Below are 144,179 nucleotides of genomic sequence, written 5' to 3'. Positions count from 1 at the left end.
ATGCAGCTTAAAATCAAATTGAAAAGCGAGAAAAAAAATTCTTAAAATTGGGAGAAAAAACAATTTTTTTTTATTAAAAAAAAAAAAATTTATTAAAAAAATAATGAGGTGTTATAATCCAAGTTAATAGAAATTGTTTGCCTAAATTAGAGTCACACAGTGAAGTTCAATATGCCATAGTATGCATCATATCTCTTGGCTGAATAGATATGCTTCAGAGACACAACCATAGCTAAACAAGGCCGAAGAATTTTTTTTTGTGTTTATGTAATTAGAACAGCCAAAAATATAGTTTAAGCCTTAGATGGAACAGCATGGCCTAGTACATCCTCGTTATGGCTATGCGAATGTCATGCCTGTCTATTTTACAGGAATGGCGACTATCTTGATTGCTTTTTTAACTCAATAAAGAAGTATTTGCCAAATCAAGTAAAACTGCAAATACACAAAAGTTCTATAGAAATTTAGTACTTTTTAAACTAATAAACAATCTAAATGCCAAACACTTGCTTTTCCCTGCTAAACAACGTGCTTCGTACTTTTTTCAAAATGGCACAAAAAATTATTTCCTGCCTATTTCAGTGCATAATATTCCTACATACTCGGCATCACGTTTGTTTGGAAAATCAATCTTAAAAAAAATGAATTTTTTTTGAACCAATTTCTTCGTTTTTCTGTCTGATTCTTAGGCCGACATAGTCGCCAAGTCGCCTGCTTTCTACCATACTGACAAAATAATTATTTGGAATTTTACCGTGATTTTTATTATGTCTGTATTTAGAGCAGGCTTTTGGAATTGCTGGATTTTCAAATTTTTTTTTTTTTCAAATGGAATTATCAACATTGTACAAACAATTATTGTTGCTGTTTTGAAAGGGTGTCTTTACAGAAAACTGTTTATATTGCTTACTTTTGCATTCTTGACAGTCTAGCCTAGAAAAACATAAAGCTTTACAAAATTGACTCTAATAGCCACCAACTACCAATTGTGATGTTTGTATTGCTTCCTCCTATTGGTAGCATAGTGGGGCTATCAGCAGTCTGTGGGAGAGTTAGCACGCTGTTTAGAAGGTTAGAAGGGATACAAATAATTGGTGTTGTATGTCTGGCTTTCACACACTCATTGTCCTTTGTTTCATACAAAGAGCAAGCTTATCCTAAAGCAGGCGTCAATTTCTTAACATAGAAAAAGCTTGTTCCTAATTACCCTGGTAAGTGAAGCATGTTAAGACTTTTTCCTACTTGTTCAACAAATAGTAATTGAATAAACAATTGGCTCTGTGTATTTTGAAACAATCAGTGGTAAGTGTGCATAATAACTATGGCATATTTATTGAACTATTAATTCAAATAAATTACTCAATTTGTAAAAAATAGGACACAAAGTTTGCTAAAATATGTGAATCAATACCATGCTACATAAAATCATATTTTTTTAACCAAATATTATTTTTTATAAAAAAACATAATAAACACCATAAATACACTGCAAATCTTCCCAATTTATGACAATATAACCTTGAATTGTTTTTTGACCTAATGCATAATTTTTTTTGTACAATTTTCCAAGTACATCAATAATATGCTTTTTGTAAGTTTTATTGCTTTGAACCCTAGGTTGATTTTCATTTTGAGTTTCGGAACATTTGCTTCAAATAGGAGTTGCTGCAAGGGTGACTAACTTGTGACACTTGCACTAATAGTTGTCAACTATAACACAGAGATAATACAGAAATTTTATAAAATATAACTAAGTAAAATTTCATTAGCTATTCAAGTTTATATTGTTTGTATAGATTTTTTTTATTTGAAATTGCAAACAGTGTTCCTATAGTAATAAAAATGTAATGATATATTAGGTATAATAATTTAAAATAATCTATGGTCTATGCAAATTCACACAGGTCAATTAAGCAAGGAAAGGTATCTTGTTTTTTGTGAAATGCCTTTTACTTTCTATCCTGGTACTTACTGCCAAATATTCCCAAAGACTGAAAAGGGTAAAAGTTTGTGTGGAAGTAAAAAAATTAAACCATGCAAACAAAAGGTTGGCGACTACTGCTTTAAACAATTTCGGTGAACCGAAAGAACGAGTCATAATATGCGACGTTGTCCACGGCAAATTTTTTCTCTTATCTTACTACCGCAATTATCCCGCCACATTTTTGCCATGGGTAGGGATTTTGTTTCCTATGTCTGGGTGTCCAACCACGAGGAAAAACACAAGCAAGAGTGAAAGCTTGCAAATATTGTATGTTTTGGGACTGATTTCCAATAGTTGTAATTCATTTCTTATATTTAAATAAACAGAAATATTTCACTATTGTTTAACCGCTATGTAACAAATCATCTAACCAAGTTGTTTATCGGATTTTTAAGCTCATGAAATTGCTTGCATTAAATTTTTCCTAGAGACGAAATACCTCACCAATTAAAAAAAGAAACGCAACTTCGCGTATTAGAACGCTTTGCTCAAAACAAAACAAATCTAGCAAATTAGTTTATCAACCAGCGCCGTGGGTTATTGAACGCGCTTGTCGCTGTTTTTGGAAAAAGAGACGTATCCTAAAGGTTCTCCTGTCGCCCGATATCCGGTTACCCCCTTTCAAACCAGTTGAAGTGATGGCAACTCACGTAATGGGGTAAATCGTTTGGCGGTGATTTAACGTTTGTCGCAAGATGCCTGTAAGGGCTGTTGAAATGGATTTTTGTGTGATGACTGGGTTCGCTTCAGGCCGTCTGTGGCTAATCAGTTTTTTTAGGACCAAACACAGCTTGACAGACCTGACTTTCAAAGCAAAATAATATGTATTGAATGGACGAACCTCCATAAATTTATCGTGTGTTATGAGCAAGGAATGTCGTCCTAAATCGATATATCTGATTGTTTGCCCACTTGTCGCCGAGTTGGACTCTTTAAGTTGTATTTTAATGTTTAAATCCTTTCTTTGAGCGTTGGCACCTCCACATCAAATGTCTTCTCAATGACTGATGCGATAAACAAAATATTGCTGAATCAACTTCGGTTAATAAGATTCTCTTTCATAAGATGAGATAGTTGTAGCAAACAATCTCGATTAACGATAGTGATAAATCTACAAGAGGCAAATATCGTATAATTCAATGAATGTTGGTTATTGCCATTTTGTTAGTTGTGTATCAGTTATTAGACTTTCTGATTGCTCGTTAAAAACTATGCGCAATCACAGTAAGGCCCCGGTAGTTAACAGCCCACTTGGCCGTTTCGCTGCGCTTGCGCATGTTTTTAACACGCCTTTTGCGATTCGACAAATATTTACAAACTGCTGTGGTCCAGTTTTCGAGCCTGACCAAAAGCAAAATCTCAACGACCGTGTTTGCCACGCACTCTAAAACCGACTGTCAACGATTTTTCACTCTTCTTAACCTTTAGACGTTCGTGTAATTTTGTAATGCCTGTAAAGAAATTTCCTGTTTTGCATCATATCGTTGCAGTTTGATGTTTTTATTTTGCAACTTGGATCTCATTACTGTTATAGAATGTCATATTTAGACTGTTTGATGTTAAAATAAAAAAAAATAAAAAAAGATGTGGGATACATTATAAAACCGACTGTGTTTAGCTAACGATGTAACGCGGGTGTTAATAAAAAGTTTTCAATAAAAATGTTCCGCACATTTAGTTCTTACTTCCACTTCTGCGTGACTAACCATAAAGCATCCTATTTTTTGGTACTATAAGTGTTCATTGTTTTACAAGTTAACGTTTTTCAGGTTTAACATAAAGTGTCACCATTAGTTTCTTATAATAAAACAAAATTATAAAATATTTTACACGAAATTGCTTGGCTGAAAAGTATATATTTGTTTTTGTTAAAAAAAGAGGTCTTCCTTGTTTGTCGATGAGTGTGGACATTTGTTTGCTTGCGAGTTGGTGAATAATGGAAAGACCATTTCCTTAAAAGTCGCGAAACAACTTTAAGCTGATCAACAGTCCATTACTTGCAGCAAGTGACATCGCCAAAATTATACAAAAATAAACGGCTATATTTGTTAGGTTAGTTTTGCTAAATTTATGATATTTTTGTCATGCTGAACCAAAATTTAACTATTTTGTGGAATTCGATCGGAAATCTAAATCTTTGTTCTTTGCCAACTAATAGGCTAAACTATCTTTAGCGTAAAAAGTTGCAAATCGTGTTGCGTAAAATAAGGTAACGTTTGTTTTTAAACAATCGTTGAAAATTAACTTATGGTCGCATGGTCCCCTGAACCCAGCACAGCGCTGCGTATCACATTTCGCCCTTTATATAGCAACAGCAGCAGCTGTGATGTGATGTGTTGGCGCACCACGGCATCACAGCATCTGGATTGCATTTAATCGCCTACCATACCACTCGCCGTTTGCCCCCGAGACTTGCTCAAAACAAAAGGTGCTCTGCACTGCTTAGGCCAATCTGCTCGCGGGCGTCGGTGAGTAGTTCGAAAAGCAAAACAAATCATAGCACGCTTTTTGATTTGGCAAGTACCCGCCAAAACATCAATTTGCTCGTAACTGGAAGTACCTGCTCAACTCAGGTGCTTATATATTTATTTATTCGGTTATTTATATTAAGTGGAGAAAATCAATGGAAAAATATTCTAAAATCGTTCATAACAAGTAGCATTGTAGCTACACAATTATACTCCCGAAGTTTAATATGTTGTATCTGAAGTAGTTGCCGAAGGCGTTTTGCAGATATGTTCAGTCGTTTTGTGTTAAAGCTCTGGTAAGCTAATTGGTTTCCAAGTCGTTTAAAACCAGTCCAACATTGCATTTCGTGTTTAGTTTTTCAAAAATCCTGTAATCCAATCCAATCCAAATAAGAATCCAATCCAATCCAATTAAACATGGAACCGCAATGGTAAAAATTTTAGAAAAATAATTGCATCACCCGCTTTTTAATTTTGCCATGTGTTTACGGCGGATTTCAGCGCCCTCGACAATTATAACATACAATCTTGTATTTTTATAACTACTCCGCGATTTTGGTCTGGTGGCATTTCCAAACGCTACAGTTTTTTCTGATATGTATTAGGCTAGCAAGGTTGTACTGGCAAGATGCACTCAGCTTAATATAAATAGCAACCGCAATGCAATAGGCTTAACATTGGTGCCTTACCTAGGCCGACAATTACACACCTGAGAAGAGGAAACCTACGTGATCGCGTAACTAAGAAAGCTTAAAAAAAAGAGAACCCGTTGTGTGTGAAACACTTGATGCTATAGTGGCTAAATAGTAACAATCTTATTAGTAACTTTCAATTCCCCCTTAACGTTTACGTTTGTTAAATTCAGGGGATTGTAAGGAGCCCCGCATAAAATCTAAACACGACCTATCCTTAATAATCACATTTGTGTATTTCCCTTTGAAAAATAATTTGGTTTAATATAACTGTTGATTTAATTATTTATCTGGTTAAACCTTCGTTTTTCTATTAGTATATCCATAAAACTTTAACTCTACTTATTCCATTACTTATCCAAATGTGCCTCTATTTGAATTGCCTAATTCAATTTTAATCGGCTGGTAGTTCTCCTAATGATGCCAATGGCTACAACAGCCTTTCTGTTTTAGAAGGAGGTATACGTTTCAAAAATTTATTTATAAAAGGCAAAAATTATATTTTATTTCATTGGCCGTTTGACAATTAAATTGCAAAGCATTTCTTTCCTGTCATTTGGTCGTGGTTATTTTTGGCTTGTGTTGTGGGCGGGTGATCACCGCCCATTATTTACCATTTCCTTTGTTGAGCGCCCGTTGCTTTGTCCATTACACGAGCGTTAAGCCTTCGCAGGGTCTTCGATAGCACTTACAACGGCGCAAAACGACTTGCACTGCGAGTGTGCGCGTCCACTTACAGCCTTGTAGAGATTGATATCGGCCTTTCCACGGCCCAGGTAGATCGGACCTTCGCTTGGTCAATGGCCGTGCCAATACAAACAAACGTTCCCTATATTGTTTGCCCGGCTTAAACATTGTGACGCGTCTCCTCGCTTTACTGCTTTGCAGAAACCCTGCACTTTTGTATTACCGGCGTTGCACAAATTCATTTTTCCTTCATCAACTCAATAGTGATGAGGCTTCATGTTTTATTCACCTTTGAGCATGTTAAAAAGAAACACAAACGGTCACACGTGGACTCGCACAGCGACTATCTGTTTCCAATGAAGATCTAATTAAATATAATTCTCTAATTAAAATGTAAAACTTTTTATTTAAAACAGCTTACCCGATTCTTTAACAAAATGCGTGAAACTGGGTCAGTAAAATATTGCGCAAAACTACCTGTAATTTACATGCGAGTCTAATTTTCTCCTAGCATTTTCCAGGATATGAAATGCAGAACTTTACATCTATAAAGCAAACGCACTTAATTTGGTTTATGCTGACTTTTTACAGTTATCTTTGTAGAGTTAATTGGCGGATGAATGACTGTGCCTAAACAGAAGTGATCGTTGCGTTTGCATTGCTAAATCAGTATTACTGATTGGTTGGTTTTATACAGTGGTTCTTCATATATATGGTACACGGTCCCACGAGTCCTAGTGTGGTATATGAAGGCTTTTTGGTGGTAGGGAAGCAGCCTTAAGGTCTTAAGCCGAGTCGTTTAGGAGAAACAACGCAATTGTTATATTGCGGCCGCTGTAAGTTTTATTATGTGCTTGCCATTTTAAATCGACCTATAAATATGACATCTGCAAGATTTCATTATTGTCGAATTTAATGAACAAGTGAATTTGACAAAAATAGCTACTTTTGAAAACAGGTTAAAGCGATAGTTGAAGTAAAGGTTTATAACCACTGGTCAAATGCCAAGTGGTGTTGTACTATACTGGCGGCTTGATGCTGCCCTAGTTGAATTTCTATGGCTGTTCGAACTTAAGTGCCGACACAGATTGCAGCAAAGTGGAATGTTTATTTCTACACAGCGTTATTATTTTGAAGTTTGACGATATTATTCATTTCATGTAGGCTTTTCCGACTTTCTTAGATAACATAACAAAAAAACGACGACCGAGTTAAAAAAAATTAATTCACTTGTGACTGACTTAAGAGCGAATTTTGGAGATTATTGGAACATAAGTGTAGTCCTTTGATTAGGTATTCTTCGTTTTAGAGCACCGCTGGAGTGCTTTCAGTGTAGCGTAACACCCAGCTGTGTTTGTCGGATTAGTGCGAGCCTGCTCAAAACAGATTTAACTTGCCGGATATATTACAACTTTCGCGTCTGACGTTCTGTCGTCCCTGCGTTCGAACAACTTAAAAAAAACACTAATGCTATTTTTGATAACTTTTATCTTTGGATCACTCTTACCTTCGTTATTTTAGAAATTAAAGTAGGTTGCTGAAGAGTGTTTATTTTGCAATTGCAAATCTGTTGTCTGTTTCTGCCTTTTTGGCTTACGCTTGGCGCTATTGTGGCAAAAGCCATTTATACTGGCTTAACTTTACGTTTTAGACGGCTTTGGTCTAGCCTTTAATTTATTTGTCTATTTAGGGAGCTTGTTTGTCTATCCCTCGGTAGCTTAACGAAAACAACGCATGGAATGTATGGGTGCTATACATTCCTGGCCAGGAGCGACCGCAGTAATGTGCGGTTACCATGACCACGGAGTCGTCTCGCGTCCACCTCCGGCGAGTGGAACTAGAAACAAATAAACTTCTACAGACACCTGCGCCTGGTAGAAATTAAATTCAGCCAAGCGTTTGAAAGGGCTCTTGAGAATGTCGGAAAGACGATTGGCACAGCTTTTAAGTCCATTTGTCCGACTATCGTGGGCATTGGGCGCCAGTGTTTTGTTTTTGGACTGTGATTCCCTTTCCTCCCATGGGATGTATCGGCAATGTTGTAAATATGATTTGTTACGATGTAAGGTCATTATTACCCTGCCACTTGTTCTTTATAAGCTTTGTTTGCTTGTCAAATTGTGCTTTTAAACAAAAATAGTTTAAATTGATTATCCAGTGTTTTAAACCTTTTCTAAAAAATACTTTGGGGGCCGACGTTTAATTTTGTTGGGTCGAAGACTGTAGTAGTTCACATGGTTATATTTATTGGTGTGAGCAAGATTCTCCAAAGTTTGAGAAAACTGCGAAAGCAATACGACGACCTGGCTTATACTTGCAAACCCGATTGACAGGTTAAATCATGGCGAAAAACAATTAGGTAGGACGGAAATTCGCAGACGTTGTGATGACATTTTTTTGGGCGTGTGAAATTTTATCCGGCCGAGTGCTGATTGGTTGTCACTTGCCCGAGTGGTGTGTGTAAATTTCAATTCAACATCGACCATGCACTTTCAACTGTCATCAAGCCGCAAACCAACAAATTTATCCGCAGCATGCGAACGGTTTGATTACAATAGATGTCGATTGTTTGCTCGCCTCAAATTGGCAGGAGCTCTGCTTTTCACAGGAAGACATTGTTGTTGGTTAAGCCAGTACCTTGCTTTAATACTCACCGGCTCGGTTATTGTTGTCAAGCCAAAGTTCATCCAACCGTATAACATGATGTGTTTGCCGAAAATATTTAGGTTATGATAGGATTCTGTCTCCGGCAAAAAGTTTGTTGGAAAGGGTGCAGTGAGCTTGATAATCATAAAAATAAAATATTGTAACGTTTTTTGTGGGTGATAAATTAATCTAGCCAAGTGACTGCGAATTTGCCTTAAATTAGGTTCAACAAATAAGCCACCAAAAGCCAATAGTTTTTATGTTTAATAAGTTGCCATCATTTTAAAGTACTTCCATTAAGGATCGCTTCTTTCAATGCCCCCTTGTTCATTTCTGCACCATTTCCCGACAAAGCAAACGCCTTTTTCGCCACATCTACTTACCTATTTCGTCCACCGAAAATCACTTCGCGTGCTCTTACGGTCCATTTAATCTTACATCCGGGCCCTTTGTAGAACGGGAATGGTGGGCACAACTGGTTTTGTACCCAGACGAATTTTCGTTGTATAGCTTTCACCGCTTTGTGCCGCAAGAAAACTTACAAAGCTTCGTTGAAAGGTATCTGGCGCTGTGAAAAGGAATAAAACATGGTGTTTGTATTAATTGATAGATGTCCCATGTTCCATCAGATTATTTAGCAGTTTTTTAAAGACGAAAATACCAAACCACTACAAATGGCAAACGTCGAAACAGTTTTAGATTTTGCTGTATTGGCATAAAATAGTTTTAATTAATAACGTAAATTTCAGGAGATTTTCCAGTTTACGACTTTTTCTTGTTCTTTGCAACTTATTAGGTGCCTTTTAACGTTAGAGGTACCAAATGATTCATACAGTGTGCGTTAAACAGAATATTTGTAACGAACAAAATAACTTAGATATTGCCCTAAGCTCTCACTCCAGCAATATGTTTTTTAACTTCAAGTTAATACTTTGACGTTAAAGCGCGGAACAGGTCATGCCCCTCTCGACTCATTGGTTCAAAAAAACTTTTTTTTCTTTATGTGCCGTTGTTTTTGGTTGCGTTTCACTCATCCGTACCTGTGCGCGACCAACTCCTAGTCGCTTTTTTGCAATACGAGACGCTTTTCCGGGGAACGTCTGCTAAATGTGACTGACTTACTTACGCGACCATTTTGTATTTACAACTAGTCGTTGATGATGTTCCACTCAAACAATAAATGGAAATGCTTTCATTCCTGAAATAAGTATATTACCGGTTATTTTGAATGCGCGCAATGTTTAACTAGCACATAGTTGTTTTTTACTTTATTGCGACATTTGGGGAAGTCACTAACATTCCTGTATTGCCTTGTTGTTTTTTCGATCAAAGCTAGTCTGACCTCGTCACACTTTAGCTAGAACCAAGCCCTAAAACCAGCTATGTTTTGTATTGCCAGGTTAAACAAGCGTCATCACTGTAAGAATAAACTGTACAATGTTCCTCTTTTAGGTCTCTTGGTATGTGCGTGATCACGCACCGTGCCCTTGATTGACGTAATAGAATTTAGCGGGAAACCAACCGTCCATGTGCAGTTATTGGATTATGACAAATTAAGCGTGTGCAATGCTCGTAATCGTACGGTTCAAATTTAAGGGACGTTCTGTTGGTTTACCAATAGCCATATCGGTGTTTTCTTTCGATACGTATTTTACCTTTTTAAATAAAACATATTTTTAGGAATCGCGTACATTTAAATTAAAATATAAAATAAACTAATCTTATTGTATTCCATTTTTAAGAGTTCTTCCATGATCTTGTCGACAATGCAAAGGAGTCTTTGGATGGACTTTTCTACCAAACCTACGGCAGCTTGTATGCCGACAACTCTCAGATCTTTATGAACCTCTTCGACGATTTAAAGCGTTACTACCAGTAAGTATTTTTTTACCTTAATACCAAATTGCAGTAAAAATGAGGGATAACCTATGATTAGATATTATTATAGATTAAAATGCACATCGATTTACAATTGTGAACATAGTCGTATAGTCTTATTAACGAATTGACCCTCTCTACCAGTGGTGAGGCGATACGGATGAATGAGATCTTCGATGACTTTTTTACGTCGCTTACTCAGAAGGTTTTCAAGCTAATGCACCAGAAGCGAGTTATCGACGAAGACTACATGCAATGTATTGGCGAGAATATCAACGCAATCACACCATTCGACGGCATGCCAGAGAAGCTCTCGTCCAGGGTAACTGCATTGCATTTTATTTGACAACGTTTCTATCATAATTACAAGGTTTTCAAGAATATACAAATATTGGCAGGATGTGTAAACATATCAGCTGTTTTGTGATTAATTAATTAATTAATGTTCATGCCAAAGTCGGATCCTTACCATTTTCAGTAACGACCCTAATTTTTAAAGAGGTCAACAAAACCATACATATAAGACAATGGATGGCGACTATGTTTAGGTTCACCGGGCTTTCGACACTGCTAGATCGTTTATTCATGGTCTTGAAGTCGGCAGGGATCTGTCCATGAAAGTCGCTAAAGTAAGTGTGTTGCTGTTTTGTTTGCTATTGTGTTTACTGACTTGTTATTTTGTTTACTTAGCTACACGTGTATAATTGTCAACCACACCCGGTTTAACTATGTACATTTCAAAACAAATAATGTTTTACAAGCGGTTTTTAGTTTAGTAAATTGCAAACCAATGCCTGTATGTAATTGCTCTGCATTATGTCTAACAGTCCACACTGTTCGCACTTTTCCTGGTGGATCCGCCTTTTTAACCTTACTTCAACACTATTTTTTCAAGCAGTGAAGCAAATTAGGCAATAAAAATTGTCTATGGCTATCAAATTTCAAGTGTGTTAGTGACGTTGGTTCCTTAGAAAACATTACCGCTAATAAATGTTTTTCCGAACGCGTTGCAAGTGATTTGCATAGGGCATATAATTAAAAGTCAAATTTTTATTAGTTGGACTGTTGTTCACAATAAAATTACTATTTGTTTCCTAAAAGCGATATTTATTTTCGTTATTTGTTAATTTTGGCAATCTGTATATCGTTTCTGCTTTTTAACACGGCCGCTGAATGTCTTGCGACCTTCACCTCAGCAATTAATTTTGTTGCAACGCAACAAACGTAATTATTGCATGGTATTAAAAAATATTGTACAAACGAAGGAGGGTACTTCTCGTTCTGTTTCGTGTGGTTAACGTTTGACCTGTTATATATTTGAAGATTGGCACATCTAGTTTTGTTGTACTATTCCTAATGTCTGGTCTGATGTACATTTTCCTATTTTGTACTATTAAGGAATATTAGTCATCCGTACGCTTGTTCCTTCGGTATATTTAACAGACTAGCGAGTCGGTTGATCAGCGTGCATAGCGCTGCCTCTGTTTTTTTTAGGATTTTTTTTTCATGCCTTGCTTATCGTAAACTTGTACAGCGAGCAAAACTTTTTGTGTGTTTTATGTTTTGTTTTCTCGTAATTGTCATGCGGGTATTATAAAACTATTATTATTATAACGTTTAGAAATTGTACTCTGGGTTTCGCGCAACAGCTATATTTAAATTGGTTTTAGTGTTTGCTTTAACAATAAATATCGTTGCAGTTTTGGGTGTAAGGAAGGTTGTCCTGTTTATTGTTCGTTGTCATTACCAATGCATTTTCTGTTTTTCAGTTGGAACGCAGCTACACAAAGTGTAATTTTCTAATACAAAATTCAAAGAATATTTAGCTTATTAAAAAAACAGTTTATCCTAAAACTAACATTTTTGGCATTATCACGAATGGACATATATATTTTTGTTATTTACCTTGTTTGGAGTAATTTTATACTGGCATTGGTATTTCGACATAATTGACGTGGCTTATTGGTAAACTATAAACCATGCAAGTTGTCGCATTATAATTTATAATTTTTTTTTTCAGTTTGACCCGACTGCCGAATGTGCCAAAGCCTTCATGAAGATGACATACTGCTCCAAGTGCAAGTCCCACGTGTCATCGAAACCTTGCCGAGGATTGTGTCTCAATGTGATGAAGGGATGTCTGCGGGACTACAGCAGCCTCAATGCTGTTTGGAACGAGTATATTGGTAAGCTAGTTTATTGAACACACATGCTATTTATTTATTATTCTACTGAGTCTAAAATGTACCGATGAGGCTAACTGATAGACACCATTGCTTTATTCCTACTCTAATGTATTTACACAACGATTTTTGGGTTAGGATCGGCCATTCCAATTGAAGGTCATTTGGTCGTGAAGTGTTTATTCAATCATGTAAATAGGCGGTTGAAATTTCAGGCCTACATATATTAGTGGACACCTTATTTTGTGTCTTGAATATCATGAAGAGGTTACAAGTGATTCATTTCCCTCAAGCTGCACACTGATTTTTCACATAAGTTATTATTTGTGATGTCCATTGCCTTGATTCAGGGTAAAACGTGTTCACTAGGACAGCGTGATAAGTTGTGCGTGAAATCCTATATTTTCGCATGGTAATGTCTCGTTTAACTTTACGGATCTTGATACGTCCCTAACATGAGGGTTGCCGCAACAGTTGCCTCTTGTTGTTGCCCTTATACCACCAACAATGTACACATTTGTGCCATGACGACCCACAGCAAGCAAGACGAACAAAAGAACATCCATTTGCCTGCGTGGTGCGTATAGTTGTGATCGGCTAACGTTGAAACAACAAGGGCATTCCGATGCGGATTAGCCGGGAAATGCGTTCTCCACCCTTTGCCAAGTTGACAGCATCGACCCTGTTGGCTTTTCGCCTCCTGTTCGTTTCAGCCGCCGAAAGGCACTTGGTCGACATTCGCATTAAACCTGTTTATACGACTACACTTGCTTTGGAGCACAGTTCAACTGTTGGTCGGTGACTCGGTTGGCGGGTTAAGGTGTCGCCGCGATGTGTGTTTTGTGCGGCCTCGGCGCGATGATCGATGTTGTAACTCTACACGCAGCCTTAGACCGCGCACAACCTCCCGGACTGGCTAAAACAACCCAAACCTTGTTGTCCCGTGTGCTCTCCACTTAAAACCGATCTACCATGCCCATGCGCACCACGCAAGTGTGTGTGTGTCACATCATCACACTCACACACACACGCGAAACTCTGACAATAGTTTTAAATAGTTTTCGTCTAATGTTGACACAATACGCTAAATTGGAACAACTTTAAAAGTAAAAAAACATGGATTTATTGACTTACTTGTTTGTAACGTTGGCGACTTAGTGCACTAGTTTTTGTTACACCATCAAAAAATCAAATTAGGTACACCATCACAAGAATATTTTTTACCTTGAAGTTGGAGCTATTTTATGAAAAAAATTGGCAATAAGTTAATTTTCTTTTAACAATAAAACGCATTCGATTTTTATCATTAGCTGTAGTAAACAGAAAATTACCCTAACAACCTTGTTCACCGAATTGAGTAAAATTATTTAAAATCGTAGCGTTTTGCATGATTAAAACTATTATAGTCCCTCATGTTTTTCTCCGCGCATTTCTTTTGTTTGTAACAAAGACACGTCCTCGTATTAAATTAAACCGAGTTAAGCGCTATTTTGAGACACAGTAAGACTCTCGATTCTTTCCGCCACAACGTGCTTGTTCCGGTCTCAAGTGGTGTCTTCAACCTCAAGTGCATTTGTCGCCCAATTGCCATCAGCAGGTCTTTACAAACGCTGCGTGCTCCAGCCATAGGACTCTTTTTATTTATTGGCCCGAGATCTTATTTGTCTGGGCCAGTGATAAAATCGAAAATATATTTTTTTACTTTTTTATTTATTATTTTTTTTAATTAAAATGATTTTATTATATCGTTTCGCGTGAATATTTTTACTTGAATTATGACGTACTTGTGACGTAATATGTCCCCCAAACAAAAGTTCTGGTACGTCATAGCAACTTTTGCGCCCCATTTTTAACGATTCCCATATGTTGGCTTGCGAAAAATATGATATTTTGACCACGCTGTTCTAACGTACAACATAACACAACTTGATGGTTTTTCTTGTTTAATCGACCCTAAATAGAAGGTTAAACCTGGAACCTAAATGGATTGTTTTCATGTAGCCCTTTACTACACTACAACAGTGCTCACTGCTCCGCAACCTTTTTTATTTTCGGTGTACTAATAAATATGTAGAATGTTGCTGCATACCTAGAAAACACCAACTAAAATAAATATATACTGTTCAAATTGAGGCAATGAAGACAGAGAGTCTGAGTAATATTGATAGCGTGTTCTCTTGTTTGGTTCGGTAAATGTTGAAAAGTAGTGGTTTTGTTTTTTGTTTTGGGTTCGCTTAAGAAGTCGTTTTATTTTAAACAATTTGAAATGATTTTAAAAATATTCTAATATATTACTTATTTCATGTTGCAAAAATGACTGCCCTGGTGTTTCGCCTGTTAATTCAAATGACCATTAAACAGTACTGTTGACATTAGCAAGCTATGAAATGACCGGTAACACTGCGGCACTTCTGGCATGATGTGACACCGGCAGTGTTGGTGCGACAACGAATCACTTCTCTAATGTGTTCAGCAAAAAACAAAATTGAAAAACATTTCTTGCCTAACTGCACCATGAACATTGAACAGTCTTCTTGCTCGTTTAAACTATATATATGCATTAATATTACAGAACACTTAAATCGTATATAGTTAACACGCTCGGATTTTTCATTCAGATATGATGCAAATGTTGCTGAACAAACTGGATAGTCCTTATAACATTCAAAGCGTGCTTGATCCTATCGCCATCAAAATTTCAGAAGCAATCATGACATTGCAAGAAAAAAAGATGATTCTTACAAAACAGGTTTGGCGTGCTGTGCTAGTAATTTTCAAAAAGTTTTATAACAGTAACTAATAAATAACACATAGTTTTATTTTTATTATAAAAGTGGACTGGTCTTAATAGATGCCTACACGTTCTATTAGTCGTTGTGGTGTTACGAAACCCCATTTTCACAGGAACAGAATTTCCACATCTATAAATATTAACTTTTTTAAATACATGTTCAAGCAACTGGGTCAGTTCTTCTTTAAAAACCATATAAATACCCCCTGTTAACCGTTCTTTTGTGATCTAAAGCAAACTTTTGTTTTTGTGTTTTCTGAGCGAAGGTGTTTGATTTGTGCGGAGAGCCTGCGTTGGTCAACGTCACAGACCCGGCTAGCGCGCTTAATCTAGACTTCACCAAACTGCAGAATGTCGATTTGTCTGCTATTTCGCCTGCCGACCTGAAAAAATTGATGGACCTGTACCCTAATGCCCGTCTGTTAGACGGATTTGGGTCGCTTGACTCCGAATCGTCCAGCTCTACGCGAACAAGAAGGTCGACAAATGAGGAGCCGGCAAAGAACGGAAGAAAGGTGAACGCATTGCGCTTTTAACCTTCCTTTTAACTTACCCGCGTTAATAAATGTTTAGCGTGAAATGTACATAGACGGTAAGTCTTATCAATTTGTGCTAAATTACTCTAAACTAAAATCAATATTTATTCAAGAATGGTGTTTACTTTGTTTTTATTAAAAACGGCTCGGTTATTAAAACTAAAAAAAACCTCTTAAGTTTGATAGCTGCACTTCGGAGTGATTTTAATTATTTTAATCTAATTTATAATATATTAAAACTTTAATTGTTTATACTTTTATTACTTAAAATTGCACGTGTTTTCAAAATCAGCATCGGCGCAGTAGAAGCGGTGGAAAGCGTAGAAAGGATCGGAAATATATCGTAAACAGTCGGAAGCCTGCTTCACATGATCGCGATTATTCCTTCATACGTCCTGTTCCAGATATCACGTGCGTTTATGTTGCTTTATAATACGTATAAAAGTTCAATATGTGTGATGCCAAAGGCACACATCGAGTGTATCATAGAATGACCAATTAAAACAATGTTTTACGGCGAGCACTCATCAGAAAACTTTTATGACCTTCACTGGCGGAAAATGTGTGGAAACCAGGGACTTAAAACCGAATTTGAATATTATCTTTTGCTCAACCTGTTTTGGGCTAATTTTATTTCCAAACCGTTTATTGTTAACTGAAACTAATTTTTTGTGTTAACCTAAACCTTAACTGACACCCAACCTGTCATAAAAAACGGTTTATTCCAGCACATTTTAAAAAGTTCAAGTTATAACTTGTTCGAATTTAGCGCCGTTTGCAAAATTTAAAAAAAAATAGTTCGGCCACCAATATTTGAAAAAGTGACCAGGATAATCGCTATATGATAACCTAATTTCCATCATGCTGATTATGTACTAAATACAAAGCCATAATGTACTTGTCAAAACCTAGATAAACATTAACCCCGGTAACTGACAAAAAAGTGATGTACATTGTAACACAAATAACGACGAAAAAACACCCCGTGCTCATTATATGTTGTATTTTTGTTGTTCTGGGGTAGTAATTATTTCTAAAATTTATTTATGTATAGTTTTGGGTGTACCGCAAGCTATTTATATTAAACCCACCTGGAACTTTGTTAATCGGTTTTAAATAATTGATAAACCGGAGCTGGCCGATTTTAAACAAATTAACTAAAACCGAAACATCTAATAGTTTAAAAAAATAGGCTAATTGTTACAATTAAATACTAAAAAAATCATTTTAAGTTTAAACCTTGTCACCGATTTAAGTTGATTTAAAATGAAAATCTATAACTGAGAAATAGCTAGTGCAAAAATTGCACTTCACCATAAGTATAACCCATGTTTGCTGCAAACCACGATGAATTATGCGTGCTCACTATTAACGCAACTAACTTTCTCACGATTGTTTTATTTCAACGCAGGTTTGATTACGAAGCCCCTTCTCTCCCAAACAGCAACCTTGATGTGATAGTAGTAGAAATGCGCCAGACGCTCACTGCTACCAAAAACCACTGGAGCAACCTTCCACAAGCCGTTTGCTATGACTTGGCCGAGAGCGACGATCAAGAAACCTGTTGGAATGGCGAAACCGAAGGACCGTAAGTCGTTTTGAACAACAAGAGTTTCGTTTCTCCAAACATTAGTTAAATGTTTTGGAACTGAGAAGCGACAAGTCACGTTAAGTCGCTTGGTTTAAATTTAATCATGCTCGTTTTAGTTGACATGGAACACAAATTCTAAGGCAGTCGTTTTTTTAATTTTTTGAGTCCGTGACCTATTTTGTTTAAAAACACTTCGTTGCCCGTGTTCGATGAAACTTTTTGTATGTGGCCTTTAGCCCACGGTCTACTAGATCAGATATATATGCCTGGCTGATATACATATTGTGAAAATCTGGATAAGGCGATATCCTTTAGAACTTCACTGAACCTTTGTATAATACAGAATATTTTGATTCCCATTCCATGTCAACATTTCAACAGCAGGACCACACTTTCTTTAGGCAGCGGTCCACCTTTTTTATTCTATGGGATAATTTAAACTTTTATTCGGTAGGGCATGGTAAAAAATATTTCTCACAGATGTGCTTCCTGAACAGCGAATAAAATCATTAGTTGGGAGAATTCCAACAGCCTCCTGAGTCATTAATATTGTGCGTCTCTTTAATTCGTTGTATGATAAAAGAAGGTTTTTCCTATATTTATCAACTCTAGCGAAGACTATAGTGTAGAACGGCACATTGAAACAGTTTTTTTCGATATTATAAATATGTTTTTCTGCTTGATATTATTTTACTAACAACAAAAAAGCTTGAGTAAGTTGCACATCAATATGTTAAAGTTTAACAACTAAATTTCCGCAATTGGGACTCTGTTAAACTACTTACTGTTCACCGATGAACGCTCTGTACTATACTATACTGCTTAAAACATACGTTTTAACAAACAAATTTATTACGGGCGGCCGAGATCTTGCTGAGTTGGTTTCGGCCCGCGACTGGAAAAATGTTGCCCCACCCCTTCTCAAGACAATGGTGTTTAATGTAGCGCTCGTCTGTTTAAAAGTAGCACTTCGGCACTTTCAAGAATTTATGAGTAGTCTAAAAGCTTAACGTTTACAACGAAAAAAATTTATTCAATTGATAATTTGCATAGATAAATTAGCAGGGGTATTACATCTGTTAAAAATGTTTAATTATTCCGAACGGTTTTATTTATTTTAAAGTTAAAGAAAATAAGTTTTACATTATGGACTGTAATTAGGTTTGGCAGCCTGTTCTAGATTTGTCTTTTTTTTGGTTCAAAATGTGTTTTCTTATTAGACATAATATACAACTGCAAATCTGTAAATTTAAAACCATGAGAAACTTATTTTAATTTTATATTTGAACATACCTTTTATAAAAAAACAAAGGTAAAGCCTTTTCCAGGTTAATATAAATAATTTTGAAGGTATACTAGTCCTAAAGTGGAAGAGCGTTCTGAGAATCCCGAGATCATCGGTAACATTCCGGCTCACGTGATCAAGACGCAAAGCATAGCTATGCGGAACACTATAAGCGAGCTGCGTAACGCATACAGGGGATATAACCCCGCTATTGGAGACGGTACGTATAGCACAGTTATTTTACATCAAATATAAACCACTACGGCAAGTTTTGTCCCAGTAATGTAATTTTGTTTACCTCGGACGTCATACGTGGTATTGTTTCTATATTTTCATTTGTTCATCGAAGGGAGATTTTATATTCGCTTAATTTAAATTAGTTTATTTTTAACCAATTTGTGTATTTAATTCCTAACTTATCGTGCAGAAGAGCTTACAGCTGTAGAGTCTTCCGCAGACGGGGATTATTCAGGGTCAGGAGAGGGTTCAGCTGATACCTCCAGTGACACAAACAGAAAAAATAGGTACGTTTATTGTTTTAGTCAATATTCCGATTTAGGGTACCACACTATCTTTAACATAAAGCAACGCTTGTCACAAAGTGTTATAAAAGCGAAAAAGAGATCGACTTATTTTTAAGAAGTTTTATTTTTATTTTTAAGAACTTTTTTTTGAGTAAAAAGTTTTTCAAGTTTTTTTTTTTTTTTACGAAAAGGCTTTTTTTTGTATTTTGTTTAAGGTGTCGAAATTATTTAATTTGTTTAAAAGGGCGTATATTTCGTTATGATTTACCACATACTTTTTTATCGAAAAATTCAATAATTTTACATCAATGCTCCTCATTTACAAAAAACGCATTTGTGAGTTTCGTTTTTGTTGTTGACAAAATGTTTTTGGTTAACTAGTTTGTGTCGTTTAAAAAAGGTTTGATTGTGTTATACAGTTTTACTACTCGCCGACGAAGAAAACGTCTTAAAACATATTTTTCACACGGCAATATTGTTATAAATTTACGCGTTATTAAATTTTAGCGACGAGGAACCACTGAAGACAGAAAATAAATGTCCGACTTGCGGAAGCAGCAATCTTCGTGTGAAAGAATCGTGTGTCCTTACTTTGGGAGTGTTATTCGCCCGGTGGGTCTTGCAACTCTAGCAATCCTGTAAAAGAAGGCACTAATTGGTGCATTACAATTACAACAACATGGCATTAAGCGACATCAACGGCGAAAGTCAATCGAAGCTCTACCTCGGCAATTTAACTTTCCCGAAATGCACAGTTTAATCTCGCTTTTACGTTAAACGTGTAGTCTTTGTGACGCCAAATGGTGCGTGATATTCTGCTAAGCGCAAAAGTGCCGAAACGATCATGGAAGAATTCAGAGTGAATCGCCCAACTGTATTCGTATGCGCTACATAATTCCTCGTTTATTCCAAGCTTATCGAGTGTTTTACCGCAACGGTACTTTTTTATACGTTTATCAAGGAAATATCTGGGTGCCTCTCACTTACGTTGAACTGCGTACGTTGAACTGCGTTTATCTTATTGTAACCTTTTATTCAACGTGTGCTTCTGTTCTTTTCAGCATTTTTATTTTATTTGTGTCGCAACCTTGTAAGTTATCATGGCAAAACAAAATACGTCATTGAGCAATGCAATGAATGTTGCTGCAACTAATTTTGTAAGACACCCGAGTCTATATTTAACTATCTACCTTACGCGAATGATGCATTTTACGATTTCAAACGCAAAAATTCCACGTAAAGTTTGCCATCGCTGTTTTGATACTATACTGTTTTTTTTTCTGTTTTAATTTTTTACGGTCCTTGCGTTCGAAGTTTTCTTTTTTTCTCATTAACTTTAAACTGATAAAAACCTCACCCACTACCTTACATGGAAATTTGTATTTCCTGTGTTGTCGAACGTTTGAATCGTTCGATTGCCTTAATGGAATTATAAGAATATCTTTCATCTGTATTTTTGTTTGTTTATGCACCAAAACCTGGTGTTTTCCACATAGATATGGTATTATATTATGAACTTTATTTTCAATTTAATAGTATAATTTGCGTTTGGCATGTTTGAGGCCCAATCTTATGATTAGCCTATTATACATTTTGCGTCTACTGAATTAGTCCTATTAAAAATAACGACGTCAATAAGCCTTATCGTTTTGGTGCTTTTTTGTCCTTTCTCTTCGGTCGCGCCGCCCGTTGTATTTTGAAGTAAGCGCATTTGTAATTGTGCCTTGCACTCGTATTTGGTATTGCTCTATGGCAGCAATCGAAGGGTTTTACCAGAGCATTCTACTGGTTATCATTTGCAGTTGTAACTTTTGTACGATTTTTTACTGAAGCTTTATGACTTATAGTCCTTGAGGCATATCTTTTTAACATTAACTGTTGCCGTTTTTCTTTCTGTACATTTGTGCCTTTCTTTTTTGCGAAACACCGTCATATCAAATACAAATGTTCGTATTCAAATCGCATGATTTCCAGCTGTCCGAAACCTTGTACGTTAATAATCTTACCCCACGTAACCCCGCAAATGTTTTTGTGTTTAATCTAAACACATCAACAATAATTTGTTGGAGTATACTAGTAAGTTTAGAGTGATTCATAAGTAGGTAGCACCAGTGTGGTAAACAAGTAATTTTGAAATCACTTACGGCAAGGCATATGTAAATTAACTGAAATCCCAAGTCATGTCTTTTTGAATTAATAACAAGTCATAATTAAAGCAAGTCAAGTACTTGTCAAAATACATGTTAAGTTAATAAAATTGGGTAAACTAGTCTGATTATGAGCAATACCTTAACCAAAAATACTAAAAAGGCAATAGAGGGCAAGCAAAATGATTTATGTGCAAAAATTAGAAATCCAATTTTACGAAAAAATGCTTAATAAGAACACCTAATTTTAACCCAGGTAATTTGTTGAAAAGTCAAGTCAAGACATTGTCCCAAAATACTTAAATCAAGTCAAGTTTTTTTGCCCAAAGGACTTAAAGTCGAGTCAAGTCATCTGAAATCAGTGACTTAAGTCACATACGTACAAGGTTTGACAAATTGGCTTTTTTGACTACAAATGTCACAAATCTGGCTTTTTCAACGTGGTTGATGTCATAAAAATCATTAGGCTTTTTGTCTTTTTTCTATAATTTTTTAAGGGACTAAAAAAATTGCTCAAACAATCATTTCATTATGGGACTTTGATTATAAAAATCGTTTGCATGAATTTATTCTTTGAACTTTAGGCCGAGCACGTTTAAACATAAAAAAACATAATATTTTAGCCCATTTTTCGATATATGGTAAGTACTAGGAGTTAAATTTTGTAATAAAAATATGCATTTTTATGTTGTGAATGTGCTCATATGGCTACAGCACACTAGTTGTTTTAAACCTCACGAGAGCATGCTAATTGTAATTTTTTATCATACCAATCAACCATGAAGTATATTTAAACGAAAGTGAATGTGTTTTGAATATAAAAATTAATGTAATTGTTTTTGGCTTTTTTTTCCAGGTTTTTACGTACAGTTCAGGCTTAAATCAAAATTTTAATCTAGCAACCCTGCTACGGACCGGTAACAAACACCTCGCGGACCGGTGGTTGCCGATCACTGCTTTAGAGAACAATGCGTTGTTTAAACTTTAAAGCAATCTATTCGTAATACCGGTAGGCCAAACATTTTTTTAAATTAAGGTAAATGTACGCTGCAAAGCTTTGAGCTTTGCAAATTGGCCGTTGAACCGAGCCCCATATATTTTGGCCATTTTGACTACGTAAATTCATAAAGTTGCGAATCTTTTCTACTTCAAAGAATATTTAGGTTTTGAGTAACACTTCTCAGCTCAAAGGCGACATGCGTTTAAAAACTTTCTATTTCAGCGAAAATTATTCATAGCACGGAGCACTTAAAATGAAGGCGTGGTTAACTTTTTACGCGGATGTATTCCATCGTTAATGATATACGCTACATATAAGAAGGTTATCAGCAATATTGGAATCTTTTTAAATTGCCCAAAGCATAACGCTTTTGTTTTAAAAAAAGTTTGGCCAACTTAAACTGAACAAACGGATTTTTATCGCTTCGCGCGTTACTGCCTTCTTAAGTATAATTCGACTAAATTTTTAATAAAAATTCAGATCATATGTTATTCTGCTTTTGTACAACTCGATTTGCCAAGTAAGGTGTATTATGTCATGTCATTAGATCAATAGGCTACCTATTTACGCAAACAGTGTGTAACTTGATTAGGTCTTAATATTTTCTTCTTCAGGGCACCAACGAGTTTTCATTTCCTCAATATCCTTGGAAACCATTCCAGAGACACAATGCAGTCGAACGAGTCCTGACTGCGTTGCGGAAGCAATCCAAGTGAAAGACGACAGGTTCGGGTTCCATCGCATCTTGTTAACGCCCGACACTGGATGGCGGTAGACCTCGTCGTCAAACTCGTCAAACGTTCTACAGTAACATCACATAATTGGTCCTTAACACTATACTATAGGCAATATAGTGGGGAAGCTATGTGTCAAACAACCTTCTGGCATGCAAACGATAGGTAGACGTGAGATTTTTGGCACAGATGTTCATCGTTTTATTTTGATTTTTGCCCGAACCCAACTTGATTTCGGTGTACTTCCCCCCGTATGACCCCCTGAACCCCTAAATTTTAGTTTCAGCATAATTATCTGCGATTGGTCTCAAACGAACGAGAATATAAATTATTTTTAAAAAACTATTTTTTATTTATTTTATGACGTATAATTTTAAAGTTATGGCTATTTTACGTTTTGATGACGTCTCGCTAGAATAGGAATTTCGTCTTATTAATCAAGATATCCCCTCATTCTTATCACTTTTATAGATTTGATTTCGCGTTTTTGTTTTCTGGAATTCTTTTTACATCTCCAGTTGAATTATGACGTAATAGTGACGTCATCAGTTGTCGAAATTGCACATATTTTCAAAATTACTACACAGCAAACGTTAAAATTTTCGTCTTACGGTTTAAACATAGACGAAAATATGTGTTCAGTATATGTAGACTATAATATTTAAAAAACGCTCAAGTTAGTCGCATGTAGGCTGAAACTAAAGCAACAATAAATGATACATCAAGGTCTCTCAATTTCGTATAATTTAATATTCAAAAGATGAAAAAACTGTGTAAATAAGATATCAATTAATGATAAATCAACAGCATGCCGGGCAAAATACAATTGTAACGATATATGTATATTGGTAAATAAAGAACAATGGGTCATTCCATGTCAATGCACCAGGCCATGTAACCCATGGTTTCAGATTCTTGAATTTTTTATTGAACTTGGCAGACCATTCCTTCCTAAGAAAAATGATCTACGTATTTCACTCAGATTATTTCTATATCGGGAGATATGGCCTTTTTTGTAAGGTCACTTTTGTGTTCATTGAAGCGTAACTGAAAACGTAAAATGTGAAGGCGTGTTGGTTTCTTGCATTTTCTCAGTGATGGAACTTTGTAGAAGGTTCAAATAAGTTGTAAAGAACCATCAGGCAAGTCACTTTGAAGTTTCTGCGAAATTTCTTGTTTATCCAATTGTTCTCATTGTTTATTGTTTACATCGTAGTTTACGAAATCATTCAAGCGGAACTATACTTTAGTTAGCTTTTATTGGAAACCCTTAATTTCGATTTTTTTTGCAAATTATCTTGTTTGAAAGATATTTGTACATTTCATTTATCAGAAAAAAATTGGAATGTACTTTTTTGTTTAAACGTTTTTAGGGGTGTTTGAATTTTGTAAAAACTTTTGCATCTAAAGTGCAAGTATTGACATTTTAGGATGTTTTTTTCACCACTAAGATTTTCTAGTGTGCTGTAAGACAGGGATAAATATATGATCTAGTAAAAAGTTTTGATTTTTTATTTGTTTAAACTTGTTTATACATGGAAAACCTTGTAATTGAGTGCAAATAGTAACTTTTAGTATATAGAACAGTATTAATACCTCAGTCACTTTTAGTTGCAGAATTTATTGAGTTATTGATCAGCAAACTAATGTTATTGATTCCTCATTCATACATTTCACAACCACAATCAAAATATCTCGATCTGAAAAGGAAAATCTAAAAAACAAATCAGTAATAATGATGCATTTCAGTTGAAACTGTTCTTTTTATATCCAAGATGAAGCAAAAGGATGCCATTGGACATACCACTCTTGTACAATTCATCCAGTAGTTATGATATGAAACATGATTTTCCCATGGTATATGTAATTTCAAAAAAAAATTTCAAAAAAACAACAAAACATACCCTCAGTTAAATGATCATATCTCAAAAAGTACTTGACGAATTTCGGATTTTTTTTTTTTTTTCGGAAGAGTCATTCTAGATTACCAAAATCTGAAATGGTGGGTTACATTTTTCGATTTTTCTGGTGAATTGACATGGAATGACCCCAATACATTTATGACAAAGTCAGTAAATAAAATAAGAAAAATGGTAAAACAAGAAATTGCGCTAAAAACAATATATTATTTATCTATAAACAACATTTTAGTTAACAAAAAATGTGTAATTATTACACTGGTTTTCAGGTTAAACAAGACTTTTTATATTTGCTCAAAGGCAAACAACTTAATTTTGCCTTTCTACATGAGCAATTCATTGAGCAGCCCTTGATGCAGCCACAAGTGATCATGTGTTTTGTTTTATGTGCTGGAGGCAATTCAGTCCAAAATGGAACCAACTGATTGCTTTTCCCACACCAATCCCATTGAGTAACGTCTGGTAAAATATGCTGAGGAGATAAGGACTTCCCCCAAACGTAACCAGCTTGATATGTTGCCCTTTTGATGTGGTTTAGTAAAGCTGCTGCTGTTGGTAGTCTATCTACGGAAGACCCCTTTGTTAACCGCATTTCTTTTCTTAATTCATTAACTCCAGTTGCGTTGCTACTTTTGGAATAACGACGAACGACAAACTTTTCCATTTGTTCTTCTGTAATTTTTAGGGTTGGTTGTGATAATGATTGAAAAACAGTGTCTATTTCGTTGAAAGAAAGCCAGCAATTCCACGCTTGTTTTTTTTCCATGCCCTAGAAAAGCCGAAACGGTGTCACACCCTGTAAATGCATGGAAAAAGGTAAGCCATTGCATTTTTCACCTGTAATGTCGGCAAACAAGTGGATGGGAATATACTGTTTTTATTTTTTAACACCAAATTCTAACCATAGCTCTTTGACTTGAATTTTTTGACATAAAAAGCAGCCAGAACAACATCGGTATCCACTGTTCAAATAAGCATATTCCTAAAACCAGATTTTACATAATGTGCTCAATGCAGAAAAATCCTTGTGTCAGCTTCTACTTGGTTCAACGGTCCAAGGAGTTCTAAAATAGATTTGTTACTTGGTCCACTTAAAACTAAAACCTGTTCTCCAACAGTCGAAATAATTGTTTTTCCGTCTATACCTTGCCTTGATGTTTCAAGGAAATTAAAGCGATTTTTCTTGTTTTCGTAAACCGCTACGAAGCCACGCCAGTTCTTCGGGATAGGGGCATTTTCTTTTATGTTGATCACACCGTAAGAACTAACAGACTCAACACGTTTAAACCTGGCAAAATACTTACTGCTGGAAGTTAAATAGCGATCAAATACTACATCTATTCTTTTCCAACTGTCTGATTTTTTGAAAATGTGTTTCCAGAAATGATCGCGGTACTCGCGAAACGTCTTGATGGACGAGGGGATGTATAGTGATTGTACTAAAACGGCACCATCAAAAATAACACAAGGAGAATGTGGATTGGAAAAACTTTGATTTACTAGATAGTCTATCATAATACGTTTTAAATCAGACTTTGTCCAAACTCTTATTTGGTCGTCAATGGACAAGGAAGGGCGGATATATGCACTTTCATGAGAAAAAAAAGTGCCGTAATCTCTGATCCTCTAGCATGAATATTTACGAGGACCTACGTTCGGAGAAGAGCTTGTTAAGCCTGCAGTCATTGACATGGCCAGACTCCTGTGCGGCGATGACATGGCCTCAAAATTGAAGTCCGTCTCGTTATCGAACAGCACAGAGAAAAGTCGAACCACAGACCTTTCACTGAATATAAAATATCAAGTGGTCTCCCGAATGAAGAAGGCGGAAAAATGGAGCTATCAACTCGATGAGTCAACCAACATTAAAAAGACGCGCAGCTTATAGTTTATGTGAGGTACGAGGGTGACATGGACCTCGAAGAAGAATTTCTGTTTTGCACACAACTGACAACAATGGCAACTCGTGCCAACATTTTCAACGTTGTAGACAATTTCCAACAAAAATAAGGCATTAATTGGGAAAACTGTGTCAGCCTGTGCACTGGCGGTGCTCCTGCGATGCTTGGTGCTCGACATGGGTTTACTGCACGAGTCAAACAAGTCAATACTAATGTCCAAGCAGTCCACTGTCGTCTGCACCGTCAAAACCTTGCACAACTGACGCAACATTTGTCTTCGGATCTTGCGGCAGTGGTGCAGGAGGTGGTTTGTGTTGTCAACTTTATTAAATCCAGTGCTCTTAACTATCGTCTGTTCGAGCAGATGTGTGTCGACTTCGGATCCCAATTCCAACACCTCTTTTTCTACTCAAATGTGAGATGGCTTTCTCGAGGTAGGCTCTTGCGCTGGTAGTTGATCTACGATCAGGGCTGCAAACATTTCTTAATGAAAAAAAAACATCGTCATGCCATTCGGTCCAAGATAAGGAGTGGATGTTAAAAGTATGTTACTTAAACGACATCTTCACCGCAGTGAACAATCTTAACACATCAAAGATAGAACTCAAAATATTATCACTCTCTCTAAGAAGCTGTCTGCCTTCAAAGAAAAACTTCAACTCTGGAAGAAAAAAATGGAATTTGGACGAACAGCAGCGTTTCCATCATGAACGAGTATCTGGAGGAATGGAATCAAACTGCAATTAGCAGATTTGATGTCATCAAACTCATCTTATTGGAGCATTTAGAAAACCTTATCAAGGAGTTCGATCGCTACATCCCGGATATAAATTTGGCTCTCAGGTGTGACTCAGAAATCCGTTTATGGCAAAAGTTGTCGACCTATCAGAGGATATTGCAGGACTACAGAAAGAGTTTATCGAACTGCATCACAATCAGATCCATCGACAACTTTTTTCCACAGCTTCACTGGGAGAATACTTGACTTCGGTTTAAAAGGAAAAGCCAATAATTGGCAACGAAACAATGGCTTTTCTGCTTCCGTTTGCGACCACGTATCTGTGCGAGCAAGGATTTTCAGCACTGACGGTTACCAAAACCAAGGCTCGCAATCGCCTCAATCCTGGTGACGATCTTCGCATTGCGCTCTCTAAAATAGAGCCGTGCATCGAAAATATTATGAAGGGAAAAGTTCAGTTTCATCAATAACACTAAAATAAATCAAACATTTGTATGTAATAATCATTGTTTCATCAATACTGTGTACTACATCTGGCTGTCTATGTCCTTTTCTGTTTCATGCATATCAGAAAAAATACATTTTTTGGTGTTTGAGGCTTGATAAAAAAACTCAGATTTGGGTCGCGCTCAAAAAAGTTTAAGAACCACTGATCTAAAAACAATGACAGGTGTTCGACCACGATGTAAAAACGATGTGGTGCGTTTGACAATATCCATGCTTGTTTGACTTATCAGGCAAAAGGGGTAATAATCCGGTAAGACATGGTTTAAGATTTGCAGATCGCCTTTGTTTCGCATAAAAGCTCGGCCATAATATATCAGAATGGGTATTTTCCGCAGGTAAATCTATACACTTTTTTACATGTTTTAACCAATCCAATTCGTGTGCATCCCCACTACACACATAGGTGTAGCCAGGGGGGCTGGGGGGCCATGCCCCCCTAAAAAAATTTATAAAAATTTATTCTTAATAATTTGTATTTTTAGCATTTATGAGAAGTACCACAACATTCGATCACAGATATACAACACCTTTAATTGTCATGCATTGTTACGTCACAAACGATGTAGTTAATATTAGGTTTGCTATACATTAATGTAGTTTTACTACTTTTAGACAGTTTTTGCTCTTTTAATGGTTTTGGGTATTGCGTTAACACTCAGTCAGTAGCTGCTAGAAAGGTTTGCTAGCATTGTTTTTGTGTTCGTTACGGCAGTTAATACAATGAGAATGACACAAGATAAACAAAAAAGTCCAAACTTTTTGCCCCCCCCCCCAAAAAAAAAATTTTGGCTAGCTATGCCACTGATTACACACAGAATGACATATAAAACTAGTTTCGGTCATATCTGAAAGAACTTCACCTACACGTTTTGAAGATATTTCTAAAGGAGGATATCCGGATGTTGCGTGATATAGTTATGGCAGTTCCATGAAACGAGTAGCATGCTGTAGTAGAGGTAGGGTTATGGTCGATATTATCAACAGCACATGTTGTAAATACGTTTTTACGATGAATAGAGTTGGATGCTTTATCTACGAAAAAGTTATCTACAACTGCGTTTACCGTAATTGATTGATTTGTTACGCCATTAAAGTAATTATACTGCATTTTATGGCTTTTACATTCTATATAAGAATTTCTACACTGTAATGAATCTCATTTTTTTCTAAATACGCAAAATACAAAAAAAAATGTGACGTCATAGCTTAAGTGAAATATCTTCTTAATTCTAAAAAAACAAAAACCCTATTTTAAATCAGTTAAACTGTGATTATAATAAGCTAAACTGGAGGTTAAGACTCAAATTTGACGTATTTACCCACTTTCAACGATGACGTCATCAAAATGTTAAATAGCAATAACTTTAAAATTCTATGTCATAAAATTAAAAAAAATATGTTTTTAGAAATAATTTTTCATTCTGGTTCGTTTGAGACTAATCGCAGATTATTTTGCTGAAGCTAAAATTTAGGGGTTTAGGGGGTCATACGGGGGAAAGTACACCAAAATCAAGTTGGGTTCGGGCAAAAATCAAAATAAAACGCCAAAATGAACATCTGTGCAAAAAATCTCACGTCTACCTATTGTATGCATGCCACTGCAGATAGCGCCTCCACTAATACAACATATTGTGTTACATAAAGATCTTAAAACACGTAGCCAATATTCGATTAAACAAAAACAGGCAAAACAGTACGGTGTATTATATATATATTTTATAGTTTTATAACAATCTACTGACTTTTAAAGCTTAATTACTTTCCGAAAACTTTTTTAACCTACACAACCACACTTTACAAACCGTATTTGTTTGTGAGCAATTCGTTTTTCCCAATCTCGAAGCGACCTAGTTAAGTCGGAATCACAGAAAATCAATTTATATTCATACTGATTTGACTCTTCGTTGTCCGAATGTTCCTAGCAAAAATCAAACAATAGTATCACTTGTCACCAAATTAACGTCAGTAACAATCATAAAAATGGAAAACACAACACAAGTGATTTTTTCACTGACATTTGAGGACTTTGATTCCTGTGGCACATTCCAAATCGGAGAACACCGAAAAAGAAGTATCCTTGGTGCTTTCTTGTTGTGCATGGTACAGCGATTCCAGTTGTTGCATGCAAACAACATCGCATTACCTGACACGTCGCCACCAGCCATGCTGTTAAGCCAATCATTGCTTGTCACGGTATAACAACATGCCTGCGGAAACAAGCAGAACTGCTAAATTATCTTTCTTGCCACAACTAATTATTGTTTAGTTATATATAGTAGAGAAGTTTCCACAGTGCTACGAAGCAAAACAAGAGATAAGCCTGTTGTATGACACCCTGTTCGGTACACCGACCTTAGTGGGGAAGATACTCTGCATGGCGTTGCTGGTCGCCAAGCTCACATAACAACCTCCGTGTGAATGGGGGATTGAAAAACAAGAGTCTGTTGCCATATAAACGCCGTTGTACAAAAGCGGCCAGGTTATTTCATGGATTACGCTGGTCCGTGGGGCCAAGCTTTCCTTTTTAAAAGCAGCATGTTATAATAAAAAGTTTGAAATAATGATCAAACTATACTTTAATGTTAATTCAAACACTAAAAAGTATGATGAAAAACATTACTTTAAATTTTAATAACGACTGTCATATCATACCTATGCTTACTTAGATCCACCTTTAAAAATCTTACCCGCAAATCGCAATTAACACGCCTCTTATCCCACACTTTAAGAAGTCGGTCAGCACCAGATGTAGCTAACATGTGCTGGTCAAATGGACACCATGCCAGGCTTGACACTGGTTTGGAGTGAGCACGAAAAGTGGTGAAAGGTAGAAGGACATTGCAACCTTCAATTGGAATCAAATAAGTTTAAGTAAATGAGTATAAACTAAAGTAATTGCAGTAAAATTAATTACAAAAAAGTACATCCCGCTTATTTTACTTACCCTGATCTTGAGTAGATCTCAGCAATTTTGACTTTGTGTTAACATCCCACAAGGCAACATGACCTGATGCATACCCTGCAGCAATGAACGAGCTAATGTCGCCCTCCATTGACCATGATACTGAGAAACACTGGCCATATGAAGACTTTTTATTTTGAAAAGGCAAAAGTTTCAAAGTTGGATTTATCCTAAACGTAAAAGTAAAATAGTGCTAGCTGATGGCATTTAAAATCGGATGCCGGCCGTAATCACTTTCTTCTAGACAGAAAAATATACACAATTGTGCTCGCTTGAGACTGATTGTATCTCAAATGGGTTAAGTCAAAGGACGACCAGCGCCTTTGCTGTTTTACAATGTAGGCTACATCTTTTTCAATTATATACCGCGAAATCCACAAAAACGCATATATATATATTCTAAAATTTCTATTTACTGAACGTGTAGCGCCACGTATATGCCATTTGGAAAAATTAATTTTTTACTACACTGACAGAGATATTAGGCTATCTGTAAGATCACAGCATGTTTTTACAAACTATGGTAGGTCAATTTTAAACTTTTTAGTCATAAGTGCAAAATACATTTTTTTCTTTGGGATAATACAAAGTCATTGTGGAGGTTTTCAAAAACTAAATAGGAATCGCAAGAGCAAAGAGCTTGGGAACCACTGCTGTACAATAAATTTGAGACAGAAAGGTTAAACCAATTTCCAACTAATATGTAGAAGAGAGATTCTCAAAATGGATGCAACTCCAGTGTGCTTTGAAACATTTTGTTATCTTAGAAAAAACAAAATTTACAGACAGGCATGTTGACAAGCGAGATATGATTGCTATTATTATTGTTATTCAACTAATGCCTTTGAGCTTGTGTAGATGTTAAGTTATACTTAAATGGTTTTATAAAATGTGTGGTGCAATTTTTTAATTTTTTAAAGTGGCTAAAAAAGTTAGAATGACGTTTTTTATTTTATTGGTATTAAAATAATACTTTTCATATTAAAAACAGGTAAATGACACCAAAACTTACTTCCTAATCTTTTTCATTTCTTCACATGTAGAAAAGGACAATGTTTCACCATTGTTCCCACATTCAAAATGTGGTATACTGATAATGACAACTTCTCCAGATCCGCAGGCAAGGGCAAGAATACCCAATCTTGATTTCAATGGGTCATTACATTTTACATAACCACCAGATGGACACCAGGCCAAATCCCAAATCGGCCCACAATCAAGTACAAGGCCAACAGCCAACTGGGGAATCTATATGAAAATTTATTGTGCCATTATGTGCTGATCACAGATATTAAAAATATTACAAAAACAATTTTGTGTCCTATTGTTAAATAGGCTGATTTTTTTAAAACGTCACAAAGAAAGGTATTGCAAAAATGATTAGAGAAGTCCACAGACACAGTAATTGTATGGCTGCCAGAGGGTTAATTAATGGCATGGCTATTTGAAAGTTTGGTCAAAAATAAACTCCACGGCAGCATCAAATACTGTTTCTGTGATCTCCTCTTATGCTGTAGTTGTGTAAATCCTATGAGTCAGACACCTATGTTTACTAGTTACTACCTAATTGATAAGTCCTTAGTGCTAAAATATCAGTTTTATACTAATATTATTTCATTTTAAAAACTTCCTATACAAATAATATTTTAAAACTTTCCATCCATGGGTATACAATATAAAATTCCCAAAACATGGAAATGGCACTTCTGCATTTTTTTTCAAATTGACTGCCATTAAGTGTAACTATGCATTGGTCACCTCTTGTAAATTGTTTTCTAATTCGGTTGCTGGTAGACTACCACAGTTCCACAATTGAACAATTGTTTGGTCATTGTATAGTTGAGCTGCATCAACAAAGTGTTCCTTTGTATGATTGCAAATGGCAAGTACCTGTTTGGCATTGTAACAGGAGAGTGGATAAGGGCACCAGGCCATACTCCATACCGGAGCACCTGTAAAAAACGTCTGAGAAGTGTTCTTGTCAGTCCTTATTGATTGAAACAAATCAAGAATTTGAAAGTTTTGCTGAGCTACTAATGATTCAGGTGTTTGCAGCAAATAACCATCGAAAGATTTAGAATCTATGGCAAACTCTGGCGACCTCAGATGAAGCAGAAAATCATCTTTTAATTGCTGTATAATGTACACAGTATTTGAAACCTCATATTTCGCTAGGTCAAGACTCAAAGAAGTACTTGCATCCTCCACTGTTTTTCTTCTACAGTAAGTCCATTCAAAGGCATTTGCTAACGGACTTCGTAAATTAGCATAACTATTCCACGCTCCCTGTAGGTTTGGCTGAAGTTCAGAGTTTCTTACACAAGCAGGACTGTGTGTGTCCTGTGATAAGTTTGGTATTTAGAAGAGATTTGTTAAATTATTTTTAACACCATAATATGTTTACAAACATAAAATCACAACTCTAGTATGCCTTTAACGTTCACAAAATAATTTTGGAATTTTACAACAATTTAGTTCAATAAAATTTCAAAGCAAACCTCTTCCATTTCAAGGATGTCATAAGATACATCTTTCTCATCAAAATCTGTATCATCATATGGAATTTCCTCTGAAGCAGAGCTTTGGGAACTGTATTTGGAAATTCGATAACGACTGAGAGCGGCAGTGCGTCTTCCTGTGCCTGCGAGGACTCCAACAAATGGGTTCACATGAACATCTAAAATAAAATATATAAAACATTCATTTTCAATTAGGTACATATGATGATAATAAGTTCTCTATTTTTTTAGTGTACAACTTAACAAGAAAATACCGTATTATATACTGTATAAATAAAAATTAGGGATGGTATAAATAAAATTACCTTTAATGTGATCTTTAGTCAAAGGAAGTTCATCAAACTTTGCATTGCAAACAATACATGTGTAAGCCATTTTTGGAAGATCAGGACAATGTGAAATATGACTCTTTAGGCCACTTGCACTTTTATATACTTTTTTATTGCAACCACGACAGTGATATTGCATATCTTCGCCTGATTTCATATTAAGTTTAACATAGGAAACCTCATTGTAGTACAAATCTGAAAGTCTTGGAGATTCAACAAAGTTAGAAACAGAGTGTTGTTGAATGTATAACGCAAGATCTTTAGGATCACCAGGTACTATTGTTTGTGGTGGAGACAGTTCAATTTCCTTTGCCGATGTTGACTGGTAATTTTTTTTGCTGATAATCTTTCGAGGTGAAGAAGTTTTTCTTCTACTTGTGCGAGGTGCATCCATGATAACACATCCAACATACCCTAGGTAAAATTTACCAACACTGCAAAAAAAGCATTCCACACAAACCACATTCTCTTTAAAACGAAAGCCAGGTAATCAAGAGCCTTCCTACTTAAAACTTTAAATTAATTAAATAAAAAAATTGTTAAATATTGAGATATTTATTTAATATCTGCAACAATGTGATTTTTACCAGATTAACGTGTGTGCAAAATGAATTTAAATTAACTATTTTTTTTTTACATTCTTTTTCAAAAAATCAAAGGCCTTTTTCTCATGAATTATTGCACTGCTCCTAAAACCTTAATATGTGATGTAACCAGGGCTGGGGAGCCGGAGCTGGAGCCCGGAGCTAAGCATTTTCTCTGGAGCCGGAGCCATTGTTATTATTTTTGTGGAGCTGGAGCCGGAGCCATTTTTATTATTTTTGTGGAGCTGGAGCCGGAGCCATTTTTATTATTTTTGTGGAGCCGGAGCCGGAGCCCTTTTTATTATTTTTGTGGAGCTGGGGCCATTTTTCAATTTGTGGTGCTAAAGCTAAGAAATTAAATTTTGTTCCATCTCCAACGTTAGTTAGCCAAAAGCAATTTTTAAAACTTGCCATTGAATAAGTGACTGGTGGCACCGGAGCTGGAGCCGGAGTCATTGGGTGTGTGTTTGATGGCTCCGGAGCTTGAGCCAAAGGATTTGAGTTTTACTACTCCGGAGCTGGAGCCGGAGCCATTTAATAATTGCCTGATGGCTCCGGAGCTGGAGCGAATGCTATTTTACGGTGGCTCCCCTGCCCTGGATGTAACAATGCTTGAAACTAAAAAAAATATTTATTTATCGCAGACTTTGGCAATAAGACAGAAACAAGAATAACACTACCCGGAACTACTAAAACATTTTTTTTTGCAGTAATTGCTTCAAGACCCTGTGGCCTTTGTTGTTGTTGAGGCTGGTCTAGAATCCTACGACAAAGTTGAAGCCATTATTAAATCAACGCACAATATTTGGGTTCGAGTTAGTGTCTGGGTGGGTTAAGCATTATTATTTTAATAATGCCTGACCCACCCAAACCTAAATGATTTGATTTAAGGGTATAGCGTTTGGGTTTCAGTGTAATTAGATTTAATTTTTAACTATTTCTATAATTTCAAAATTTGTATAATTGGCAATTTAACCGGATCGCTCTATTACACTTGCATCTGCTAGTGTTAATATGTCGATTTGAACTAATTTGGTGTTCGGATGAATAGCCTCATTTTTTCCGTGTTACATTGAGACTTCACTTGATAGACGTTTGCAGACAAATCAACATGGTTTGGGAGTTCCCCTGTTACGATATTTTGAAAATCTATTACCAGAGATAAAATTCCCACACAAAGTTCTTACAATCAACTTAAGAAATTGGGTTGTCAAGTTTTTAAGTTTTTGTTGGTAGCCCGAACAATAAAAAAGGTTTGCCAGCCCTGCTTTATGACATTATTTTATGAGAAGCGGTAAGTATTTTGTTTTGCATATAAAAATGTTCAGGATGTGGCCCCAATTGTGTACTACTTGTTCCGGTAAGAAATTTGGCGCTAAAGCCGCAACTGAAACCTGTCAATCCTTACTCTACCATCAAAATAAATAGTTTTTCGGACATATCATTGTGCGACCAATGGTATAGTATCAATATATAGGCACTGGTGCAGTGGCTGAACCAAAGTCAACTTTGATCGTTTTCTTTAAATCTCACATTAAAAATGCTAAATTTCAAACTTGGTAGTGCGATCAGCGCGAAGCTACAGAAAGCATGAGGGAAAAGAATAAAAAAATAAATAAAAGAGCGATTTAAATTTATTTGTCAGCGGGAAAAGCATATTTTAAATTAAAATCAATCTTGCTTTTTCGCTACAGCAATCGAATTCAATGAGAATTTTTTTTCTAAATTAGCCCAAGGGAAGGTCATTTCGCTGAAAGCGTGTTTCAATACGTATCGTAGCATTAAAAATGGAATTGACCACAAGGAAATTCTTTTTCTACTTTCCTTTAAATTTTATAACATTTTGTGCGTTAATCAGCCAACAAAAGTAAGCAAACCACTGATTTGTTAGGGTTTCAATTCAGTGAGGTATGTTATTTAATTTTCTTTACCTTTAAAACCAGTTTTTTTGCAATATTATGGTAAACGGAATAAAACAATTTAAAAAAAATATTTTGCGGAATCTCAGTGTTCGCAAACCAGTCATGCGTTACTTGTTTAGTCATAGAATTGCATTAGTAATTTAGTATTCTCAAACAGTTTTTATGATATTGTATTGTTTAATGTCGTCATTTATTAAAAGGATATTGCTTTTCAAGTTATTTTAAACCAAAAAAAAAGTATTAATAAGATTTATTGCTAAAGCCGTTAGCAGTATTTTCAAGTTATATACACGGTAGACTTGACTTCACTTATATACACGTTAGGCTTTGACAATTAAAAAACATAGCACCTTCGGACTGTGAGTTAAACCATAACAAAGCTGAACAAAATAATATATTATCACTTCAATCAATTTATCTTAGTCCGGGGTTTACTTAAGACCAGGTAACGTTTGTCGTTTGGTTTACCATTAATTGTACATTTTTGACCCCAAAAACCCTGCTCACACTTTTTAAATTAATTTGCATATTGATTAAATCTTTCAACTCTTTTTTCAAAAGTCTTTGAATTTGTTTTATGCGCAATTTAATTTGTGTTTTCAAAGTGCAATTGATGTTAAAACAAATTTTTACACTATGTTTTTTGTGGTGATCATGCATTTATTTTATTATGCTTAGTTTTTTAAATATTTGTAAAACTACTTATGTGATAGTCTTTTAAAACCAAAGTTTTCTGTGAACAGTCCTAAAATTATTTTATTAAATCTGTGGCATACCCAAACAAAGTAGTATAAAATAATATATAGTCACTAATTGTTACAAGTATACCTAAGCAGGCTGGGTAAATAGCCAATAGGCCCTTTCTGAGACAATTTACCTGGCTAACAAAGTAATTTTGGTCACTTAATATATTATGGAAATAATATAAAGATAATACCACCAGTCAACCAGCCTAACCCAATGAATCACTTGAACGGCAGAAAAGTTGAGAACCTGGGTTTATTGTATTATATATTTATTTTATACACTTGTGTTTAAGGTCTTGCTTTCTCACTTGTTAGTATGTAAGATTAGTACAACATTATTTTTTAAATATGGCAGCTAATCAAACAAGGCAAATGATATCACACACTACACAAAACTTGTTAAACTCTTTCAACAAACGTCTTCATGATGATGTAAGAGCTATGGTGGAAAACTTCCATGAAATTGTTAAGTCTGCACAAGTTGAAGAATCGCCACAAATTGAAAGGGTTTCACAAAACTATTATGATGTTTATCAAATGAGAGTACGGGCTGCAAACATTGTCAGAGCTGGTGAATCACTTTTACGCCTAACTTCGGAATTAAAAACCTTTGTAATTTTAAATGACTTTCCCAGTGTCAACAGACACGTGGAAGATCAAAACAAAGCAATTGTTGAAACACTTAATAAAAGAAAAGAACAATTAGTTACATTGAAAGATGAATTTTCTGTTTCGTTACATGATTTGGAGTCTGAATACTATTGTTCAATTCGGCCGAATGCAGTAAATGATTAAAATTTGAATCTTTATCTTTGTAAATTGACTTCCAAATAATGCTGTCAAAAATATCATAGGTCGACTTTTTTAACTTAATGGTTATAAGTATAAAAAGTTTTCTTCATGGAGGACACTTAATGTATTTTTATTTTAACAACATTTTGATGATAAATAGGCCTGTTCCTAAATTGTTGAGCCCTCTACCTTTTTATTTCATAATAATGAACATGGTGCTATCTATATTAAAATATGGATGTTATTATTTACACATTTTCAGATAAAAAACTATGGGTAAAAAGAGTAAAAAAGAAAAGGGAAGAGGTGCTGAAAAAACAGCAAAAAAAATGGCTAAAAAAGATTTAAAAAGAGAAGGATTGGAGGATCTTGAGGCCATGATTGCCCAGTTTCAGGAGTTAGACAAACAAAAAACTACATATCATGAGGAAAAATGTTCCCACCCACCAGCCAGAAGTAGCCTTTCGATGGTTGCTCATCCTGAAAAAGAAGAACTCATCTTCTTTGGAGGGGAATACTTTAATGGTAGAAAAACATGCCTTTACAATGATATTTTTATTTATAACATCAAGAAAAATGAGTGGACTCAACAATTTATTCCAAATACGCCACCACCTAGGTGTGCCCACCAGGCTGTTGTTGTCGCTCAGGATGGTGGCCAGATGTGGATTTTCGGAGGAGAATTTGCTTCCCCTAATAATCTGCAGTTTTATCATTACAAAGATTTATGGATGCTAAACCTTCGGAATCATACTTGGCAGGAAGTACATGCATCCGGGGGACCTTCACCAAGAAGTGGCCACAGGATGGTTGTTTACAAAAAACAAATCGTTTTGTTTGGGGGTTTTCATGAAAGTCACAAAAACTTTATCTACTTTAATGACTGTTATACCTTTAGTCTGAGTGACTATGTATGGACAAAAATATTAGCAAATGGAAATGCTCCATCACCTCGGTCAGCATGTCAATTAGCTGTGACGCCAACTGGTGTTTTGGTGTTAGGAGGTTACTCAAAAGTAAAACTAAAAAAGGATTTAGAAAAAGGCTCTGCACATTCTGACGTTTTTCTACTCAGTGATGAAAGCACTTCTAAATGGAAATGGTCTCAAGTAAAAGACTCTGGAAACAAACCTTGGCCAAGGTCTAGCTTTTCTTTGGCTCAGATGAGCCCTAATCGAGCTGTCATGTTTGGTGGAGTTTGTGATGACGACAAAGAAGAAGATATTGATAGCTATTTTTTTAACTCGTTATCATGTATTGATTTAGTTGCTTATAGGTGGTTTGCATTGGACTTACGACAGAAAACACTAAATCAAAAAGCAAAGTCGACTCAAGAGTCAGGTGATAATGGAGACAATCAAACAGCACTTTTACAGGAAACTGAACCAACGCAGGTTTTTCTTATGCCATGTGTCAGAATGAACTCCCTTGTAGTAGTCAAGAAAAATGTACTGTATTTGTATGGTGGGGTGTTTGAAGAATCTGAGAAACAAGTTACCCTGAATGATCTCTGGTGCATTGATATTAGAAAGATGGATTCCTGGAAACAGTTAGTGGAGGCAGATGACACCAGTACAGATTGGATGGAAGAAGACAATAATGATGAAGATTCAAGTGAGGATGAGGAAGAATCCGGTGAGTGTTCAACTTCAAACGACAGAAAAACTCAAGATTCAATTAAAAATTCTAATCAACCACCACCACCTGTTGATGACAGCGATACAACAGAATCCTACTGGCTTCGTACCAAAGATTATTGGCTTGAAATAGCTTGCTCTGAAACTAATGAAGAAACTAGGGCAAATCAAACAGAGTGTCAAGCAAAGAGAAAAGCAGAAACATATTTTAACTTACAGTGACGCAATTATGTAGTTTCTTCTTGTTTTTTTGTTTTTTTTCCATTTTTGATTTTCTAAACTGAAACAAACTGAACACTTATTTGAAAAATACAAACATAATAATAAGATATATAATTATATATACATTTATAAGTATTACTTTTTAACATTCAACATAATTTTAATTATGAACTAGGCATTTTTATAACAGGAAGTCAAACAATTTTCAGGCACGTTGGTATTTCAAAGTTTATAAACCTGGTTCAGTTTTGGTTTCCGTTTCAAACAGTTAAAAGTTCGGGTTTTAAGCAATTACGGTTTTGTTAAAAACATATTGCGCTCGCTTTGCTTGTTATGTTTATCACCACATTTTGTGGAGGTCTACAAGTGTGCCCTGAGGAAAAACGATGTATGTGTATAGAATTAATTAGATATTGTAACTCGTATTGAATCTAAGCTTCTATGTGCCAATACAAAAAAAAAACGAGCAGCTATGATTTAAATCTAGAAATAATAAAATGCAACGATTTATTAAGCAAGCATTACATGCCATTATTTTCGGCAATGTTGAAGTGACATTTTCGGACAAACGTGTGACAGGTGCAACTGCCGTAATAATAATAGAGTTTTCATCTGTAGTTGTAAAAGAGATTAATTAGTTTGCGAACCGTAAAAAGTTCTTATTATGTGGAATCGCTGACGTGCGTATATATTTATTAAATCGACTTAGTTTTACACAATAACACCTTTAAGTTGGTTAACAATCAGATTCACAACAATTAAGCTTGCGACAGAATAGAAAGCAAACCTGCTGTATGGTTAAGAAGCCGAAAAGCAATACAGTCGCCCGTTTTTTAAAATAGTCCAAAAGTATTTGGAATGGACTCGTGCCTACAGTTAGTCAAAGAGGCGACGGGTCGGATTATGCCCGCGGGCCGTAGTTTGCCGACCCCTGGTCTAAACTAACCTCTGACTAATGAATGCGACCAAAAGTAGTTTTAACTAAGCTCTAACGAATGCGACCGAAAATTGTTTTGAACTAAGCTCAAAAGAATGCGACCGAAAATTGTTTTAAACTAAGCAATAACGAATGCGACCGAAAATTGTTTTAAACTAAACTAAGCTCTAAATTTAACGAATGCGATTGCGCAAGGTAATTTTATAATATGTCAAAAAATTAGGACGTGCCACAAGTCTTTTATGGGTCTCACCGCTCAGTTTAAGCACCTGCTGCATGTTTACAATCCAGCAGAGGACATATAAACCTCGTGGTTTTCCGTTATTGATTTTCAAAATCCTAATAAAGACGCTGGTTTTTAAAAGCATACTATCTTTCTGTTGCTCTTTAATTTTTTTGTTGGATAAATGAAAGCAAAAAGAAAATGATATGACGAACCATACTAGAAACAGCGGTTTTTGTAACGTGGCTGGTAGTTTGATAAATCGTTTGAACTACGAAACTTGATGTCGAATATCTAACAGCAGGGCAAGTTCTAGCCCAAAATGACTAAAGGTAAACAATTAAGTTACTTCTTCGGTAATCGTCAATAGTTTTCTCAACTTATTATTTTTTTTTATTTGTGTTGGCAGTTACATGATATCATAAGGCATGTTGACAAGTGAATTTTTATTGTTACCGAAGGTATGTTGTAAAATTGTTCGGTTGTCCTAAAAGCCTCAGATTTAATATATTCTAGGTGCAAAGAAAGCTTGGGCGGTATTTAGATTATGACTTAGTGCATCCTGTTTGGCTCTTTTAGGTATCATTCAGCTAGTTTTGAAGAATTACGAATAATCTAAATCTAAACATCCGTTTAATTCCTGTTTTACCCTAAAAACATGTAGAAATACGGGTTGGAATCACGTAGGCCTACTTTTGTGAAAAGACCGTTGCCCACATGAAATTGCTTCGCGGTCCACCGGTGGTTATCTGCTGAGAAATAGCAGATATAGACCTACAGCAGGTATGGCGAACCACTGACCCACCACATTTTTAATGACCCACTTGTCTCTCTATAAAAATATCGAAATGTTATTAATCATTTTCAGGAAACGATAAATGTAAAAAACAGTTGTTCGTTAGAAGCACTATATATTGTTTAAATCAGGGCTAGCGAATCTGTGGGTCGTGCAAAAATATTTTAGGGGTGACGAGTATTAGGCCTGCGTTAACTGCACTTCAACAAATAGCCTACGTGCAGAAAAGTAGACAACTAAAAGCATTTTGTTTATCGCTGAAAACGTAAAGGGTGGTGAAAAATTAAGAGCTTGCAAATTGAAAATTGTGAATACCCTGTGACCTTCCGAAAAGCTTTCTGTTATTTAGGTTCTTAATATTCGTGGGACTCTGAATTTACGCGATACATTACATGCATTCGTGCAATGTCCTGATTTTGCGTGGTTAAAAATGTATGGCGAAGCCATTAAGCTGTTGATTGTTGATCACCATCGCATATTATGATGTATCATTTCCTTATAATTGTAAATGAATGTGTCATTTAAATTGTAACTGGAATCACGTTCCGTATTGTGTATAAAATGCTTCGGGTAAATACTTTCCACAATTAAATTAGGAGGCAGCCCTCGTGAAAGCAGCAACAATATTAGGCCCCATACATATTGGGAAAGACTCTGACGTGTCCATAACAAATTCGTATTCTTCGAATCATTGTTGAGTATATAAACTGTTGCTACCAGGCATGGTAATATAAATAAAAAAACAGCAAATTACACTTACCAGAGGAGCTGTTTTTGAATTATATTGTTGAGTATAGTTTAAAAAAAATGTAAGTCCATCAAGCTGTGGCCTCTCAATACCTATTACATATTTCGTTGTACTTTACGTCATTTGCTTGAGTCGCGTGTTATTGCCGATGATGTAAAAAGTCAATTTACCATGTTACTAAAAAAGTAATGTTACGGACAGCGTAATATCCTGTCTAGAGTGCTAAATAGTGTAGAAAGTGGTAAACATATTTATGTTTCCTAAGTTAAAGACTTTAAATTCCCTATTCGTCAATTATTATAGCATATTGGTGTTGGTCCCCCATTACTGTTTTCTGCTGATTGTGCCTGAAATGGGTTAACTAAAAATTCCCCACAATTGGAAGTCACACCTTTTAGCTTGTATGGAAGCGGCATTTAATCGGATGGCGTGTTATAAATTATCTATCGCATTTATCTGCACGACTGTGGGACATTTAATTCGAATTATTCGTCTTTGTAAACTAAAGTTTTACATTTTGTAAAAACAGTAATATGTAGCTATATTGCAATATTGCGTGCGTTATTCAAATAGAACGACTAAATGCCTAACGGCTGAGCACGTTAAACATATCTTACGTAACGAAAACCCGTGACGTATATCGATAAGGAACCACTCAAAAACGTAAAACGTTAAGTTGTAGCAGCCATTGTTCGCATTACGTGACATTCAAGCAAATCCGTAATCCCGGTACCATACTGCGTCCCACGTAAGTAAAATCTCGCTTGAAACTGAAATTTGGTAAGTGTTAAAACCGGCGCATTAAATGCGATATTTCGCGAACTCTACCCAATTTTGCGAGTTAACATACTTCGAGAAGTTCTTAAACATAGAAGTCTTAAGTTGGAAACATTAAAATTTATTTTAATTAAGGCTTTTTATTAAATTTGATTTTTATTTCAACGCAGTTAATTGCGCTTGGAGGTTTTTATATGCAACAAAGTATGTAACCAAAAATCTATTTTTAAAGAAACATCTTCTGACATTAAATTACTATTTTTACACAGTTTTTAATACAATCCAACAAAGTTTCTAACCAAAAAGCAATTTTGGAACCGCTCACAAACGTAAAACCCTAGAGAAAATACGTTATCCCGGTCCCATTGCTTCCAACGTAAGTAAAATTGGTTAGGCTACTATTAAAACCTCCGTATTTAATGTGAAATTTTGCGAACTTATACTAAAGTTTTGCGTGGTAACTAACATCAAGAAGTTATTATGCATAAAAGTCTTAAGTTGGGAACAGTAAAATTTATTTATATTAAGGTAATAAACTTAATTTTATTTTCATGCTCACGCTGTAATTTGCGCTTGAAAAAATTTTGCGCGGTTACGTTAAGAGTTTTACGATATGTGCGCGCGCCCGTGGAGAAGCCAGCGCAGTTTGGCCTGTTGTACCGAGCGCCGGCGCTTCTTTTGATAGGCGACGATGTCTGCCTTGCCAGCGCCGACCGGGCGAACACATGGCATCGTCCGCCATCCGCAAGACAAAATCTCTCATTTATATATATGGATAAGATGGAATGATACTGGCTGTTACAACCACTACGGCCTTACGTTCCTTTTACGAGAATGAGGCTAATTAAAACGTTCAACCAAGCGACCTGCGACGAAGAGCGCTTGACCGGCTTGACGATAATAAATGTGCACCGGATATTAAATATTCTGTGAATAAGATTATACTAAGAAAATTGAGAACGATATATTAATTTTGTATATGATTAGCCTACATGCCTGGTTTCTAACTTTTTTCGTTAACAAGCGGTGAGTAGGAGGTGGTAGCGATAAACATCGACGAGTTTTCAATGCCAGGTGCAAGGTTGCAGATAACCTCCCAGCAATCACGGTTTTTCAGTTTTTGGTGATCAACAACTGCGAAGTAGGCCGAATGGCCCTCACAACATGTTTGTTTAAATCAGCTTGATAAAATCCAACCACGCACGAAAAAAGTGCTTCGTGTGCCCAATGCGTTATGTCTTCTAAATCAGTGGTTCTTAACCTTTTTAGCTTACGGACCGGAAAACTTCAAAACAAATTTTGCGGACCGGTGGACCTTTAAAATTCAAAATCAACCCAGAATGTAATTACGACAAAAGTGTGCAACTTAAAAGCAAAGAATGAAAACTTGAATTGACCATTTTGCTGCTGTCCTTTTTGATATCATACGTGGTATACGTGGTTCTGCTGAAGGTTTTCACATACAATCGGTCTTAAAGTTTAAGACTTAACGAGTTGTAGCCTACTTTTAAACAGTCGTGCAGTGGACACAACACTTGCAGCATTGTGACGTACCAAAGTATAGACAATTAACTCTATGCAACGCCACAATGCAAATTACGGAACTGGCGAAGTTTTTTTTAATTTTGATAGGCAAGCCTTCAACGTCTTGCAGTTTGCAATTGAGAAATAAAACTGTAATATATTTGGCGGTCCGGCAGGAAAGTTGACGGGGACCGGCGGTTGAGAACCACTGTTCTAAATTAAAATTAGAAAGCCAACTTTAGGATTTTTACGTTGTCTCATATAGGCTAATCGTCAAGTACCGATTGTCTTTGGTATAATACTTAGGCCTACAATATGTGGGGACAATGAACGGGACAATAAAAGGAGGTTGTGACTGAAAAAGAGTTATACGAGCCGCTGGTTTAAACAGAACTTCTGAAAAGAGACTGCACCGACTGCACCGCTGAGTGTTCATTAAACCAAAGAGTGTAAAAACTCTTTGATTAAACCCTTCACGAAGCCGTGATATGGCAGTAGCGAGTAGGTCTTTTGAAATACGGATAAAAACATTTCGCTTGCAGTGCGACGCTGGAGAATCGCTTAATTGGTGCGTTTCCTCTATGAACTTGGCGTCTAAATAATTCCGGGGCGAAGTATAGGACCGCCAAGGCGTGCCTCGGAGCTGTAAAATAATATTAAAAATCTTTCATACTTAGTCTTTACGAATCTGCTTCAGTATGTCAACCTTGTGCAAATTCAAAGATACAGTTCGGAGGAGCATTGCTCACGATTATAGATCGGAGAGGGGCGCGATGCCCTCTAAATAAGCTAGAGATCACAAAAGTAGGTGCCGCGGGCCTGAACCTTAAAGATATTATATTTACAAGTAAACTATCGGTATCTTTTCCACAGTAAATGCGTTTTACCTTATTTCTTTTGTATTTTTCTTAGAAACCCAGAGTTCAATAGTGCGTTGTAAATCCAATGAAGCATAACATGGCACAACAGGCAATTAAGCCGGAACTTGCACAACAGCAACATAGCAGTCCTCAACTGTGTTAGATCTATTTTAATAAAACGATTAGAGTGGTGCTTTTTAAACTATTTGCTACTGCTGGTGGTGTGCCAGGGCTTTTGGCGCTGGTCTAGAATCCTACCACAACGTTGAAATGATTATTAAGCAATGCATAATATGTGGGTTAGGGTGTCGGTTAGTGTTTGGGTGTGGGTAGGTCAAGTAATATTGTTTAACACTATTACTGGACTCACCCAAACCCAAACGCTAACCGGCACCCTAACCCAAATAATGTTCGTTGTGGTAGGATTCTAGACGAGCGCCGGGCTTTTTATTTAGTGCACGAGCAGTTTTCTGGAAATCTGTGAAGTTTAACTATGGCATTATCATTATATTGCGGCAAATGCTTGTACTTGCCCCTGACGCTGCATACGAGATGTTTATAGCAGTGTTATTGCATGTGGTTTTTAAAGCGGTATACAATTTTTCGACCGAAGGGACCAAGCAAAAACTGGCAATGATCAAGAATCCTATTACTTTTTTGTTCAGGGGTTTAAAAAAGTTGGTCTAGAATCCAACCACAACGAACATTTGTTTTGGGCTGTCATCTAGCGTTTTGGTGGGTCAAGCAATATAAAGAAATTATAAATATAATAATACTTGACCCACCTTCATTCAAACACTAAACTGTCACCCTAATCCAAATATTGTGTGTTTATTTAATACTTGTTTCAATTAGGGTTCCTCTCCGGGAATGTTTCGACGGGAAATTCCCTGGATTTCCCGCGAATTAACGATCCCGAATCCCGGGAAGTTTTTTTTATAATCCCGGGTATTCGGCAACATAGCAAAACTTTAAAAAAGATTGTCGTTTTTGAGTAATATAGAGAAAAAAGTAGTACCAACCATGTGAAAGTCGCTGCTTGGGTTGCTTTATTCGCGCTTAACAGTGGAAAAACTTAATTAAATTTATTCTACCAATAAACATGCATGCGCTTTTTTTTTGTAAAAAAAAATAAGGGTCCTGACTTTAATACAAGAAGGTCTTGTACGATTGCAGAAGCAATACTACAGAACATAAATGTGAGCTACTTCAGTTATGAAGGTATAAATTAATAAAAAAAAACGGTCTTCAATTATCGCATACCACAAGGCATATTATTTGGGTTAGGGTGCGGGTTAGCGTTTGGGTGAGGGTTGGTCAAGCGTTATGATTACTAATAAACATAATAATACTTGACCAACCCTCGCCCAAACACTAACCCAAACAATGTGAGTTGTGGTATGCGGTATTTTTTTGTTTTGTTTTTTGCATAACTTTCCACGTACATAAGTGAAAGAACGCCCATAAATTAGCTTAATTAAATGTTTGGAGCTAAAATAAAAAAAAACGTAATTTTATGTATAATTTTTTTGTCGGAATCCCGGGATTCCCGGGAAGTTTAATTTTTCAATCCTGTTTCCCGGGATTGAAAAAATCCGGGAAAAAGAGGAACCCTAGTTTCAATGTTTACATCCTATAGAGAGCCATATATGGCTCGCATGTTATAGATTTCCAACACCTGGTCTATATCAGGATGATGAAGTTTTTATTTTTAAATTTGATGTGGTAAGGAAGCTATAGTGTTGCACCTGTAGAGTTTGGCCCAGCTCCTACAACACTTGACTTTTCCTGGGTTTTATATATCTGTTATCCACCAATGTTGAGTTGCATAAAAAAATGCTTCATAAATCTAATTTTAAGTGTTTATGACAAAAACAATGCAGGTTAAAAAACTATGCCGTTTGTGCATAATAATAAATAATCAGCATTAATGCTGCATCACGGTCAACAATAGGGTAGGTTTTGCACAATTGTACAGTTTCGGTAAATATACTTTGAAGAAATATTTATTATATTTACATCAAGCAAAAGGATTTTAATTTATAAATATTAGGCAAATGGGCCAAAATGTCAGGGTCTAGTGAATCTGAAAATGATTTGCTAATAGCTGATGCTGTGTCTTCAAAACGCTACAATGGACATAGTTCTGTGCGACTCTCCAGTATAACAGAACACAACAAGGTATGATAAAAGTTATTTATTTTGTTAGGATTGTGATGTGTAAGTTCATGTTCAGGGGCGTAGCGAGGTGGGGGGGGGGGGGGGAGTCTTGACACCTCCCTTTGAAGTCTTAGTAAACAATTGTAACAAAACTAAAACCGTGATTGCTGCAATGTTACATTGGCAACATTACACCTGGCATTGAAAAACGTCAGTGTTTATCGCCGCCAACGCCTAATCACCGTTGTTGTCATTGTTTTATTTAGAAGTCGCCTGTCACCGACTAAAGTAATCTCAAACACGCCTGATAACAAGACTATATTTTATTGTTGAAACAAACATTCTCAATAACGTAGAAAACAGGAGTGTAAGCTACAGCAAACGTCTTCACCGGAGGTCGCTCTATTGAATATTTTTATTAGCCTCAATTTTGAAAAGGAGCATTTGACCGTCGCATTTTGAAACATAGATTAAAACGTTTGCGAACTATAACTATAGCTTCCCGCTAAACTGATAATAAATGGTTGTTCTTGCACAGTTTCAGCTGAATAGTTTACTAATTATACAGAGAAAAAGGGCGATTTTTAAGCCACGCTTCATACCATCGGCGAAATAAAGTACAAATATCACCAAATTTGGTGATAAGCATCGTTAATTTTGCTGACACTGAAGTGCAACAGTTTGTGATTAATACGTCACAGAGGCTGTTCTGACACCGCATTTCCATAGCGCTTCGCGCGCAATTGAAATTGCTTGATAACCGGACATGAATAAGACAAAGGACTTGAATATGTGGTGTTGCAATTTTTCTAATGTCAAATAGACGACTTTAAACAGCCGTAAGCTCCTAATAATTACCGTTTTTAGCTAGAATACACGAAATATAAAATTTTTTGGCCTTCGCCCGTACCCGCTAGGGGTGTTTATAACACACACCCCAGACCCTAGGTGATTTGGGTTACTGATCATGTGACACAGTGGCTTATCCAGTGGGGCTGGGGTTTAAATTCGGGACACCCCACTTTGGAACGGTCAACCTACGCGCCTGTTCATGTTATACATTTTGCAAGTTTGCTAATAATTGTGCCTTTTTGGTTTTTCTTCTAACCAAAAAATGTCAACTAAGCAACTGGCAAATTTAGCTTAATAATAATCCACGACACTAATGTCTAATGTTAACGCCTTAGAACTGCTTGCTTCAAGAACCAGTTTACCAAATTCAAAAAAAAAGTTTCTAATATATATTTTATTTTAATTATATATTTTTAAGTGGTTTCAAAGTAAAAATTATATATCCCACCTAGGGTTGGGTATTTGACCAGTCAAATAAAATCCGGTCAATTCTATACACACTATCAAAATGTTACTATACACACTATCAAAATGCAATGGAAGTTAAAAATAAACCTTTTGATCTTTAAATAAATATATGAACGTTTTGGCTCCAGTACAATGGTTTGTAAAACAAAAAAAAAATTCCATGAAATAAACCATGCTCATCCTGCAAGCAATACTATATCAGTATTGTAGTAATATTTTCTATTACTACAATCACCAGGTTAAGTCAATAAGTTTATTACCGAAATTTAACAACAAGTAATTCATGAAGCAAACAAAAATTTTACTCCTCGTCACAACTTTTTTGAATTTGTAAATCATCACCAGGGTCAACTGGAGACAAGGGATTTGGTTTTTCTAAATTTCTAGGCTGAGATTGCGATATACCCCAACTAGTGTTTCCTTTTATGACAGACACGATTCATCATATACATGCATTTATTCTAAACAAAATAAATCTACTTTGCTATTGAAAATGCTTTGTTATTACCACAGAACATGTGTTTGCATCAGGTAAACCCTAATTTGAATTCTTTAAAACAGTTACAATCAAGATTATTAAAAACTCATATCACAAAACAACTCTTAAAAAATCATTTGAATCTAATATGAGTATTTGACCGGTTAAATAAAGTGCGGTCAATTGACCGTATTTGACCGGTTAATTGACAGGCTTGCCAACCTCAAATAAAATTCCCACCAAAATAATTTTTTGTCAATTTTTTAGTTTTTGGTATGCATTGTATTACGCATGTTGAGTGTCATTCCATCCGAAAAAGGCAACTTTTATAGGTCCTCAAAACTTTGGATAACAAAATTAACACCTGGCAGCAACAATTTAATAAAACAACTTGTTTGAAAATACATACACAGTCACTAATTTGGAACTCGTAGATTGTTTTGTCTTTTTTAAACTTATTTAAATGTGCTGGAGATTATTTGTATATCAGTTAACTTTTTGCACCTAACAATATTACAAAATGGTTTTGTTTTTTAGGACACTGATAATGCTGGCCAAAGAAAGTTATCAACGTTTTTTGGTGTGGTTATACCATGTTGTTTATCAATGTTCAGTGTCATTCTTTTCCTTCGAATGGGTTTTATAGTTGGACAATCTGGTATTCTGGAGGGCTTGGCTATGCTTATTCTTGCTTATGCAATTATTGCTTTAACAGTTCTTTCAATTTGTGCCATTTCTACTAATGGAGCCATTGAAGGCGGTGGAGCTTACTGTATCCTACTTATGTACAGTTTAAGAATTTATCCTCTATTTTATTTAGTTCATTAAAATATTGCATAAACATCCTTAGAAAAAAACAAAACTTTTTCTTAACCTATCTAAATCTAATATTTACATGAAAGTCATGATAAGTCGTGCTCTAGGACCAGAATTTGGAGGAGCAATAGGTTTAATGTTCTTTTTGGCTAATGTGGCATCATCAACCTTGTATATTTTCGGCCTTGTTGAAGCTCTTATTTCATTCTTTGGTTCTTCTGGACAACTAACTTCGTAAGTAACATGACAAAGACTGTATATTTTAATGTTTTTCATCTTTTATAAATCTTCTTAAAATTTAATACATGTTTAGAAGACATATTGTGTTTTAAATTTTTTTTTAATAAAGTGCTCCAACACCACACTTAAGAGCTGTGTTATGCCAGGCATTAAATTAGTGGTGCTGCTAAGCCCTAGGTGAAAAGGACTCAAAAGTAGGCCACCAATGGTGTTCAAATATGTAGAGTATATTTGGAAAAAGTAGACAAAATTATCTTGCTGTCACTGTACATTTTAAGTGCTTACTATTCTTTCAGATTTTGTGTAATACTGTTTGTTCATATAAAAATATCATATTTAAATTATCACAAAGGGCAAGTACTAAATATTTTCAGCGAATGGAATAAGTTAGCGCACTGTATAAAAATTTGTTGGTATTTAATGATATTAAGCAGAATAATTAAAACCTTGAAGAACATTGTCTATTTTTCCACAGTGGTATTTTTCCTGATGGACAGTGGTGGAATTATTTGTACGGCTCTGTAATTTTGTTTCTATGCCTTATAGTGTGTCTTGTTGGTGCAGACATTTATGCTAAAACTACATTCCTTATTTTTCTTGTTGTTATGGTCTCTATTGCTTCAATAATTGTAAGGTAAGCAAAATTTATATTGAACAACAGTTGGGAAGCCATGTTGTTAGGCAAAAAAAATAGGTCTTGTGACTTAAATGTGATTTCCTAACCTTTCCATTTTACTGTAATAAAATACTTTTTCTGATGGTTGTAAATAGTTTACCTTTACTGTAATGCAGCGTTTTCGTAACTTTTTTGACTTGCTACACAATAAAAAACTCAGAAATGGTTTGCAGAACTCTTTTTACAAAACATTGATAACAAAGTAATAGGTAAAAATAACCTAATATTATAAGTTTTCCAAAGGATAGTGTACATTTTAACTTGCTCGCATGTTTATAAGCAATATGAATAGTTTGGTTTTCTAAAGTTTTGCATCATACATAATCAGCTTTCGGGGCACACCTGTATGCCATGACACACAGATTGAGAATCACCCTTTTTAGTGTTAAATAAAACGTTTAATGTTTAGTTTCTTTGCAAAAATGCCACTACAAGTCACTCTACCTATGATCAACAGCACTTCCAGCCCTTTGTGCAACGTTTCAGTGGTAAATTATACTGGTCTGAATGGTGCAAGAATGACAGAAAATCTGTTGCGTAAGTTTTTCATATTTGTTAAGAGTTGTGGCATTAGGGCACACCCTTGTGGGTGAATTTTGACATTCACATGGATGGTGATTTGAAATGCTGTGTATACATATAAAATACCTATTAGTTTGTATACATATCGACCTAAAGATTAAACCATGTTTAAAATTTTAGGTTTTTAAGTGACCTATTTTTTCAGACTTTTTGCTAAATATTTATTGTTGGTAATGCTATGAGGAAGAGACTGGCTTTCGATAAAGGCCGCAAGTATCATCTGTTCAAGGCATATTTCTAAGCACTAAATTGATCTATGACTTTCCTTTAATTAGATGAGGAATCTAAACATTGTTGGATTCTTGTTGCACGATGGGTATTTAAATTAATCAGTGTCTATACCAGGGTGGTTCAAGGTTGACATCATCATAGGCCATAGTATTTCTTCTTTGCAGGCCACTGCCACATAAAGCAGGCTACATGCATGCCAGGAGCAGATCAATGATTTTCATTTGGTTGGGGAGTTAATGTTTAAAGATGACGCCACAAAGCATCTTTGAAAAGTAACAGGGCAAAAAAATTGTACACCTGAGTATGGACCACCCTGTTACACTATCCTACCGTAATAGGATGTTCGCAATGTTTTACATAGCTCATATTGTCCAAACTTTAAAAATCCTTATTTATGAACTATCTTGTCTGGTTACTTTTCTCTACTAAACTGTAAACAATTTGCTGAAAAAAAAATTCAATAAATTTAGGGTAAAGGCTCATATAAGGAGATTTTTGTATAATTTGATTAATTAATTTGAATTCTTAATATGAAACAAGAACATTGTTAAGATTCCTTAACTAAATTATCAAATCTTGTATCAATTGAGTGCTTAGGAATGTGCCTTGAATGTTTTAGATTAGTGCTACTAACTTTATGGGAAGCCAATTGCTTCATCCTCGCATTAGCAAAGAATACAAATAACACAAAAAGTATGAAAAATTAAGTCACCGAAACAACATCAAATTTTAAACCCAGTTTAATTTTTAAAAGTGATAATACATATATTTAGAGTTAAAAACAATAAGTTAGCTTAAAAAGTAAACATTTTAGAAGGATTTTGTGATTTGTCGATCCACTAATACGAATCGGTCAGGGAGGCGGGGCAGTGGGTAAACATAAACAATTTATTTTCAATTTATTTTCATACACAGATGTTTAGATATCCCACCATATGAATATGAAAAATTGTCCCAAAAGGGGGCGCCCCATTAGATCATGTTAAACTTTTAGAAATATGTAATGTTTATAATGAAACAAATGACGGTAGCTGTGAATAAGTCTATAAAAGATTCAGTTTTCCATGGCTGGAAGGCATCTAGCCTGTTGCTTTATTTATTGGATGATTTAGTGATATGAGATTAGATTAACTTTTAAAGTATGTTTTTGGTGCCAAACAACAAGTGACCCAGTTCTGGATTAATCCCCATTACCAGAGGTGTTTTTAGAAGCTGCCTCCAGTAATGTATAACAAGGGGCTTATGTGGCTCCCATGGTTTTTGAACACAATTATTTGATTAAAGTTGATTTTAACTTAGACCACAAATATCAAAAGTAATGCCTTTTAAACTGTATGCTACTGCAATTTGTCAGTGAATCAAATAGTTGTTTTTGCATAACTTCTTCCTGTCAATGTTATTTTTTAACACAGCTGTGTTATCATGAGTATTTTTTGAAAACACAGCATAGCATTTACTGTGTAAATATTTTTGGTTAACCCTCTTATATCCAGTATACTTTTTAGGTGTTTAACTTACTTCGTTTTTTGCATTTTCGACAGCTAATTTTACAGTGGACTACACTACAGGAGCCAAACAAACCTTTATCAGTGTATTTGCTGTCTTATTCAACGGCTGCACTGGTATAATGGCTGGTGCCAACATGTCAGGTAACCATGCGCCCTCATTTACATCTATTGGTGTAAAAATGCTACTTTGGAATTTTGATGTTTTACCTGATTTTGGGCTGCATATAAACATCAAAAAACGATTCCTTTTTAAACGATAAAACCAAATCATATCTCACCATTCCATCGTGTGATATACTATTATTATAATGTAATCACAATAAGTTGTCTTTAATAAGGTTTTTAAGGAATAGCTGACTTGCCTATATAAAAATGATTGACACTTCCCGCTAGTATGAATCTGCTTGTGCAATAAAATGGTATTGCTCAGCGAATGTTTACATAAATGGAAGTACGGCCATTATAGATATTCGATTTATTAACTCAAAACTTTGCGCTTATCAGTAGACATATTAGAAAGTTTTTTTTACATCTATCTCCAATATTTCGTATGGTCGCTTCACATCACAGCCGTTAGATATCCGGTAGCGTAGCTCATTGTTTGGTGTATTTAATATAGTGTGACTAACACTTCCGGTATAATGTTCTAAGTTTGAAAGCAAATACAAATCCCAAGAAAATTCGTAATTGTGATTGATTAAGTGTTCGTCCTTGCCTTGTATTGTACTGTTTTATTATTTTAATGTGATTGGCATTTTAGCTTGATGTATTTTTATTTACAATATGTCTTTAACATTATAGATACGAATTAAAAAAATCTCGTGTTGCATTTCCTTATCTTTAAAGAAGTGGTATTTTAAAGTTATGTTCACATTTTAAGGCGACCTAAAAAACCCAAGTCGATCGATTCCTGTTGGAACCATAGCGGCTTGTGTTATCACATTTATCGTGTACACTCTTCTTGTTCTTCTTATCAGCGCTTCGTCTACCAGGTAAGGGCAATTAAGTGCATTCAAAATGTAGGTTAGTTTGTCGGCTTTGTGACCGATATCTGATGCTTTTTGTTGTGTAACCTACTTACAAACTCCACCATACACCAGGGTCCTGCTGCAGTGCAACTACAGCTTCTTGCTTTCAATCAACTTGTGGAAACCATTCGTCGCCATCGGCGTATTTGCTTCGTCGCTTTCTGCGGCCCTTAGCTGCTTAATCGGAGCTTCAAGGATTTTATATGCGCTTGCCCGGGATGATCTGTTTGGTAAACAATTTCTCCAAATATCTGATTATTTAGATATTTTCTTCTGTTTTTACATATGCATTTAAGGTATTAATTACGGTGATAGAAAGCGTCGTGAGTACCTGTTAATACCTGCAAGCACAAAATTCGTCAGTTGCTGTTTTTTTTTAACAACAAAAATCATTATGTAGGATTTCTAGGGTTTGTGTATAAAATTTAAACTACAAGTCAAATTAAATAAGCATATTTTAGCTAGCTAGCGGCACAGATATGATAACTGCAGCAAAGCCCTTAACTCGTGACTAATAAGTGTCGCCTCTGTTCAGTTCAGTTTTAGCCAGGTAGGTTGATCGCAACTGTGTGATGAAATCAAAGCAAACAAAACTTGAGTTTGGAAAAGGTTTACTCTTTTATTCCGTCGTTGACAAGTAAACAGCTTTTAGCCTTACTTGGCCCGATTAAGCTCGTGCTTGCACTTTATACATATTATAAAGTAAGCGCTATTTATTGCTTGCCGGATTTCGGTAATCAGATCATAGAAAGCATGTGATCGCACAGAGCCCACTAGTTACTATCGTTTTTGTCATTTTGCTATTAGTAAACTTTCCTTTTGCAGCCAGTTAAAGCGATTTAAATGTGTGTTTATTAACAAACCCTGTGTCATGCCAACGTCAATGACATGGTATGGTTACGTGGTTAACCGTTTACGTAAAGAAATATGCAAATTGTTAGTTTTTTTAAATTTCAGTCCACCGTAATCCTGTGTAACATTTGCACAGGCATAATACTTCGTCCTGTGACAAAGACCACTCGCAGCGGGAACCCCCTTGTAGCCGTTCTTGTTTCCTGGTTCCTGGTACAGTTGACTTTGTTCGCGGGCAAGGTTAACACCATCGCTCCAATAGCAACCATATTCTTTCTCTTTTCCTACGCTGCCACGGATTTGGCCTGCCTTGCTCTGGAATGGGCTTCGGCCCCTAATTTTAGGTTCGTGAGTTATAGAGTAAATTTATTTTATTTTTTAATTCTGTTTTTTACATTTGTAAGTAACCTTGATACGTAAAAAGCTAATTTGACACTCTCTATCGAGTCCTAATCTATTTGACAGGCCGACCTTTAAATATTTCAACTGGGCAACTTGTCTCTTGGGATTTGTGAGTTGCATCACGATGATGTTTCTTATCAATGCAATCTACACTTCAATCAGCGTCCTTGTGCTCATTCTTCTTCTTATTGGAATCCACTACAGAGTACCAGGATCATCTTGGGGGTATATAAGCCAGGCTCTAATCTTTCACCAGGTATGATGACGACAAAATTGTGCTTAGGTTGGGGTTCTCAAACTGCGGGCGCGCCGCACTTTTCGGATGTGAAGGGATACGAGAAAGGGTTTGAAGTTTTACTGACACTAAAACTTTTTTCACTTGCTGTCTTGGTGCTATTGCTACATATTAGTAAATGATATTCACCAATCAGTTATTCCGCCGCGTGCGGCCCGCGGGGTTACTTCTTCCGGTCATCAGCATATCGCCTTAATTAGCAAAAATACAAAATATTTATAGTTTTCAAACGGATATGTTCATCGAATGCAATTTTAAACCAACTTTTTGGGCATTTTAAAAGCTAAAAGACTTTAAAATAAATCTCATTAACTGGTTTTCAATATCTTTTTTTATTTTCTATATTAAATAATAATCCAGTTAATAAAATTTCACACAACTGTATCCGCCCTACCTAAGTTCTCACAGGTATGTTGCCCTTTGTGTTAAAAATGGGTGGCCCCGGACTTAACCTATTCTCCTCGGGCCGGCCCTAAAAGTTTTAAAACCCTGTGACATAAGTTGTTTGTAATGACTAATTGTGTTGGTTGCCCTTATTTTTACCAACATGGTAATTTTCGTGTGAGTTTTATGCCCACCTGTCATGTCTGAGCCACACAATTGACTAAGTTTTTAAGTATTCGCTGCACGATAATTTAAATGTGTAATCTTCGATTTAAAAACTATCTATGTTCCTGTTATTTTCTACATGATTTGCATTTAAGAGTAAATATGCTTTACCTGTTACGTTAAAGCAGAAAAGACATAGCTTATAACTTAAAAAAATAGGTTTCAGCGCTTGATATGTAAAACAATTAGGCGCGAGATTTCAGTTTTCTGGACTATTTCAATATATTATTCCATTGGTATTTTAGGAAAAACCGCACAAAAAGTATCGTCAACTGTAATGCTTCAATTAACTCGAGATTCGTAGGACCTAATACGTCAAAAGTTCTTGTAGAAGCGTTAAAGTGAGCTTCTGTTTGCAGGTTCGGAAGTACATGCTGATGTTAGACGTGCGCAAGGAACATGTTAAGTTCTGGAGACCCCAGATCCTTCTCATGGTAAAAAACCCGAGATCTTGTTGCCAACTTATTGACTTTATCAACTCTATTAAAAAGTCAGGTAAGAAATAATATGTCGATTTAAGTTGCTCTTTTTAGAGTTTTTAGACTTGTTTATAGTGTATTATTTTCGTGGACTAAGTTGTCAGTTTTCAGCCAAACCAACTCAGCTTTGTGGTGTACTATAATTGCTATTTTGCATGCTAACAGTAAGAAAGGGCATAACTGTAAGGCGACCGCGGCCCGAATAAACGTAACAACTGGCGCTGGGACAGATTTGAAACTAGTGTCTTTAATGATTTGAAATAAAAACAGGAAACACATAACAAATATATAGTAAATGTATAAAATTTTCGTTTGGTTGACAAGTTTTTAAATAGATTGTTTTTTACATCCTCCCAACATTTCCCTAATGACTTTTTATTATTAAACGTATTTTAGATATGCTACTAGCATGACACTAATTGGCCACATATCGATGTGAATCGCAACATGCGTTGATAATAATTTATCGTAAACTTACCCAAGATCTTCCACAGGCCTATACGTCTTGGGTCACGTAAGTCTGGGAAACCTCGCCGACATGGACACTGACGTGTTGACGGTCGAGTACAAACACTGGCTGAATCTCGTCGACGAACTTGGGGTGAAAGCGTTTGTCGAACTTACCATGTCGGGATCCGTACGTGAAGGCACGGAGCACCTCTTGCGTATTTCTGGTCGGTTAAATTTGTCTCGCATATTTTTTGTTCAGCTAGATCAGTGGCCTTTTTAGCTAGATCAGTGGCCTTTAAAAACGTTTTACACAGTAATGTTTTTTTGCCTAATATAAGTTAATGTTTTTTAATAACGTTTTAATTTTATGACACAGAAAATTCTGTATACGTTTAAAATCGTACAACAGGAAAGTTTGTGATGCTGTTTAAATAGATAAAACCCGCTATATATGCCGAATTTTATTGGTCAATAATTCAGGTCTTGGTGGAATGAAGCCAAACACTTTGGTCCTCGGATTTTACGACGATTGCCTCTGTCAAGATACGTTTGAAAAAGTTGGGGCATTTGCTGAGAGAAAGAAAAGAACCAGGTTGGTGTAGTTTACTTCTACGGCCTTAAGGAATCTTGCGGTTGGTAGATGCCTTTTCGGCATTCGGACAAGCAACTTTTCTCGCGATTAGCGCTTGTAGCGTCCCTCGTACAGTGTTAATCACGGCAAAAGACAAGATATTAAAATAAAAATTAAAAAAAAACGTTTTTTTTTTCCGAATTCGTTTTTTGGGCTCCACTTGTCAAAGAGTTCCTTTCTATAGACTCTATAGCAGAGATGGCGAACCATTGACCTGCGGGTCACAAAGTGCCCCCAACAGATTTTTAACGACCCACTTGTCTTTCTAGAAATAATCATTTACAGAAAAGGATAAATGCAAAAAACAATTCTTATTTAGATAGCACTATACTGTTTCAATCAGGGCTGCCCAATTACTCAATCTTTGGGTCGTGCAAAAGTGTTTTGGGGGTGACGAGTAGGCCTACATTAACTCCACTTCACAAATGCGTGCAGAAAAGCAGCCAACTAAAAGCATTTCGTTTATCGCTGTAAAATGTAAAGGGTGGTGATCCTTAAAGAAAAAATTGACAGCTCGCAGACTAAAAGTTTTCTGTGAACTCAAGTAATCCCTTCAAAAAATGCTGCAGCATTTGATAACTATTTAGGTTCTTAATATTCGTGAATCGTGGGATCCGAATATGGAAATCGTCCAAAAACCTTGAATTACCAACCCACACAACTACACTTAAAACGACGCTGCACCAAAGTTTCAAAGTTTTTTAGCATATAATAAAATATAGGACCCACTTGTGCATTTTGTAAGAACTAAGCTTGTATCTGTGACCCGCTCGATAAAAGGTTTCGCCATCCCTACTCTATAGTATGGATAATATTTCTAATTACTGGCCTTGATTTGACACAGTGTAATGGTTTCTTTCGGGGTACATTCTACATACTCTAAATCTAAATCCGACTATGAAACATGTATTTAACAAGACTCCGTGGAACAAAGCCGACAAGCATCTTATTACATTGCCAGAAAAAAAAAAGTTTTTTTCTGTCCTGGCTTGCTTGCACTACCACTCTGATTATACCACCTGATTTCGGTAAAAACCTTTTTGAAGGTACTCCGTATATTGTTTAAAGTATGCCGTAATAGTTGGCCAGTACTACTTTAACAGGGCTGGTCGCAGTATTACCCATGCGGTTTTCATGGCTGAATTTTTTCCTGGCTCAAACCTGATCTTGGCTGTTAGCCCCTAATATAAAGTTATGTGTTCAAATACGATGCAGCAGGCAACGGTCGATGGTCGATTCTCGCTCGTTAATCTCTCCCTCTGAGCCTGTGTAGCTCGGTTGGTAGAGCGACGTTCTCAAGTTGAACGAATGTCGTGAGTTCGAACCTCAACGCATGCTAGACGTTTTCCTAGCCTGACCTTGCTGGAACTACATATTATGAGGCCAACTGATTTCGGAAAAAACCTTCCCAAAGGAACCTGGTATACATATTGAAAAGATTGATTTTGCAGTTCCAGACTGTCAGCCATCATCACCGACGACCAGCGAGCAGAGGACGCGGCATTCGAGTCGAAGAACTTTTTCGCCGGAACAGGTGAACCTTTTGCCATCGACGATGAGCTTACCGATGGCGATCACGGATTGTCGGCCGACGAATACGTCGCGATAATTCAAGATGGATTGAAATTACGCAAGAACGTTTGCCTTGCTCGCTACTTCGACGCTGTAAGTCGTTTGACTATAAGCATTAGGGTTAATGAAAGTCGCGTTTGATCGAACAGTGAACCTTAAAAACTGGAATTGCAAAATAGTTAGTGAAGTTTTTTGCAGCTTTTTTTGTTTGTTTGCAGTTATGATATTATTGCAAAATTTTCGCAAGCAAATAGTTTATCTGAAATATTTTTTGTGGTAAATTAAAAATATGGAAGCATATAAAACATAAAATAAAATATTCAAGCATATAAGAAAGAAATGTTGAATCAGCTAAAAAGTGATACTTGAAAATTGTATTTTAAATGGTTACGTATTTAAATAATAATACAATTGCGAATGCTCTTCAAAGTCTGACAAAAGCTAGCGCGTTACTGTGCATCAAAACTGACATATACTAAGTAATCAATTTATTTAAGAAGAATTAACGTGTAAATCCCACCCCTAACTTCATCACCAACTCCTCTAATAATCACGAACCCTAATATTTTAACCTTACCCTTTACCCGCCACTTACCCCAAACAGGGACAAACAGTCCGATGGCAAAACAGCGACGCCATAACGGCACCGTTCAAACTAGGGCGCCTAAATGTCTACCCTAAGACGGCCGAGGATAGGTGTCCCCCAATCGTCATGGAAAGTTCTATATTGAATTTAATGGACATTGCAGAAAACCAAACTGCATATAACTCACATGATAACAATTATAAGCTTTACTTATGTTAAAAATGGTGCAGTACTTGGCTAAGAGAGGTTTATTTAGGTCTGAGATCCACTTGAAAGCTCAAATTAATGACTTGTCTAGCTTGTGACTTGATTAATAACAAGGAAAGAAAATCTACCTTTGCTTGCTAATAATATCTGTAATATTAAACCACCAAGTAGTAATTTTCAATTGTATTGCCATAAAGAGTAACCTGGTTGAGTATGCTGTACGTGTTGCTTACAAACCCTTGGTAAATCGGCCACCATTTTTTTGTGTCCTTTTTTTGAAAAAGTGAATCGCAATCTGATACATTTAAAAATATTTCTGATAAACTTGTTTTGTTGCCTTTACGGAACCCATGACAATTTTGGGGTTTAAACCGGTTACTTTTTTTTGCAGCTTTTTTTGTTTGTTTGCAGTTATGATATTATTGCAAAATTTTCGCAAGCAAATAGTTTATCTGAAATATTTTTTGTGGTAAATTAAAAATATGGAAGCATATAAAACATAAAATAAAATATTCAAGCATATAAGAAAGAAATGTTGAATCAGCTAAAAAGTGATACTTGAAAATTGTATTTTAAATGGTTACGTATTTAAATAATAATACAATTGCGAATGCTCTTCAAAGTCTGACAAAAGCTAGCGCGTTACTGTGCATCAAAACTGACATATACTAAGTAATCAATTTATTTAAGAAGAATTAACGTGTAAATCCCACCCCTAACTTCATCACCAACTCCTCTAATAATCACGAACCCTAATATTTTAACCTTACCCTTTACCCGCCACTTACCCCAAACAGGGACAAACAGTCCGATGGCAAAACAGCGACGCCATAACGGCACCGTTCAAACTAGGGCGCCTAAATGTCTACCCTAAGACGGCCGAGGATAGGTGTCCCCCAATCGTCATGGAAAGTTCTATATTGAATTTAATGGACATTGCAGAAAACCAAACTGCATATAACTCACATGATAACAATTATAAGCTTTACTTATGTTAAAAATGGTGCAGTACTTGGCTAAGAGAGGTTTATTTAGGTCTGAGATCCACTTGAAAGCTCAAATTAATGACTTGTCTAGCTTGTGACTTGATTAATAACAAGGAAAGAAAATCTACCTTTGCTTGCTAATAATATCTGTAATATTAAACCACCAAGTAGTAATTTTCAATTGTATTGCCATAAAGAGTAACCTGGTTGAGTATGCTGTACGTGTTGCTTACAAACCCTTGGTAAATCGGCCACCATTTTTTTGTGTCCTTTTTTTGAAAAAGTGAATCGCAATCTGATACATTTAAAAATATTTCTGATAAACTTGTTTTGTTGCCTTTACGGAACCCACGACAATTTTGGGGTTTAAACCGGTTACTTTTATCATTATGTTTAGCATACGCGCTACCCCTCATACCTTACTGAGGCAATCGAGTTATATTGGCTTAGCGGATATAGACGAAAATGCGTTTAATTTGCTTTCAAAATGGTAAAACTTTTTAAGTATTTTGTTTAAAAAGCTCCAAACATTTTGGAGGGTTATCTGGATTAAGATATTTTATTTATAAAGCGATTTTGTTTGTTAAAAAAGGATGTTCCTGCTTATGTCGATTTTGCACTGCCTTAAACCACAACACTAACAAATAACAATGTCTAAAACTAATCGATCAAATCTGAATAAGTCCGGCCAAGGCAAAGTTTTAATTTACAATAGTAATAAAATATTAAATCTTAAATCACTTGACGTACCATATAATAATTACCTCGTGTGCGACATTGTCGGTTCCTGCTATAATATTGTATATGAGGTCTCTTTGGAAAAAAACTCTAATCACAAAAGTAAGCGATCGAAATGTCTGATCAACCACTAATTCTATGCAGCTTGATAAAGCGGCCGTAAAGCAAAGCAAAGGCTGCGTACATTACATCGATGTTTGGCCAGTCAACTTCCTGAAACCCATCCTCAGCAATAAAAAGGCAACAGTAAGCAATACATTTTATTTTTCTAAATGATTATGTAGTGTAAAATGGCTAATTTTGTCTCACCAAAAGCCGTGTCTTGTGGGGTGGTTATATTTTCCATTGAACAGTACTTAGTTTAACTTTTAATTAATATATTTCAAAACTGGATAGAAATGACACAATGGATCGGAAGAACCTCGTAAAAAGATTTTAACATTTAAATAATCATGTAATTTGGGTTCGGGGTTACACCAATCCTCTATGTTATCTGATTGTAAAATAACAAATTTGTTCTTTTGCGTGTTCGTAGCAGACAGGTCATTTTACTGTGTAGCCTTTTACTTGCGCAGCAATCGACGTCATCGCAATCAGAATCCTACTTCGACACCACGTCAGTCTTTCTCATGCAAATGGCGTGCATCCTTAATATGACCGCATGCTGGAAGAAGAAGACCAAGCTGCGTATCTTTCTCTGTGTAGAGCCCGGACACTCTTCCTTCACTGCTCCTGGAGATAAAGAGCTCGAGGTGGGCAGTTTATACCGAATATTGTAGTTGCCAACTATTACGACGAATCTAGTCTTGTGCCTCATTTGGTTCAGGACTTAACCTAAAACATGTTTTGGCAAGTCGTTTGCATGTCTGTGTTTGTACCTTTTTTATGACTAAAGTGAATGAATTGACTTTACTTAAGTGCACTCAGGTCACTATTTTTCCACGACTTGACTTATTTTTATTCTTTTAGGAAAAAATGACTTGGGTTGAAATAAAGTGTATTTTTATAAAATATAAAAAATGGATGATTTGTCCTAAAAGTAAAACAGTATGTTTGCTCTATGTTGCGTTTTTCGTACTTTTTAGTTAAGATAAGGCCTGTACACTGACGTCTTTACCAAATTTAAATGTTTAACTATTAGTTTTATATTAATTACTCGAATTGGACGTGACTTGGGCAACTAATGACTAAAAAAGGAGATTGAATTGTTATTTTTTCTCAACAACTTGGCTTGGCCTTAGTTATTTTTTTGCAAATGTCTTCGCAACTTTCGCACAAATTCATTGCATATTTTAAACAAGAACCCAACATCGACAGTTTAACTGTCTTATTCAAATTATTTTATAAACTATAACGATTAAATTTATCGCGTTGCCTTAAAATATTTTATACGACTTTTTCATTGTGATTTTATCATTCTTCGCGCGAACGCTTTACAGTTTACCGCCTTCTTCTTTGATGTAATAAGACCCATTTTCAATTACAAAAATATCCTCGGTTTGCCACTGATTAACAATTGTTATAAAACATTCCTTAATAACTAAACGTAATATTAAACAGTTATTAAAACAAAATGGCCAGTTAAAATGAGTTACTGCCCACCGAGACCGTTCTCATTTTGACTTTAATTAAACTGTCATTTTATTGTCTTTTAGGAATTTTTACAAACTGTTCGTATTAATGCCGAAATTCGCCAAGTAACGTGGAGCGAATCTACGAGCCAGTCGGTGGAAAGTCCTTTACCTGATGATACCAGCATACAGTCTTCCAGCAAATTACATTCTCCGGATATCAATGCATCTTCTCTACACGCTTCCCATCCCATAAGCGAGCTGGTGCAAGACAAACCAAAATACTTAGCGGTATGTTAATGTCTACAATCTAGAATCTAGACTTAGACTAGTGTTTCTCAACCTCGAGGCCATGCACTCATTTGAATACTCACAACTCACAAGGTCTGGGGTAAGTCCGCGGACAAGGCCTTTGTAATACTGATGAGTTATTTTCTATATCTGTCACTCCATATCTGATGCGGTAACTTTCACAGATCCGTCGGGTACAAAACAATTTTAAAACTTCATCTTAAAATTGCAGATTAGCTTAGTCGCCTTTTCACGGTACCATATTTTTAGATATGGCTTCGTTGTTAAAGGATGTTTTTCATCAGTTGGGGGAGAAATGTTTACAAAGTTAAATGCAGTATGGCAGAATGCTGGCGACTTGGCGACTATGTCGGCCGAAGAATCAGCCAGAAAACCGAAGAAATTGGTGCAAAAAAAAATTCAATGAAAAAAAAAAGTAAAAAAAAATTTTTTTTTTCTTTTTTTTCGAAATTTTTTTTTGAAGTTTTTTTCAACTTCCAATTTTCAAAATACCTTGTGGTTGTTTCCACACATATTTAATCACATATATTTTTGATAAGCGGAAATATGCAATAAGTAATAACATTACACAAACTACAATTGGCAGAAATTAATTTTGTTGTGTCATTTTGAAAAAAGTTAAGGTAGTGTGAAGCACAGTGTTTAGTGAGAAAAAGCCAGTGTAAGGCATATAGACTGTTTATTATTTTAAAAAGTACACACTTTTGATCATACAATTGTTACGTGTTGGCAGTTTTACTTTGAATTGGCAAGTACTGCTATATTGAGTTGATTTCCTGTATATTGAGTTGAATTCCCCATTTCTGTTAAATGTACAGGTATAACATTCGCATCGGCATATTAAGGATGTACCAGGCTATGCTTCTCCCCCTAAGGTCTAAAGTATATTTTTGGTTGTTTAATTATGCAAATGCAAAAACTTTTCACGCTTCGCGCGAACTTTAGCGTGGTGTTGCTACGTTTATGTGTATTTGTTTTCAACAAATCTATCCCAAAGGTAAAATGCATACTATGGGGCATGTTGCAATGTGACTGTGACAATTTCTATTACATTTTATTATAAATATCATTATTTTGAGCAATATAAATTGGAAATTTAGCCAAAGAATATTTTTTCGTGCTTTTCAATCTGGTTTTGAGCAGCACGTTTTCACACAAGTTTGCCTAAAAACAGCTTATCTATGTAACACTTTTAAAGCAAGAAAAGCAGACATGTACGTACACCCCCAGGCCCCAGGTTGTACCTTCACTTGTCCCTTATGTATTTGTTAATGACTTAATGTCACAAAATTTTTTGCGCCTTGGGCGCTACGTTTCGTTGTCTAATTTTATTATTATAGCCTTGTTTATCACCAAAACATGGCTAGGTTCATACATTCCTTTGGCGAACACATTGTTTAAGTTTAGGGGCGCGACCAAAAACCGAAGAATTTTCGCCAAAAATGCTTGTCACCAGAAGGCTGGCAGGATTCTGCCTTTTTGCATTTGCATAATTAAACAACCAAAAATATACTTTAGACCTTAGGGGGAGAAGCATAGCCTGGTACATCCTTAATATGCCGATGCGAATGTTATACCTGTACATTTAACAGAAATGGGGAATTCAACTCAATATACAGGAAATCAACTCAATATTCTGCCAGCCTGGTTAAATGTGTTAACCTTTTTTGTCGTTGATATTAGCCAATATAAAATAGCCGATTTATTTTAGTCTTTCTTTTTTTTAGTTACGACTGGACTCGGGGCTGGGGACTCGATTTTATTTTATCGGCCGGAGTTGGAATCGTTTTTTTTTACCAGGCTTCGCAGCTCTGGTTTTAATAATAAAAAAAATTAGGTTATGTACATTTATTCCGCCGAAAGTAGGTTATGTTATATATCTCACTTGTAATTATGGTAATAAACTATGTTTTTTTTCAAGTTTATATAATGACAGGCGTTTTCAACAGTTACACCACCCTTTTTAAAATATTGTTTGTCAAAATAGTTGCACGGCAATCGACATATTATAGTGGGGAGAATAAATCACACAAATGTAATATGTGTGGATGCTTTTTATTAGAGTTTCGTAAAAATAAAGAATAAAACAACATGAAGCAAAAAAATAAATTAATTAAAAGGCTAACTGAAAGTAGATCGAATATCAAAGCCCATACAGAAGTAGGTGGCATATTTTGAACGTTTTAAAATATTTCACCTCCTTCTGTATGGGCTTTGATATTCGTTCCTCGTCAACTACAACCACCAGCCATTATGCTGCTAACTAAAAGTCTCCCAACTAACGCGAATTGTAAAACCGTAATATATTTCGTATTTGATATTTCTCATTTACGTTACACGTTATTCGAATGTAGCTTGATAATAAATTCCAAAGCGAAAAAGGTCGAGTAGATCGAAATCACCTTGATTAAGACGTTTCGATACGAGCTTGTATCATCTTCAGTTAATGTAAGTCGATCTACTTGTCGATCTACTCGACCTTTTTGGCTTTGCAATTTATTATCAAGCTACATTAGAGATCCGTGCATAGTCTACCCAAGTTTATTCGAAATGTTTTTCAGTTACACAGTATTCGGCTTTAAAGCTATTTATTTTATTACCTTCAGAGAGTCAACTCGCTTATACGATCACAGCATTCGACAACGGCCGTTACATTCCTATACTTACCAGCTCCACCCCGTGACAAGCAGCAGTACGAAGAGTACTTACGCATGTTGACAGTCGTCAGCGACCAATGTGGACCCACACTGTTTGTTCATGGGCTCTCACACGTTATTTCCACAACACTATGATATTTTAGCGGCATCGCTTGTGTTTTTTGTTTTAATTTTACTTACTGTGGTATTCGATTTTTTTCACCTCCAAACTTACGATGTCTGTGATAGCTCGTTGATTTAAAAATCCGACTGCTAAGCTGTTTCTGTAGTTGAGTGGAATTATTTTGCGATTTTGGCAACGTACTATATAACTTGTTTTTTTAAGTAAAAGTTTTTATTTATCAGGAAATATCTTTGCGATTCGGTAATACTGTATATTAATCTAGTATCTTGAATACCACTCTATACTATTTGGACAAAGTCGTTATAGTTGGAATTAATATTTGTTGTTGTTGTTGTTGTTGTTGTTGTTGTTGTTGTTGTTGTTGTTGTTGTTGTTGTTGTTGTTGTTAAACAAAACCAATCTCCAGACAACCTGTAAACCTAAACGTTAGTGCCTTTTTAGGTTGTAATTTATTAGCAATGAAGCTGCTTTTGCATGTAAAAGTAAATTTAAATGACACTTAACTAGCGTACAGTTTCTCCTCGAAATTATACATCCTCATTCCTCATGAAATCGCCCAGTAGCACACCTTCTTCAAACATATTTTTTTTCTTTGTGCTTTTGATATGACGTGGTGCCGGGAGTGTGATAACAACTGAGGTATTAGCTGTCCCGTTTATTTAAAAGTTACTGCGAAGTGCACGCCAGGTATTTTATGGTATTCACCCTTTTTAAACCGCAACGCAGTGCCTTCTCGGTAGTATGCAAAATTTGTATTTCTTCACACTTGACTTTTCACATTTTTAGACGTTGCGTTTTTAAATCCGTAGCAAGATATTCAGCATTTTTGCAACGAAAATAAAAGGTCATTCACTCAATTATTCTACGAATATCCAAACGGTAGATAACTGTTTAAACTACTTTCGATATAATTTGTGATATCTGAATACGTTGATTTACTGCTGTGCTTATTTTATGCTCTTAAACTTGTGTCTAGTTTATGATTTTGTTGCCCGCATGTGCAATAATTTTTCGCTGAAGACCATGATGCTTCCTTTAGTTTTTTGTTTCTATTTTGTTGCGCAAAGCCATAATATTAGGCGGATTTGGAAAAATGACAAATCTTCCGGTACTAAGGATTCATAAAACGATTGCGATCGAAGCATCGTTAGACGCAAAAGCCATAACTACAAATTCTGCGAATTAAAAAACTAAAATGTCAATCTCTGTTACGGCTTTTAAAATACGGAAATAAGAATTTAATGGTAGTATTCACTCCGTGATTTATTACTCGACCTAAGAGTAAATTAACTCTCGCCTAAAGAAGTACTTTTTGTCGTCTTTATAAAAGAAAGGGTGATATAAAAACAGTCATCCTTTACCAGGGGTGTCCAACTGTCCAACCTTATTGCTACATAATTTTTTCAATGGACCGCATAATCTATTAAATTAAAATGAAAAATGGCTAAGTACATAAAACCAGGGGAGAATTTAGGATTTCATTAGGGCCATAGACATTTATAAAGATGGCGTTATAAGCTGTGCTATATCGTGACGTCATTTCGAGCGAACTCGCGCTCAAATATGCGAATAAATATCAGGCTGTTTGCGCAAAGCGCGAAAACTTGAGTTCAAACGGCGTATTTAAGCTGAAAATATTTCTAAAACGGTCAATAACATGATTAAGAAAAATGAAGTTCGCCAAAAATGTCCAATAGTTAACAAAAAGGTATACTATAGTATAGATAGAGCTAAATCACAGAACTCGAACAACTCCGACATAACTCTGATGGTTGCACAGTGTACGAAGCACGATGGCTGTTAAGATGCGGTATTGGACTCGGTTTCTCATAGTTATAAAAAAAACTATGAAAGTACGTCAAATACTGACTGTTTTACAAGTTTTAATATTATTGTAATAATTTTTCTAGAAAAACAATACTTGAATTTGGAATGACTAGTGAGCCACGCCTAAACATAATGCGAACCGCGAGTTGGATACCCCCGCCTATACACCCTTCATAAACTGTTTAATATGTTTTTAATGCCTGTGTTTCTCCTTCCTTTACACCTCCGCTTATGCTTCCCTAAAATAAACTGTATACAGGCTATTGAAAACAGAGAAAATTAAAGAAATTACGAAACAATAGTTAACCTAGCATTCATCCGTTACCTAATTATAATAATTATGCTTTACAGTACACAAAAGATGCCAAAAGACATTTTTTAATCCGAATAGTATTCTTCCAACTGATATAATTTATAGGGCACAGAATGCAATTACCATTCCAATATAAACCAAAAATTACTGCGCCTTACGCACGCTAGCAAAAGTGCATACTGCAGGGCAGTAGAATTTTGAATTTTAAGAGTGCCACACCAAAACACAGTGCATAAAATTAGTACAATGGTCGAACTCCATGACACCTCTCCAATAAGCCTAAACATATTTCCTTGATGCTCTCGGGTTCGTAAGACCGTAGGCCTACTCGAATTCGTTTAAGACTGCTCTCCCTGGTTCGATTTGGGGTATGACCGCGGGTATTGTCGACGAAGACAAGGAATCAGAAACCCCTGGTTGAGGTTCGCCGGGATCTTTATCTTTGATCGTGGCATAACGTAGGCGTAATTGCCACACATGGCGTCCCATACGGTTGGCACTACTCGTACGCTGACACTGCGACTGTCGTGTCTCTTTATTACAAAAGCCAGAATCCAGCGCGGTTGTTGGTTCCGCCTTGGTCCAAAGAAACAGAGCGTAACAAAAGTGGGTGCCACTTCGGTTTTGATAGAACCTCTGGCTTGATTGTTCTGGACTCATGGGCGTCGAAGTAAAGATAAACGCGAAAAACACGCACGGTTATAAAGGGCGCAGAATGCAATCACCATTATAATGTAATAAACCAATAGTTGCCATTCTAGATTATTTTAATCTAGATTTAGATGTTTTGATTCGATTCTAGATGTAGGATTATACAATCTAGATCAGTGATTCTCAACCGCGGCTCTCAGAGCCGCATGCGGCTCTCAACTGTACATTTGGCGGCTCTCTAACCGAGTGAAAAATTAGTTAGAAGTAGCAGAATTGCAACAAAGTAAGTAAGAGAAATCAAGAATTTATGAATTGTATCAGCAAGGATCCCGAGTACGAAGTACTAATGTTACCGGGTACTTCCATTCGGCTCTTTAAAATAATTTTGTGGTTTGTTACGTCACAATATATTTAGTCCTGATCGACAAGCTATGGCAAACACTTTTAATTAGTTAGACTAGGCTAGCGTAATGTATATTTGTTGTTTTCTTGTTGCTTTCTTAATGTTTTTTAATTATATGCCTACTGTTGTTTTTTATGCGGCTCCTTGCAAACCTTAGGTCTGAAATGCGGCTCGTGCTCTAAAAAAGGTTGAGAATCACTGATCTAGATGTTAGATGTTTTTTTCGATTATTGTAAAAAACATATTACATATCTAAATTAGTGACAGATTCGCTATCCAGGCTAAATATTTCAGTAATTTAAAAAATTTAAATATTTTGCGAATTAAAAAATAAATAATGAGGTATGAAATCAAAATGTCAGTCACTGGTCATGTTCAGTAAAATATTTTATAAAACAGAAAATCTTAGATCTAAAGCTTCAAGTAAGACCCTTTATGCAACTTTATACACCAGTAAGCTTTAAATGCTGATTTTTTTGCCAAAATGTATTAAATATTTTCAAAAATCCTTTTTAGATTATTTTTTAGATTTCTCTATAAAAAATCTAGATGTTTCTAGATTAAATTTATTGTAATTCTAGATATTTACCCTAAGAAAAAATGGCCACTTATAGGGACGCTACCAAAGTACGGTACCCAGGAGAGCTACGCGTACACGAAATTAGTGCAATGGTCGAACTCCATGACAACATTTTTAAACTTCGGGTGGCTAAGAGTTTTATTTTTCTCATTTGTTCATAGGACCATCAAATCATTTTTGTTCATAGGCAGGGGCGCCCGCATAAATTTTTCCAGGGGAGGGCAATCAGGGGCGTAACCAGAAAATTAAAAAGGGGGAGTCCTGAATTTTCAACTTAGGGAATTCCCCTATTTTCGTATGACGTTAATGAATAATGACGTCATAAAACAGTGACAGTATGACGTCATAGAATGGTGATTGCAAGACGTGATAAAAAACTAATCAGAAACAGCCAAATACGTCCAGCAAAAGCGACCACGTGCGTCGTTAACAATCCTGTCAGGCGCCAGCTGCGAAACCCCAGTGTGCAATCATTAACTTCGGCCGAAAAAATAAACCAAGACCGTGAAATATGTGTGATTAATAGTTGTAGAATCATACATAACACGACTATCAGCAGCGCAGTTTTCAAGTTCCATGAACGGAACGAGCGCTAAATTACAAGCACGCCTTTCACCACCTGCAATACTAAACGAAGATCGTTTTTTCCGGGTGTTATTATGCCACGATTAGCCCAACATCTGCGTCGAGCTGTGTGCCAAGTCAGCTAAATTACAAGCAGCGGTTGAGGGGAAATAAGTTTTGTCCATTGCACACTTAGCACGTGGTCTTAGAGTATGCTTAAAGAGCATAATTTTGCGTTAACTATCATTACTTAAAAATGGAGACTTTAAAACGCGCACGACAGTCACCATTATACCTCCTTTTAAGAATCTGCTTCAGTTAAACAAATGCCGTTGTTACACCAACTTCAGATATAAGCGCAGAGACCGAACAGCGAGAAACATCCTCCGTCTAACTCAGTGTTTCCCAACCTTTTTTACACTAGTGCCCCCTTGGGCTCAATATTATTTCATATCGCCCCCCTCATCTTGTTTTACAGTAAAGTACTATATTGATCGTTGTCTAACATCATATTGTTGTCACTTTTGTTTCGATAAGCTGTCGGTCATATTTTAGATTGTCTAACATACATTTACTATGGGAACTTATAGATACATTATTTCACCAGGTTATGTCATTACCAGGAAAATTTGAACTTTCTGCACCAAGAATTTAAATCAGGGGTCGGCAACCTTTTCTAGTCACCAACCAAACTTAAAAAGGTCTCCGTTTTTTCATCCATACTACTAATGAAAAGTGTAAAACGCGTTAACCTAAATAGATAATGTAGTGTTTGTTTTTCTTTTTAAGTCCGGGCGCACCTGTCGAGCGAAGCGAGCGCGATTATTTGGGGGTATACAGGCATTTCTTTTAAATTTCCTGCTAGTTTTTATTATTACATTGCCAAAAAAAATGTTAAAAAATATATGTGTAATGTTTTTTAATACGTTTCCGTTTTTCCGTGAAACAGCTTCAAAGTGTGTAAACAAACTGGACGTAGAAAGTTCATTCGAAAAAATTTTCGACGTACTAAAGGTAAAATAGTCAAAAAGTATTTGAAATGAACTCCATGTCTAGTTGTCAAAGGGGCGCGGCTGGCCGAATCCGGCGGCGACCCCTGCTTTAAATATACAAACATTTTGCCGCGTATAAAACGGTGAAACGCAACAACTTAACATAAGAAAGCCAATTATTACGTAACAATGGTCGGGAAACTACTACAAGTTCGCAGTACGGAAGTTGCCATAAGGTTAAAAATTACCTACAATGCTGTTTGTTACTATTTTTATGTGAACCTTTCACAAAATTTTGCCATCAGTACTTTCTTGTAACGCCCCCTTATGTGCGTTCAGCGCCCCCCAAATTAGAAAAAGACCCAAAACGCCCCCTTGTAAGTCGCCAACGCCCACAAGGGGGCGGTACCGCCCACGTTGGGAACCTCTGGTCTATAACTCGACGTTTTTAACGAGAAAAACAGAAAGAAGGTTTGGCTTAGTGTTGTCAATTGTCGAATACACACTTGCTAATCAGTCAACCTAAAAAAATAACGAAAGAGAAAAACTATCCATCGTTTACGGTCGACCAAACAAAAGACGAAAAACGACGTTCTGCGCTCGATTTTGGTTTCGCATTAGATTAAGACGCGTGACCGTGACCCAATTACTTAAAAAAAGCACGCCGCTTCGAACACTTTGTTAAACCATGACAAAAACGAACAAAAAACGATAATATCACTTACAAAATAGGGGGTAAGAACTCTCGCCCCCCTGAATACGCCACTGGGGGCAATGGATAATAATGTACCGGTATAATATTTTTAACCTTCATAAATAATAAATATTACACTTACAAATAATACTAATAATCACATTTTGAAATTCAAGGGGGGGGGGGGCACCCCCGTGCGGGCGCCCATGCTTGCCCCCCCGTGCGGGCGCCCATGTTCATAGGGCATCATAGGACCATCAACCCATGTCCGCCTCAAAATATACTTCAAATGTACCGTATATACAAGATTTTTTACTCTTATCCATTTTAATTCAATCTGTTCATCCCATAGACGCTTTAGTATTATAACATGTTGCGCCGTGTGACTCATAAGTTTAATTTCTGTTAAATTAGGTTGTTTTGATTAGTCGTACGGTCGTACCTTGTATGTCACATATCCTTTTAATTTAAAACTTTGCCAATTTCAGGCAAATACATTGTATTATGCTACGCGCGATAGGCTGGATTTTAGCCGCATGTTTGCGCACCTCTTTGCTCGAGGACAATGGGTGTTTTCAAGATAATTTGTTTATTCACGTAACTTTGTGACGTCATTCTAAACATTTTCATGTCAACCCTAAACAAAAATTCTGAATCTGTTCCTGTTGTCGTAGTATATACTAAACAAAGACAAAATTTACCATCTGCTCAGACTAAAAAATAAGCACGCTACTCCAAAAAATAAGCACGCTGCTAAAAGCCAAGGGGCATTTTTCTTGTAATAAAATTGTTCATTGAAAGATTTGCTGTATGCTTCAAATAGCAAGATTTTGTGTTTTGTCCTAACATTGTGGGCACTAATGGTTGTTTTTATCCTCTAAGTTGATTTCACAATTCACAATAACAGCAATGATCGTAGCTATTGTTCTTTCGACTTCGTTTGATATTAGGAAATTCATTTTCATGTTTATCACAAAAAACGAGCTTATGCTAACTCACTCCCTTAATATTATTTTTCTGTACTGACCCATGTGTGTCTAAACCTAAAACGTCAGTCCTCACGTCATTCCAAAAGTTTACTTTGATGGCTGCACATAGGCGTAGCCAGGGGGGGGGGAGCTGAGGGGCCATGGCCCCCCCAAAAATTTATAAATATTTTACTCTTAATAATTTGTTTTGTAGCATTTATGCGCAGTACCACCACATTTGATCACAGGCATGCCATACTGTAATTGTCATGCATTGTTACGTCACAAAACGATGTAGTTAATATAACATTTTCTATACATTAATGTACTTTTACTACTTTTAGACAGTTTTTCCTCTTTGACTGTTTTTTAGTATTGCGTTAACACTCAGTCAGTTGCTGCTCGAAACGGTTTGCTAGCATTGTTATTTGTGTTCGTTACGGCAGTTAATACAATGACAAAAGCTAAACAAAAAATTCCAACTTTTTGGCCCCCCCCCAAAAATTTTCGGCTGGTTACGCCACTGTGGCTGCAATGCACTTTGGAAAAAAAATTACAACAATTGCTATTAGGAATGTAATCAGTGGTGGGATTCAGCCGGTTCGCATCGGTTCTACAGAACCGTCTCACGAAATTTTATGAGATCAGCGAACCGGTTGGCATTACTGGTTACTGTCAATGGATTTTTGCCTTTTATCTAATACACCGATTTCGCACGTAATAGTCATAGATTGTGGTAATTTTTATAATTGTAAGTTTTCCTTTTGTGATTGTTTGTCTGAAAATTGAATTTTTTGCGTCATAAGACCACTGCTGCTTTTTAGTGTGGCTGTAAGCAGTGATGGGATTCAGCCGGTTCGCAACATTTTTAACATGTTGTACAGGCTAATTTTAATTGTGAAAACCAGATAGTTTAATAATTTAGTTTTATTTTACTTGACTTTTTTATATTTGTTGTTTCTATCATACACTTTTATTACTTTTTGTAACAGAAACCGGCTAAAAAATACGCCTTTTGTGATAGAACCGGCTGACAAAAAGTTTGAATCCCACCACTGAATGTAATACCTCGATGTTATAATCTGGGTCAAAGAAATTGGTAAATATAAATAAATGAAGTTTTCCACTTCTCCGACGAAGTGAAATAGCCTACTTGATAAAAAACAATTTTAGAAATTAAAATAAGACAAACTAAGCACACAACTCTAAAATAAGAACGTTTCTTCAAAATAAGCACATCAGTGTTTTCTAAGACACTGCACCCAAAAATAAGCACAAATCTTAGAAATAAGCACGGTATGCCGGTATGGCAACCCTGCTTATATGTCAATATGAAACCTATAAATGTGATTTAACAAAAAATGACCCGAAGATGTTGACGAAGGCTCGAAACCAATGTTGCAAACTTGTACTAAGTAAACGTTACGTTAATGACATCACAAAGCAAACTGACGCGAAGCCTGTAATTATTCTCACGCGTCTCTGTGCCAGGAATATACCACTATATTATAGGTAGTACTGTAAAGCTATAGAAAAGAAACCAGAACAATGTTTTGTCTAAATAACAGATATACTGCAGTAATCACCAACTAAGTTTGTTTTTAACACGTTATAGTCCCGTTTATATAGTCAATTTAGTTTACACACTGATTTATGTTTTACTTCTTATGATAAAACAGTATCAGAAAAACCATTAGTTTAACTAACATCATAACTGGAAAAGAAAATATCAAGCTATATCAAGATGAAGTCCCTGTTGATCTTGTGTGTAGCATTGTTTATTTTTACAGGTATTAAAGTTTGTTGCCTAAAGTATAATAAAAATAAATATAAATTCTTCGTAAAAAACGTGTAATAAAATAATATTCTTAGTAACAAACGCCACAAACAACGTTAGAATATATGGCCAAAATTCTAAAACCTCGTGTTGTAATTTTTACATTATTTATTCTGTTTGCTTAACAATGTGCATCCTTTCAAAGAATGGTATTTTTGTACAAAATAGACGAATAGTAATTGATACATGTTTTCAGAAAAACAAACGATTTTTAAACTTCCACTGCCCAGCTGCAAAAAAACGTATTAGCGCATTGCGCCAATATTATACAGAAAACTTAATGGTGTCTGCATACCGTACAATTAGTGTTACGACAGTGATACCCCAACATTCACACCTCGTAGAACCCTTTTTATAGCTTGAATTTATGAAGGATGCCATTATTAATACCAAGAAAAGTTTATAACACCAAATTACTGTTCATATTTGAATCAGTACCGTTTAAGAACTTCTTTCTGTTTCAAATAAGCTGTCAACAGATTTGTTTTGAATAAAACGGAATTAAATCGAAAGAAGGTGTACTGCCCAATCGGCCTTAAGCAGTCATTTAATAAAATTTAAAATTGCACGTACCCCATGACTTAGTTTGAGAATCACTGTTTTATGCGTTAGCATTTCGATTAGCTTTGACCTGATGAGACTTTGTATGTATTTTAGGTTCTGACAACGTATCAGCATTTGAGGTAAGTTCATTCGACGTTTCAGCTTCAACTCAACAATATTTTTCCAGCAGTAAACAACATTAATTATTATCCTATAGTAGCGTTTATCCTATAGTAAACGCTATGAAAGCTTGTGTTTTAAACTTCCAATCAGTAATATTTTTTTATTATCCATCTTTTTTGGGTTGAAACAAGCATGCGTCAGAGGTGACACCACGAGGTGATGTCCCTAAAAACTATATTTTTTGCCAACTTTTAAGTTGAAGCATTTTTTCGCGTAAACGCAAAACTCATTTGCTTAATCGTGTGTTTAAGCCGGTTGAAGGGTAATCGTTTCATCAACATCGCCGTGCTAAATAAAATATTATTTCTGCAAATAAAGGTATGCCAACTTTTCTAAAAAAATCATTTGTCTTGTTATGTGCCATTTTTTTCATCTTCAAACAGAACGTTTACAACTTTCGCCTGACAACTTACAACTTTTGCTAACTTAAACTAGATAAAAAATAAAAAAAAAATATTACGTATAGCAAATATTTATTGTGCACAAATTAAAATAAACAATCCAATTTTATAACATTTGAAAACAATTGTCTAATGAGTCAGGTTATTTGTTTAAATACATAAGTCGAGTTAAGTGATTTAACTCAAACAATTTTACCTAAACTGAAACTAGACAGATGTTAATTTTGATTTCGTTTTTTAAACATTTACCCGCGGATCTGATCTTTCTATTTTCTAAACGTCATTTGTTTACAACGTTACGCTATAGGAAATATTTGGCAAACGTGGGCGGGGGTAAAAGTTAATGTAGAAATTTACTGGTCTGACAGATACCAAACCAAGTAAGCGTAACGAAATAATTAAATTAGGATATATAGATTGTTCATAGGAATGTTTGTTTGAAATTTTATCCAAATTCAGTTTATTTTGCATCCGATCAACATTTTGTTAATAAACTATTAATAACAAAGTTTGATTTGCATTAGTGAAATATGCGCGGGACTAAATACTTTGCCAGCCGTACTGAATTTGCACACCATCAGCGGGACTAGACCAAACTATATGCGCATTAGACTGTTATTTGATAACAACAGCTTGTTGTTCTATGGCAGCGTTCCTCAACCGTGACCCTCGGCCCCCCATGTCCTATTTTGATTACTAGCCAGTTGAACTGAAATATGTTGTTTTCATTATGGGAGGGGGGGGGGGGGGGGGGTGAGGACCACTGTTCTATGGTGAGACACTCAGTAACTAACGTCCCTTTTTCGTTGATTTACGTTTAATGTAGCTGTTCTAACGGGGACCGCTGCTTGAACGCATGGCTTCTTGAAGAGATCGCTGCGGATGCGTATAGGCTAAACACATAAGTAATGAAGTGCCCTTTTAAGGAAATGGAAATTGAGCAACGAGGTGGATAAAACATCGTAGCATGCCGGACTCCTTGCTGGGCACTGCTTGTTTATTGAAATCATTTTCTGTTTTGCTGTTGTGGGTCAACCAAACTGTTGGTGCGTTTTTCGCGGGCACGTAGCCTAGAAGTCCCAGTCAAGTCATTTGCAAAACAACTTGAGTTCAAGTTGGGTATTTTGCAAAAAAATAACAAGTCAAGTCCCAGTCAACTCATTAATTGAAATATAAAACAATTTTCTTAAAAAATATTTAATAAAAACATCTAATTGTTTTTTATTTGACCAAATGACATAAGTCCAAATGAAATCATTGCTACTTAAGTCAATTGCGTATCTCTAAATTACATAAATGTACTGAACAGTAATTAAAAAACAGCTCTTCTGGTAATTGTGATTCTTTGTATTATATTGTACTAGCGTTCGTTGTCATTCACTCGGACGAAGGCGACTTGCAGGTTGCCGAAATGTTGATAAAGAATTGCAATTACCAGAAGAGCTATTTTTTATTATTGTTACTATGCCTGGTAGCAACAGTTTATATGTACTTTAAAATGCATTTTTATAGCTCTGCTTGTCTAGTAGCATGTTTTCCTTTCGGCGACCTATTCAAATCGCCTTTATAAGGTAAATGACGAACGCTTGTGAGTGCATCACATCTGTTTTGATGTTCGTTGTGTTATCCTTAAATATTCCACAATTCGCTTGTTTTGAAAAGTGACTTTTTTGTCGTTGTTGGCAACATCCCTTTGGTGTTCTTTTCGGTCTTAAACGACCTTCAATTTTCCCCGATGTGCACCAACTGACATCCGCACGGGGGTTGAGTACACAACCCCTCGTTGGTCAAAGGAACTGATGGGACCTTTATGATGGCTCATAATGTTGGTTGTACAGTAAGTATTGGTAGGTGTAGCTCATAAACCGCTATACCGAAGTCTTCCAACATACACGCCGTAATACATTGGTTATTTTCGGTACATAAGCGACACAAAACATTTTTTAACTGACCTGCTTAGAACAAGGTTTCGTTCGGTAGTCGTGAATCATCAATAGTTAAGTAGGGTATCCGTTGAACAAGATTTTCTTTCACAGTCGCGCTTGGTCGTTAAGTGTGGACATGACACATACCTTCTGATAAATAGGGTGAAGGGCGAAAATAGAGATACCTGCTGCTAGGGCGAAAATAGAGATACCTGCTGCTATCCTATATATTTATTGGCTTGCGGTAAACGTTTGAGCACAAAACACTGTCATTGGTCCTGGGGTTTGGACATCAAAGAATTTAGGCAGGTTGCTTGTTAAATTTCCATGGTAAATCAAATAGCTTGTTGTGCCTCGTTGAGATGTTACAGAAATTGCTCCTCCTGTGTTTTAGCAATGACGGCAAATATGTCGTCCACATAACGCTGCCAGAATCTTGTTAGGGTGGCCAAAGTTGTCAGGGCTTTTTCCTCCAGGGCCTCCATTTTCATGTTCGCCCATCACAGATATTATTGTATGTAGATTGCAGTCGAATCCTTTTTTCGACTACAGCAAGGATTTGGTCTTTCGGAACGAATCCGACAAGTTCATAATCCAGTTTCATTTTTCTTACCATGGAATGCTTTCGTTCATCGCACTTGGAACTAATTGATGTTAAACGCCTTTTACAATCAGTCACCGAGCGATTGTAAAGTGAATTAGTCTATATGACTAAAAGGTTGTTTCAGAACTGTACGTATTAAAATCAACACGTACTCAGAACTAGAGTTGCATTGCGTTATTCTGCGGCGAGACTGGTCAATGCGTACTCTTAAAACCGCAAGTCCGTATTTTCTCATAATCTTTCATAAGAGTGAGGCAAGTTGTTATCATTGGCTAACCCGTAGTTAAAATGCAAATACATCGTGTTCTCGTAATCGAATATCTAATGGCAATGTACTTTCTTGTTATCGATAGAACGTGTGTGTTTTTATCGTGTTGTCCCACGCGCTTTTTTTCATTTTTTTCTTTGTGGTTGCATTGTACTTCGAGTGTTCGACGTCATTCATCCTGTATAAGCAACTTGAATAGTTCGCCAAAACTTTGGAGAAGAATATAATTATCAGACCAGAATTTCGCATATGCTCTAACTAACAACTAATTTATTTATAACATGTCAAATGTGCCAAAAAATATATTTGAGGTAAAATTTAATTTTTTAGGTCAAATATATATATGCGCCCTATAATATTATAACCATCAATTTCGATATTCAATAATATAAATGTATTTGTGCGTTTTAATAAATTTCAGTACCCAATTAAGACTTCTGAAATCGATGTTTCAGCTAGTGAGTTGTTTCGCTCGCTTAAATTACATGAATTGAAGCCCTAAAGACCGTTGTGACTGATATTACGTGGTCAAAGTTCTGGTATATTTATTTTCCTATTTTTGTGTCATAAAAACAACAATCATTCTAGATTTGTCATTATAATAGTTCCCCTAATTCATTGCAGACTTCGTGTGATAGGTTCAAAACCAAAAGAGGTTGTACCAAAATATACGATCCAGTATGCGGTTCAGACAATTCTACATACTCCAATCTGTGTACCTTATGCAGCGCCAATAAGGACAAAAATAATAGGTATTTATGTAATTTACATGTGAAACAGCCATATTTTCTTAGCATTCTGTATTTTTTTATACACGAGTATGAGACACACAAAAAACTGCACATTTAGCTTAAGCTAAATATATATGTGATAAGTATAATTAGTATTAATTGATACTTGTCAGTATCACATATAAAAATTAAAGTGTAAAATTATTATTTTTTTCTTGCAGTTTCTGGATAAAAGCCGTTCACGAAGGAGAATGCAAGAAGCAGTAAGAACGCCGGTGATAAAAATGTGGCAATTTTGGATTGTACCTACATTTCAATTGTACAACAATAAACGTCTATATTGCCGAGTTTGATTTGTCATGTACCGGTAGTGTTAAATGTTTTGCGAAAGTACAAACTGTACAATATATAATTCGCTAAACTTCAACTACCAAAATTTGTATTTGTAACAAGTGGGTCACGGTCATTTCTTTGGTGTAAAAGTAGTATAACAACGAATACAATAGGTCAGTAAAAACAAGGTGAAAAGGGAAAAACGTCAACGTTGGAATAAAAACTAAAAACAACGATAGTCCATGAGTTACTAAATCGAACCAAAATTTAACAAACGACGATGCTTTAACAGGGGCCATGCCCCCCCTAAAATTTATAAATATTTTACTCCTAATAATTTGTTTTGTAGCATTTATGAGCAGTACCACAACACTCGATCACAGGCATGCCACATCTTTAATTTTCGTGCACTGTTACACGTCACAAACGACGTAGTTAATATTACCCTTGCTATACATTAATATAGTTTTATTACTTTTAGTCAGTTTTAGTCTCATTGAATGGTTTTTGAGTATCTGCTTTAACACAGTTGTTGCTCGAAACGGTTTGCTAGCATTGTTATTTGTGAGGGTTACGGCAGTTAATACGACCGTAAAAGCTAAACGAAAAAGTTCAAATCCCCACCCCACCAAAAAAAAAAGTTAGACTGGCTACGCAACTGTCAACATCCGCTTTTGCGGTGTACGGCCAGTGCTTTCCAATATATTCACCTCCCTGAAAGAAATGAAGTGCTTTATGCTGAGACAATTCAAAGCAATTGATTATCTCCTCATAGAAAGCGACCTGCTAAATTATAAATAACAGATTCCTGCATTTATAATTGCAGTAGCAAAAATTAAAAATGGATTAACCGCAACCGAATTTATTCTAAATAAACTGGTCTCCACGGACCAGAAACACAGTTTTACACATAAAAACCTTATAACAAAGATGTATAAAAATGGTTTGTTAGGCAGTGATGCGTAACGAATAATCGGCCTCACCCGTTTATGGACTGGGTTGTAACGCTTGACGATCCACTAATCCGCGATTTGTTACGTTGCTTTTATCCCAAATATTAGTGCACCAAATACTTACCAAGTACTGTTTTTGTGCTACTTTCGGACAGTTTCTGAAATCGTTGTAAGTTAGTACGTAGTCAAGATGAGTATATTGTTATGCACGTAGTTTGGTATTTGTCTTTTGTTAATGAACTATTACTAATTTTATTTTTGCTCGGGCCCAACGGGTGGAAAGAATTGAACCTGATCTGTAGTTTGATAACTTCTAAGAGTCATATACAAGTATATGATAAACTAATTTTGTGTTTTGGTAAAAAATACAGTGCAACCTTACAAGAATAATAAATCTAGATTTGTAAAAATGATTTTTTCAATTAACCCAAAAAATGACATCATTATAGCTATAGAAAAAGTTGAATAAAGAGCAACACGCTGTTTAAGGAATTACAAAATAAACCTTACTCATGAATAGTAAAATAATTTCACTTTTAATGTTGTAAAAAAAATATTTTAAGCTAAAATCTTTAGAAAAACTATGCATGAGAAAGAGGGTTTGCAAACATTTTTTTACAGCTTGGAGTAATATAACAAGAGGTCATTCATATTGTTCTTCAAGCCTTTAGTAAAATCCATTTATAGAAAATTGTGCTTACCACAGGAAGTTATTTTATGAATGAAATAGCCTTTTCAAAAGTTTCAGCAAAAATGTAAATTTTAAATTGTTTTAGAACCATGGTGTATCCTTTTTAGTCTTATCTTTTTGTCGGGAGTTTTTTCTTGTTAATGCATTTGATGCACAGTAGCACATAGTTAAAACCACTGCTCAAAATATGTGTTTTTAATATAAACTAAAATAAATTGTAAAAAAACAAAAGAAACAATTATTGCATTTAACATTTTTTTGGTAAGTAATCTCTTAATCTGTTGTAGAATACTGTAGTACATATTTATTTATTTGGAATAAACCTATTGGGATTTACATTCATCAGTTACAAAAGGCTGGAACCCTAAGTCTTAAGAGAAACTTGTAAGTAATAGTTTTCGGCGCTGGTCTAGAATCCTATCACAACGAGCATTTATATTTTGTTCATCGTTTGAGTTTGGGTAGGTTAAGCAATATTAATAAATGATAAATATAATAATTCTTGAACCACCCTCACCCAAAAACTAACCGACGCCCTAACCCGGTATTGTGCGTTGCTTTAATTTGATTCAACGCAGTGGTAGAATTCTAGACCAGCGCATAGTTTTGTACTTTGTTTGTTATTATCATTAATCCTCCTACTAAAAATTTATTTTTGGTATATTTAATTTTGGGGCCATATTATCCTAATTCAATGACTAGATCTAAATACCTTTTACCTATAAAGATAAACCACTTATTGAAGATGGTATTTTTATCCTCAATTGTTTAGTACAGCGTGGTCCAACTGCAGGCCCGCGGGCCAAAGTTGGCCCGCAAGTCCAGCTTTTTGGGCCCGTGAACTGATAGTCAGCTTTGCTTCAATCTAGCAATATCACTTCAATTTTTGTTTTTTTAATTTTTTGGTGTTGAAATTATTTCATAACTACCCTAACTGTACAAAGGTATACATTCCATAAAGTTAGTATATACGCCATAGACTATGTATAATTTGCCAGCAATAAGCCTCAAAATCGCAATTTAAAAACATTGTCTCGCAAGATAAAATAAACCTTGTTTTTGGCCCGCGATGGAAAGAAGTTGGACCACCCTGGTTTAGTAGCCCTAATTTACGTAAGTTGAATTAAAACAGAGCTGTAAAAAAGGGTGTAACTTTTTTAGTCTACTTTAATTTACCCTCATTCAAATGATTGCAAATTATGCTTTGTGACAATTTGTAAATTAATTTTCAAGGTGGTCTAACCCAGTGGTTGGGTAAAAATCCCAAAGCTTTTTTGAAAACAAACTCTTTAAAAGCGTTTGTGGAAACTAACTATTTGTGTGCTTTTAGTAAAGGATTAGAGCATTGCTCCGCAACCTATTTTTACTTGCCGCACAAACTGAGACTCTGATTCAGAGTACATTTGGGGCTTTGAAATAGCATTTAAAAAATTTTCAGCAGCCAAGTTAAAGTTATACAATGCAAACCAATGATAAGTGCAAAACTGTTAAAAAATTTCTAATGATACTACTCAATACTCAAGTATATAGCTAGCTTTCCTTTTTGCTTTAGTATTGTATTAAGATTATCAATTATTTTTTTTTAGTTTGTTCACACTAATCTCCTGGTAGTTGAGTAATTTGAAAAACATTTTGATATTTAAGACTTGCAACTAGTGGACATAATATATGTTTTAAAAGTTTTTTTGTTAAAAAACGTTCTTAAAGTTACACATTCGGATTATTACATACAATCAAGATCATTTACTTGGGGTAGATGTTTTGTGTTAATTCAACTAATTATTAAGATGTGCCTTTGGCACACAATTTGCGGAGCACTGACTGGTCGGTCTATTGTATAATCTTAAAAAATTAAAATCATATACTTATGCTAAAATATTCAATACAACATTAATAATATGTTTTGGTATTATATACTGTTTTAAGACTATATATTTTGTTTTGTCTTTTTGGGCCCAACATCTTTGTAATTTGACAATTTTAACTTTTAATAGCAGCATTAAAACGCCTTAAATATTGTAATGAATGCCAAATCAAAGCTTATTTATTTTTATGCATTGTTTTTTTTCAGATACTCTCAATCTTTAAAAACCTTTGCAATGAGAGAGTACAAGCTGGTTGTACTTGGCTCTGGGGGTGTGGGAAAAAGTGCCTTGGTATGTGTGTATTTAATGTGGTGTTTTTTTCTTGTTAATCATTTAGGACCTAAACTTAAAAGTCATAATATATAATAATTTAAATTAAATTACTGTTTTTGCAATCCATTCAAAATAAAAACTTTGTTCCAGACTGTGCAATTTGTGCAAGGTATTTTTGTTGAAAAGTATGACCCTACCATAGAAGATAGCTACAGAAAGGTAATACACTTTTAAAGTTGGTCTATTTTTAAAATTGTTGCTGTCCAACTAATCTGTTAATGTTATTAAATGTTTTTTACACAGGCAATGGCATCCATTGCAATAAGACCCCAGTAAATTGTTCACAGTGATTTAAAAAAAATAATGCTTAAAATATCTTAATTGATACATATTGCTGATGTACATATGTAAAATTATTTATCTTTTATTCATGTAGCAAGTAGAGGCAGAAAATCAGCAATGCATGTTGGAGATTTTGGATACAGCAGGAACTGTAAGTGGATAGAAAAATTTTCAATTTAATTTTAGTTTAAAAATCAGATTACAACATATTCTGTTATCCATTTTATTAAAAACTGCTGGTGATATAAAAACTAATACTTTTTAGCAACTTACTTTTTGTATTTGTAAGATTTAATATCATTCAGTGGTATACTAACTTTTAACAGGATAAATTGTGCTTATAAGCAACACAACCGTTCTGAGAATAACTGCTGTTTTTTGTAAACAAGCTTTTAGCCAATAAATATGCCAATTTTTCTGAATAACAAACAAGTTGTTAAGCAGCTATTTTGTCTGTTATTGTGTTATATTTTTGTGTTAAAAGTCATTGGTTTGTATGCAGTCTTTATTTAATTTTAACTACCGTCATAAACAGGTATTAAGTAAATATATAACCTATAAAAATTGAATAGTTGAGAGAAGACTAATGCACTAATTTACGATTCCTCATGTATTGCAAGTTTTGTAAGAATACTTTGTAAACAGCTTACAAAAGTTTTCCAATTATAAAGGAACAATTTACTGCTATGAGGGACTTGTACATGAAGAATGGTCAAGGTTTTGTGCTGGTTTACAGCATTACATCGCAGGCATCGTTTAATGATCTATCTGATCTTAGAGAACAAATTTTGCGAGTCAAGGACACTGATGAGGTAAGGGTTTTGTTAAACTTAACTTAAATAAAAAACAACATTTTCACAATAAGTTACAAGGAAGGGTGAAGATTGTCTACTGTATGTAACACTTTCTATTGTGAAACCTTTCTGTTTATATTACAAATTTTGGCTCTGCTTAACTTTCTATTTAGTTTTTGAAGAATAGTGATTAGTAGGGCAATTATTTTTTAACTTGGCAAAAAAGTGAAAATTTTGTCAGAATTTGTATGTTAAGTCAAAATATTTCAAGTCAAAATCGTTTACGAAAAACACAAAAATTGTCTCCAAAATTAACCGTTTGCTTACAATTTTATCGAAAATAAGTTTTAAATACACCCAACAGCGTATTATACATATCTGTATCTTTTTTAGAGCTATATACACGGTATAGGTTGGTAATTTGCAATTATCCCATTTCCCATATTGGCGTTATTCTAGGTTTTGTTAATTTTTTGCGATTGTTTTTACTTGTATTTCAACTAAACTGTTTACTCAATTTTTTAAAAATAATAAGCGACTTGTATTTCTATTTTTACCCCCCAGAATAACTGGTTTTTGTTTTAAGGCATGTACTTCATGAAAAATGCGTTGTTTAAATTAATGTAATTCTAATAGATCAAAATTTTTATTTTATTGGTCAAAATTTTTAGGTCTAAAAATAGGTCTGTAACGGTCTAAAATAACGACGAATAAAACCCTGGGTTAAATATTTAATCCAAACTATGTTTTACAATATGTCATATTATATATTATATATATAGGATTTTTAATGCATCTATTTATATATATGCAGGACTTTACATTAAGAGGTTTAAATTTAGTATGTACTTAGTATGCTGGGAGAATAGCCTAATGTTAACATACAACCCAAAGGACATTTGTTTACAAAGAAAAAAAATGGTTTGCTCTGGTGATTTAACCTTATTCACACAAGTTTCTTTGTGTGCATGTTGAGATAGTGTGGTTGTCAGGTGTGTGTGTGCAGTATAAAACAATTAGTGCTCTAAAATATTTTTTTTTGTTGAATTCAGTTCCATGTGGGATAATAGGTAGTTCAAGGCTTTTGTTCAATTAAAGCTGCAGAACATGGTCGAGACTTATTTCTAACTTGTTAGAACCTGTTTTAGACAGACCCAGTTCGCTTAATATATGTAAGATAAACTTTTTGTATACATTTTTTATCACATAATCACAATCACATAAGAGCGATAACATTCAATTAAAATATAGCCTACAGTGCATGATTGGCCATTTTTGTGAAAAAACTAAAATACATCATGACTTAGTGTTGAAAACCTGCTAAAGTGATTTTAACATGTTACATCTGGGCGAGCAACTTTTATCCTACAGTTTTCAATTAAAATCTTCTGGAAACCTGGTTGCACAATTGTTATGGCTTAACCATCCTATTAATTTTAAGGACTTCAATTAACACATTGTGCTTTCTATTACATTATTTAAAATAAAAATTCAATGAAACAGAGGATGTAGGTGTTACTCATCTTTCTATAACTTTTTCTATTCGGCTTTAAAATGTTTACTTCAGAGCAAAACTACACTTAAATATAGCCATCGGTTTGAACGTAAATTTCAAATGGTTTGAAGGGGGGCATTGCTTTAATTGTAAAACTTCAAAGTTGTAAAATTTGTTTGCCGGAAGAACAATTTTATAGTAGGCACAATAAGTTGTATAGCTTGTGTATTTGTGTAAGTGGCAGCAATCACAATAAATCAGTATATAATAAACTATTTAAATTGTCTTCGATAGGTACCCATGATACTGGTTGGAAACAAATGTGATTTAGAGGATGAAAGAATCGTGACTCGAGAGCAAGGTGATCAACTGGCTAAAGAATGGCGCTGGTAGGAGGATGTTGTATAATGTCATTTGAATGTTTCCTTTCAAGTCAACTTTCTTTATTTTTGATGCCACAGTTTTTAACAATTTAATCTATATTTAAATAAATAAAACTAATTGTAAAAATAAAGAAAAAACCTGACATTCCATCTTTTTTATAAGTTTACAGTTTTTAGTTTGATAGAATCATATATCTGTTGTTTACTTCTCTTTTATGAAAAATGGGAACATATATTTTTCAATGTCAAAATCCTATGTTATGCACTTTTATGACCCAACTGGTGCACCTGAAATACCAATTTAAGAATAATTTTCGAGGAAGCGACATATAACATATTTTTAGTTTAATGTAAATTAAATAAAGGAAGCATAATTTGTATTTCTACAATGGGAACGAGCATACATTTTTTCTGTTATGTAAGTTTTGATATTTAAAATATTTCTTAATAAATTTATTCTATTTTTCATTCATTTTTTAATATTCTTTGTTTTACTTTTAGTTCGTTTCTGGAAACTTCTGCAAAATCTAAAATCAATGTTGAAAATGTAAGTTGTTGAACTTAAAATGTAACTTTTTGTCTATTTTTTTAACTTAAATCAAAAGGCTGAAGATGCCTTTTTGGTGTAATTTATTATCTTAATATCCTAAACAATGACTTTGATTTAGGACAAAACTAAATAATGTTTGAGACAAATTTAAGTAATGTTTGCTTCAATTTGAAGTCATTATATATCTTGTTTATAAATATTTTTTCGTTTTTTTTTTCATTTTTAGCTCAAGTAATTTGTTACATAGTTAACGTCTCTGTAACGTGAGTTTCTTTTTGATGGTACATAGATATTTTTCGACCTTGTCAAGCAAATCAATAAAAAAACTCCCGAGCCTAAGAAGAAGAAAAAGAAGAACTCTGGCTGCACCCTCTTGTAACTTAAATGATATTTTCTCCCTTTCTACCAAATCAGCTTGGTAAGTGTAGAGACATTGCAGTGCGAGTCAGAATGCAATGTCCAGGTGTGCCCTGCCCCGGTTGTCTAGTCATCCATCCTCACTCATTCCAACGCACTCATATACGCGAATGTCGAACGTCGTTTGGATATTTTCATTAACCACGCAACAATTAACAGGTTTTCTTCGAGTTAGTCAAACAGATCAACACTAGAAATCCTCCGGACAAGCCAGACCCGGGACCCTGCTGCTCCATACTCTAAGACACAATCCATTTAGCCCTATTAATTTCGTCCCCATGTAGCGTGGTAAGTGGTGCACGTCTGACACTGATGCGTGTGCAGTACAGCGCTAGTTCTGCCTACCGTCAATGACTCACCTCCCTCTTTTTCCCACGATTAACACAACTGCAGCCATCGTTGGCAATCTCTTCGTGGTCAATGCTAACCCAAGCGCCATTGCGGTTTGCTTTATTAATAACCCCGCTTTAAAAACATATCTTCGACTGTAGTTGTAGGTGTTTTCATTTTGTCAAGTGCCACTGCATCCCTGGTAGAGTAATGTCAGACTTGATTATTGCGTAAACAAAACTCCGGAAGCGGTGGACTTTATCTAGACATAGTGGTTGTCCTGTTTCGAAATGAGCCGTTAATTGCGAAGTATGATTTTAACTAATAATATAACGTGTCACTATTTTGTTTATTGATTCGGAGGCAGAACTAACACTGGCTACCACAGTGTCATAGCATCATTTTATGTTTGTATTAAGTTGTCCATATTATACTCAGTTGCGAGCAAGATTGTGCTGAATTCAAAACAATCAACATAACGGCTAGTAACCACAACTTGTCATATGTTGTTGATCAACTCTTTTTAAACTTAAGTTGTAGCAAGTGGTGATTCAACCCTACAAGCAGTGGTGGACTTAAACCGTTATTGTCAAACTGACTTAAAATGTCGTATATTTTCTCCAGGCCTAATATTTTGTAAACAAAGTTTGTATGTGGTTTGATTGGCTTTTTACGAATGCTCATGACCTTCAACTGGTCTTGACGTCGCTCATGCACAAGGGCGTTGCGCTCCACCACTGTTGTGCACCTTTTTTTCCTTATTTTAAATGGTAAAGGGAAGAGGTACTTGTGATTTTTACAGTCTTAAAATTGTGCTGACAAATACCTTGATTTACAACGCGAACAATCACTGCTTATATTAAAAATGCATGCCCTAATTTCCTAAACTAAACATGTATGACGCTTCTAAAGTGATATGTAGTACCACTAGTAAAGCAATGTTGATCTACATAATTCTGTTTTTTTTTTCTTTCGTGTAACCAAACAATTTTGACGCGCACAATCTTGCTTGCATTTATTCGACCTCATTGGCATGGCTGCTTGATTTACTTTGATCAAACTTGTTAATGTTAAAATTGGATTTGAAAAATCTGCGTTACTTTTATGACCATGCAGGTATGCACCCAAACCCTGAAAGCAAAAGCTCGTAAATTGCTTATAAAAAACTTCAACAAAATCCAAATTTGGCTTGAATGTTCAGTAGCTCGCAGCAGGGCGTGTCACGACCTATTTGATTCTTCCACTGTAAATTGTGTCGCAATCGTGACGTTTTCAACCAGACTGCTACTGATTCGCTCTCAGTATGTTCACAAAATCCAATCCAGAATCATGTCTGTTATATATGGCTATAGTCGCGTTAAAGCTGCCTGTACATTCGTGGAAAGTTGCCATTTTCACGTGACTAGATACTAAACATCACCAGACCATTTTGGAATAACATAACCAAGTTCAGTCGCCTATTTAAAAGTAATAATAATTATCATCACCGAAAATAAAATTTTCTGCCAGAATTAAGATTGCAATATAAAACGCCTAAGTTCAAATTACAACGTTGGTTTTCCTATGTCCAATTATGTAGCCGGCACCTTCTAGTCTCTGTAAGCGCAATCGAACTTTAGTTCCAAGTGCGTCACGTTCTTCCGGTATAAGAACATGTAAATTTCTACAGAAGGTGCTGAAAGGTGTATTTAGAGACGCTCACTCATAGCCTTTTCCGGTAGATCGATTAGAGTTGGCTCCTTAGCAACGGGTATTAGCCAGACCTACTGCTGTACGGGTTAAGCGATGGGTTAATTACACGCCGAAAGGCATTTAGTGCAGTACCAACTTACAGGGCTTGTCAATCTGAGGCGTAAGTTTCCGAAACTCTATCGGCGTGTGTATGGCCTTTGCCCAAAGCGCATACTTCCTGATTATGCGAGTCCGTGCGCCCGCCACAACTCCTGCCTGGGCCAGCAGCCGCACGCCTAAGCGTGTGTGCGCGCGCGCCAGTCGTGGTGGGCCGTTTCCTGCATGTGCGCGAAAACGCGAACATCAATCAATCGCGCGCCACATCTCTATGACGTGTGATGCGATGACGTAACATCGGCGGCTGGGCAAAACGCATGAGTGATTCTATGTGTTTATTTTCTTGTCGAATACGCCTCTCGCTCTTCAGTTGAACAATTTTAAAGGAAACGTGGGCGGCATCTGCACTGTGTAATAGATTAAATATATTTCGTGATATTTACTTGATACAACCATGTTAATTCTTTTTTTAAATATGCACGGTCAAGTAACGACTATAAATGTTAAAATTTTCAAAAAAATTTCAAACGTTTAACCATTGGACATCTTTTAATGCGTTAAATTTATGGCTACCGACGTTTCCTTGTGACGATGAAGTTTATTTATTTTGTGTATGTCATCGTTAGTTGCCGCCTTACTGTAAATGTATTTTGTTTAAGTAATAAAATAACCATTAAAATATTTATGTATAGTTATTCAATAAAGCTAGGCACTGTTTACGTTTAACTACCTTCTGTTCAATGTATTTTTATATCAACATTGTTGTTCATCTGCAGGTGTCATTTTAAACTAGTTATCCCTGTAGCTGGCAGCGGTGGCGGTTACTATCGCCTAACACAAATCTCAAGTTCAACAGTCACCGAGTCAACCTAAAACTGAAGAATCACATGACTTCCGCGTCTCGCCGATTTTACTCTTCTGCTACTGCTCATACATATAACTTTTCTTTCGTAAACTTATTGTATTGTTTTTGTGCGGAATATGCCAACTATTAACCGATTTACGAATACAACTGTGGTTTACAATTAACTGCTAGGGCCAAGGTCTGATTTTGGATGTTTCCTATTAGTTTGTTGTTGTAACACGGAGTGAGATTAAACGCCTGCAATTACATTTCGTTTTCTTTTAATTTTTGGAATCTGTGTTGCCTTATGCAGCAGTAAACCACAATATGATTAATCATTGTATTTATTTTGACACTATATAAACAACTGCAATCTATATGTTACATTTTTTAAGTTTGAAATTAGTGTGTCTTTGGATTTTTGATTATATTTAATTTTCATTTGGCGACAGCTAGCTGTACTTTTTATATTGATTTAGTAATGACATTTTAATCGACATGGACCTTTCGTAGAAAGTAATAGTAATAGCGGCGATGTTTCACTGACCTCAATGTTGGCAGGTTTGACCAATTAAGGTCACGATGTAGTTGGTGCTGTAAACCTCAGCCTTTATAACCGTCTAGTCCAAATTTTTGGCACTCGAAAAATATTTTTCATAATTTGCTTATAGTCGTGTTTTGGCAGCTAGCCAGGGCCCGGGCTTGCGTCTTTATTGGTTGAATAAATTATACGTAGTATTAGACACCCATCCCTGGCGTGTTTTTCCAATATTTTTCTGTACATATTTGTGTTGTTTATGATAGGGGCTGATGTATATATGGGCAGTTCCATCGACGGCCTAGGCGAATGCTATAACCACGGCGTATCTTCTATTTGATTGATAATTAACTTGTGCATTGAATTAGAGGCCATGTCGAATATTCGAAGGATAACACAATGCAACAAATCTTAAACCATTATCTGATGTTGTGAGAAATGTTTTTTCCTCGTAATGTTGTACGTCTCATTCGTAGAAGTTTTTGCATGCTTTCAACTAACGAGGTTAACTTTTGTGACTTAATCACTTTGGTTTGGTTTATCGTGATCATAGATGCGTATTGCTAAAGCTGATTCGCTTGAATGGTAAGCGTTTCACTCCAGTTATAAAGTTTAAAGTATAAAAAGTTATATCGTTTTAACAAATAAAAGTACACCAAACACTAGCAGTGCACCGTTTAACACACGTAAAACGTAAATTCTTAAAAAAAATTAACCTTACTGCATTCAAAAATAGCCGTCACTTGTACATATACTGTTTAACGAAGTGAACTAACTGTGTTTAGATTTGTTATTTTTAGTGTAGCCTTTGGAGCAGTTTAATTAATCACACAATCATTGTTTAAAGGACATGCTGTTTTGTTTCCGGTAAAATTGTTAAATACGTTGTCCAAGACTCTTATAATTTCCCGGCCTCTATTGCTCTGCACAAGGTTAGTGTTAACGCCATACGTTTTCGTATGATTTATTTATGTAGTTGTTTCAATGAAAGTTGTCTCAGTGGACCAAGTGTTTGGGTAACTGTTTAAGTTACCGTACTCCGCTGGTGATGGAAATATTTGGGCCGATACCGTTGCCCGAAACGCATCTAAAAAGTGCGTCACACATTTATTTTATGAATTTTTTGTGTTTGTGCGTGTACGGAATTTAGGCTAATATAGGAATTTCGCTTTAACAGTTTTATTTCTTGATATGGCTGTTTGTCTATTGTTTCCTGTAGATAAGTTGCCCTAATATTGACGTGCGCCATCTCCGGTAAACGAGCTTGCACGTGAAAGTTTTGAAGCCTTTTGCCACGCTTAACAGTTATAATATTAATACCAATAATAAATTGTGCCGCCACCTTAGTAAGTCGTTTTGTCAAGCTTATTAGGGTGTGTAATATCAAAAAAATGCAGCCAGCAATAATTATATGTTAAACATTTTTTTCTATGAAATTATATTTTACTGCTTGGCATCTTTTTTGCTCTAGGTCTAGGGTCAATTTTTTACAGAAGTTGGCATGCGAGTTAAAAAATCCCGTTTTAATGTACGAAGTTCACACGATTGTTAAGTTCACACAATCTTTATTGTTGAGATTCGTTTGTTTTGCATTTTCGCAAAACAGTATTAACACAATTTTGCTCGGTTATCGGTTGTTCGTCAAACGGATTGCGCCACTAAGCAAGCCGATCTTTTTTAACAGCAGTGCTGGACTTGGGATTTCAAATTTTACGTTACAGCCAACAAAAAGTTATTTGTTATAGGTACTAACATAAACAAATCAGTAGAAATAGCATTAACAAAGACTATTCTGTTATTGTAACTGAAACATTTTCTGCAAGGTATGTAAGGCCCAAAGCGTTTTTGTTGTGAATGAATTACAAATTTGCAGTTAACGTGAACCATTTTTAACATAAAAATATCTACTCTTTGTTAAGTCATGCTATAAACCAGTGCTCCGTAACCGTTACCACTTGAGGCACTGTAGAGCTAAAACATTTCAGCGGCACACCTACAAAATATATGTCGATCTACATTCTACAATAAACAACATTAGCAAATTTCCTTGGAAGCCAAGAGAAAAACGAGCGATAATTAATAAAACGCGACGTAGGCGCCGAAAATTTTACGTGTAACATTGTTTTATCAACTGATTTCACGGTTTTGCAGATTTCCTAAAATTTTTGAAGATGGTAAAAGTCTTGAATATTGTAGGTTACCCCCTTGCAATAGCTGATGAGGACAGAGGGATTTTAATAGCACTCGAAAAATAAAACCTGACATAGGTGCTCTGTACTTTTTTGCCTAAAACTAATTTATTTTAGCTGTCAAGACTAATTATACAATCACAAATACGATAATGTATTTACAATGATATCTTATAAGTTTCAAGCGTATGGTTCATAATCTCCTATTTCACTTTGGTGTAAAGTTTAAAAACAATTGTTTGTACCCCAGGTACGGTAGTTCAGATAAAAAAAGTATGTTTGATTTCCCGGCCAAAAAAGGTAACATAAATTTAAAAAAATTATTATATAAATTTTGGAAAGTTCATAAAATAAGACCCAGGAAGGACAAATAAATACCTGACTAGATGAGATAGCCTAGGCCTATACATTTTTCGCGTTATTGCGACTGAATATATGTAAAAGTATCCTCAAAAACTTGTAACACACCGCCAGGAACGTCGCAGCACACCGGTTGCGGAGCACTGGTATAAATAACAGTTATAGGCCCTACAGTGAGGACGAAAATACTAAATAGGTTTTGCCATTTCCAGCAGCACTAAGTGGTCAATTAAATGTTGTTCAGGTCATTAAACGTACTTTACTGTTCTTGTTTATAAGGTTTATGAGCGTTTAATTATACCCCTGCCCGTATCTTGCCGCAAGCCATATGCCAAGATGGCAAACGATTAGGGTATTGGGGTAATACATAAAATATGTGACATTTAATTCATCGCGTTATTGTGAAGTAGAACGTCCAGTTTCAATTAGAACATAACGTATAGCTTAAAAATTAATGCATATTTTTGTTGTCATATATAATATGCTTTATGTCTATATATTGAGTTTTTGCGTTACAGGTAAGTAGACTGAACATACGTAAAATGTTTAACTAGGTTAAAGTAAACTAAGTTTCCTAAGATATATGATAATGTATTCAAAAAACAGTCTAGTATTAGCCTACTTGTAATAAGGAGCCAAACCAGAAGGGGGCCACGAGGCAAAGCAGTGTTCCGTATAAGAAAAATCCTACTGAGGAAATATATTGTAGTGCGCAAGAATATCTTAAAGCTGAGTAGGCAGGTCCCGTGGGAATTCATTGTTTTTTGTATTGGGTTTCAGATATATGGCAATCCAGCGATCGCGCGAAAAAACATCCGATTATTTGGGTCTAATTTCGAAAGATAGGATACATAATGCCCTATTAGCATACAATCAAGTTTCGTGAACTACTCGCTCATTGGCACTTCATTTTGGCGTCAGGATGAGTTTCCCAATTTGGGTGGGCCATTGACCACACAGCTGTCTCTGGGCAGAAATCACGTAAAAATTAGGGTTGTGGTATAATATACATCTCAAACTGCGTTTTGGTTTCATGATCCCGAAATATTATCAAATACTCCACTGGGGTTAGCCAAAAACACCATATCTAGACTTCATTAAAGAAGATTTTTTTAATTTATGTGCTACTATTTTCTTTAGGAAACTTTCTATGCCTTGAAGCAAAAGATGAGGTCTCCTTTGGTGTGGCCCCAACTCAAGTTGTATTTAACGATATCCACATCAAAGCACCTTTGATAACTCGAAGGTCCTATGACACGATAAATTTAAAGTCGTCTATGTCATTAAAAAATCGCAAGAGAAAAGCAATCAAAGAATATGCGAAATCGCTTCTTGACCAGATAGTTTTTGATGACAAAGGAAGTAAGCATTTTTTGGATTGTGCTTGCTTATAACAAGAAACGTTTTCAGCTTACCAACGTAGTTTAACGCGGTCCATTACCAATTCCAGAGATCATTCCGGGTCAGAGAGTTTGTCTTCCTTTTCAAAACAAAAAGTCTCAACGTAGCACTGAAAGTTATCTTAAAAGCGCCTACAAGGTGAGCGATTTTCTGCCTAAAACGCCCCAACCGAACATATACATAGTAAGGGCAATGCGACAAATCATTCGCGGTGAATTTATGGAAAAAATGGGAAAACTTTCTTCAAAGCCTCGTGTGATTCCACCGGACAAGCATTGGCGTGTGGACTATAGGTAACAATAAATTTTGTCAGTTTAATATACGATCTCAAGTAAAGTAAACGGTTGTGTAGTAAAATTAAAAAGCAACTATTTTATTTATTTATGTAAACCAGTCCTGGGCAAAATACAGCATGCGGTCCGGGTTCGGCCCGCCAGGCAACTTTAATCTGTCCCATGGCCTAATTTCAATAAAGCCTTTTTCTTGTTATTCGTGCTATTTGACGACGCACTTGCAACTGTTTGTTGTTACCAAATTTGAATTAATTTGTTTTGCGACGAATTCTTTTAAACGCCAAATACTATATACATATATATTGGAACATTTCGTTATATCGTTAATGATACGTCCTTGCGCAACTTTAAAATCGAATTAAACAGGCACATCGCCCGTGGTGAAACGACCTGCGCAATCAATATTGCGGTAAACAAAAGGGGCCGGCCAAACCAGAACTATAAATTTTGTAAAGGTACCGAAATAGAAAAGTAAATTAAATCTTTGGTGTAAAACAAAAAAAAGGTATTGGGCGGAAATTCGCAAACAGACGTGATGATATTTTTGGCGAGTAATATTTAGTCCGGGCGACTAATGATAGATGAACACTCGCCCAATCAAAAAGAGTAAATTTTAATTCACTTGCCCAATCGAAAAGAGAAAATTTAAATTCCTGTTTTGTTGAAATTATTTTTTAACTACCCGTTTTTTTAAAATATGTGTGCGATATTACGGGATGCTTGTTTTATGACGTAAATAAGTGACGTCATCTCTAACATATTTTCATTCTCCAGCCAAAATTTGCAAGTTCGACACTCTTATGTACCCGGCCCGCCACAGCATTTTCTGTTTCTCATGCGCTGTAAAAAATAATTGCTTAACCCTGATCGATGCAAACAATTGTCAATATTCTATTGAATGAAATTATTGTAACGCCATTCAATTTATAAAAACTTTAATAAACAGTAGTATTTTTCGTATCCTATACTTTTTGTGCTTCTTACATTAAAACCTAAACCTATTTCAGTCACGAAAACAACAGTTTCATTGACTTGGGAACTGAGTATGATTTGGACAATAAGAGCTTCACAATTGTGGCCTTGATTCGCCTTCGCCCAATTCGCCCAAACAAAAGCAACAAGGACAAAAATCGAGGAGCCAGGATTCTCTCAAAGCGCGACAAGGAAAATCGTGGCTGGGAGTTTGTGTTTCCGAGCTACTACACGCGTAATTAACCTTATGAATTGTGTATTTACATAAAACCCAAACATAAAATGTAAAATTCAATAATTTTTAAAAGCGACAAAACTAGCATAACCAAATTTCTATCCTGACACACATTTGCCTCTCATTAAATTTACTTGTGCTGTCACTAAGCGTGTTTATGCAACAGGGGACGTTGCGCGTTATTTTGCACAATGTGCGCAAAAATGTGCACGCCAAAATGTGCAAACTGCCTTAAAAAATGTGCGCACTTTTTTTTACAATGGGACATTTTTAAGTTAGAGTTAGATTAAGAGTTTTTGGAGTTAGAGTCAGAGTCAGAGTCAGAGTCAGAGTCAGAGTCAGAGTCAGAGTCAGAGTCAGAGTCAGAGTCAGAGTCAGAGTCAGAGTCATAGTCATAGTCAGAGTCAGAGTCAGAGTCAGAGTCAGAGTCAGAGTCAGAGTCAGAGTCAGAGTCAGAGTCAGAGTCAGAGTTAGCTAAACTTTGTAGGCTACTTTAAGTCTAACTCTAACCTAAAAAAGAGTGCGCGCATTTTTGAAGCCAGTTTAATATGTGCGCACATTGTTAAAAAACAGTGCGCACATTTTTGAAGGCAGATCAAAATGTGCGCACATTGTTAAAGAAAAGTGTGCACTTTTTTGAAGGCAGATTAAAATGTGCGCACATTGTTAAAGAAAAGTGTGCACTTTTTTGAAGGCAGATTAAAATGTGCGCACTTTGTAAAAAAAATTGATTTTGAAGCTATTTTAAAATGTGCGCAGATGTTTTGCACATTTTGGCTTACACATTTTTGCGCACATTGTGCAAAAAATGTTCACATCCCCGTCTCTGTTCATGGGCTTGCTTGCATTATTGCGGAAAAAAACCCAATAATTGAAATAAGTATTTGGCAATATTAAAAACTATTTTTGTGGAAAGAAATATTTAATAAAATACGAATCTCAACAGAGTAAACAGTTTGATCAGTGCTTCTCAAACTGGCTCCACGTATATATGCTATAGTCCTGATAGCCGTAAAAATGCAAAGGGTTTGTAATCTTTTTAAATTTAATACCTGGTAAAACCTATGATAAAAAATATTACATTTCTCAGTTATGTGTAGGTAGGCCTATAGATTTGGTACTTATATGAGAAATTATTTTATAGCAATGTTTTAATTTTTCTGTTTTAAATAATAATAATGGGGGTTTCCACTAGCTTAAAAAAGCAAAAGGGCCGCCACCGCTATTTGAAAAAGTTTGAAATCACCGTTCTTTATTTAGAAACAATTTCGTTCTACTCCAACACGCAACCCGGCCATATTGACTATGGTAAATCGTCGATCCCAGAGCACCAGTGGACTTTGGTCGGCATCGTGTTCGACCGAGACACTTACAACTACGACGTGGCCCACATTACGCCCTACATCGACGGGCTTCCGGACGGGCGCGGTACCTTCATGCAGGTGCTCGGAAACCTCTCAAGCGATGCGCACCTTACTGTTGGACACGCCAGGGTATTGTAAAACACCGGTTTTGAAAATTTTGTTGTGGGAAATGGGAGTGTTTCACTACGTTGAAGCTGTAACTGCTGTGTTGTGATTAGTGCAATATTCAGTATAGACTAAATACCCGGTTAGTGCAATATTCATTATAGACTGAATACACTATACCCTAAATACCTGGCGTTGCACAGATTAAATACACTATATTTACTAGGAAAGAACTACTGACGTTTATACCGGCTATGTAGATCAATTAAAACTGCAATAACTGGCAATTTGCGAAATCTACCTGAATTTTGCGTGGGGTAAACAAAATGAAACAATTCAGCGTGCAGTGGTACTTTTTATCAATATTGCACACTACATGTATAACATGCCAGTGTAACTTTGTTGTAACCTCGTGTTATAGCCGATACTTATGAAATAAATGAATGTCACGGATCGCGTAACATCTTCGTCAGAGGGCTAAATGATCCAAATTTTTTTTCAAATGGCATACCATTCTTAGGTATGTCTATAAACGTTAAATTTCGTGACGCAACATGTTAAAAATAGATAGGGTAAATAGATATTTGATAACATGTGATATGTTTTTTAAATTTTGCAATGCTCGGAAAACATGTATGACCTTCATTGTAAAACAGCAAAGACGCTGGTCGTCCGTTGACTGTCTATCACTTTGTGTCCGAAGTGAGTTAACTAAAATGCTTTCCACAATAGGTATACAAATCACAAAGCCATTAAGCTGTGGTCAATAATTTTTAGCTAGAGCGATTATGTTTTTTGACTTGGTAAAAAATGAAAATCTGTCACCCGTTTAAAAGTGAAAATTGCTTCTACAAATCTCTACAAAAATAAATATATAGATAAGATCATTGTAAGCAAGTATCGTTTCGCACAATTTGCAGATTGTAGAGTAAACCGCATATAGTAATCGCAGAGTAAATTGTATAACCATTGTTACTTGTCAGGATGAAGACGGGTTGCTGCGTGATGGACGGAGAGACTTTAGATTGCCGGGAAATCCTCGATACGACCCTCATTTTCATGGTGACATCAGGGACGTGTTTATCTGGAAGCGTGCTTTAGAAAAACAACAACTACGAAGACATGCTGCTGGGGTTCTGCGTAGCATAGGTTAGCTTGGCCAATAATACACTACTATATATACGCTATCCTATTTGTTTGTTCAAATAACACACAGACTATAGTTTACGTCAATAGACCAATTACAAGGCGTTGACTATAGACCCCGGGCCAGAGGTAGCCAACCAACCTGCGTTCACACCTCATCCATTCTTAGAAGCAAATATCATCCAGTTTATTTCTTACTCACTCACATACCTTTGCTTAACTAGAATTATAATAAAAGTTGCACACTAATAATATTGAGTAGAATATATTGACACTAATTCTTACTCACACTGGGAATTTGTGCAATAAAATTCACCATGCTGTCTACAATTTATTGACATAATTGTACAAAAAGTCTTTGGATCTGAGTCGGAACCGGAAATCAGCAATTCGTGATTACACTGGTCAACAGCAAATTTTAAACGGATATGTGACAGATTGATTCGTAATGTGTTTTCGGCGCTAATTCTAAAAATTCCCTTCTTTTTTTCTAGCACAACAGTTTTTTTGAAATATTTGCAATTTATTTTTTTCGATATTTTGCTGTATTATTTATATAGGCCCATTGCACATTGTGACATACTTCAACTATAGTGTGACTCACGCACCTTACAATCTGATTTTTTAATGATATTTCTAAAAAAAACAGTTAGGGAAAGATCTTTTATTAACGTTTTTTGTAATTAAGTAGTTAATTTTCAGATGTAAAATCACTTCCTGAGCTGAGTATAAATGTTGTTCAAACAAGTTCTCATAGCACTACAGCAGAACAAAAACAAAACGAATAAATGTTCGGTAGTGCCAGATTTTAATCAGTAATGTTGTTTCTTTTCCTTTTTAAATTTGATTGACCACAGACAAGCAATAACACTTCAGATATAAGTTGGACAATTGTACTTAAGCTGTTAGATTTAGCAATAAGACCTGTACCACACAATGCCCCAATGCGAGTTTCACTTCCTCCTCATGGAAGTCTTGAATTGTCCCTGATAAAGTTTAAGATGTTGGTGAATGGAGTTAATAAGAACAAAACATAAGTTCAAAACCAATTATGTTCACCAGACAGATTTAAACAACCTTGCTGTAGATGCATGTTTTCAAAATAAAAGTCATAACTACTTGTATGGGGATTAAAAAACAACAACTTGCTTGAGATTTATGTCGTAATAAGACAACGGAAATAAAACTTAGACAACATGCAGAAGATTGTCCTTTTTGGTACAGCAGCCGTGCTACTAACTGCATCACCAAGAGACAATAAGCCTATAAGGAACTGTAAGTGGCTAATATCACAAACGTTACACCCCTTGGAAAATCGTTTTGCTATAGAAATAAAAAAGTGGGGTTCTATGTTTAGCATTCCTCTACGAAAAGTTTTCACTACTAAGCTAAACAAAACGATAGGAATCTTAATGGAACAAAATATTAGTAAAATTACAAAGGATGCACAATGTAAAAACGTGGAATTACGCGCTTGGCTGGCATTAGTGACTGTGTGCTAACTTTTTAGAAAATGCAAATTGCATTATTTTACGGTCGGTGTTGATGATCTGCTTAGCTTAGGATTTAGATGGGTTATGCACTCAAAATGCATTTTTTCACACTTAGTTGAACTTATTACCAGAAAACATGGGTTCAGTTAGTGACGATGAACAACAACGATATTTTAAGCTATAAAACCCCGTCACCAAGGATTTTATAAAGGGAAATGGTTGAAAATTCCATCATAGAAGTACTATTGTGGTGAATCGAGTTATGTGCAGTGGTGGGATTCAGCCGGTTCGCCCCGGTTCTATAGAACCTTGTCGCGAAATTTTATGAGATCAGCGAACCGGTTAGCATTACTGGTAACTGTCACAGGATTTTTGCATTTTATCTCATACATTGATTTTTAAGATCCCAGTAGCTCACGTGATTTTTTTTCAAATGTTCCATGGTCAAGGTCGCACGTGACACTGTCACTAACAGTCATACATTGTGTTAATTTTTATAATTGTATAATTTTCCTAATTGTAATTGTTTGTCTGAAAGTCTAATTGTTGCGTCATAAGTACAAGTCATGAGACGACTGCTGCTTTTTAGTGTGGCTGTTAGCAGTGATGGGATTCAGCCGGTTCGCAACATTCGCTGGAACCTGGGTTGCATTCTGTTGTTGCAACTATATTAGTTATTTGCTGAAAAATATGACATTTTGAAAAAGAACCGGCTGAAATATATGACTTTTGTGATAGAACCGGCTGACATTAAAAATTAAATCCCACCACTGGTTGTGTGTATAAAAAATTTATATGTCAGACGATTTTAAGGCCATGTATCACAGCTGTGCGTTGTTTTCAAAGCTTTTTTTTCGGAAAATTAAATAGGCGATATCTTAAAAATTGTGACTTGCTAGAGAAAAACTAAAGTTATATTCGGAATCAGCGTGAAAAATAAATCTAACGTGAAATATTCACATTCCCGTTTAGAAAAAAAGTGAAAATTTGTTGACCAGTGTTATCATTACGACTATACCCGGACTTTGTTACGTTCCATATAGCGTATTTTTCCTAAACTTTAGCAAGAGGGGCCACAAAGTTCTAAATGTCCTTTGAACATAGGCCACACACTTATGACAGATTGAGAACTAGGGCTGCGGAGTCGGAGTCGAACTCGATACTCGACGGAGTCGGTGTGTTTTGTTGGAAGTGGACACGGGACTTGGGACTCGACTAAGACAAGCCGGACTCGGGACTCGACAAAATCGCACATTTTGCCGGAGTCAGAGTCGGGTTTGGGAGTCGAACTCGGGTGTATTTTATTGGCCGGAGTCAGAGTCGGGAGTTGGCGTCGGGTTATTTTTAACCGACTCCGCAGCCCTGTGGAGAACCACTGTCTTAACCCATAATATTCAAAACTTTGTGTGACCCACGACGTCCTGTCCTAACCCATTACTTATAAGCCTATAACCTCTAAATTAAGCCATTAACTTTCAACCTGAATACCTGCTTGACGCCATGGCCCTAGACCAGTGTTTCCCAACCTTTTTGACACTAGTGCCCCCTTGGGCTTGCTATTATTTCATATCGCCCCCCTCATCTCGCTTTACAGTAAAGTATTATACTAATCGTTGCCTAACATCATATTGTCTTCACTTTCGTTTCGATAAGCTATCAGTCTTATTTTTTTAGGTTGTCTAACATACATACACTATAGGAATTTATGGATACAATAATTCACCAGGTTATGTTATTACCAGGAAAAAAACAACTTTCTGCACCAGAACTTTAAATCAGGGGTCGGCAACCTTTTCTTGTCATGGGCACCAATCAAACCTCAGAAAGGTCTCTGCGGGCGAGAGGGGTTGGTAGCCGAGGTCGCATATACGGGCGTTGATGTCGCATATACGGGCGATTGTTGGTCGCATATACGGGCGTTCGCATAATGTCGCATATATGGGCGAATTTCTCTACCGAACATACTGTGTGGTGTAAGGCGTCGGAATGGCGTTCTATCAGATTTTAGTAGGCCATTATGAAGTGTTTGTGTTGCCTGATAGTTATGACGTCATATCATGTCTTCATCGTAACGTCACACTCATTAAGTGCTGTAGTAAATAGCTCATATTTGGCTAGGTCGCATATACGGGCGAATTTCTCTACAGAACATACTGTGTGGTTTAAGGCGTCAAAACGGCGTTTGAATAAATTTTAGTTGGCCATTATAAAATGTTTGTGTTGCCTGACAGTTATGACGTCATATTATGTCTTCATCATTACGTCACACAAATCTAGTGGTGTAGTAAATTACCCATATATTTGGCTAGGTCGCATATACGGGCGTTCGCATAATGTCGCATATACGGGCAAATTTCTCTACAGAACATACTGTGTGGTTTAAGGCGTCAAAACGGCGTTTGAATAAATTTTAGTTGGCCATTATAAAATGTTTGTGTTGCCTGACAGTTATGACGTCATATCATGTTTTCATCGTAACGTCTCACTCATTAAGTGCTGTAGTAAATAGCTCATATTTGGCTAGGTCGCATATACGGGCGTTCGCATAATGTCGCATAAACGGGCGAATTTCTCTACAGAACATACTGTGTGGTTTAAGGCGTCAAAACGGCGTTCGAATAAATTTTAGTTGGCCATTATAAAATGTTTGTGTTGCCTGACAGTTATGACGTCATATTATGTCTTCATCATTACGTCACACAAATCTAGTGGTGTAGTAAATTACCCATATATTTGGCTAGGTCGCATATACGGGCGTTCGCATAATGTCGCATATACGGGCGAATTTCTCTACCGAACATACTGTGTGGCGTAAGGCAGTGGTCGGCAATCGCCGGTCCGCGAGGAGTTCGTTACCGGTCCGTAGCAGGGTTGCCAGATTGAATTTTGATTTAAATCCAAACTGTACGTAGGAAAAAAGCACAAAAACAATTAAATGCATTTTTATATTTAAAACACATTAATTTTCGTTTAAATATAGTCCATGGTTGACCGGTATGGTGAAAATAAGAATTAGTATCAAGCTCTTGTAATGTTCTAACTACGTGTAATGTGGCCATATCTTTTTTTTTGAGTTACATATATAAACAACATCCCATAATGAAATGATTTATTTTATTGATATTTAAATAGGCAAGGTTTCAAAAAAAAACATAGGCTCTATGGCTATGAATTTTGATTAGTGTTAGCAAGCCTCTATAAAATGACAGGAAAAAGCCAAAAAGCTGAATGTATTTTCTGACATTTTACGTATGTCTTTTCTATACTTTTCAGATGTACTTTTGTCAAAAAAGGAACTAAAATACAATATTATAATACAAAGTGTGACTTCTTACAAAGGAATTGTCTAAATACAGCGGCTTGAAATAAGCCGCGGACTGGGTTCAATTGCTTGGCGGACCAGATCCCCCCCCGCGGGTTTCATTAAGTTCAATAATTCCTAGAGGGAGCATCTCGTTGCGGCAAAACAAGCTTAAAGTTCGCATTGCAAAAAATTGTAATACATTTCCTTTATGGACATTTGTTTATATTGAAGGCCGGTCCGCGACAAAACTACGGGGCCGCAGTGCAAAAAAGGTTGCCGACCCCTGGTGTAAGGCGTCAAAACGGCGTTCGAATAAATTTTTTAACTTAAAATTAAATAAATTCATTTTTTATTTTCCTAATCCTTCTTGTCACTTCAGTCGCGGTCCTCAATAGAACCATAATAAAAAAATCTAATGGCCAACTAAAATTTATTCGAACGCCGTTTTGACGCCTTACACCACAAAGTATGTTCAGTAGAGAAATTCGCCCGTTCATGCGACACTATGCGAACGCCCGTATATGCGACCTAGCCAAATATGAGCTATTTACTACAGCATTTACTTGAGTGTGACGTTACGATGAAGACATGATATGACGTTATAACTGTCAGGCAACACAAACACCTTATAATGGCCTACTAAAATCTGATAGAACACCGTTCCGACGCTTTACACCACACAGTATGTTCGGTAGAGATATTCGCCCGTATGTACGACATTATGCGAACGCTTGTATATGCGACCTTGCCAAATATATGGGTAATTTACTACACCACTAGATTTGTGTGACGTAATGATGAAGACATAATATGACGTCATAACTGCAGGCAACACAAACATTTTATAATGGCCAACTAAAATTTATTCGAACGCTGTTTTGACGCCTTAAACCACACAGTATGTTCAGTAGAGAAATTCGCCCGTATATGCGACATTATGCGAACGCCCGTATATGCGACATAGCTAAATATATGGGTAATTTTGCTACACCACTATATTAGTGTGACGTAATGATGAAGACATAATATGACGACATAACTGTCAGGCAACAAAAACATTTTATAATGGCCTACTAAAATCTGATAGAACGCCATTCCGACGCCTTACACCACACAGTATGTTCGGTAGAGAAATTCGCCCATATATGCGACATTATGCGAACGCCCGTATATGCGACATCTCCTCCCGTATATGCGACCTACAAGCGCCCGTATATGCGACATAAACGTCCGTATATGCGACCTCGGCTACCAACCCTGATGCTGCGGGCCGCACAAAATGTTAACTAAGAATTGTGTTATTGGAATGTTAGAACAATTGTGAATCAGGCGGACCTCGTTTTTTTTCATCTATACTACCAATGAAAAGTGTAATAAAGCTAGTTTGAGGAAACGCGATAACCTTAGTGTTTATAGATAGTGTAATTCAGTGTTTGTTAAGCTCTTTAATTCCTGGCGAGCGAAGCGGGCGCGATTTTTTGGGGGTATACCAACATTTCTTTTATTTTTTATTTATTTTTTTTTTTTATACCAACATTTCTTTTAAATTTCGTGCTAGTATTCATTACATTGCCGAAAAAAATAAAAAAATGTAAAAAAATATATGTGTAATATTTTTGAATACGTTTTCCGTTTGTCCGCAACGGTAAAAAGCGCTGCTATTGGAAAGACAGCATCAAAATGTAGACAAACTTGACGTAGAAAGATGATTGGCGCGAAGTGCGAAAAATTTTTGCCTGTACTAAGTTAAAATAGTCAAAAAGTATTTAAAATGGACTCGTGTCTAGTTGTCAAAGAGGTGGCGATCCGTAAGTTGGCGACCCCTGCTTTAAATATACAAACATATTGCCGCGTATAAAACTGTGAAACGCAACAACTTTACATAAGAAAGTCAATTATTACGTAACAATGGTCGGAAAACTACTACAAGTCCGCAGTACGAGGTTAAAAGTTACCTACAGTCCTGTTTCTTACTATTTTTATGTAAACTTTTTATAAAATTTAGCCTAGGTACTTTTATGTAACGCCCCCTTATGTGCATTCATCGCCCCCCAAATTAGAAACAGACCCAAAACGCCCCCTTGTAACTCGCCAACGCCCACAAGGGGGAGGTACCGCCCACGTTGGGAACCTCTGTCCTAGACGAAAATCACTGAACTCCTTACGAATTACCCAATCCCTCAACCGTTTTTGTAAATTTGCGTTTGTGACCGTTGGAAATATTGTAGGTTTGTGTTTCCTTGCAATGTGTGTCTCTGTCATGACGTTTTAAAGGCCAAAAAATAATGTCCTCGAACATTTAACAGGTAGAAAACCGAATCCATGTCCACTTGGTTACGAGGAACTCGATTGCAAGTGTTATCAAGTTTTTGACGACGTAAAAACGTTTGCAATGGCAGAAAATACTTGTCACCACGAAGGAGGAATGCTAGCAATGCCAAAGACCGAGAAGATACAAGACTTTGTAGAAATTCTAATGCAGCAATCGAACATGTGGTCGTTTTGGATTGGTATGCGTATTAAGCATATATAGTATTATTGGTTGTATATATAGTAGTTACCCCAAAAGTCAACGGGTCCTGAAAAATAATATGGTATTGGCTCTCAGTCAAGCCCCTAACCCTGTACTTTTTACGAAACCATGATTATGGACTGAAATTTACATATCTAATTCAATATTGGTATTATCTTCAATTTTTACTCTCCGCTGTATATGCCTTAAACCAGGGGTGGGCAACCTAAGACCCGCGACCCCAATCCCAGAACGCCAACGTAGGCTAAATCACCCGGGCTGACCCGCCGCCTTCTTCTAAACTAGGCACGATACACTATTTTGGCTATATCACAAACACTAATTCGCCATTCGCGAATCCTATTTGACTTTCTTGGTTGTTTGCAGGAACCTCTACATCTACAGCCAAAGGGCCCTACGCATATCACAACTCCAAGTAGTATATAAAATGTTTTAAATATGACATAACAATGCCCTATTTAAATTAGCTTTAATCCTGTATAGCAGCATAGAGCACTAATATTAGTGCTCTATGATAGCAGTGTTTTTTCCTTTTTTACTTGGTGGCGCACCTAGAGACATTTTAAAACGTCGCGGCGCACCTTGCGAGTGAAGCGAGCGCGAAATTTTTTAGGTGTACCGGTATTTATTTAAAATTGCTTGCAATTTTTTGTTATATAGGCTTTATAGTTGCATATCTTTAAAGGGACTCTACTAGCCTTGAAACCAAAATAAGAACAACAGCAACTTCGGAATAAAAGACAGTAATAATGCCTATAGAACCTCTTATCTAACCCAAAGCCCCACCTAGAACTATCACCAACTCCCTTAATATTTTCAACCCAAACCCAATTTCTAACACCACAAACTACCCGCCCATAAGCCCAAACAGGGGCAAAAAATCTAGGGCCAAAACAGCGGCCGCCAAATGTCGACAGCAAACGGCTAATGCCAGACAGGTGTTCCCCAATCATCCAATACCCTTTCCCTACAATGTTGTCCATTTAAGTATTTTTCCGATTAATTTTGGACTTATTTCGACATGTTTAGGATCTTATGTATAGACTATTTTAGATGTTATTCTGACGTGGCTATTACTACGCAGTTGGCGTTATTATTTCGGTGGTCTTAATACTACGGTATTATAGATTATCTGATTTAGATGCTGTTGCTTTGAAGGTCTTATTGTGTTTTGTACTTAAAATTACTGTGGAATCTATGAGCTAAGCATAATAGGAAAGTAAAATATCACAATATTTTTCCTTTTGCTCGCGGCGCACCTGGAAACCTTTCATGGTGCACCAGTGCTGCTGTATAGGTACGCTTTGATATTAGGGCTGCGGAGTCGGTTAAAATAGCCCAAATCCAGAGTTTGACACCGGCTCTGCAGCCTATATTCCACCCATTTACGTAATACTGCACATACGCACGTCAAACTCGGTTAGTATATAAACCGACTCCGCCTCCTCAGCCCAGGTAAACAGTAGCCTGTAATGAGATAAAGAGCACTATAGTAGCCTACTTCTAGTAAATACATACTACAACCAAACTTGATCTTGAAAATTAGAATTACCTGATTCTAGAAAACCAGAACTTGAACTAAAATGATACGCTTAACTATCCACAATCAATTTGATTTAAATCGCAATTTATTCCCATACGAATGTGAATGGTTAATGTTTGTGTGCTAATTTTATATATTTTAGAATAGCATAATAATTGCTTTTCAGACTGTACAATTTACCAACAAGTCGTTTCAAGCATTTTTAGTAAAATCTGAGTTAAAGTACGCAAGTAATTCACAAACATGATTAAAATTAGAATTAGCCGCATTTTGCTTAAATTTAGAATTAGCCGCAATTTAGTGAATTAGAAAACTAGAGTTATCAAGTTGTAAAAGTCGGGCCACAACTAACCAAAATCTTTTGACTCGGGTAAACTATAATGAATACAAAATACGTGCAGCTAAGTAGGCCTAGGCCTACATAAAAAAATACTAGGAATAACAACCTAAATTTATTGCTCAAGGTCTCGACGATCGACTACAGGAGAATATTAAAGTGTGGGGAGATGGCAAAGAATTGCGTTACAATCAACGCAAGCCGCAATTTAACAAGTTTCCGAGGGGAAGCCCCGACAAACAATATCATACTGAGGATTGCGTCGAAGAGCTAAAGACGAGGGTAGAATTCTTGTGGAATGACGAGAACTGCAGAAAGCTAAATGCCTACATTTGTGAGGTGCCTAATGGTAAACCGTTATGCAATTTTGAACAAGTTGGTACTGCGTGAAATAACCGTCGACTAAAGTTACATTCAATTTAATGTAAAATACACTTAGCGTTGTGACAATATGAACTTTGAAATGATGAAGCTGTTTTTAATGGAGTCAGATAGTACGTGGATCAGTGTTCCGTTGAACCGAATAAAAGTTTAGCTATATTAGGCCAAATCTTTTCAAAAATATAACAATTCAAGTCATTAGTTGCCCAAGTTAATTATTAGAACAAGCCAATTTCAAACCACTGATATAAAAACAAAATGATAAACTATTAAACTGTATTTTTTTTAGAGAAATATTGGAATCTTCTTTTATTTACCTCATGTGTCACGTATTATTCACATTAAAGTTTTTCCAAATTTAACAACAAATAAATGCATGATTTTTAGCGCTAATGCGTCTAGAACAGATTTCAGCTGCATATTTGAAAAACGTGTGTTTTTAAAAATTATTGTTTTATGATTTTTTATTAATAAATGTACCGACGTTTATACCCTAAACGGGAAATCATCATCGGGTAAATCAACTTGCAACTAGGCGAAAAATATATATGAAGCGTAGGCTGCGTCGGATAGTGTATTAATAAAACATTTGCCAGAAGAACATTTTTATAATTGTTAAATGACGTAACTTTGTGACGTCATTATAAAATGTTTGATGCAATAAAATGGTAAATTCCGTTTTGTTGCAGACCGCACAACTAAGTTTGCGACGTGCTTTATTCGAAAAGATTCAATAATGGTGTCATTAGCATAATTTTGGTAAATTTAAGTTTCGCTGCTGCGTTTGGTGCAAATAGGTTACTTTAACCGGACAGAAGCGTATTAATTGTACCAAATCGACCTTTAGAAATGTCAAGTCGTTTGGTCTGCTTTTGCAAAACGTATTGACCTCAAATGCAAATATATTCACCTTACTAACGATAAAGAAATTTATTAAAATAGATAAGACACAGTACAAACAGCACGTCGACAAACTATTGCATATTATCAAGCAGATCAGATTGTTCAAAGTATTTCCCGACTATGCAAATTATCAAGTTTAGCCCATTTAAGTGGTCAGTATCTTCTGACTTCTGCAAAATAAACATTTAAATTTAAAAAAATTTAAACAAAAGTTAATACAGTATGTTCACTATGCGATTTTTGGTGCCTTCAGCTGGCACTATAAAACAGTTTGATTTATATCTTACCAAGCAAGATCGCAAACGTGCACACTCCCTTGAAAGATCCCGTAAAGAGGAAATAACGGTGGGAAACAGGGGCTTCTCCAGGCAAACCAACAGGGCAAAAATCCACCTGCAATTAAACATGGCTAAAAAATGAAAGATGCACACACGAACATGTGTACAACTGTAGTTTAGCCCTTCTGAAGTCATTTTTCATCAACGATAATGACCTACAAATCATAGTACACAGTGTTGGGATTCAAATTGTTTGTCAGCCGGTTCTATTACAAAAGTCCTATTTTTTCATCAGTTCAATTAAAAAAATTCCTATTTTTTGGCAAATCAATCAATAGGGCAGAACTACGTTTTACGAAGATAAATAGAAGGCAGTGCAATAGCAAGATAAACAGTTACAGTGAGAAACGAACAAAGCAAGTTTAAAATTTGTCAAGGAATATGATGGCAGACGCGCTGGTGGCTGAAAAAATTGTACTTATGACGCAGCAATTCATGTTTTCAGACAAACAATTACAAAAGGAAAATTACTACAATTAGCTAAATTAACACTGTACTTATTACGTGCGATCTTGACCATTGCACATTTTGAAAAAAAAACACGTGAGCTACTTGGAGCTCACAAACCGGTGTATCAGAAAAGATGCAAAAATTCATTGACAGTTGCCGGTAGTGAGTAGTGCTAACCGGTTCGATGAACTCCTAAAATTTCGTGAGACGGTTCTATAGAACCGGTGCGAACCGGCTGAATCTCAATTATTTTTCTAGCCACCTTGCTGGTCACTTGATCGAGTGATTCGGTTCATCTGTCGTAGGCCTTTAGTGTTGATTAAAACTAATTTTTTTTTATCCTGTACATTGTATGACTTGACGAAATTAGACTTGCTATTAATAGACCAAAAGTTTCAAAATTATTGTTTTTTAGTCTGATGATAAGTTAATATTAATAACGGAGGACAAAATTACGATATTTCTCAAGCAAAATATCAACGTTTGCCTTTTAGTTAATGTTAACTCTTGGATCCTTATGTCGTTTTATATTCAAATAGCGCCAAAATATTCTCTCACAATAACACCAAATGCTGCTTTACGATATTATGCTTGGTGCAGCTTTAAGGTAACCACATATAGGTTTCCGGACATTGATTTATGTCAGTCATTTGCACCTTCCTTGCTGATGGGAGAATCCGTATGATCGTAGCCATAACACGTGGAAGTCAAGGTTAGCTTCAATATGCTTAGGCTCCATTCGAAGTACAATTCTGAGCATAGGAGGAAATCCGTTCTGTTATTAAAAAAATACATCACACACAAATATCCACACTACAATATCGTCAATATTTATATTTACAGTCGGTGCACGACTGCACGTGATTTGTAAAAAAAAACAATTAAACATTTCACGTTTTAAGGTAAGTTCTAGTAATACCAAATTAGGAATAATGCCAGTTTGTAGTATTGGTGTTAGCTCAATATAGAGGGAATATCAATGCGACAGAAGGTGAGCATCACAAGTTTCTGTAAGGGTTTTAAATGGCATAATTCGACTTTTCAAAGTGTCTATTAACTTATTTAACCAAAAAATTATAGTAGAATTTTTTGCACAACCAACTATTATTATTTTCCCCATCTTTGATGTGCAATGTATCCATAATTAACATGGTTTATTGAATTAATTTATTAGTGATAACTGATCTAGATTTTGAAAATCTAATAAAAAATGTTTTATTTTTAGGGAGCATAAATACTAAAATACTACTGTAAACAATTCTGTTAACACTTATCTTAAAAGCGATTTATTCTAGTGGTAGTAAAAGTATGCAGTTTAGTGGCTACCGGTAACTGAGTTTAAAGCATTAGACTTGTGAGAGACTCATCCTGTTGAATCGGTTTAAAAAACAGGATGGGTAAAAGTTTACATTTAAATGACACACAACAATTTAAAAACTTTCTACAGCTAATAACAACTAGAAGTCCACCACACATTTTTTTATTCAAATAAGATTTTAGCATGCTATGTTTAAATGTATTCTATTAAATTAATCTTTAAAATGATACATTTTTTGATACTATATTTCAGGGGTTCCCTAATGTTGTAAGTGGGTTAACTTCTATTCTGTTATTTCAAACCTAACCTTTAGCAGTGACAAATTAATAACAGAATCTTCTTGGGAAGGATCCTTAGCATTTTGCTCTTCACAAACTGGAGTGGTTAAATGATGTTCATTTGAAACGTTGACTTCATCCATGTGTACATATCCCTCCTTAACTGTGCACAAAGATTCTTATCAAAATGTTGTTTTTATTTTTGTTTGATTTACAGAGTAAGAAGGGTTTATGTTATAGATATTGTTTTGGTAAAATGACAATTACATAATAATAAAGTTCAAATATATATATTTTTTGTTGTAAGATTAGTTTCACACAAAAAGAAAAACTTGTTGTTGGTTCCACACATATTCAATCTAAAAAAATTTCTAAGCACGAATAGAAAGGAACGCTCCGCACTACAGTTGGCGGGAATTTATTTTGTTGTGCCATTTTAAAAAAATAACTGAAAGCAACTTTGGTTGGAATAATGACAGTACTGCTTTACATATAGATTGTTTAGCCAAAAGGAAGTATGTAGCTCAAAATTTCATCGCATAATATCACCGAAAGTAAACAAGTTGTCAATCAGAAATTTTTACACATTACTCAAAGCAACCTAACTTAGCCAGCAAACAGACTTTACGTCATATTTGGCCTTGAAATGAAAATGTGCCCAAGTGACTTACATAGGGGCGATAGCTTAGACTCTACTCTGAAAAATGAGATATGACTCAACGGCCAATTATTCAGGGATAAGTTATTAATATTCGTTCAAAATTCATAAACGTCGAAAATTCAAATTTGGCTAAAAAGCAAGGTCCCATACCTCAAGAAATAACCAAAATTTTCAGTAAAAATTTTTACACATCACTCAAAGCAGCCTAACTTAGCCAGCAATTAGACTTTTTTTAAAATATATTTTTTATTTCACTCAATTTCCATCATAAAATTGTTGTGTGTTTGCAGTTTTACTTTGATTGACAGCACTTTAGTACTTGTACATTGACTTAACAAAGCAATCACGATAGTTGTTATTGCAGTTAAATAGAAATGCATCACATTCTCATGGCCGGATCTATTTGATATCAGGTCATGCTTCTCCACTTAAATAAACTATATTTATTGTCTGTTTAATTACAGAAAAGCAAAAAATTTAACCGCTTCGCACAAACTTTACTTTTGCTAATGTTCCTGTATCCTGTTAGGCAAATCTAATCTGCACAAAATCGCGAAGCATACTATGGCATGTTACGCTGTGTGACTCAGAGCCTTGGCAAACATTTCCATTAAATTGGGCTAAAAATTCAGTTATTTCGAGCAATATGCGAATCTATTATATGTGCCCAAAGCATCACTTAAAAATTTCTCCTAATTTTACCAAATATGTGCTTTTTTGTGCTTCATGCACTTAAACTGACTTTGAGCTACATGTTTGCACACAAGACTGCTTAAAAACCTTATCTGTGAAACAGTCTTTGAAAAAGGATAGGGGACAGGTGTACCCACGTATTGTAGTTTTACATCCCCCTTTAATATTGCGAAAACTCTTCTATCTCTATTTTCCTTGTTTGTCTCTTAAACATACATGGTTTATACACTTGTTAGGTGAACACAGCATTCAACTTAAAGATGACAGACAAAAAAGAAGAATTTGGGCCCAAATGCATGGTCGTAAAAAGGCTGGCAAGATTTTGCAAGCCTGTTTACACAGGATATTAGTTAACTATTAGCCTTTCCACATGGCCAACTTGAAAGGTGGCTTTTTCAAAGGTGGCCGGCTAAAAAAGGTGGCCTTTTTAGCCACTTTTAGCGGTCAATTTGCATGGCCGTTTAGAGAGAGAAGACGCTGTTTCGATCGCGCAAGAGTTTTTGTCATTCGTGCTGTGGTCTTATGAGCATAAAAGCGATGAGAGACAAAAAAAGAATATATATTGCCAAGATGGTGTATTTTAGAAATATACTGAGAATAGTAGCCCAAAGAGACAAGTTTATTTGGAAACTTAAAGTAAGAAAGAGACGGCGGTTGCTATCTACAATTTGTTGCATCCTATCAAAAATACAGCAAAGTAATGTTCGTAGATTCTGGATGTTGAACAGGTAAACAAAATACCTTTAAAGTTTTATAAACAACATAGCAAACTGAATTATTTTTAGATCAAACGAGTGGTGGAGTAACGCTCAACAAAATTATACAGACGAATTATGGTTAAAACATTTCAGGATGACTAAATCAACTTTTAAAAAAATTCTAAACAATGTAAAAGAGGATCTAATGCCAGGTAAATAAATGGTAAACCACTATGATTAAGTTTTTTTGCATTAACAATTTTACATTTTAGATGAAAAGGCGGTAAGAACACCAATTCCTTTTGAAAAGCGAGTTGCAATTGCAATATTTCAGCTTGCTTCTTCAGCTGAATTTCGGACAACTGGAATTGTGTTTGGAGTGTCAGAATCTTCAGTTCACAAATACTTTCATATGTATGAAAAGCACAATCATTAATTAATGTATCCTGTTATTAGCCTGTAGCTGACTTTTTTTATTGCACAGATTTTGTAAGGCAATGTTAAAAAATATCAAAAAGTACATTAAAATACCCCAAAATGAGGAGGCACTGGATTTGGCTTATCAAAATCAGCATTGCAACAAATTTCCACAACTGTGGGGGGCAATAGATGGTTGTCATATACATGTGTCACCACCCCTAGAAGGGTCTTCAGATTACATTAATCGAAAAATGTTTCCTTCACTTGTACTACAAGCAGTGGTTGACAAATGGTACCGGTAAGTGTTTTGTATCTTGTATCAGAGCTTTGTATATAGGTTTGTGGCAAAATGTTTTTTTTGTAGATTTCGTGACATCAGTGTAAAAATGCCTGGATCAAGCCATGATGCTGCTGTTTTAAAAAACTCAAACTTATACCAAATGGCTGATCAAATATTGCCAAAGGTTTGGCAACTTTTTTAAGGCTTAATTTTATATTAGATGTAGTATTAAAATATACATGTTGTTTAGGGTGACATAACAATTAATGGTGTCGAAATTCCATTGATGATAGCTGGAGATGCTGCTTACCCATTAATGCCCTGGTTAATTAAACCTTATGTTGGGTCAAATCTAACTGTGGCACAGATATCCTTTAACTGTTATCACAGCAGTTCAAGAATTGTTGTGGAAAATGCTTTTGGTCGCTTAAAAGCAAGATGGAGGATTTTGCAAAAGCGGATTGCTGTCAAAGTTTCAGACGCACCAAGGATTGTTGCAACTTGTTGTATTTTGCACAATATTTGTGAAAATGAACAAACCCCAGACCCTCCAGATTTTACAGAGATATATCCAAGCATACCTGATATGCCTCAAAGTTCAGGCTTAACAGAAAATAGTTTGGTAAGGGACACCATCTGTCAATATCTTTCTGACAATTATGCAATAAGAACAAGTAATCGGTTTTGATATTTGGACATGTTTATTCAAAATAAAAAAGTGCATAGAAAATGTGAAAACAAATAACAGTGCATTTGAAAGTACAACGACAAAAACGAGTTTATTCAAAATAAAAAAAGTGCATAGAAAATGTGAAAACAATAACAGTGCATTTGATAGTACAACGACAAAAACGAGTTTATTCAAAATAAAAAAGTGCATAGAAAATGTGAAAACAATAACAGTGCATTTGATAGTACAACGACAAAAACGAATAGGAAAAAAATTGTTTTTTAATATGTTAACATACAGTGGTTTTCAGAAAATAGTAAAAATTAAAGTATAAACAAATTATGGCAAAGTTATTTAGTTTGAAAAAGGGCCTCAATAAATTTTTTGTTTTCTTCCGAAATTGCCTTTATCATCTTTTCATTTTCTTGGGAGATCTTTTCCCTGTCCTTTTCACCTTCGTCAGCAATTAATTTAATCATTTTGTTTAAAGAGTTTTCCGATTCATTTTCTATACAACATAAAAACAATGATTTAACGTTTAATAGTAATTAAATTTGTCTTTTTTAACAAAATAAAAATCCTCAATATACACACAATCCACACATTTGTATTATTCAAATAAGGGTATTTTAAAAGATTTATAAAATAAAGAATAGGCTAAACTATGGTACCTTTCCGTTTGTGCCTCCGCTTTGTACGTTGTGATTGTCCTGAAAATAAAAATAATCAATGTTTAAGCAAACTACTTCCATATCTGACTCCACTAAAATTTTACCTGTTAGCCCAACTGACTCAGTGACCTCTGGTGATAATTCTGCATTCACCTGCTGAATGTCTTCCTGTTCATCTGCATTAAAAAATACAATATAAAAATGAATGTCCATAGTGAACCTAATTTTTTGTTTGTTTATAATTTACCAATTGGTTCAAGAACATAATATTCAGACTCTTCCTGGGTAAAATTTGATGGACTTTGCTGTGAAGTGCTGGCTTCATCAGTCAATACTTCAACAGTTTGAGGTGACAATTGGTCCTCTTGAGGAATGGGTATTGATTCGACACCCGCACTGGTGGATGCCTAAAAAACAGCAGCACACTGCTAAACTTTTCACCCTATTGAACATCAATTATATAAACAACCAAAAGGGTAATAATATACAGTGGGGTGAAAATAATATAGAGAAATATTACCCGAAAATTAATGTTGCTATAAAACGTACCACACTTCTTGGGCGGGATGCTAATATCCGGTTCATAAGTTGAAAATATGGCCATGACATAGCTTTAGTTGATGATGCACCAGATTTGTTTAAACCCCCACAAAGGTCATTGTAGGTTTCTTTAATTTTTTTCCACTTGTTCTTTAGTTGCAACCTGTTTGATGAACTGTCATTAGAAATAAGCAAACAATTAAAAAAATGTGCATGTACTTACTTTGAGAAGGAATATCGTTTGTCATTCATTTCTTTTAAAATTTTGTCGAACAAAACAGTTTTGCGGACATTTTTTAAATCCATTTTTTCAAACAATTTGGTTTGTTCAATACAAATGATAAGATCACGGGTTGCTATTTCTGACCATTTTGCCCTAGAATCTTCCATGGTGTAAGCTAATAAAGAGAATTAAGGTTAAGAAATAAAATAAAAAAATTGTTTTGTAACAAGATAATTCAATAAAGAGAGCATTTACTAAAACTTGTTTTGTAGTTTGTTAACAAAATGTAATATTACACACTTACCAGATTACCAGAGTGATTTAGAAAATATACAGCATCCACAACAACCAGATAAATGTACTGCAATGTAACTATAAAACGACTGCAGGTTCTTTGGCAAAAACCTTTTTTCCCATAGCAACGCGTCTGCTGCTGACCTCTCCAAACACGTGCCGTGCCGCAGCTGCAAAATTGCTGACCTTTCCAAACACGCCGTGGCAGCTGCAATTTGCGCTGTCGCGCAAAAAATGCTGATCTTTCAAACCACAGCAACGAGTGTTGCTTAGTACAAAATCAAAAATAAGGTGAAACTAGCGCACAGTATAGTAAAACTGTAAATTATACAATCAATTGTAATAACAATACACCTTTTGACACTAAAATGTACTTTGCCTTTGCTATAGAACATATAACGGTGTAAAAATCGTTACTTAACAGCACATAAACCGAAATAGGTAGAAGGTGAAGTGGGCAAGCGGAAAACCTCACAACACTCGCACCAAAAAGCCACCTTTTGCAAAAGCCACAGTGGCCTGGCCCTACTCTAGAGTAGGGCCAGCGAAAAGCCACCTTTTTGACGGAAAGGTGGCTTTTTCGGAGGCAAAGGTGGCCAGGCCACCTTTAAAGCCACCTTTGAAGCGGCCATGTGGAAAGGCTATATGAAACCTTAACGGTTAACTATGAAACCTGAATGAATAAAGAAAGGTCTATGGATAAAAAATATCTCGTATCTGCATCAACCCAAGTGGAAACAAGAGACAAAAAGTAGCGCTTTGTGTTTGTTTTGGCTTCGCATGGCTAAAGGCAATTGATGCACTTAAATTTAAAAGCATTGCCATTTATTTTTCAATAAATGAGTTAAATCTTGACAAAAACAAACAAAATAGATACTATCCGGGTCCGTGTCAAAGTCAAAAGCCCGAATCCCACTTCCCTCGGATACACCACTGTACAGAGGTACTTATTAATAGGTTATACATGAAAGAGCTCATTTATTGGATACCTTTAGGGAAATGAGAAACAATGTTTCCAAGAGTGATATACCTCCAATTTTCCTCATCCTCTGATGATGGCTGAAATAATATAACAGTTTGAACAATCACAAACTCTAAGGGTAAAAAAACGGCACTATATGGTCCCAAGTCTTTCAAACCTTAACTTTTAGGGATATAACCACATGGGGCTACTTTCAAAAACGCATATTTGTATGACTTAAGTCCTAGTCAAGAAGTTGGCAAAGTATCTCAAGTCCAAGTCAAGTTAGTTTCAACACAACTCATAGTCAAAGACTTCAAGTTATTAGTTACTTCATTATGAAAATCACAACAAGTCATTGACATACCATGTCCAACACGATTCAAGTTAGTACCCCAATAAATAAATCAGGGTGGTCTAAACCTTGGCCACATGTGGCCCGCAACATTATTTTTGTTGGCCCGCGAGCACTGTTAAATTATTGCACTGCATAAAAAACATTCCACGCTTATAAAATGCTGTCTTCTAAATAAAAGTTTTGTCAAATACGAAATTTTTTCACCTTCCGCGCAATTTTGACGGTCTCATTATCACCTAATATTATTTGCACACAAGTTCGACGAGAGGAGCTAGTTTATGGAGGCTATATGTCTTTCAACGTTATTTTTTGACGACGCTTAGTGGCGTCATCTTTAAACATTTCATGCCCCGACCAAACGAAAATCATTGATCCGCCCCAGGCACGCATGTAGCACTTTATGTGGCCCGAAAGAATATACGAGAAAGATAATGGCCCGCGATGCTGTCAACCTTGGACAATCCTGGTCTAAATTAATAAAATTAATTGAATCACTCAGTTTTAACCATAGTCATTTGCTAAAATGACTTGAATCCAAGTCAGGTAATTTATTGAAAAGACTTAGTTCAAGTCAAGTCATTTGACCCAAAAAACATCAGTCAGTGATTGTGATAAAATGTTTACTGACACCACAAGTAATAGGCCATATATAAATAAGGCAAAAAATTTCCACGAATGCGATTAAATACTATGTTTTACTTTTGTTTTTGTTAAAAGTATTTTATGACCCAGGGATAAGTTTCCCCATGGCCATGTGCTGGAAGGCTAGGCCACAATAAAAACATAAAATAAAAATATTTAACTGTTAGTGGACCTCCCTGTTAAATATTTTACTAAATATTTCATTGGTTTTGTGTTAATTGCTATTGAACAAATCATTAGATTTAACTGGTTCAGGTGCAGTCCTATTTTTTACATCAATGTGTACACTTACAAGGGGATAAATAGGAAGTTTTGGCCTTTTTTTCGTTTGTCGTTTTGTTGATTTTAATTGGGCGACATGCCTGGAGTACTCAGCACGGGAAACGGAGAAGTTTGAAATTTGTATTTGGCACCATTCACGTGATGGTGCAAACTCACCTCCTGGGATTTTGATGTCTTGACTTGGCTACAAAATAGCAAAAATATTTTGTTAAAGTAAGAACATTTGGTTTCTTTTTTATGTAATACTGGTGATAATGCTACATTATGATTTAGACATACCATGAAGTTTTACTTTTTTACGGTTTTAAGAAGAACATCATGTGATAATTTAGTGAGGCAAGTAAACAGCAATAAAAAGATTAAAACATTTTCACTAGTTTTACTGGGTATTAATAATAATTACCCCAAAAGTGAAAAAAAAATTGACTAAAAAAATTAAAATTTGACAAATTTTAAACAAAAAATAATCCTTTTTCACCAAATTTTGTAGATTAGAAAAACATTGATTTAAAAAATGCATTGTTGTTTTGAAAAATGCATTGTTTTGAACTGTGTCTTGCCCTCGTTAGTCACTTGATTTTGATGTAAATGTTTTACTGACGACCGGTGGAACACAAAGCAGTTTATTTTTTTGGTTTATACAAAACTTTTGAAAATAGTTGATATTTTTGGCATATCAAAAAGACAATCACTTATAAAAATGTCAAAGAAAAACAAATGCTGCTATTTAAAACAATTGTTAAGGAAACTGTTTATTAAAATACAAGGTAAAATACCTAGCATATCAATGAAATATGTAATGGGATAATAGCCAATGAACACCAAAAAAGAAACACCAAATGCTATTGAATACATGCAAATCAGAGATATAATTTAAGTCCAAATCAGAGAATATAATAAGTCCAAATCAGAGATATAATTTAAAACAGAAATAAAACAATGTTTGGGTTGAACCTAAAGCGATAAACTAGGCCTGTGTGGTTAATTCTGCCAGCTCAAGTACACATTTAATGCTGTAATGAAGATATAATACAGTTAAAATATTGTTGGTTGAATGAAAAAACAAATTTTGATACAATAATAATTACCTTAACGACAATTTCAAAAAACTGTTTTTTTTTGTAAATGATTTTTGTAATCAATTTTGAAAAACTAACATATACATTATGACAAATTTTGACTTTTCTTGCCAAGTCAAAAGTTAACCGCCTAATCATGAATTCAATCAGAATTAAATTTTGAATTATTTTAGGGCATTTTTAACATTTCTGTGCTAACAGTTTCTGAACTTACTTTTACGCCCTTGCAAATTTACAGTTTTTGTATTACTATCTATTGATGTACATAGGAATCCTAAAGGGTATAGAAACATTTCGATCAAAAAGAATAATAAAAAGAAAAAAAAATAGAAAATAAATTAAACGACTTTATTTTTGAATACATCTATTGTATGACATTGGCACAATTAACATAACACAATAAACTAAAAAGTGTGACATTATGCCGAAAAAACTCTTCTCTCCTGCAGATAGTTTTTAGATAATTATTTTTTTTATTAAAAAAAATTTGAAGAGAAATCTGGTCTTATAGCTGCTTCAACATAAAATTTACCTGGGCAACACGAAGTAATGCACAATATAATATTTATAATTGTGTTATCCCACTTGAATCTAAATGGATCTGATTAGGTTGTTAGAAACAAGATTTTTGGTATGGAATATCATGGTCCAGGCTGTTTTGCTCTGGGCCGCCCTTCCCCGGAGAAAGTTTTTATTATGTCAACAGGTTGTTTACTCCAATGAAGAGAAAGAAAAAAACAGCACAGATACACATTTAAAAAATTATATGAGATGAGAATAATCAAGTGTATATTTTAGCTTTAAATCATTATGTTGAAATAAAGTGTTTACACAATGGTCAACTGATTTACCAAATAATTAGTTCCAGTACTCGGCTAAGGTAAAAATATAAAGAACATATTGTACATACCAAATTCAGATTGTTAGCTCTGGGTTTTGGTTTCTTTTTAGCAACAACTACATTTGGACAATTCTTTGCTTCAAGCCTTCAAATCAAGTAAAATAATTTTTTTTATGATTGTTGCACTTACTAAAACTATATCACTATTAAAGCATTTTACTGCTTTGCAGAAAATTATTATATTTACTGCTTTGAAGAAAATTATTATATTTACTGTGATATATAAACTTTATATTTTCGACTTTAGATGAATATACATTTTTTTAATAATAAAGACGTAACAGTTCTAGGGTAAAAATAATGTAGGCCTATTTTTCAACACTAAATTTTCTTTCCTGGCTCAAAGTTTGTTAAGCAATTAACAACACTTTTCCCTTACTTAGTGCAACAGTGTTTGGTTAGTTCATGCCATTACAAAAAAACCTTTACTTGGTTGACATAAGCCTATTTCTATGTTGTACAATGTAATGTAGATGTTTGAAAATGATCACAAGGAACATAAAATATAAGGTCTGATATAAAATGAAATACGTTCAAGTAATGGGTTACTTGCATTAGTTTTTATATACGTTTTGCGCTTGGGTTGATAAAAACAATGTCATGAAGACAAAAATTTGCATGGGGTAAGGTGATGTTACACAGTTATACATATTTCTTGAAAGTAAAGGCAGCTAACTAAAGCAAAAACGTGATTTGCGATTGCGATGTATCATTTGTAGCAATGTACAAAGTAAAACATTAGATTTTTTTTCTGCTGTATATTGCAGGTTAAAATGTATACTTTAATTTAATTTGTTTTAGTTGCAAAACACATTCCATTAAATATACTAGTAGTAGTATCCGGGCCATTCCGTGTCAATTCACACAGTCAAGAAATTCAACCTCTCCGATTTTCCTTAAATTTTACACACCTTTTCACTATCCTATATAATGAACACCTGCAAAAAATTTGAGCGTAATTTGTTGACAAACGCCAAAGTTATGAAGCTTTTAGTTTGGGGGGATCTGACGATGGGGCCAATTTTTCTATTTTCGACCATGTTTGACGTCCTAATACTGCTAAACTAAATAAGGTAACAACCCAATTTTTTTACAGGTGATGGTACTTCTACCAAATATTAAAAAAAAAACATAGTTTACATTGTCACTCTAAAACAGCGGTTCTTAACCGGGGGGGCGCGCCAAGCAATTCTAAGGGGGGCGCAAGCTCGACTTCAATATTTCAACTTTTTGCAGTGATTTTATTGGTTTCGATTGGGTTAGGCATAATTCCTACATATAAACTCTGCTTTTTGCCAACTTTAACATTAAAAGTGCAAAAAATTTTTCGCGCTAGGCGCCAATCTTCTAGTTTCTTTTTAGAACATCGACGGTATCAACTTTCTTTTTAGAACATCGACGGTATTGATAAAATCAATGTGTCGAGCATGCGCAATTTGTTGTGTGCCCAATGCGAAACGCCTCCCGAGTTGCAGTTTAGCCAATTCGACCAAATAAAACTCAAATTTTTTTTCGACCTTAAACACCCTTCACTATTTTCCTGTTTTCTCAGTGATATTTAATTGCAAAATGTCGAAATGGGGGGCGCAAGGCATGAGAAAATTACCAAAGGGGGCGCTGTAGAAAAACACGCTACAGGCGCGGCTGAAAAAAGGTTAAGAACCACTGCTCTAAAAGGTCATATACACCCAAAGTTGGCCTTTCTGAGCACTCGGCTACTAACCGAACTAAAATAAATGCCAATGAAAAAAAGTAACTGTTATTACACCATCAAACAAGATTATGTATACCCATAAAGAAATATTTTGTATTCTTCACACAGACGTACATTACATTTCTTAAATAATCTTGTGGGTTGCTTGGTAATCCATTTGAAGGAGTGTAGTTTTCCAAGTTGTAATCTTGAGCATCAAGTTTAAAAAATAAAGAAGCGCCAGGAATGCTGTCATAGTCATCTGGTTCTGACGCCAAGTTTTCACCAGTTGGGTGATTTGTAGCAACATTTGTTTGTTCCATATTGATACAAAAGAACTATATAAGAATAATTTTTTTTATTAACACCACAATGACATAATTAGACACAAAAAGTCAAATAATTTTGTGGTTATAATATAACTTTTACACGCTTTACATCAACATCAAGTGTGAGCAAGAAGAACTTCTGGCAAACAGCTATTTTTTCATTGAACTATGGATTTTGGAGATGAAACTTTCTTGTAAAATCCCTGGTTCTCCTTGTTCCAGATTTGGTTTGATTACGTATTCTGGTTCTGGCCTTTTTAACAGATGACACATGCTGGACAATAAACAAACGCTGCAAATTAATATCGCCAAGTTTCCAAAAATTTTTATGAATGAGATTTTTGTCATCGTCGGAAAACTTTAGGGGACATTTCATTCGACAGTCACAATGTCCTTTTAGTTTACGTTCATCCCTCACTACAGTTTCACCATTTTTACTCTCCCTTTGATATGTTTCACCACTGTTGTGAAGCTTTTTGTTCTTATTTTTCATCCAATTTGATGTATTACATTTTCTCTTCCTTACCATCAACGCTGTTGGCTTTCTGGCCTCTGTCCCCATCACTGCAAGCTTGGAGCTTTTGTTTATTTTCTTGGATAATTCAAGACTCCAACCAATAGAAGCCCCCACACAGTGCATGTCCTGATCAAACTCTGTCCATTTTAAACAATAAGATAGCACCTTTGTGATAAAAAATTTCCCCTCTTTGTCTGATATTTTTTCCCATGAACCACTGAATCGGCAGCACATTCAAAGTACGTAGCTTTGAATATGTTATTATTGTTCTGGCAGAGATAAACTTCCTCATTGTGGTGATACTGACCCTCATCTCCACTGGTTGCAATTGCACTCTGTGACGATTCATCAGGTTCAATATCAGCAGAACTTATTTCTTTTGCAGATGATAAAAAATACTCCTTGTCATCATCTGAACTATCTACTACCATTTCAGTTTCACTGGACGCAGACATAACATCCTGAACGGTAGAATTTACCTGGTCTTGTTCAGAGGTACCAGGATCCTCTAAAAGCAATATATCATTACAGTGCCTAAAACTCTACTGTCCTTCCAATTCAATCCAAATTTTGAAAAAGACCACCTGTCCTCCTGCTTTGCATCTTTACAGTCAAACTGCCATGCCTCAGTCGATACTCTGGAACTTAACTTTATCATCATATTCTACAATCCCCAACTAACTTTAATTTTTTTAGTAACAATATCCTTATCAATTTCTGGAAAGAAAAGGCATGTTAAATTTAAAATTACGCTCACATTAAAAGTTAAATCACTACTGATACAGTGCACACACCACACAACCACCTCAACACCCTTTCCATTCAAATTTAATAATGTAAAAATAAACAATCAGGAAAGTTTATTTTATTCATAGGTATGCAGTATGCACTGCACATGCATACCAGCTTTATAATATAACCTGATAAAGTGATAAACAAGAAAAATATTTATCACTTTAGGTGTAAGCTATAGAAAACTGACAATTTAAAAAAGCTTCAAGTCCGCGAATTTTTTTTTCTCAAAGACTTATGTCCATGAACTGGACATAAGGCTTTACCGCCTTCCAAAAAACTTGAAAGGTGTTATTTGAAAAGACTTATGTCCGGACATAAATCCCTTTGGGTGCATCTTTATAAAGATGTTTCAGTGCCATAAAATAGCTTTATGTCCAAATATTACAAAACTACCTTAACCCAGTTTTATCAAAAATTGGACATAAGTCTCTTTGGTTTTCCAGTGACGATATATTGCCCACCAGAGTTTTGGCTTATTCCAGAGCGCAGTATTGAAATAATAATTAACTATTAAATCCAGTCCAATATGTGGGTAAGGGTGCGGGTTAAGCAATATTAGTAAATAATAAATATAATAATACTTGACCCACCCATTCGGCCTCACCCAAACACTAACAACATCACCCTAACCTTTGTGCGTTGCTTTAATAATTTTATCTTACCAACTTTTCGCATTAGCTTTCGAAAAGTTATTCAGATGTAAAACGGCTAATTGGGCGAAATTTTTGCTATATTTATGCGGCGGTAAAAAAACTATGAAATTCAAAAGAAATTTCGCCTAAATAACAATTGATGCTTGCTCTGCTTTACAAATATGAAGCGATGTTCACTACCTGGGGGAACTACCCTTTTGATACTCCTAACCCAGTGTTTCTTAAACCATGTATTCTATGCTTAAACAGGTGAATTGGTTGACCTGACCCCAGGGTGAATCAATTTTTTGCAGGGGGGAATAAGGGTGAACCGTCAGAAATGGATGATAGCTTGCAAGCAAAGAGCGGATATTTGACGAGATAGTTTTATCATATGATGAGAAGGGCGAATGAAATCTGGAGATAAATGCCAGGGGTGAACAAAACTAAAAAAGTTTAAGAAGCACTGTCCTAACCAATGCAGAGAGTCGAACCGGAAGCGAATCGGAACTTTATTAACCGGTTTTGGGTCAATTTTTTCCGAACCGTAAACGAACCTAAACCGTTTTTTGTAAGATTTTAAGGACCCGAACCGGAAATGAACCTAATAATTTGAAAGAACATGAACATGAACCTTAACGGTTTTAACCGAACACGAAGCTGTAAACAAAAGCAGTTCACTCCAGCATGACGTCACAACTTGTTTTTTACAGAGTTAAGTTAACGCCATGTTCGAAATTTGATGACAAAAATATGAATATTGATTAAATACATACCCTTGATTTTATTTTTTTTAGATATGTCAATAATGAGGTGCTGTTTTTTTAATACGTCACGTAACTTAGCTTAAATCACTTACAATTCAAAGATCATTCTCTATACATTTACTGACCCATATTTTTAGATTTAACGCAATTATATTGTATCCGAACCGGAACTTTATGAACCGGTTTTGGAATACCAATAGTCAAACAAAAGTTGAACCGGAACTTTTAAATTGCTCAAAACCGAAACAGGAAGTGAACCGGATTCCGAAAAATCCTGAACCGGAAAAGTCAAACGGTTCGACTTCCTGATTTGATGTTGACGTTGGTCAAAGCAACGTCCTAACCTAAAACAAAGAGATTACAAAAATCTCTTTGGTCCAAGGCAGGATAAGGATAGGCAAGTCGGAATGTTTAATGCAGTAACGATAAAAAATATTTTGAATAATATTAGGAATGTTTTACTCATATATTGACCTAGGTCCTAAGAGAATAAATATAATAATAATAGACCCACCCCAATCCAAACGCTAAGCTGCACCCTAACCCAAATAAATTGCTGCAGTAAGAAATACGTCATACCTTATTATCCTGCCTAACATTTGGTCAAAGTATTTTTCAACGCAGGGTTTCTTAAACATTTTTTGCGGAGACCCAAATAAACGAGGCTTTGGCGTTCTAGCGTACTTATGTTGCTACAAACCTTAATAATTACTTTGCCAAAAATGCCAATATTCCAGCTCGAGCCAATATTAGGACTTTTTACGAATTGTTAAATAGGTTTAGGTTAGCGATTGTTAAAAAAATGTATATGTGTATATTGACCGGGTTTGTTGTCACGCGGTATTTTTTGTGATTCTTAGTACCGGTAAGTGGGCGCATTCTGTCAAGGCAGTGTTTCGGTACATTATGACAAAACAGAGTTGGATAGGAGTAATGCTGGCGTCACATGCTTGGGCGCGGTGAAAACATGTTGATTTTAGGCTATAAATTGAGCATAATATGATGTTGAAAATGCCAGTTTTGATTCGTGAATATTGCAATAACATAATATTATGGTTTGATAAAATATTGTAGGTAGATTTGTATGATGGAGATATTAATACTAACTCTTTTTTGTGATAGTTGATAGCGCTCATCTATAACACCGTAACACAATATATTCTAAAGTGGTACAATTGTGGTGTTTGATTCAAGGACAGAATGTGATTTAGGATTTATTTATATTAACCCGAATAGGGCCTATAGAAAAAAGTCATTTAGCCTACATGAAAAAAGGAAACGTTTAAACATTATTAAAATTTGGTAAACTCGTCCGACTAATTATTATAAGTAATAACTAAATTACAAATAACTGAAACGCAATGTGCATATAGGCCCTATATATACAGTGTACATCCCTTTTCCCAAGTGGGAAGGTTTGTTTAACATCATTATCTGTTGTGCCCTGCGGAACGTTTATTTGTTCAGTTATTCCATTTTCTTTCTAATCACGCAATAATTAAGAAAAGTTTGGCAAAACGTGGCAAGTTGTACAGAGCAATTTTAGAATTATATTGGTGTTTTTGATCGGGCCTAAGAGCACATATGCAAAACGCATAATCTATGACAAAAATAAACTGTGACTTACAAAGTTTCGATGAGTTTAGACCGACAATAAAAACAAATGTTGCTTTACTAACTGTTTTGTATTGAAATCGAACAGCTTAACGCGGAATCGAACAACAAATGCAATAAACGCCAAAGAGAAAATCACGTGGATCAGGTCAAAATTGAGTTTCAGGAAAAATAGCATCGTCGCGTTTCTTAAATACACAAAGCATAGTTTCTTATGTAAGTTCATATTTTAAATAACTTTTGGGTACCACTGAAAAAAGAAATATCCAAGGTTTTGTTGTTCACAGAAGTAAAAAAGATAACTCAGAAAATTAAAGAAGGATCAGTGCAGGTAATGAAGTTTTGTCACAGGCAAATAAATTGACAGAAAAACACAGCCATTTTTAGGTACGCCCGCGCCAAATTAGTGTTTAAATTGGCTTTTTATGAAGAATAACACAATTTCGGTTCGTGAACATTTTGCAAATGTAGTAAATCGTTTATGCGATTTAATGATATATGTTTAACTGTCAGTTTTCAATCGACCAATATTTAAAGGTTTACACGAATACAATCGCAAATTGAAGCAGCGAGGTTTCAGATGCAGTTTAATTAGTACGATTATACAAAAACAAGCATCCCGACACCAACCCACATAATTTGAAGCAATCCATGTAGTCGCATACACACCTACCCCTTAATAAGCAGCTGTATGATTTACAATGCTTCGTGAAATGCGTGTGTTAACATATTGGCCGCATTGTATTGGTGGAAGCTTTTGGAGGAAGTCACAGCAAAAACGATATCTGACCGATTAAATTAGCACGAAGAATTGCAACAACAGAAAGCAATTATCGGTCTTGAAATTTTGAACCTTTAAAAAGTGTATAAATACAGGATAACATACGCATCCCAGTGTCGTTTAAATTCATATAACATAAACGGTTATATACAGGATTGACAACAAGCGCTTGTCAAAAACAAAAGTGTGCATCAACGTCTATCAATATTAAGGCTTTGCGAATTCACTTCAACAATCCTTCCTCATGCGCACTACGCAGGCAATAAGCGCATTACCAACGTTATGTGATGTTTTCGGAAAGAAACCTAAAAGTGCCAAAAAGCGCATTCAGCAAATCATTTTCCCATCGACGCCACGAAAATCGCTGTTAATATGCGGATAGTGAAGATATATTTTCGGTTTGGCTGAAGTTGGTTCGGTGATCGAATGCGGCAAAAAAGACATGTTGCCATCGACATCTAACCGGATTCTCATCTTCCGACAACATCTTTATATCGTCGTCTCTACATCTACTTCTACGGCGTCGGGATAAGGCGGAGGGGGACTTGCGTCCGAGGTAGTGTCGTCATCTTCGTCTTCCTCCTCCACTTTGCCTAACGACCCGTTGCACCCGTGCGAGATCGTGATCGTTGCACTTGTCGCCTTCTTGTATTTCTAAAAATAACGAATACATTTCGAACCATTACTTTAAGCAGGGGTTCTTAACCACGGGTACGTGTACCACTTGCTGGTAAGAAGCACCAAAGCAGGGGGTACGACAAGCAGTGTGAAATGCTCTATTTAGGCTGATGAAAATTAACAACAAAAAGCCATTTGTAAATTCACTGATTGTTTGTGTTTTGCAAATATTGTTGAACTTATAAGACTGTATTTAATGCATACATTTAACACGTAATTTAGAAATATCGTGAGTTTAATTCGTATTATTACAATATTATTTACTTCCGTCGGCCATTGTAGACAAGGGGGGAGAAAATTTCATTAAAGCTCAAAGGGTACGAGCGCTAAAAATGTTAAGAAACACTGATATAGAGCGTTGCGGGTGCTGCTATTGGGAGTCGTTACTGGTAATTTTATTTTTTGTGTTTGGTGACTTAGATTATAACACAATATTTTAGCTTTTAAATTGAAAAGGACGCAAGCTTTGTATGATTGTTACCTCGGCCCATGTAGATCCTTCCGATTTGTAGATGACGTACAGCATACGTGTCGGAACGCAAAGTATTGAAGAAAGAGCAAGTGACCATCCGATTGCGTGCCCCCATGGAGGATAATCGTAAGTGTCGTTATAAGTGAGCGGCTTGTATTTCACAATCGAAAATATGAAGATGGCCTGTTAAAATAAATTCCGCTTAGTTAAATAATGAACTGTAAAACAGCTATCTTTCTTACAATATGCGTAAAATACAATATATAAAATATTTTTCATCCAAAATTTGACGTTAAATCACAAACTAAAGTTTTCTTGAACGTTTATAATGTAGAAAAATACAAAGCTTTTTTAATTTTAAAATTTTAAATGCGAGTTTTTAACTGCACATTCTGGCAATGTAACAGAACGTTCGAAAAACAACTGGAAGGGCAAGCACTTGAGTGACGATGGCTGCTTTTAAATGCCCCTCAGAGCGCAGCGCCCAAAGAATGTAAAGTGCCGTTTGTTTATGCGCGACACTTCATAGCCATGGGCCGAGTCTGTTTCAACGAGCAGGGGCGATGCGCAACGGACAGCGTTAAAATGACATATGAATGTGGCAGGTCTGCCCTGAAACGCGACGTAAGTATTTACGCGACTGTTGCAGTGAGGCATGCAACTTACGATGTTGAGCAAAGGAGCGGCATATTTCCAGCAGATGCGGAAGTACGGCGTGGGTCGATAACCGATCATATCCTCCAACACGTCGTAGAATTTCTGGTCCCCGTACAACCACGAGATAGCGATGCATTGCCACGTGGCAGTCCACAGCAGCGCGAAACCAGAAGCACCGTAAAAGTCGAAGAGTTGTAGTATGTACATTCCTCCCTGGACGTAACATGAACAAAATTTATATCATCTATGTTTTAAACATAAAAATATCACAAGTAGGAAACAGGTAAACAACATTCGCTTATGTTTTATTTTAGAATTTGCCGTCACATATTCAAGCACTATATCGATTAGTAGCGAGGACGTTGTAGTAACGTACCCTGGTGACCATGGCGAGACCAACCAAGTAGCAGACGAAACACCCGCAGGCCATTGCGATCATCTTTCTGTACTTTCCACCACGGAACAGATCAGGGAAAAGGTCACCGAGTGACGTCACAAGTGCGAGGGTGTCGGTCAACTGTGAAGCAACAAAGTGTCTATTAAGTAAACCAAACCAGCGTCGGTAAAAATACGACGGTTAGAGAAAAACATGTTTTTCTTTGTTCTGTAGACAGACATTTTCGCACAGGCTTAAAAGTGGCTTAAAATTAGAAATGCTGTATCAGCTCACCAGGGTGCTGATTCCAAGCAGAAAGATCATGATGAAAAACAGACATGACCACAACTGGGAAACAGGAAGTAGCAACACCTCTTGGGGATAAGCGATAAAAGCAAGTCCTGGACCTTAAATAAAAAAACGTTACTGATTAATAACCAACCTAATACATCGCTAATCTTTCAAGAACACCAAACAAGATTTTATTGACGATTCTCAGGCTAAAACAAAGTGAATAGGTCTCCGTTTCTGTATTAGCAGGCGGAATCAAAGTAATTCAAATAACCTAAACTAGTTTAGATTTTGGAAACTACATGAGGAAGTGAAACAATTGGTGGTATCTCGATTAACCAGTTTCGTTTCAAGGTTTTAATTTAGTATGGTTGTATGCTTTTTTACCTTTGAGGTGATTCGATTTGTTAAGTAGTTTGTAGCATCGCAAGGTGACAAAATAAAGAATGTAAAAACATAATACGTCACAAGGTGATAACATCTCGGCTTTAACCGTTCATTGCAGACGGCCAACGCGTCACGCACTTACCAGCTGTCGCTTGAAACGTGGGGCATGTGGCAAAGCACTAAGGCGGGAATGTATAAATACATATCTTATGTGACCTACTGTAGAATGTCCCGAGAGAAAATACAACATATAACCATGCCTATCTACGCCTTTGAAATGGCATTAAATCAAGAGTGCTAATCAACACAGATTTATTCTAACAGTCTTTTAAAAAAACCTTAGTTGAAATGTAACATAAAAGACGCCAAAATCAGAACTATATAACTCACAAAAAACTGGTTCTTCACCGGCGTAATTACGTTCATGCTTGTCTTGTTATATCAGTCATGGTGTAAAGAGAGAACTCAACCTTATAGTGTATGCTAACGGTATAGTCACGGGTGTAGAATGATCGATGACCCATAGCAAAATACATTAAAAACGAATTACACTAATTACGACCTGTTACTTATAAAAAAAATTATTCATTTGACAGGGAGCGTTTTTCTTTTCAATTCCAAAAGCTCGAGGAACTTAAAAGGATTGTAGTATATATTTGCACCAGTACGTCACGCAGATCGAAACACGCTGGCGCCAAACTGTCAGCCAATGAAATTGCGCCATAGCGGCACACGCGGCGGCGTTTCGAGCGGTTGCTTCCTCTATGTAAGGCAGTGTGTGAGTGACTGAGTGCGCAACGGAAATGGCTGCCGATTACAGCGCGGCCGTCCGCCATTCAAACCTCTGCTCGCAGCGCCTTATAAGCAGCACAGATGGCGGATCGCCTTTCTGTCAATGGGCTTGTTTGTATTGTTGTTTTGGAGTTGAGACGTAACATCAAGAGGTTGGAATTGGACCAAGCCATACCAGAACACGACTGTTCGAATGGCAATATCAACACTAATTTATTTTTTTAATGTAATTAGACTTTGTGTACATAACACTTTGGTTTTTAATTGTTTCATTAATGTTTGGCAACCACTTTGTCACTTTACTCTTTCTACTTGGTGTTTTTTGACAAAAATGTCTGGTTTACGATTCTAAAACCTTGATGTGGTTAACCCAAAAATGAGTTGCTAAAAAAACAGCATGATTCTCACCTTTTTCGGCCACCTCCGATACTTCCATTCCTTGCTCAGATGCCATGAAGCCGAGAGCTGAGAAGATTGCAAACCCAGCTAGAATGCTTGTACCGCTGTTTACGCCAGCTATAATCATTGTGTCCCTGCCAATTGCAAAGCAGGTTTATTTTTGTTTATCAGCGTGAGAACGATTTACACAACGACGAGCTACGCGGGGCCAGAAATGTGGTCGCATGTTATCAGGATAATTATTGCGAAAGCATGCTAAGCTGCATGAGAGAGGGTTGGTAATGCTATTAAATTATCATGGTGAATGCTATTGGCGACCCATGACGTCATTTGCTTTTGCATCAGCAAATTTAAACACCATGTCTCCTTTAAAGATTCTTATGATGTTGGCCCAACATGAACCGTCATTACTTGTAAGAGACATGTTTTTCGCAGTCCATACTATGTCTGTGTCATTCATACTTGCACGCAAACATCCCCCAGATAAGGTCGTGACATAAAGCCAACTAGTTAGACCTGGGTCGAGTAACATGACGCGCAGATTATTTCTGTTTAGTTGCATTTTCTAAAACGATACTTACTGTATTGCAACTCACCTCAGGCAGTTGTTATTGTATGGGTTAAAACTTCCGAGCGACACCAGGACACCTATGCAAAGCGAATAGGAGAAGAAAACTTGAGTTCCAGCATCGACCCAAACCTTGTAAAAAAATTTAACGTCAGTTCTCCCTAAACGTTCAATTTCAAAATTGTAGACAATTGTACGAACCATTGATACAACACCAAGAACATCTAGGAAAATGATGATACTAACGAGCAATGAACTGTTGTAAATACAAGAAACTAAGGTATCTTTTCAATGCTATTTTTTACTGACCTGGGGTTCACTAAGCTTAGTGATGTTGGGCTTAATGTAGAATTCAATTCCCTTCATTGCTCCAGGTAACGTAACACCGCGGATAAGCAGAATGAAAAGCATGATGTAGGGAAACGTGGCTGTGAAGTACATGGCCTGAACACACAAATGTGAAACGTATTTTAGTCAAGTTTCATTAGTTTCTATTAACTAGCGAGTCAGGCCTAAACCATTCTGAAACATGGCAGTCACGGCAACCCATGTAGAGAGTAGTGGAAAAATACTGGCGGAGTTTCGGCCGGCTTGAATGGCGTTGGCGCTTTATTACCAGATATTTGTATTCACATCCGCGTCCCTAATTTTATAGCTATGCAAAGTTGCGTCAGAAAACTAAAACACAATTAAATAATAGCATAAAACGATACACTAATTGTTCATATTACTTTTTTTAAGTTACTGAAAGCAATGAAACTAACAAAACAATTATATCATGGGAGTAAAACCATCCTTGGCTATCAAGTCGGCGGTCTGTTATTCCTCGGACGGGTTGATAAACTTATCAATAACGTGGCGGCCTTTTTGCGCCTCCCAACATTTTCACAAGAACAATATTGAAGTAGTTTTCGTGGTACTTAAGCGATAGTTTGAAAAAAGGACAAGCAACTGCAAAATAAACCAGAACAACCAACCTATTTGCATTTTTAACTTGACAAACACTAAAATGTCGATTTAGTTGTCAATACATAACATCGCACAAACCATCGATTGGGTCACTATGGGCCAGCACCTAGGAAGTATTTAACGTTTTAAGACGACTTTTAATGTATTCGCAAAGACCTAGATTTTACCAAAATCAGATTTACCGCGACAAACAGGCCAACTTAAACGAGTTTCACGGATGACGTGGCAATTGACAACCATTTGATTTTAACGGAACGGTAATGGAAAAGGCAAAGCGACCAAGCGCACCAAAATAAAGGATACGTTCGAGTTTCAATTTGGGGCTATATTTATACATCTAAAAGGGTACGTGCCTAAACAGGCCTATAACCTAGTTATCGAAAACTATACCCTAGTTATCGTGCTTTTTAAGAAAACTTTAAACACATAAAGTTATAGCAGGTTAAAGGTTTGTGTTTCAATAAATAATACGTTTCTTTCTTTCGGCAACTTTGTCGCTTCGAGTACAAAATTTACCGAACAGCGTCTATTGCATTGTTTGGTAACACTCAGTTCACGTGAAAAGGTGGGCGGATCAATTCTTCTATAACGCGAATCGCCACCACTAAAAAGGGGTATACGGCGTGCCCTATAGAAGGCTCACTGTGGAAAATTACTGGAAAACTACGACGGCACACGTGGTGCTTCAGACCATGCGTTGAGCCTAGGCGCATAGCGGATCCGACGCGCCCGTCTGTTAAAAAAAGAGAGAAGGAGGCGCCCACGTCAAGAGTAATAAACCAGGAAGAAACGAACCTACAGTTTACACTTCTCCTCTTGTTGTGGTTGGGCTAGGCACCCAGCCGACCAAACATGGATATAAAAAATCGATAAAATTAATTGATATCGTTATTGTTTACCAAAAAAAAAGAAATAAATTATACGGATTTTAATCACTTGAAAAGAATGATGACGAAAAAATGTAATTCAAAAACACATATTGATCTTCTAAGATAAGTTTCGTTATTCTTTATCAGCAGCGTGAACCTATAAAGTGACTTTAAAGGTTGTTACGACTTTCCCTCTTTTTCCTTGTGCGAAGAGCCCCGTTTCTCTGGCAAGAATAAAGAAACAATGGGCTCCCAACGGATGATGTAACAAAATCAGGCCTAGTTTTGTGAGTAACTAAAATCTCCTAATCTAATTCGTTGGGAACAGGCCAGCACTATGCCACCCGATCCAAATCAAAATAACCTAAGATAAACCGGTTTCCGCAAGTAGAAAAAGTACGTGTATTTTAAAGTAACATTTTTTTAACTTTTTATTTTTTGTTATTTTGAAAAACAAGAGTGTAAGATGGATTTGTTTAAACTTCTATTAAAACATAATAGTTGTGTTACCTTATCAATTATTCAATTGTTTGCGAAAGAAAACGTCCTGGTTATCTATGAGACTTTCGATCGATCTATGAATCGCTTTTCAAATGCGGGTCAGGTGTTTGTAGGTGACAACATGAAAAAGATGTGTTACCTTTCCCGTGGACTTGGTACCCTGGAAGACTGTGAGGTAGCAGATAACCCAAGCCAAAAAAAGAACGCCGGCTAGTTCCCATCGCAGTCCGCCTAAGTCCTCGATTCCTTTGGAAATTTGCAGCACGTTGTTTCTAAATGGTTCGTAAGGCAACATCGGTAATTAATGTAAATTCGTGGAAAATCCCTTGATTTAATTTACTGGTAATTTAAATGCAAAAAAGGGTCGTGCTCAGCGAAAAAAACATATATCGATCTGCATACATGTCGTATCTAAAATCAAAATTTAAACAAAACGTGTCAAAAAAACACCATCAACTGTTAATATTATTCTAATTGCAGCTAGCAGCAACTGGTTCTCATGCACACCCAGTACATATCAGAATAGATTTTTCAAGCGTTTAGTTGGGCAGAAAAACAATAACCCGGAAAGCATTAAAATGGGAGTGGGAAAGTAAAACGTTCTAAACATTTCGCGGAAACGCATATATGGTTGTACATTATTTAGAAACTTTTAACGCCGATTGGCAAATCTGCTTTGTTCGCCCGACCATATTAATAATCCAATCGGTTTTGACTTAAATTGATAAAAAATGGTCTGTCATTGTTGACATTCAAGCAATTTTCCAGTAAAACACCGCATGAATTTTTATGTCTAAACATCCGCATTTTTTAGCCGAGAAAAATGCTAATTGTTTTGAAAGGAAAATTACCAAATAGCTACCGCTATTCTCCGAAGAGATAGCGGAACTATCAGTTCGTGACTACTGTTTACAACGCGGATATGAAATACGTCAAAAACGAAAACACTACACTTTCCAAAGGCAGGCAGACATAATTAAAGATGCAGAAATTATACAAAACCAGTTTTTGCTGTATAAAGTGTTATTGGTGGTCACATAGTACAGGCGTATATAATCTATACTAGTAGTGATAGGGGACATAACGAGCCTTCTGCTGTGTCTAATAATCTAAAATGCATAAATTTACTTACTCCCAATACTCTTCAACTGGGGAGGTAAAATTTGCTCTACGTTCTTCCTCGCTTATATTTAACAAACGGACGTAGGTGAAGTTGGTTGTACATTTCAGGTTGTTATTCCACGAATTATTGCACGACGCCCAGGGTAAATCGGCATTGAAAGACTGGAAGAGGTAAAACAATGCCCACGCTAGAATGACGGCGTAGTAGCATAGGGTGAAGAATACGATCACGGCAGATGCAATGCCTATGCCTTTGAGGAAAATATCGAGAAACAAAGAGTTTTAGAAGTTTTACAATGAGAAACGTTAACGCATCAGTTTCACGCAGATTAAAAAGGGAAGTCACCGTCAAAAAGTGGACTTATTTTAATGCTGTGCTGTGATTGCCAAGTTCTCGCGATCCTAACAGCAAACAATAGCGGTTGGTCGTTAAAGTTGGTGACTTAGTGGCAGAAGTGGCACAGGGGTGACATGGCACAATAGATAACAATAGTAAATTCAAGTTGCAGTTGTTAAATGGGAAATCGTGATATATCAGGTACCTGAACTTATGGGGCAAATGGAATCCCAAGATTTAATGGCTCCGAGCTTGGTAAATTGGCCAAGGGACACTTCCAAAAAGAATATCGGCACGCCGCTGATTAGGACTACTATCAGGTAAGGTATTAAAAATGCTCCTGGAATATAAAATAAAAAATTTAACAACAAAGATACACATAATCACGTGAATTATACTATTATATATGCTGGCACGCTCGACACTTTCAGCAATCACGTACGCAAATTCCATTTTGCCTAGCTGTGAAATGATTATGCTGTCGATTTTATTACACTTCGGCGTCTAATTAGTGATTTTGGAGACACATTACAGCTACACAACATAATTTGTCTGTCTACGACAGTTTACAATCCGCTGATCGGCTGTCTAATTCTATCTGTTTTCATGTCACTTACAAAACGGATACGTGGTATAAAAGCAAATCAACATCGACAGGTTGTAATGGTTTATATTTTTTGTGGCCAGTTTACATAATCACGGATGTTCAAGTCGGTGTACCTATTCAAAGTTTACCTCCGCCGTTCTTGTAGCACAGATAGGGAAATCGCCAAACGTTTCCTAGTCCAACCGCCGTACCACAGCATGCTAGCAAAAAGTCGAACTTTCCCGACCACATGTCTCTTTGTCGCAGTGCCTTGCCATCCTTGGGTGGAATACCATCTTGTTGCGACTCAACATCTCCGTTAGCCTTGGTTTTCAACAAACGCGAGGTGCTGTGACACTGATTAAACGAGCTTTGACTATCGACATACACTTCAGAATCTTTCATTTGGTGTGCCATTTTACAGAATCTTTATGACCACTAAACTGACTATTACGGCAATGTTATAATATATTAAGTACATATACGTCTACACAACATAAAAATTAGGTACTAAATAAGTGTTTTAATTTACCTAGGTAGTATTAGTATAAGTTATAAACCACTATCCAAAGGCAGTAAAGACAAGTTAAAAACAAATTCGTACTAGCGTTGGTAAACGCTGCTTCACTTCACAGTTTTAAGCTTGATAGATATTTTAGCCTTTTAACACTACACTTTTTTTCAGTTAATATATATCAAATTAAAACGAATATTAATAATTTGGTGAAACCACAGACATTTAGTTTAGAACGAATTTCACAAAACTAACTCAGCGGCGTTATAAACGGTTATACTCAAACGAGGTACAACGGTTCTATCGCTCTGTTGCTCAATGGTCTAACTGTATCCTGTACGAACCGCTGCAGTCCACAGAACTAATTTTAACAGGAAGTAACTGGCGTTGTATTTCACCGAAACCTAATGAATTTGTTTTTATTTAATTTTAAGCTAACGTTTTCACGAATCACATACTTGCTGCTCGTTTAACTAAAAATGACCGTCGTGAAACTGTATTATCAGTTATATATGTGCGTTCCAAAACAACAATGCTGTTTTGTTTAATACGTAACAATACCTTCAATGGAAAATACCCGGTAACTTACTCGCTGTGATTCGTTACGGAAGAATGTTAAAAAATAGTCATTCACCACGCGGTTCAGCGTCATCACAAGCAGTTGCCCTGTCATCGTCGCTTTGGCTGCTATAATAAACCAAACCCGACTGTCAACGCGGCAAGTCGGCTACGCAAGGTCAAACCTTTTTTCTTCTTTTGCAAGCAAGGGTTCGTTGCTGGTAGGTGTCTGATATATCTAACAGTAGGCCTATACTCTGACTAACGTATATTATTCCATTCACTATTACACATACTTTACAATATGTCAATTTGCATCGCTACAGAACAATTTTACCTGATGCTTTTTGGGGCCTTACGTTGCCAATAAGCAGGGATACAATCAATCTATTAACTACAATTTTCATTGCGAACAAAACTGTTGTTTTGTTGAAAATTCGACAAATTAAGGGCGCAAGGCGCATTTCTTAGAAATAAACAATCATTTTATAATATTAAGACAATAAAAATAAGGGCAAATCCTTGAAAAGGGTTAACGAATTCCCTCGATCTTTCGAATTTTAATACCGTACCGATATATTTTATTTTTAATTGGCCAGTTGGTGTTTGAAGAAGAGTTGTTTTTCTAAACTCTTTATCAATTCGATATTTCTAATTCTAATCTAATTCTAGTCTATTTGGACAAACTGAAAGGCTCTAATTCTAATTCTAATCTAATTTTAAAAAGCCAAAACAAATATAGTTGTCTAATTATGAGCAATAACTTCAATAAAAAATACCAAAAAGGCAATAAAGCAAATTGTTTTATGTGCAAAAAAAAAGGTTAAATATAACCCAATTTTCCCCAAAAATGCTTAATGAAAACACTTAATTTCAACCCAAGTTATTTGTCTAAAAGACTCAAGTCAAGTCAAGTCATTTGCCCAACAGACTTAAGTCAAGTTAAGTCATTTAGCCCGTAATACTTAAGTAAATTCATTGACTTAAGTCATTACAACACTGGCACAAAGGCATGAAAAATAGGAATCACATAATATGGCCTAAAAAGCAACTTTCATTCATAATAATTATATTAACACATAATAATAATATTAAATACATAATAAATCCCAACGCTTAGTAATATATTTTATAGTAAGATCTAAATCGTCTTAATAAGATCTAGCACCTGTCGAAATAAGCCCTAAATTCGTCGGAATAAGGCCTTGATGGGCAAAATAAGCGCTTGACACAGTAGAAAGAGGGTATGGGATGTTTTGGGGGTCATCAGTCTGGTATCGGCCGTCTTGGTGTCGAAATTAGGGCGCCCTAGGTTTACCGGGACCGTTAGGATGCCGCTGTTTTTGCACCGGATTGATGGTATTGTTTGGGGTTGACGGTGGGTAATGGGTGGGGTTAGAAGTTGGGTTAGGGTTGAAACTTTTAGGAGAGTTTGTGATATACTAAGAGATGGGGTCAGGTAAAATGTTGTAGAGGTCTAACTCTGGCCATTTTGGTCAAATTCCGACGGCTTTAGAATTTATTCCGATTTATACGTTAATTCCAACTATATTAGGTACTCGATGAAATACCCGGCGTTGCCCTGGCTATATAGACTATAGAGTATAGAGTATTTACCAGTTTAATTCCAACTGATAAAAGGACTTATGTATAGTTGGAACGGCGATGTAAATCAATTACACCTATAATAACCACGATATTGTACGAAGTCTACCTGGATTTTGTTTGGTTAAGCAAAATGAAACAATCTATTACGCGATGAAACAATACTTACTGTATGCCTAAACGTTTGCAAAACTTGCCACTAAATAGATTAATAGAACATTTAAATCATGTGATGTGTTTTTTGCTTCAAGCGGTGATCAAAAGGCGTAAGGCCTTTAACTGTAAAAAGCAAAGGCGCTGGGCGTCCTTTATGTTTGACGCTTAGTGTGGCTCAAATCGGTTAACTCAGTGGTTCTCAAACTTCTCTAAAAATTTCGCCTGGTGGACCCTTTGCAATTTATGGTTCACCATTTGCAAGCAATTACTTTTCGCGACCCTTTAAAAATTCAAGGGCAGTTGGCCCATGTTTATTGTAGTACACTAGTGCAGTCACGATTCTGTCTAACTCTAATCATAATGTAACAACTTTCTAACTATATAATGCGAGCGATTCGCTAATAGCAGATGTCACAAGAGACATCATAAAACACGCTATATTATCGAATAATAAAGCATAACTACAGACTAATAATGATGACAGATTATGTTTAAAACGTAGACTATTAAAAAACATTCGCTAAAGCCTAATATATGTTTAAAAAACGTCCCCACAATCAGAGTAACACCTTACTACAGCCTGTTTAAAATCGGCATTAATGGAATGGCGTGTTTATTTTTTCGGACTTATCTGCGTGACTTTAAACATTATATATATATATATATATATTTATCCATTTTATATATATTTTATTTATATATATTATATTTTTCAAGTATATTTTATCCATTTTTATATAATATGATAACAGGCTAGCAACAGAGGGGCTCGTACTTTTTTGCGCGAATCTATAATGTTTTTGCAATATTGCCGTTGTCTTGTGTGTCGTCACATTTTTTAAACACAATAACGCAATGTTTAATTTTTGCGCTCGATATCACAGCCTTACAACTGTGGAGTCAATGACCTCATAACACGTTTGTCAAAATCAGCTCGTGTCGAGCACGAGCAATTTGTAGTGTGCCTAATGCGAAAAGCCTCCTGAATTACAGTTTAGAAAATTCAACCAAATAAAACTAAATAATTTTCGCGCTTTGCGCGACCAACAATGTACTTCACTATTTTTATGTTGTGTCACTGATATTTTATTGAAAAATGCCGAATTGCTTTTCGTAGGGTGTGCAATGCATAGGAAAATTACCAAAGGGAGCGCGACTGAAAAACTGTTAAGAGCCACTGATTTAGACCTTATACTCCTATCAACATTAGATCTTATTCTTAAAGGTTGGGAACAACACTTGCAGCATTGTGACATACGATAAAGTCTATAGTAGACCATTAACTCGATGTTACGTCACAATGCTGCAAATTACGGAGCTTGCAAAGTTCTAAATTTGATGGCCAAGCTTTTGACGTCTTGCATTTTGCCACTTAGATATAAAATTGTAGCCTAATGTATTTGGCGGACCGAAAGAAATGTTGACACGGCCGGCACCAGTTCGCGGACCGGCGGTTAAAAACCATTGAGTTAAAGTATTTTTAAATTACGTCTAGGACTCTAGGCTTATGGAAGTTATGGCAATTAGGCCATTTTCGAGTAAATTAGGCCCTTCTCTAGTATATAGCCTTAGGCCTACAGTACCCTTAATCCGGCCCTGGTGCTAACTACTCTGCGCTACTGCAATTAAAATGGCTGACGTTTCAACATACAGTTTCATGCATACCAAAACATATAACACTAAACTATATCTCGCGGAAATTTAACTTGATAATGCAATCCAATATTATTGTTAGCTTAACATAAAATATTATTTTCTAATATATATACAATATTTTCAAAGGTTATATATGTTATTACCAGGCCTACATGCTACATATTACAGTGCTGTTTGTTAATATTTTTTATTTGAACTGTTTAAACAATCTGCGGAAATTACTTTTAGGTAATGCCCCCTTATGTGCGTTCATCGCCCCCCAAATGAGAAAAAGACCCAAAACGCGTCTTGTAACTCGCCAACGCCAACAAGTGGACGGTACCTCCCACGTTGGGAATCTCTGATTTAATCACTAATTCGCGTGGGACCAGCCTTGTGTAAGATTGCTGAAGCTGCATGCTAAACTAGCTTAGCTGATGATTAAAAAAATATTAGGGTATTTAAAACCAAACTAAATTACAATGTTGTGTGCTTTGTTTAAACCAGGGGTGTGCAACCTTTTATACTGCCGGGCCAAATATTTGTAGGAGGGTTAGACCACGGGCCACTGGCATATCTTGTCGACTACATGTTAGTGACTACCACGAAACGAAAGCAGTTTTGTTGTTAGTTTATTGAGAATCAACCGAAAAAATTTTAAAATCACGTTTTGAGAGCTTTGAAGCTGGCTTGCACTCCAAACCACTCTATTTAGGTTCACTTAAATTAAGTTTTGGCAACCCGAATTACATTCTCCAAGTGTTCCTTTGTTAGTTCTGGGCGGTGAGGGGATTTCATGAGAACTCCAGTTTGGAAAAAAAAATTGTTCACACACGTACGTTGAACCGAACTATAACATGTTTTATGAAAATTCCTATTTAGA

At 35.8% G+C, this 144,179-nt stretch overlaps 10 protein-coding genes across 12 annotated transcripts in view; 6 read left to right on the top strand and 4 right to left on the bottom strand.

Moving 5' to 3' along the window:
- LOC146164176 (glypican-6-like) overlaps positions 1-21,218 on the top strand; it is a 24,118-nt gene extending 2,900 nt beyond the window's left edge. Inside the window, exons 3-13 of one of the 2 annotated variants that reach the window (XM_083381801.1) lie at positions 10,220-10,352; positions 10,500-10,677; positions 10,904-10,984; positions 12,376-12,541; positions 15,157-15,287; positions 15,596-15,844; positions 16,158-16,276; positions 17,277-17,453; positions 18,807-18,961; positions 19,172-19,265; positions 19,773-21,218. In XM_083381801.1, the coding sequence (XP_083237927.1) occupies positions 10,220-10,352; positions 10,500-10,677; positions 10,904-10,984; positions 12,376-12,541; positions 15,157-15,287; positions 15,596-15,844; positions 16,158-16,276; positions 17,277-17,453; positions 18,807-18,961; positions 19,172-19,265; positions 19,773-19,896 (1,607 nt within the window). In that variant the 3' untranslated portion in view covers positions 19,897-21,218. Of the gene's footprint in view, positions 1-10,219; positions 10,353-10,499; positions 10,678-10,903; positions 10,985-12,375; positions 12,542-15,156; positions 15,288-15,595; positions 15,845-16,157; positions 16,277-17,276; positions 17,454-18,806; positions 18,962-19,168; positions 19,266-19,772 lie in introns of both variants that reach the window. The other variant, XM_083381800.1, reaches the window with a different exon arrangement.
- Positions 21,219-22,618: 1,400 nt separating this feature from the next.
- Positions 22,619-34,463, bottom strand: LOC146164175 (general transcription factor 3C polypeptide 2-like). Its single transcript, XM_083381672.1, has 10 exons — positions 33,999-34,463; positions 33,673-33,851; positions 32,933-33,514; positions 32,187-32,422; positions 31,157-31,344; positions 30,900-31,057; positions 30,565-30,732; positions 30,207-30,419; positions 30,015-30,130; positions 22,619-23,214 (listed from the first exon to the last, which is right to left on the bottom strand). The coding sequence occupies exons 1-10, from the start codon at positions 34,414-34,416 to the stop codon at positions 23,001-23,003; spliced, it is 2,472 nt and encodes an 823-aa protein (XP_083237798.1). The 5' UTR covers positions 34,417-34,463; the 3' UTR covers positions 22,619-23,000.
- Positions 34,464-37,569: 3,106 nt separating this feature from the next.
- LOC146164174 (mediator of RNA polymerase II transcription subunit 22-like) lies at positions 37,570-38,319 on the top strand. The gene has a single exon (XM_083381564.1). It carries the CDS (start codon positions 37,623-37,625, stop codon positions 38,067-38,069), a length of 447 nt encoding a protein of 148 aa, XP_083237690.1. The 5' UTR covers positions 37,570-37,622; the 3' UTR covers positions 38,070-38,319.
- A 2-nt stretch (positions 38,320-38,321) lies between these two features.
- Positions 38,322-40,336, top strand: LOC146164173 (kelch domain-containing protein 4-like). Its single transcript, XM_083381563.1, has one exon. It carries the CDS (start codon positions 38,339-38,341, stop codon positions 39,923-39,925), a length of 1,587 nt encoding a protein of 528 aa, XP_083237689.1. The 5' UTR covers positions 38,322-38,338; the 3' UTR covers positions 39,926-40,336.
- Positions 40,337-47,796: 7,460 nt separating this feature from the next.
- On the top strand, positions 47,797-67,651 carry LOC146164172 (solute carrier family 12 member 9-like). Its single transcript, XM_083381189.1, has 18 exons — positions 47,797-47,971; positions 50,286-50,520; positions 50,651-50,798; positions 51,280-51,438; positions 51,890-52,017; positions 53,835-53,942; positions 54,682-54,793; positions 54,902-55,059; positions 55,818-56,025; positions 56,147-56,339; positions 57,347-57,482; positions 57,961-58,140; positions 58,397-58,508; positions 59,999-60,212; positions 62,781-62,882; positions 63,212-63,388; positions 64,292-64,498; positions 67,126-67,651. The coding sequence occupies exons 1-18, from the start codon at positions 47,858-47,860 to the stop codon at positions 67,309-67,311; spliced, it is 2,877 nt and encodes a 958-aa protein (XP_083237315.1). The 5' UTR covers positions 47,797-47,857; the 3' UTR covers positions 67,312-67,651.
- Positions 67,652-82,957: 15,306 nt separating this feature from the next.
- LOC146164171 (ras-related protein Rap-1b-like) lies at positions 82,958-93,726 on the top strand. Of its 2 annotated transcripts, none has more exons than XM_083382659.1 (9): positions 82,958-83,145; positions 84,833-84,917; positions 85,050-85,118; positions 85,336-85,392; positions 85,913-86,053; positions 87,825-87,919; positions 88,415-88,460; positions 89,040-89,168; positions 91,775-93,726. In XM_083382659.1, exons 2-8 carry the CDS (start codon positions 84,861-84,863, stop codon positions 89,121-89,123), a joined length of 549 nt encoding a protein of 182 aa, XP_083238785.1. In that variant the 5' UTR covers positions 82,958-83,145; positions 84,833-84,860; the 3' UTR covers positions 89,124-89,168; positions 91,775-93,726. The 2 variants fall into 2 exon arrangements, with proteins under 2 accessions (XP_083238785.1, XP_083238784.1); XM_083382658.1 differs by lacking the exon at positions 89,040-89,168 and adding an exon at positions 88,753-88,881 and having other exon boundaries at positions 82,992-83,145.
- Positions 93,727-94,844: 1,118 nt separating this feature from the next.
- LOC146164170 (uncharacterized) lies at positions 94,845-110,045 on the top strand. The gene is made up of 8 exons (XM_083380682.1): positions 94,845-94,869; positions 96,070-96,291; positions 96,380-96,623; positions 97,631-97,830; positions 99,091-99,323; positions 100,283-100,448; positions 107,549-107,752; positions 109,783-110,045. The coding sequence occupies exons 1-8, from the start codon at positions 94,845-94,847 to the stop codon at positions 110,043-110,045; spliced, it is 1,557 nt and encodes a 518-aa protein (XP_083236808.1).
- A 518-nt stretch (positions 110,046-110,563) lies between these two features.
- LOC146164168 (gem-associated protein 2-like) lies at positions 110,564-125,277 on the bottom strand. Its single transcript, XM_083381222.1, has 8 exons — positions 124,525-125,277; positions 122,706-122,781; positions 120,727-120,900; positions 119,463-119,532; positions 113,353-113,486; positions 112,384-112,502; positions 111,227-111,332; positions 110,564-111,109 (listed from the first exon to the last, which is right to left on the bottom strand). Exons 1-8 carry the CDS (start codon positions 124,710-124,712, stop codon positions 111,011-111,013), a joined length of 966 nt encoding a protein of 321 aa, XP_083237348.1. The 5' UTR covers positions 124,713-125,277; the 3' UTR covers positions 110,564-111,010.
- LOC146164169 (uncharacterized) lies at positions 117,096-118,346 on the bottom strand. Its single transcript, XM_083382650.1, has 6 exons — positions 118,180-118,346; positions 117,966-118,119; positions 117,664-117,823; positions 117,521-117,592; positions 117,417-117,455; positions 117,096-117,253 (listed from the first exon to the last, which is right to left on the bottom strand). Exons 1-6 carry the CDS (start codon positions 118,344-118,346, stop codon positions 117,096-117,098), a joined length of 750 nt encoding a protein of 249 aa, XP_083238776.1.
- A 3,808-nt stretch (positions 125,278-129,085) lies between the features above and the next one.
- On the bottom strand, positions 129,086-139,826 carry LOC146164167 (sodium- and chloride-dependent GABA transporter 2-like). Its single transcript, XM_083382425.1, has 12 exons — positions 138,978-139,826; positions 138,448-138,582; positions 137,916-138,156; positions 136,923-137,055; positions 134,754-134,888; positions 134,473-134,576; positions 133,886-134,010; positions 132,302-132,414; positions 132,008-132,148; positions 131,641-131,844; positions 130,984-131,157; positions 129,086-130,478 (listed from the first exon to the last, which is right to left on the bottom strand). Exons 1-12 carry the CDS (start codon positions 139,243-139,245, stop codon positions 130,314-130,316), a joined length of 1,938 nt encoding a protein of 645 aa, XP_083238551.1. The 5' UTR covers positions 139,246-139,826; the 3' UTR covers positions 129,086-130,313.
- Positions 139,827-144,179: the final 4,353 nt, after the last annotated feature.

Source organism: Ascidiella aspersa, chromosome 2 (assembly GCF_963924565.1).
Source record: "Ascidiella aspersa chromosome 2, kaAscAspe10.2, whole genome shotgun sequence".
In the NCBI taxonomy this organism is placed as follows: domain Eukaryota; kingdom Metazoa; phylum Chordata; class Ascidiacea; order Phlebobranchia; family Ascidiidae; genus Ascidiella; species Ascidiella aspersa.
This window is presented reverse-complemented; position numbering and strand designations above follow the sequence as displayed.

Coding starts and splice junctions, on each gene's coding strand:
- LOC146164168 (XM_083381222.1), bottom strand. CDS start 124,712: ATGGAACAAACAAATGTTGCTACAAATCACCCAACTGGTGAAAACTTG. Junction 120,901..122,705: donor GAGCTAACAATCTGAATTTG/GTATGTACAATA, acceptor GCTATTTTGTAG/CCAAGTCAAGACATCAAAAT. Junction 113,487..119,462: donor TGTTTCTCATTTCCCTAAAG/GTATCCAATAAA, acceptor CTTTGTGCACAG/TTAAGGAGGGATATGTACAC.
- LOC146164173 (XM_083381563.1), top strand. CDS start 38,339: ATGGGTAAAAAGAGTAAAAAAGAAAAGGGAAGAGGTGCTGAAAAAACA.
- LOC146164175 (XM_083381672.1), bottom strand. CDS start 34,416: ATGGATGCACCTCGCACAAGTAGAAGAAAAACTTCTTCACCTCGAAAG. Junction 30,420..30,564: donor AGAGTATCTTCCCCACTAAG/GTCGGTGTACCG, acceptor TTGTTTCCGCAG/GCATGTTGTTATACCGTGAC. Junction 30,131..30,206: donor TCAGTGAAAAAATCACTTGT/GTTGTGTTTTCC, acceptor GATTTTTGCTAG/GAACATTCGGACAACGAAGA.
- LOC146164170 (XM_083380682.1), top strand. CDS start 94,845: ATGTTTGATTTCCCGGCCAAAAAAG. Junction 96,624..97,630: donor CATTGGCGTGTGGACTATAG/GTAACAATAAAT, acceptor AACCTATTTCAG/TCACGAAAACAACAGTTTCA. Junction 97,831..99,090: donor GTTTCCGAGCTACTACACGC/GTAATTAACCTT, acceptor TTCTTTATTTAG/AAACAATTTCGTTCTACTCC.
- LOC146164167 (XM_083382425.1), bottom strand. CDS start 139,245: ATGGCACACCAAATGAAAGATTCTGAAGTGTATGTCGATAGTCAAAGC. Junction 134,011..134,472: donor TACAATAACAACTGCCTGAG/GTGAGTTGCAAT, acceptor TGCAATTGGCAG/GGACACAATGATTATAGCTG. Junction 130,479..130,983: donor AAGGATCTACATGGGCCGAG/GTAACAATCATA, acceptor CGTTATTTTTAG/AAATACAAGAAGGCGACAAG.
- LOC146164172 (XM_083381189.1), top strand. CDS start 47,858: ATGTCAGGGTCTAGTGAATCTGAAAATGATTTGCTAATAGCTGATGCT. Junction 51,439..51,889: donor ATTGCTTCAATAATTGTAAG/GTAAGCAAAATT, acceptor TTTAATGTTTAG/TTTCTTTGCAAAAATGCCAC. Junction 63,389..64,291: donor CTGGAGATAAAGAGCTCGAG/GTGGGCAGTTTA, acceptor ATTGTCTTTTAG/GAATTTTTACAAACTGTTCG.
- LOC146164174 (XM_083381564.1), top strand. CDS start 37,623: ATGGCAGCTAATCAAACAAGGCAAATGATATCACACACTACACAAAAC.
- LOC146164169 (XM_083382650.1), bottom strand. CDS start 118,346: ATGGAAGATTCTAGGGCAAAATGGTCAGAAATAGCAACCCGTGATCTT. Junction 118,120..118,179: donor AAACGATATTCCTTCTCAAA/GTAAGTACATGC, acceptor TTCATCAAACAG/GTTGCAACTAAAGAACAAGT. Junction 117,593..117,663: donor TTATGTTCTTGAACCAATTG/GTAAATTATAAA, acceptor TTTTTAATGCAG/ATGAACAGGAAGACATTCAG.
- LOC146164171 (XM_083382658.1), top strand. CDS start 84,861: ATGAGAGAGTACAAGCTGGTTGTACTTGGCTCTGGGGGTGTGGGAAAA. Junction 84,918..85,049: donor GTGTGGGAAAAAGTGCCTTG/GTATGTGTGTAT, acceptor ACTTTGTTCCAG/ACTGTGCAATTTGTGCAAGG. Junction 85,119..85,335: donor TAGAAGATAGCTACAGAAAG/GTAATACACTTT, acceptor TTATTCATGTAG/CAAGTAGAGGCAGAAAATCA.